General features: G+C 34.7%; 8 protein-coding genes, 3 long non-coding RNA genes and 1 other non-coding gene across 13 annotated transcripts; 7 read left to right on the top strand and 5 right to left on the bottom strand.

The window, feature by feature from the left end:
* Nucleotides 1-1,626: 1,626 nt before the first annotated feature.
* LOC120347110 (uncharacterized) lies at nucleotides 1,627-3,711 on the bottom strand. Its single transcript, XM_039416952.2, has 3 exons — nucleotides 2,950-3,711; nucleotides 2,671-2,748; nucleotides 1,627-2,585 (listed from the first exon to the last, which is right to left on the bottom strand). The coding sequence occupies exons 1-3, from the start codon at nucleotides 3,653-3,655 to the stop codon at nucleotides 2,566-2,568; spliced, it is 804 nt and encodes a 267-aa protein (XP_039272886.2). The 5' UTR covers nucleotides 3,656-3,711; the 3' UTR covers nucleotides 1,627-2,565.
* Nucleotides 3,712-12,414: 8,703 nt separating this feature from the next.
* Nucleotides 12,415-15,481, top strand: LOC120348111 (uncharacterized). Its single transcript, XR_005570169.2, has 2 exons — nucleotides 12,415-12,886; nucleotides 14,715-15,481. It is a non-coding gene; the product is annotated as an uncharacterized LOC120348111 (long non-coding RNA).
* A 2,454-nt stretch (nucleotides 15,482-17,935) lies between these two features.
* On the bottom strand, nucleotides 17,936-18,088 carry LOC120348210 (U12 minor spliceosomal RNA). The gene has a single exon (XR_005570188.2). It is a non-coding gene; the product is annotated as a U12 minor spliceosomal RNA (small nuclear RNA).
* Nucleotides 18,089-25,605: 7,517 nt separating this feature from the next.
* On the top strand, nucleotides 25,606-27,119 carry LOC120347827 (calcyphosin-like protein). The gene is made up of 3 exons (XM_039417931.2): nucleotides 25,606-25,810; nucleotides 26,056-26,366; nucleotides 26,789-27,119. Exons 1-3 carry the CDS (start codon nucleotides 25,648-25,650, stop codon nucleotides 26,942-26,944), a joined length of 630 nt encoding a protein of 209 aa, XP_039273865.2. The 5' UTR covers nucleotides 25,606-25,647; the 3' UTR covers nucleotides 26,945-27,119.
* A 4,046-nt stretch (nucleotides 27,120-31,165) lies between these two features.
* Nucleotides 31,166-39,541, bottom strand: LOC120347576 (glutamate dehydrogenase, mitochondrial-like). The gene is made up of 16 exons (XM_039417603.2): nucleotides 39,381-39,541; nucleotides 39,074-39,193; nucleotides 38,883-38,988; nucleotides 38,724-38,817; nucleotides 38,260-38,340; nucleotides 37,873-37,992; nucleotides 37,356-37,531; nucleotides 36,161-36,197; nucleotides 35,336-35,441; nucleotides 34,863-34,956; nucleotides 34,486-34,626; nucleotides 34,240-34,320; nucleotides 33,746-33,869; nucleotides 33,521-33,612; nucleotides 32,351-32,413; nucleotides 31,166-31,534 (listed from the first exon to the last, which is right to left on the bottom strand). The coding sequence occupies exons 1-16, from the start codon at nucleotides 39,455-39,457 to the stop codon at nucleotides 31,415-31,417; spliced, it is 1,632 nt and encodes a 543-aa protein (XP_039273537.1). The 5' UTR covers nucleotides 39,458-39,541; the 3' UTR covers nucleotides 31,166-31,414.
* A 2,809-nt stretch (nucleotides 39,542-42,350) lies between these two features.
* Nucleotides 42,351-44,637, top strand: LOC144429665 (uncharacterized). The gene is made up of 3 exons (XR_013478962.1): nucleotides 42,351-42,716; nucleotides 42,818-42,952; nucleotides 43,289-44,637. It is a non-coding gene; the product is annotated as an uncharacterized LOC144429665 (long non-coding RNA).
* A 6,107-nt stretch (nucleotides 44,638-50,744) lies between these two features.
* Nucleotides 50,745-60,774, top strand: LOC120346891 (nuclear receptor coactivator 5-like). The gene is made up of 7 exons (XM_039416676.2): nucleotides 50,745-50,926; nucleotides 52,116-52,180; nucleotides 52,405-52,477; nucleotides 52,763-52,859; nucleotides 53,209-53,317; nucleotides 53,484-53,864; nucleotides 59,422-60,774. Exons 1-7 carry the CDS (start codon nucleotides 50,874-50,876, stop codon nucleotides 59,817-59,819), a joined length of 1,176 nt encoding a protein of 391 aa, XP_039272610.1. The 5' UTR covers nucleotides 50,745-50,873; the 3' UTR covers nucleotides 59,820-60,774.
* A 3,942-nt stretch (nucleotides 60,775-64,716) lies between these two features.
* LOC120346889 (adhesion G protein-coupled receptor L2-like) lies at nucleotides 64,717-84,994 on the top strand. The gene is made up of 23 exons (XM_039416674.2): nucleotides 64,717-64,903; nucleotides 66,396-66,597; nucleotides 66,812-66,918; nucleotides 67,681-68,003; nucleotides 68,639-68,814; nucleotides 69,248-69,369; nucleotides 69,837-69,995; nucleotides 72,109-72,351; nucleotides 72,948-73,067; nucleotides 73,386-73,472; nucleotides 74,084-74,238; nucleotides 74,816-75,091; nucleotides 75,765-75,873; nucleotides 76,641-76,834; nucleotides 77,199-77,245; nucleotides 77,860-78,084; nucleotides 78,593-78,717; nucleotides 79,980-80,108; nucleotides 80,904-81,159; nucleotides 81,874-82,042; nucleotides 82,526-82,657; nucleotides 82,825-82,897; nucleotides 83,494-84,994. The coding sequence occupies exons 1-23, from the start codon at nucleotides 64,870-64,872 to the stop codon at nucleotides 84,315-84,317; spliced, it is 4,287 nt and encodes a 1,428-aa protein (XP_039272608.2). The 5' UTR covers nucleotides 64,717-64,869; the 3' UTR covers nucleotides 84,318-84,994.
* Nucleotides 84,995-86,380: 1,386 nt separating this feature from the next.
* Nucleotides 86,381-94,101, bottom strand: LOC120346890 (meiosis-specific nuclear structural protein 1-like). Its single transcript, XM_039416675.2, has 12 exons — nucleotides 93,946-94,101; nucleotides 93,471-93,596; nucleotides 93,201-93,299; nucleotides 92,815-92,942; nucleotides 92,243-92,456; nucleotides 91,442-91,560; nucleotides 90,174-90,390; nucleotides 89,569-89,676; nucleotides 89,215-89,333; nucleotides 87,730-87,868; nucleotides 87,120-87,245; nucleotides 86,381-86,753 (listed from the first exon to the last, which is right to left on the bottom strand). Exons 1-12 carry the CDS (start codon nucleotides 93,946-93,948, stop codon nucleotides 86,649-86,651), a joined length of 1,503 nt encoding a protein of 500 aa, XP_039272609.1. The 5' UTR covers nucleotides 93,949-94,101; the 3' UTR covers nucleotides 86,381-86,648.
* A 642-nt stretch (nucleotides 94,102-94,743) lies between these two features.
* LOC120347051 (proteasome subunit beta type-4-like) lies at nucleotides 94,744-98,951 on the top strand. The gene is made up of 7 exons (XM_039416865.2): nucleotides 94,744-95,067; nucleotides 95,657-95,863; nucleotides 96,667-96,813; nucleotides 97,578-97,659; nucleotides 97,837-97,956; nucleotides 98,243-98,331; nucleotides 98,638-98,951. Exons 1-7 carry the CDS (start codon nucleotides 94,952-94,954, stop codon nucleotides 98,648-98,650), a joined length of 774 nt encoding a protein of 257 aa, XP_039272799.2. The 5' UTR covers nucleotides 94,744-94,951; the 3' UTR covers nucleotides 98,651-98,951.
* A 162-nt stretch (nucleotides 98,952-99,113) lies between these two features.
* Nucleotides 99,114-130,366, bottom strand: LOC120347050 (uncharacterized). 2 transcript variants are annotated; one of them, XM_039416864.2, is made up of 9 exons: nucleotides 129,321-130,366; nucleotides 127,608-127,679; nucleotides 126,162-126,324; nucleotides 125,402-125,492; nucleotides 122,960-123,111; nucleotides 109,340-109,520; nucleotides 103,054-103,195; nucleotides 101,249-102,285; nucleotides 99,114-100,406 (listed from the first exon to the last, which is right to left on the bottom strand). In XM_039416864.2, the coding sequence occupies exons 2-9, from the start codon at nucleotides 127,618-127,620 to the stop codon at nucleotides 99,978-99,980; spliced, it is 2,208 nt and encodes a 735-aa protein (XP_039272798.2). In that variant the 5' UTR covers nucleotides 127,621-127,679; nucleotides 129,321-130,366; the 3' UTR covers nucleotides 99,114-99,977. The 2 variants fall into 2 exon arrangements, with proteins under 2 accessions (XP_039272798.2, XP_039272797.2); XM_039416863.2 differs by lacking the exon at nucleotides 129,321-130,366 and having other exon boundaries at nucleotides 127,608-129,277.
* Nucleotides 110,560-112,313, top strand: LOC144429924 (uncharacterized). The gene is made up of 2 exons (XR_013479176.1): nucleotides 110,560-111,713; nucleotides 111,955-112,313. It is a non-coding gene; the product is annotated as an uncharacterized LOC144429924 (long non-coding RNA).
* Nucleotides 130,367-134,971: the final 4,605 nt, after the last annotated feature.

Below are 134,971 nucleotides of genomic sequence, written 5' to 3'. Positions count from 1 at the left end.
AAGTAATATTTTAAACATCTTGTTACCAAATATAGTTTGTGAAAGTGACGCCTATTACGACCATAACTTGTAAATATGTCTATTTGAATCGAAGAGGTTGACTGCACAATGACATTCATATATAATAAACTGTGTCTTCAAAACGAGTAACGAAAGAAAGAAAATCCACTCAACATATCCTTAAAGAAACCTTGGTACTCATTGCTTACCGTGAATTGAAGAATATAGCAGGCCGATGGCGCCAGACGCTTCATAACAGCTATAAACAGAGCATCTTACTTCAAAAATAACTTAAAAGCTTACACGACTTTATTAATCTAGAATATAAGGCTTTAATAGTTGAAGCTAAACTAGTCACCAACGAAAAGCACGGAGAAATATGTCTGAGACTAAAACTAGATGTAGACTACCATACTGGTATGTCTGGGAATGAGCAAAGCAACAACTCAACAACGCGCAGTGTTGTGATTATTGTGCTCTCCTGTGCCCATCTCCACGAGTGATGTTAATTAATCAATTATATTTTTATCAGTCAATCGCTTTTATTTGACACATCGGTAATAATTGTTCTGGAGTCATATCAATCCACCACCTATTTAATGGGTCAAATTATATTCCGGCCGCCTTATTATTCAATAGATTCCATGCAATGCGACGATGGCGAAAGACACTTTGACGGGGTTAAGGATGTTTTCAGAAGCGCTTTTAAAATTTCCTGCTCAAATTGAGGTAGTTTGTACTCAAAAATGGTTTGAGGTGAGTGTTGTTTTTTTGTCATCTAGAAATTGGTGACGAGTCTGTTATGGATTGTTACTAAATGTTTGGATTTTTTAAATAAAGCCGAATCTCTAATCGGCTCGAGGCATAACTATAAAATAACTGAGATATTAAGGTTGAATTTCATGAAAAGGATTTCTAAATGGTCATTGCCATTTGTTTTCAACTGAAAGGTTAGATTTGACATTCATGGATGTATGAAGCTGTCAAATGTGTGAGGCCACACTGAAACAATCATGAAGCGATTCTGGCCTTACACGATAAATATTGCTTCTGGATTATTGTACATAATATCAAAACTCATTACAGAATTCGATTTTAACCTTAAATCCGTGCTTGCTCCATTACTTGAATGATCATTTAACCATAACCTTTGAAGTTGGTTTTTATGCCTTTGCCATTGTGAAGTCTGCAGGGTTCTTGAATTATTATGGCAAAGCTTCCCCTTTATTTCTTGCAGTTCATGGAATGGGGTGTCACCTGTTATAGAGATGAATAAAAGCCTGGGGATTCGCGGAAAGAAATTGGGTCTTCGATAGCCTACCTACCTGTGGGTGCAGATTTTTGGACACGAGGTGAACCTGTAGATGGTTTTGCTAAATTGTTGTCCATGTTGTGGTTTTTGTTATTGTTGAAGCATCAAATTGCATAAGGGTAATCTAAAAAGCTTCATTGGCGTTCTTCCTACTGTTTCATCAAAATCGTATCAACACATATTTACTTCAAATCAAACGAAGGACAACTGAAAAATGTACCTACAGAAACTAAGCTATGGTAGCCGTTTTCGAAACCCACTCTTGACACAAACGATCGGCAGAAATTGTAGTGACTCAAGAAATACCAGCAATATTAGTAAAAAGCTTTTGATCCAGTAGTTGAAAAAAAGAGAAATTTAAGAGATTTTTATACTGCTACGTTGATATGCAAAAAACATATCCATGACCACAAAATATAGAAAACTCACTTGACAAATTTACTGTTATATCTCAAAAATGATATATAATATTTATGAACATAGAAGGATCATTGACAAACAAATTCAATAGAATTAAATTTGATAGAATTTAGAACACACAGAGTAATTATATGATAATATACATATGTAAATGAAACAAAATCCTAAAAACTAGAAAAAAATCATCATGTTGAGAGGTGTCCCACATCTGATTCAATTTAATTTTAATTAAAAGAGATATGTACAAAAAATATTTAGCACAATAAACCCAATCAGAAAGTTGTCGCATTATGGTTGTATACTCGACTTATATTTTTTTCGCATATTATTGAAAAACACTGCTTTCATAAAAAAAAATCTGTAATACACGATAACACAGTATACTTTGTAAAAATCAGGATCATGGAGACGGAGAAAAGTTACAGTGGACTCCCACTCCCGGATCTATCAGAAACGTGTGACAGTTTAAAAATCCGACTCCGGCTCTAACTTTTATGGAAACAAGATAAACTATGACTTCACAGCTCTGAGTAAAAAAGCAAAAATACAACACCGTTGAATGCAAATTTATGCGGCCAGGTAACGCAAAGATGTTTCATACTTTTTTCATTGGTTTGAACTTATTTGGTTGCCTACGCTTCTTTAGATTCTTGAACTGTAAACAATCATCAGGTTGAATGAGCAGAAATTTTTGGATTGAGTTATCACCAAAATCCTACGATGTTCAGTATATTTCACTATCAGCTAATTTTGTTGGATAAAGGGAAATAGACAAATTTGTTGAGTTGAACTTTTTGGATATAGTAATTTTCACTTAATGCTTTTCTTCTTATTCAATGAATGTGATGCCCTCCTGAAATAATTAAAGAAGATAATTGTATTTTTTTTTAATTAAAGCAGGAATAATAGTTAATATTATAAAAAAATAGAAATAATACCTATGGTGACTCTGTTGTTGCTAAAGTTCAGACTCTGTATATTTCCAGCGTTGGCTACCAGAAAGTTAGCTTGGACAGCTGTTGAAAATGAATGAAAAAGCAGTGAATGAAAATGAATTGAAAACAAAAATCAGTGATGTTTTGTGCCATTTTTTTGATAACTATGCTCTTATCACATATATTTATAGCAATTCCCTTTTTCTTATATTTTTTGTGAATTAGATGTTTGCTACATAAATTTTGTTAGTGTTATTGAATACCGTTAAAAATTGATATTACCATTAATTTGAACTCCTTTCTTCACTTTGTATTCCCTAAATTTTTCAATGTCCAATTTTTTAAGAATATCAGTGAGGTCATCTTCTTCGATAATTTGTATGTCCTCCACATCATGTACTCCGATATCTTCACACACCGCCATTAATTTCTGGAGTGATTCCTCGGGGTAGTGACTTCCGAAAATAGTTAAAAACTCTTTTATGATTCTTGATTTTGGCGAATCCCTCAGGCCACTTGTTGGAGTGGAGGATTGCTTTGTCTTTTTATATTCGTTAAATTTTTTAACATCTAATTTCTTAAGAATGTCGGAAACGTCACTTTCGTCCATAAGTCGAATGTCTTCAATTGCGTATACACCAATGTTTTTGCATCTTTCCAGCAACTTTTTCATGGAATCTTCGGGAAAACTCTTCCCAAATATTTCCAAAAATTCGTTAGTTAAATCCGAATTTTCTCCCATGTACGGTTTAGCAGACAACTGAACTTCTTTGTATTCGTTGAATTTCATGATGTCAATTTTTGTCATGGCATCGGAAACATCGTCGTCCTCTAGCCGTAAAAGATCTCTGACTTCATATACTCCAAGTTCGTGACATTTATTTAACATGTTTGTCATTGACTCAGGTGAGTAGTTACTGCCTAATATTTTCTGAAGCTCATTCGACAATTTTGATACGTTGTATGAGGATGAACTTTTTTCACACATTCTTCGTTGTAAGGTTTACGAGTTAATTAAGCAACTGAAACCGAAAAATAGCATGCAATTATGGTGACTTCTACAACACTCACTAAACTATTCTGGTTTTGTTCATTTTCAAATTTGTGTTTCAATTACTGCAGGCAGTTAGTAGTCATGGCAATGGACAATAGTCATGCAACTTGATCGAGATAGGACGCAGTTCATTGTACTTCACCCATGCTTTATAATCCAAAACTGAACTAGTGCACCAATTATAAACGTACTTAATTTTTCAAGGCAGTTGGGAATTATTGTCATATATAACATTACGAGGCGTTCACCTGCTTAGTTTATTCACCAACTTATTAAGAATTATTTATCTGAAGGATTCGCCAGTGAACATCTATATTTCATAGGATTAGTCTAGGGCAGGAATCCTCAAACTTTTGGTGTTATGGAGCCAGTAAGTAGGTTGACTTTTATTTACGCAGATCCACAATAAATTTATAAAAATAAAAATTATCTATTGGAACTTATAAATTATGTCATATTTGAATTACAGCCTTGTTGCCACATTTCGACGCCACCGTTGTCAAATTTTATTAAAACCATTATTGCTTCTTTTCGTTAGTAACAAAATTAGTCGAGTCAGTATTTTAATAAGTAAACGAATAGCTCGCGAAGCCCCTAAGTTTCTCCCAGGGCTTCGTATGGAGCACTTTAGGAATCTATGGTCTAGGGCAGCGTAGATCTGTTTGATAATTTGCGTACAAGTTGTGAATCACTTCCAAAAAAACATTCAATAATGTTATGTTCAAGTGGTCTCTTTTTAAAACAACGATTTTCATCATGATTTTCGGCGCTCCCGTATTATGTGAACCAAGATGGCAGACACCGGAACGTAGTATGTGTATAGCATAAAGAGTTGTTAGATGAATGTGATATTACCATATATTGCTATTTCGTAGATTGTCTCTGACTTGCAAGTCACCCGTTCACCCTTCAGCTTCAACGCCCACGTGAATGAAGATGCGTTAAAAATCTCTATATGTTTTTATTCGTATATTTCCACAACACACAGAATATAAATCTTATAACATTTATTCAGACTAGCTTAGAATGGTTTACATCGTCTTCCTTCTATCGAAAGATATCGGAGTCGTATTTATACGTCGATCATAAATCTAATTAAATGCTGTAAACGTGAGCTCGTGATTTACGTTATAACCAGAAATTCCTATTATCTCAACAAGGGTAATTAGGTACATCGTACGGATGGGAACTTAGATATAATTATTTCAATCAGTGCCAAAGGTCTTGAGAATATAGATTTTAATTTGATAATGACTGGATGGAACCTGTTATGTTCTTAAACCTGGTGTAATTTGATTCCTACAAAAGTCTTTGTTCGAATTTTGGGGAAAATTAACTTTGTTTTCATATTTTTAACATGAAATGGGGTACATTTGGGGGTTAGTTGCTATATTATCTCCCCATCTTACTAACTGGAAGTTTAAAGATTTGGCACCCTCTAATAAATTGAAAATATATAGAAAAATACAATACACAATGCTAAAATTAATGATATATATAGGTCAAAAAAAATATTTACATGTATATGATCTACAATGAGACAAGACATTGAAATAAAGAAGAGGTTATAGAAAAGGTAACGGTTGTAAAGTAGAATTACAGAAGGATGGCGTATTTTTATTTTAAAAATTTTGGTTTGAACGGTTAAAACATATTTTCAATTCAATGTATTTCGCTACGCTAAAATACTCAATGCTCGCATTATCGCATTGTTACGATTTTGTAGACCTAGTTGGTCAATATATGCTTGTCCCATGTCGGGAAGAAAAAACGCATTTTTAAGTTTATGCCATCTCAGGGCTTTTTTGAAAAAATAACGCTTTTGATACAATTTTTGTTTAACGAGCTTATTATTTTACCGTTCTATATGACGGCTTTGTAAATAATTAAAAGTATGACTCGCTCGAATCTACTTTTAGAAAGCATTTTAATTCTAACGAAATCTATTTAATCGAAAAGGAATGCTGACCACAAATATTCAATAATATAAATCTCTTCAAAGGTATTTGAAATTAGAATATTCAAAGTTTTACCATTAATTAATTTATAAAAATTGAAAGCCGAATGAAACGCCATGTATATATAAGAAGAAAAAGAAGTACTTTACCTTAGTAATAGTGGAATAATGAAAAAATGTCTGTCTCAATGAGAAGAAAAACCTGCAAATCATGAAACAAATTGTAGGATGACATGCTCCTGATCTGTATATCCATTATGTATGCGAGAAAATATCTCTATTGTTTGGAATAGAGCGCGTAATTTACCGTAAAACAGTCCATAGAGTTCATTGTTTTCAACAGTTCGTTTTTGATTAGGTTTTTCACCTCGAACATATATCATGTTCTAAAAGAGTTCATTTCGATTGTTCGACAACACAGTCCATATTCATGATTTTAACGTTTCCATAGTCCGTTACCATAGTTCAATTGTTTTCAATTGAGATTATTGTCTTTTCATAATGTTTTTGATTATTGCGGCTTGATAGCAATTTGATCCTTCAATCGTTGTTCCAGGCAATTTGAATCTCCCCGACGTTCGTAAGTTGGTCGAATTTGATTTTCGCACGTTTTGTAGAGACGGTTTCTCGGCAATTGTTGAAAGCTTTCGCTTGGTCAGCTTTTTGGTTGATTCCGTCAAATTGTTGCTTGTCCTGGTTGTTGTCCGTTGATCTGGTCCGTTTCAGAAGGTTAATTCAAGTCGGTCTTGTCACCATTTATAGCATATGTAGTTGTTAATGGTTGTTAAATGAATGTGATATTACCATATATTGCTATTTCGTAGATTGTCTCTGACTTGCAAGTCACCCGTTCACCCTTCAGCTTCAACGCCCACGTGAATGAAGATGCGTTAAAAATCTCTATATGTTTTTATTCGTATATTTCCACAACACACAGAATATAAATCTTATAACATTTATTCAGACTAGCTTAGAATGGTTTACATCGTCTTCCTTCTATCGAAAGATATCGGAGTCGTATTTATACGTCGATCATAAATCTAATTAAATGCTGTAAACGTGAGCTCGTGATTTACGTTATAACCAGAAATTCCTATTATCTCAACAAGGGTAATTAGGTACATCGTACGGATGGGAACTTAGATATAATTATTTCAATCAGTGCCAAAGGTCTTGAGAATATAGATTTTAATTTGATAATGACTGGATGGAACCTGTTATGTTCTTAAACCTGGTGTAATTTGATTCCTACAAAAGTCTTTGTTCGAATTTTGGGGAAAATTAACCTTGTTTTCATATTTTTAACATGAAATGGGGTACATTTGGGGGTTAGTTGCTATATGTGTACCAGGTTAGGACATAATTTATTTTCATTTTTCCCTATTTTAGTTGTATTAAGAGTTCGGGGACTAGCCAAGTGATTCCCGTAGTATTTGTACCTGAAATTATGGCCTAACCCTGACCCTCGGTCGGAAACTTGATTCTTTCATCGACGAGCTACGTAAGAAGATCCACTGCCAAACTACCATTGGGACGTTTGATTGAACGACAACTTGAACAATTCTTCAATTGTCTACGAATACATTCACATGAATGGGATCTTGATTTGTTGCCCTCTGTAATCTATCCAGACCCGTGGTCCCCAGCCATTATTTTAAGCAACCCAAATTTTTCGATGAATAAAGCTTGCAAAAACTAGCGATCCAGAGATTTCTCAAATACTGAACGTCATCACATTGGTGGAATATTGAACTACCATATACAAAACAATCATTTTTATACATACTATTTATTTTACTAGAAATTGCTTTAAAAGTGAGTAAACGCTTGTTTTCACTCAACGAGTTTTTGAAATCGTGGCGTGACTTTAGATGTTGACAAGATTTTACGCCCTGATTCTTCCCACATAAAACCCATAGGTTGGAAAATATTCAATTCTAGACTACAATGTGGGTACTTTCAATTTGCTATTTTCTTTTCACCGTATGTATGCAGAGCCCATAGACCTCAAAAATCTATAAATAATACACTCAAACTAAGAACTGCTTTATTTCATTCCGATTATTTTAACATTTCATTATGAAATTGTGTAACGTCGTTTGTGAACCATTACATATCTTCGACAAACTATTGATCTTGTATATAACTCATGCTGTAAAATTGCGCCCATGGCGTCGTCACAAACACTGTAAAGTGAATTAATTAATCCTACATAAAGTCTATGTCATATACTATAATCTTGCTGAATAAAATAAATCGCAGTAATTCTCTGAAATACAACATTGATAATTTTGAAAAAAAGTTTATCCTATACTCTGAGAAGATATTGTTAATCTGCTTATTTTGCATTTACGTTGCAGTTTGAGTAAAACCTACTTCCTATTCTTCACTCGCCAGCAAATTAACTGTCTGTCAAGTCCTATAACTATATGCTCATACAGAAACACTGAAACAGAATCGTCTCACACCACGGCAATACCAGCTTGCTTACCGCGGGGCTGTCCCCAAAGTTGTACCGTTTATTACAATTCAGTTTCACGCGTTAAAAGCGTTTTGCGCATTACGTCATAGTCATACCTTTAGGCCTGTTGTTAGTTCCTTATCTTCCTGTAACTGGTACGCATCTATAAATTTTGTTAATGTGCTTCAAGTTAATAGTTGCGTAGGATTTATTTAAAGGTTACTTCGATAGGACACGCACTACTTTATGAATACACATAATTATATAAATGTATTTTTAGGATCTTTGGTTAATCATTAACTTGCGGTATTGTGCGGAATCTAGTTTGTAATCATGTATAAACAACGTCACAAAGAGAACCAAAATGTGGACACAACTCTGCGAATATATCATGTGCAGATAATTGTACAACATATTTTTTTAATGTTTTCATACACAGTACAGTTTACTTATTTTTACCCATCTCCGCCTCTCAAACGCTCTTCAGGTATTTGCCGTTAGTTCAAATCCTCAGTGTATATGATGACAGGTGTAAATGCAAAATATGTCATTGTTTCTCACAAGATAACATTTTACTTTAAAATCATCAAAACACAAATAATAATAATATTTATTTTTGTTTATAGTCGAACAGAGACTGTGGAACATCTCATATGTGTACATTAAAACTGTAAATTTAATTACTCCTAAAATTATATTAAAGTTTAATTAAATTTCAAATAAATTAGAACTATACAAATAATTATCACCTCATATCTGCTGAAAATTTGATACTGATATTGTTTAAAGTTGTTATATAATTGCCTCAGTCGTGATCGCGGCTGTGTTATATTGTTCTTCTTGTAAAATGAGTAGCTTGGACATCCGATGTAAAAGGTCTCAAAATTCAATGCTCAAACTGTCCAAGACGAAGTTTGCGTCGTATTTCGCACCATCAAGAGGTGTCAGGAATGCTTCCGTTACTTTGTGTTACTGTGTACTACTCCATTACTACATATTTGTGAATAATGTATCATTGTAGAATTAGAATGCCTCTCGATGCTTGAAATGTGCTAAGTAAGGGAACGTTTTGGTGAAATAAGGAACACAAAATGCTTCCCAATGGTTCCATTACATTTGAACCCACGTACATTTGAACCCATGACAATTGCACCTGCATACTATTGCACCTATGGAATTTTTTTTGTTTCACGGATAGTTAAACCTATACTAACCCTAACCCATGAGTTTTAGCACCCGCATATAGATTGAACCCGTGGATATACGCATGGGTTCAAATGTACATGGGTTCAAATGTACGGTCACCCTTCCCAATAGTCATTATTTGAAATGGTACAGCGTACAAAATGTTAGCGGACCCATTCTTAGTACACTGTATGTTATTTTTCTTATTTTATACCCAACGTTTTTAGAGGTTCATTACTTCCCATTTGAATGCTCAAAAACGTGTTTTGAAGAACGAGTGCTCAACCAACGATATCAAGTAGCATAAAACTAGGTAGCACATTCCGACAAAGTTCAGGGCATTCAGACAGTTGGTGGGAAAAGGTTGAACTTGTCGAGTAATATTCCGATTTAGAATGCAAAACTTTACATAGTGATGAATATTCAAATTGTGAGGTGATTATGCCTTGAAGATGATGCTTATTTTTAGCGATTCATTCTTCGGCGATTAGAAACAGATTAACTTAAAAACATTGTCAATGATAAACATATTATTTTAATTGAGTGCGAAATATACTCAAGTATATAATGAAGGTTACAGAAATCGAGTTCAAGCAATCAAAAATACCTCACTTACACCTAAAATTGCCTTCTGTTATGTAGACGTTCTACAAGATACGGGTTAACCAATGCGCCTCTCAATAAAATGGCATTAATTTTGTTGTGAACAATATTTGTTTTGTTTTAACAATATTTGCTTTCATACAATAAAAATGCATATACGTTAATTATAAATATCAATAACGTAACTTCTCTAAGGCACATGAAACAAAATTTTTCGTTTAACGACCTGTCGGTAGGGATGGCGGACTCGACTCCGGAATCGATTCTTCGTGGATTCGACTAGACTAGAATCGATTCCGATGTCCTGGAATCGAGCCTTAGAATTAAAACTTGGATTGCAAACAAGGTATAACTTTTTTGTGACAAGGCTATTACGTTTATTTTATGTATTTCAAAAATTTCTGTGGGCTCCAAGGGATACTTGTTTGTTGTCGATTTTGTCTACTGTGACAGATCGAATACCAATACTACTTAGTTTTGGTCTACGTGGTCGTATATTTGAACATCGCTCTCTTGTTCGAATTCATATGTTATTGTTTCAGTGAAAATTCAGGAATTGGATAAGAATCGAATAAGTAGTCATACTTAGCATCCTTACCTGTGGGTCAATTTATACTATTTTAATCATCAAACAACTTGGCCATTTCATCTGTAAAAATGGGTCTTTTGTATGTTTTATGTTTTTCAAACTTCCTAATATCTAATGTTTAAAGGTTTGGAACCTGTGACCTTGCTTTTCTGAAACAGGTATTGCCCATGTAAACAGGCTAAAAGAAATTGCATCTTTGCTGTATGAATATATTCACGTATTGTGATTTTGTTTCAAGTGTGTTTCGTGGAGATAGGTAATGTTTTGCTATTGTAAGCTTGAGGACACAACACTGAATAAGTAGCCGATGACGCACTAACTGAAATATATAAATGTAGAAATAAAAGCAGTTTGCCATTTGGGAACATAATAAATGTAGACAAACCGAGGCATCCTCTATCACAAGAAGGTCCAAGATTGGCTTCTCCGTGGGCCACAAAATTATTTTTAAATTGTTCGCGGGCCAAAATGTTGCCAAGAATAGGTAAACAGTGCAACACAAAACGAACACTTTCAACGTGCAAATACATTGATCAGTATTTGTCATTTATCAAGCTAATACATACAAAAACCATCAAAAAAACCGACATATCAAGCAAGCATTGTGGTATTTTACCTTCCATATCCAGTTAAAAATCTGTTTGAATTCGCCGGTTTTCTTTTCAAACTCATGTTTATAAAATAACTTACAAATAACCGCAGATTGATTGATTACCAAATGTGAGTCACAGGGGGGTAATTACTAATTTTTCGGACATATAGGCAGCATTTTTTGTAATATTGTTTAGGCTGGTGGCAAAAAACACCCGACACGAATTATATATCTAGGCCATAATATTAACATTTAGTTATCACGAATGCGACGCGGGCCACAGATGATGAAGCCGCGAGCCACATGTGTTGGTCTAAATTCGAGAATGCTAACTGACATATCAATTGTAAATCGGCTTACCAATCGATCATGTCATTTGAGCGGAAACACAATTAGGGTATCTGACTTCCCCAGCATACGTTGTGCTTTGTATCCGTCTGACAAACGGATACGGTTATAACGCATTATCTCAAGAACCATTATTCATGTCGCTGCAACACAAAAAGATTCGTGGGAAGTATCTCTTCGAAGTTAAATCCTGCCCCCTATACGACAAATACCAGACGCTTGCTCACTATTTTGCAATTTAAAAATATATTGGGCTACTGTCTCCATTCTATATGAATATTTTTAATTTTCATTGGAAATAAACAATGTGAATAAATCCAAATAATTCAACTGAATTTCTGTTTATCAGCTAATGCCTTCAGCACGAAAGCTGGCGACCCTGGCGTATTCCATGGTAAATTATTTTGTGTATATTAACAATTTTCATTATAATAAGGTTTTGAGTATAGTTAAGTATATAATCTTAAAATCAAATATGTAAATATTTCAATGACCTTCTGATTTACCCAAACTTTAATTACTTTGGAAAATTAGCTTTTGGCGCGTTGTTCAATTATGCAAATTAAATTCTAAACTTCTTTCGTAAAGCAATCGTATTCCGAACGCAAGTGATGAATTTTTTACATGCATCCAACGAGAAGCGTACATACTTGAGTATCGACTTTCGAATAATATGATATACCGTAAGTAACTATTCATACTATTCTTACTCAAAGGCAAAATGTAGGCCATCGGGATTGCGTAACCAAAAACTAAATTGTGTGATCTAACTTATTCATATTTAATACAAATTTCTGTGGTCGGTCAGGCTTGTCTCTTGTTATATGGCCCGATCGGCATATGAATGGCCGTCTCCGTAGGCGTATTCCGTACATCTAATCTGACTGTCCATTGTTGCAAAACAATGCTGTTGCAAAATAGTTCAATATTTTTGTGGTCGCATTCTAGGTGACTATCCTAATTAATTTTTTTTAATACGTAAAAGTCATGTAGGGATCAATTTACTTGGGCGAACGTTGGAATCAGCTGATAGGGCCGTTACTGAAATATGTGTTTGCTTTTTATGCGTTAACAAAACACTCTCGCTTTTATTTACTCTTCAATGGTACGCGTGAGTCGGGAAATCCGATGCGATATTATTCCAAAGTCGTTAGTTGCTCGGAGCGATGGCACTTCGAGGTCTAGAGGAAGAATTTGTACAAAGCGAATGCGTTTCCAAATTAATATCTGCAACAAAATTAAAAGTTCGAAAAATTATAAGGTGGTTAATCACTATACTAAGAAGAAGGAGAGCTCATAGGAGAAATTTGTTACCTGTTTTCTTGCAGGGTGTGCAAAGAAGGGACGTTGCACTTGAAGCCGACCAGACAATTATAAGAATTTTGTTGCAAAGTAACATACTTGCCTCATGAATAATTTTCTGAAGTTAGGTAAGTTAACTTATGCATATGTGTGTTTTATAGGCAAATTTGATGAGCATCTACTATTCTACGTTCTCCTTATGTTCTCTAGTTATTATTCTGTAATTTATAGAATTTTGGTTAATCCGGTATGAATTTGTATCTTCCGCAAATCATAAAAAGATAGTGCCATATTTGTAATTTCAGATGAACTTTTAAAAAAGTGTTTGCTCTCCTTCCCTTGGTGAGGGCGGCTGCTCGTACGTTAGGCTTGATAAACATACTCCGAATTATTTGTGGCCTATATTTAGTTGTACATATATCTATAGCGATGTTGAGACATTTATGTTATTATCGTTCACAGACAGTGTGTACCTTCGGTTTTAATAAACGTTACGTAATCCAGAGCCATGTTGGTCGTAAATTCCGTGTTAGGACTCGCCGCATTCGCTGTGCTGGCCAACAGGCCATATTTTGACGGCATCGATTGAAATTAGTGTCCATATTGAAACAGGAATACATTACACATTAACTATGCCATTAAACATAGTGAGGATTATCCGACTAAGGCCCGATTGTTATGGCGTATGCGTTTGATGAACATTTCAAAATTAGAGTTTATCTCCACATTATGTGAATATATTCCGTATTAATGACATCAATGAAACCAATCGCCCCATATTATAAGATTTTGTTGAACTTAGTCGGATGTTTGTTTGGTCGGAATTGGGAGATTACAATACCACAATCTGTGTTTACGTAATGACTAAGCTTAACCACACCATGTGATCTTATTTCAAATTATAAGAGGAAGAAATTGTTTAATTCAATGCTCGTAGTGTGGCAGATTGGTACTCCCAAAGTATGTGAACCAAGATGGCGGACACCGGAACGTAGTATATGTATCAGATAAGGGTTAGGCCATAATTCCAGGTAAAAATGCTACGGGAGTCACTTGGCTAGTCCCCGAACTCGTAATAGAACTGAAATAAGGAAAGTTGGAATAAAGTTATGGCCTAAACCTAACCTGATACACATACTACGTTTCGGTGTCCGCCATCTTGGTTCACATACTTCGGAGACCGCAAATTTATGGAATTATTTATCAGGCATGTTTAAGAAATTTTGGAAATTGATCAGCTTTCTATTCTCGCTCACGCACTTTCTATTTCTAATCGTCGAAGAAATTTATATTCTGTTAGATTTAATATTGTTTATGGTCATGAACGGTATCGCGGACAACATCAATGCACAATATGCTCCGGGCGCTGTAATTCAAATTGCGTTTGTCACAATTTTGAAACTGTTCATACGCACTGCTGACAACAAGCTTCTAAAACAAAATTTAGATATATTATCTTGAAGTATGGCGGTAAATAAAATGTTTTAATGCAAATGTATCATCAACATTCTAAGGTATTAATAATATAAAATAAAAAAATGAAATCTGAATTATTCTTCTCATGATATCCATACAGGTGTTCTTTTGATAACAAATATTCAAACTTTTCTGGACACGACTATTTTCTATAATGCAGAGATCCTTTGCTGTTATTGATGTATAACTTTACACCCCATGGGGCCCATTTTCGATTCAAGAATACCCTTTGACATAATACTAAATGTGTGATTATATTTCATAGAAGAATCCCAACTAGAGATTCCCACATGTAAAGAAGCTGTTTACTTCAGCAACTTGTGCCCTAATTCATTTGCAACATGGTGGATCTGAATTGGCGAATTTACCACGCACTTGAGCGAATATACTGTTTTGTCAGTGACACAGTACGACAATCAAAAATCCATCATTCTTGACAACTAGAATTAATAACTGATAGCTTTGTATTTTATTCTATAGATTTTTGACGTGGAGCTATGTCTATGTATTTGAAACAAGGGACCTGGTTGATGATAAACGTATTTGAAGATAGAGGTTGCTAGAGAAACGTACAAATACAAACACGGGAAAGCAAACTTTCAATATACGAGTGGAATACACGTGGAAAATATTTCGTGATGACGTCACATCTAAAATCAAACATTACGTCAATAGTTGCGAATCAAAAACACATGTAAGGATGGGTGTGTTACACCTAACTATATATATAATAAAGGAAATAAATAACATCAAGATTATGCTAATGTTTGAAAACCGTTGATATTGATCATGATATGTATGAAATGTAATAGTTTTCCCTAATTAAGCTTTGGCCACACGTGGTCGTCCTGTTCCACCAAGCAACATCCTTTGCTGGACCAAACAATCAAGAGCAATAAACGTTTCGTATTTCATTGTGTACATTAAAAATTGGAATTGGCCTAACAGTTAAATCAAATTCCCGTGCGACCAAATCAGATTATCTTTTGTTTGTGTCATATTTCATGTAATTCTAACACATTGACAATCTTTAGTCTGCTAATCAGCTTCACAAATGATTACTCAGGTATCTATCTCATTATACATCTTCAGGTCAAATTTTCTTCTATTTTAAATTCTGCACGTTTGTTTTAGTTTAATGAATAAAACTGCTGGAAATCTATATTTAAAGGTATATAAATATGTATATAAATTGAAAGTTCTATATTTATATTATGCTTGTAATATAAAAATAAACATAATATTTATTTATGGCATCAATTTGCAGAAACAGGCGAAGGCAAAGCGATTTAACATTAGTGCTATATACAAGTTGAAAAATAAAGCAACCGTATCATCATTGAATTATATATTACCAAATAGACCTCATATTTAGCATGTTGATCAAATTTCTGACTTTGCTCTGATAAAATCCAGGGGTTCAATAATTATTCAGTTTTTATGAAAATTGAGAAAACAAAATTTTTCCTCACCATATCAAAACATTCTGCGCTACTGCTCTACTTAAATAATGCAATGTATAAAAGACTACTTTGGGTAAATTCAAACCAAAAGTTACAAGTTTATTTTAGAAAACTTGGCATAATGAGTGACACCACCATATTATTTTTGTAATATAAACAGTATATTCGATATTTAGGATATTCCAATGTTTCATTATTTTTGGTTTCGGATGCCGTGAACCAGCCAAAGTTTCCAGTGTAGCGTCATTAAGAGGTCGTTAAAATTATTGTTGTGGTCTAGAATTAGTAATAATATTTTATATATTTATTTGGGTTGAATTTTCAATTTCAGAAGAAATTTGTGATGCGAAAGTTTTTGTAATAAAAATGATTTTTCTAAATCAAGCATCGGCGATAGAATGGTGTCGAAATTTTTATCAAACAAGAGTTGAGTTCAACGAAAGCTTTCAGCTGTATGCGCAGTACTTGCTAGAGTTGTAATTAGCCTGCGGATACAAATGGAGTTTCATTTAAATATAAATGATTCATGTCAAATCAGGTGTGGTTCTATTTTTGTCAAGTAAAGTCCGTGCCCAGTCTACTAATTAGGAGTATCAAATCTAAATGAAATTGAGTCAATGGAGGGAAAATAGGCGTTATAGCCCATATTACTTCTCAAGTATCTTAAATCTGTAGTACGGGGCGGATCATTGGCCTACACAGATTAAGTGATTCAACGGGAAATACCTTTTACTTGTAACGAATTATTCAATTGATGGTTAGTGGAGCAAAAAAGTTAGAATTGGGGTTTGTAAATTAGCAGTGTAAAATAAAACCATTTTACATGGTTGCCTTTTAGTTGAAGACCTTAACAGGGTCGCAGCCAAGCCTTCCGAATGGACGGATTCCACTTTTCGACAATTCCTATGCAACGAAATCTAAAACAATCGCCCGGTTACGTTCGGCTTTTATTGATTTTCCTCTAGCTGAAATCCAATAGAATCCATGGCCAGCAATATCGCCTGAAATCCTATACAATTCGATCACTCGAATTTATGACGCTTTTATCGGACACGAAGTGGACCTATGACCCCTAGGGGTTACCTGATCTGAAAAGACGTCACATCTAAATCCCCGACAAAATTTTAATGAGCCACGTTGACCAATTTTGCAACCAAAACACTTATATATTATGGTAAAAAATCAAGTTGCTGTCACTTTCTCGTTGAATAAAATTGAATAACATTGCTGACTTTATTCTGACTTAGTAGCTTATGACAGATTGAGCACAATAGTTTATTCTCCTGACTGGTAAATGCGTATTCTTCTTCCCATTCTGACTTGACAACTCTATTTTCATCTTCGTACTTTCGTTTTTTAATTGAGGACATATCGCACAGTAACTTAGATTAACTAACCGCAATCAAGCTGCATTACCGCCGACGCATCCATAAACATTGACCATTGTGACGAAAGATTTGCTGACTTGACTGACTTAAATTCAACGCTACAGCGATTTTCATACTGAAACATAATTTGTCCTTATCATTGACGAAAACTTCTTTAAGACTTTTAATAAATTAAAAGAGTTTACATTGAAGTTTTCTCTTAGTTAAAATTTGGATAATAATTTATGTTAGCGAGAAGAGCCGCACAAAAAGTCTGGCGAGCCGCATGCGGCTCGCGAGCCGCGGTGTGCCCACCCCTGGTCTATAATATGCATTCCGCTACTGATCATATATTCTATACAAGATTCAACGGCATTCCAACTCGGTATTTGACTCAAATACATCCACTTGAAACAAGAAAACTCTTCTAATGGTTTTATCCATTTATTTAAATACTCAAAATATCTGTCATACAGATTTAAAAAAATTTTCCCCTCCTTATTTCCTTAAAACAATTCACAGTTTTTTGATTTCGGCATCTTACGGTTTGGCACTGGATTTGAGCCATCAACTCTTTCAAAGGAAAATTTAGTATTTTAGTTGCGATTTTTGCTTTGTGTATTTTCCTACTTCTAGCCACATAATTTTAATACGAGCAATGCAAGCATTGCGTGCATTCTAGGCCATTCCGATTTGCTTAGGTCAAGCCAAAAGCCGCGTAACTGTCGTTCCATTTCCCTTTCACGGGCATTACGTTATACATTGATCAATGAAAAGGAGACATTGAAAGAAGATGGTGAAGAAACTGACTTTAATCGGGTAAATTTCATAGGCAGGTCTATTATTTATTTCATGGATCAAGTTTGGAAAGGGGACAGATCCCACACTTCAGGCAGCCAACAAAGTAGGTTGACCGCCCATGGAGGACCTTCTTCCCCTCAAAAACTGTTTTACAAGGAAACTAGCCTTGTAAAGCCAAGCGTTACCGAGGCTTATTATTTTCCTTACTCATAGTTTACGGCACAATTTGGTATTATAATTGAATGTATATTAAAAACTTCTTCATGCTACCTTTTATGGTGACTGTTGAAAATAAAGTAATATATTATCACGATTATCATCTGTACAGCAAGCATCTGAACATGAAAAAAAATGGGACGAGGAAGCTGCTGTTGCTAGAAGGACTGAAGTAACATTTGGTCAAGTAAAATGGCATTTAACGGATGCTGACGGTCAACGGACAATTGCAAAGTTTGAGTTGAGGAACTTATTGCAAAAGATTGTTGTTTTAGTCTGCTTTCAGCAATATTTGCATTTGCAATATATTTCATTTATTTTAGATGAATATCAGTCGATCGTGATCATCGGCAATTCTTCTTAATTAGTAATTGAAATTACTGTAATAATTATTAATCAGAACTGTAAAAAAAAGATCATTTCTCCAGCAAGAAGGTTCCAACTACGTGTGCAGTTTGACCGTTAATATCTATATACTCAGTCAACTTATTCTAATTATAAATGATATATTGTGGAATGTGGTTCTGCAGAGGAAACCTGAATTGTGGTTATGCACAATGTTTTTGCAAATATAGTGTTTCATCTGCTAGAGCTAGGCTCATGATGTAATGATGTTTTGTCATGTTCATAGTTTTACCAGCAATTCAAATGATCTGGTTTTGTTTCGAGAGGCTTTAATGTTGTCACTTCGAACAGAGATTTGAGAAAGCAGCTACTTGAGAGCAGAAAGTCACTAATGTTTGAGACAGGAATGCTTTGGTTTCTGTATATTGCACCAAATTTTATTACACCCTTGGTGAGCTGGTAAGTTACTTTAGTCTGAATAGATAGGTAGCCAATCAACTGGAAAGTTTGTAGTTCGCAGAGCGCATAGGTGGTAATAAGGTTATTTCGATCGGTAGAATTCATCTCTCATTTTGCTCAAACATTTCATGCATAAGAAGGTGAAAACATCCTTTTCGGATAATTAAAATCTACAGAGGACGGGGAATTTTATTATAAAGGGAAAAGTTTGCAAACGAAATCGCATTAATATCAATTTGACGCCTATTTATGGCCCCTTAACTGTTTTATTGTCCTCTTGTGGTGCCATGGCCCTCAGTTGGAAATCACTGTTATGGTTATCGTTCTGCCAACAAGTCCGTTGTGGTCTAAAGCAGTGGTTCCCAAACTTTTTGTACCATCGCCCCCCTAGAGTAGTTTATACAAGTTCATCGCCCCCCGGCACTGCGTAAAAAATGTAAAGTCTGAAACGAATATATTACAGACCGATTAACGAGACAAATCATAGTTTATAGTATTTTTTAGTGAGATGAAAGAGCTTGGTGTTCTTCAGCGAGATTTTTATAATATCTAAAATTACCCTGTTTACTGATGGAAAGGCGATTTCGTTGTTTTGATAGCAATAGTAGCACAGCTGAAAACCCCTCATCATATTAGCGGTCGGAAATAAAAGAATCTAGGGTTCTACCTCCTCAAAAACCGCCGTGTACTCTTGCCTTATAGCATTTAACCCCCTACATTCACCCCATTTTACATTTAGGGTTGCTAATCTTTTGCGGGTCGCATATATTTTTTGAAAGATAAAAACAGCGGGCAAAAACCGCGACAATTCGTGAACTCAACTCAGTCGTCTTATTAAAAAATTATTAAAATGACATTTAATGTGACACTGTCTTGTTGCTGCATCACGCTTGATAGCTTTACGACGCCAAGGTTGGAAGATTTTCTAAATGGGCATCACTAATCCTAGTTCTAGCTTGTTCTTTGTAATGTTCATTTTCGAAAATAATTGTTCGCACACATATATATATCGTCACGCTAATAACCGAATTGCGTAAGTCATTTTTGGCGATTTTGAGTTTTTTATAAAATAGGTATTTATGTAATGCTGCGCACCTGTCTGTTAACTCAGATTTTATTTTAAGAATTCCGAAACCCATAAAAATGTAAATTTAATATGACATGCACATTTGTGCAATTGTTTCGTCATAATGAATTATCATTGTTACCGCAGGACTATTGTGACATCACAAGGGCAAAATAACCTCAGCTAAGGATTTTCGAGTTTTCGCATCTCGGATTCTAGCTTAGCGCGTATAAATTTGAATTTATACTACAGTATGGGAAATCGTGCACTTGTGATAGTCACTGTCCGAGTCCAATTCACCTTGGTTGGCTTTTATATTGGGTGCATTGCTGTTTTATTCTTTATATTTAATCTTAGTCTTATTTCGGTGGGTGTGCAGAACGTGTTATATTGATGAAATATATATTTTCAAACATGAAAAATAATGTAATTGAAACTGATTAGCTGTTTTGGGGATTAAACATTGTAGATACTGAGAATTACATTCGTTTTTGGAATGTTTAGTTTTCAGGACTGGTGCATATAGTAGTTGCAAAATTGCGTATGTCCCCAAGTCATAGACACATTTCTGCCTAAGTCACAGTGCGCCATTATGACGTCACTTAACTGCGTCATACAAATTAACTTAAATCTGGATACGATCAAAAAATTGGACCATGGCAAATTATTGACTCTCAATGGCATAACAATATCATTAGGAAGTTTTTTACGTTTTTCTCAAAACTGCTAAAAATGACTTACGCAATTCGGTTATTAGCGTGACGATATATACTTCCAAACATCGAAATGAATGTTATCGCATGGTTTGTCAAATTTTGATAAAGATATTCTTTAAGAAGATACACTCTTACAAATATCCCTCGAATAGAATATGAATTTAATTCCTTATTGCATTGCAATATATTCTAATATTTACTGCGCTATTGAACCCCTGCACTCAGCATCAACTTTTATGCGTGTTTACTATATTGTCTAATTATAATTGAATTGTAGGCTCGTTAAACGAGAAGCTGTTTAATATAATTTTAAGGATATAATAAAATTTTGTCTGAACGTGCCTCACGATAAATTCTCTTACATAAAAAAATGTAATTTACTCCCCGAGCGTAGATTGTAAATAAAATTAATTCATCGCCAAAACCGCCGTTTGGATGTTTCCCAGGGCATAGACTTCCTTGTTTACTTCGTGACATTGGCCATTCAGCAAGATGCAAAAATAAACGTAACAATGCCCCCTTTTGCATCCGCTCAGACACATTTCTCACTCAGACAGATTTTCAGGCGTTTTTGAATTATATTCGTTAGTTTTTAGTTGTTTTCCGGAAATTTAAATATAAATAAAATAAGTCAATGATCACTTTATCTCCCCAGAAGTTTCAGTTTATTTACAGTAGGCAAAAATTTGGTGTAGAAATATCTTTGATAGACTAGGCTAAAATTCTTTACTGGTACTTTCAAAAAACAGATTGTTGAATGATATGAATTAGATTTTAGAATGATAGTTTGAAACAAATACCCCGTTTTACAGGCAACAACTCGCAAAACCACTCTTAAAATACGCACCGAAAATATAGGAAAAATTTTCTGATTATTTTACTTCGGCCGCCGTATTTTGACGACCACTGGGATACGGAAACGACCGTATCTTACTGCGAAGACGAGTCCAGCAATCCTTTCGCGTGTGATAATCGCCTACGTGATTCAAACATACGAAAGCACGCAGAGTATAGTAATCAAGTGCACGATGCGCCGAACAAAAACGCATGTCTGCACTGCTTTGTACAGTTATTCAGCTATTGGCTCTGACATCGTTTATGGCATAACAATTCAATTGATCTGTTCCCTTTTTCGCAACGCCTTGACTCTTTCGGGGGAGGATCTGCAGACCGTTTTCCTTCCAAACTCTTTAGAACCGTAAAATAATTTATCGCAAGGTTTTTAGTAATTCGTATGCGTGTTTTCGTACTCTAATTTCACAAAATCGAGTGCCAAGTCCCTAGATAGATGTGCTGCATAAGTAAAGCCCAAAACTACACCAACATCAACAGAAGCTTATAAGATTTGTTTCAGAAGGTTCTTATAGATGCAAACATTGATTAAATATCTGTGACCCACTCTCTTCGGTTCCGCGATAAAAATATAATTTTTGACCCATTCATTGAAAAAGGTTCGCCATCCCTGGTATAGAGTATAAATTTTTTTAAACCGAGTAATTTCTAGAAAACGCCGTCAAACTTTAATAATGAACTAAAATGAATGATAGTTTCAAATTGAATGTCGAAGCCCCTGTGGATTTCGAGACCCTAAGCTTCAGGCTTCAAATTTACTGTGAAGTGAAAACAGAACAGTTGATTGTCGACTTTTCTGCTAAAAATAGACGCTCAAAAATTATTGTAAACTTGATGGATATATGTCTTTTTATTATATATGCTAATTTGCCTGTGATTGAGTGTTTTTGGGTGATGATTTTATTAAGTACTGAGGTGGGATCTGATATTATGAATTTCGGTTTCTCGCCAATTCCTTGCCACCTGCGAGCAAATTTTTTTATTTACAACTTCGAATTGCAATTTGGTCCATCAAAACAAAATCCTGTGAACATGCGTAATGAGTTTCATACATGAAGATGGTTATAGCTGGCAGGAAAGATGAAAGAAGGTCAAATTGAGGAATTCATATCCCCGTTATTCAATATTTTTCAGGCATTTTTTGGGAGTTGGAAATTTGTGTTGCGGATTCACTCATATAAATATCTTAAGCATCTTGTCGTCGATGATTGCATATAAACCTTTCTATTTTTTTGACTGAACGTAATGTTCTAAAATAGAAAAAAAAATGGTTCCGATGACCCCACGACATAAGACTTGATAAGAAAGATATTTGTCAGACGAGGAGAACTGGCGATAAACTTTCCGACATTAAGACATCGACATCGACTTTCTGGCGTACAGTACATGAATGCAATAAACATTATTGAACGTGAAATTTGTTGTAGCAAATTAGCAAAGAAAGCATCAAAATGTAAACATAATTGGTATTTGTCAAGTTGAACGCATTAAAAGAGTGGAAAATTTGGGTAATGGTCGTGTTTGATAGAAGAATTTTTTAACTGAAACCGAAATAATTTAGTCTCGGCCCTCTTCACAACTTAACGGTATAGTATATAATACACAATTCACACAAACAGCCTTTATTTGGGCTTCACATTATGAAAAGCAGAATGATGGACATTTTGCAGTATATATTAAAAGTATACGAATTTCCTTTTATTTCTAAACGGTGATGCCCCCGAGCAATTATATCCGGAAACAGGCTTTCAGAGTCTAAGAAGGAATGGGATTTTCATTACTGTTTGATTCATTTTATTCGGCAGAATATGCGTTAAACGAAATGGGGCGACTTGAGGATAGGGATGGCGGAATCTATTCTTCTTGGAATCGAGTAGAATCGATTCCGGTGCATTGGAATCGATATCTAGTGTTGAAATTTAGATTGTAAACAAGGTATAATGTTTTGTGACGAGTTCTTTACATACCGGTATATATATATGTATAAATTGATATGTGGAGTTGCTACAACGCCGCAAACTTAACTATATTTGTACAATGACCTTCTCGCTCGTTTGCGCGGGTTGAGGGCACATGCCACATTTTTGACCATTTCTGTATGTTTTCTCTTGTTTATTGCGTTCATTACTTCTATTTACTTGGAGCAAGGAGTATCAAGAAAAGTGGAATTAAACTTGTTGGTTGCAGTTTGAAGTAGAAAATTACACACCTCAGAGATGGAACAGTCTGCAGTCAACAGACCGGAATAGCAAAAGAATTATTCCATAGAAATAATGGAGCATGTATTGAAAATCTGATCAGTGAGAGGGTATGGGTAGCTCTGAAATGACAGGCGGTGGGGGGTGGTGGAGGCTTCAGCTAAAATATCTGCGACCCACGAAGAAATGTTGCAATGGTGGAAACAAAACAAAAAAAACGTATCCAAACATCGCAGTTGCCATTCAAAAGTATCTCTTATCATTACCTACTGCACTAATTGCTAGGAAATTTTCAGTGATTGAAAATTGTAATTTTTCGCTAGAAGGCTATTACGTTTATTCATTTCAAGATTTTTGTGTGGATTCGTTTTTTTGTGTGAGCGATTTTGTCTACTCTGACAGATTGAATAACCATAATACTTAGTTTAGGCTCTCGTGTCAATATATTTGAACATTGCTCACTTGTTTCATTTGTTAGTATTGTTTAAGTGGGTATGTTTTCTCGGTAAACAATGTCGAGGAATCGGAATCGAAAATTTGGGAATCGGATAAGAATCGAATACTTGTAAGTACTCATCCTTACTTGAGGAATGTAAATTTGGCGTTATATGCGTTTTTATCCACGTTGTCACTGTTTGTCGTGTTGCTTTTAAAAATTTAATATTTTGATCTATGAAAGTTTAATAATAATACTATACTCTGGAATATATAAACGAACTAATTTAGCCATTCAGAGCACTATTCGCTGTATTCTGATCATATTCTGTCTAATGTCATAATACACGGCTCAAATTCATTTTATTCAGCAGGTATCATAATCTCGTATTTTCAATGGCCATTTGTGGGGTTTGTATGCTTTGGTGAAGAAATACTCTCTACCAGCAAGCACTGAAGCGGAATGAATGCTCGCTCACCTGCTGAAACACAAGCACTTAATTCGGGAGTGAAGACAAAAACAAGATTATGATGACTACCGTTGAATCGAAACAGAGCCTTGACAGCCCTTAACTACTGAATACAAGAAGAATCAGACGTTTTATGTAACAAACTGAAATTCTTTTGTCTGGTGAATCATTTGTATTGTGGTTTGAAATTGCTGAAATATCAAATTACAATAATAAATGATTCCCATCGAAGCCAACTGATATCTTCGACTACGTATTCAATATAGCGTTCCTCGACACGTGGCCACGCAGAAATGTTTAATTCAACTATGGAATATGTTTGGCCAAAATAATTGTTTACGGTAATGACGAAATTTACAACCGTTTGAAACCGTAGACTGAAAAGAAGGCTGAATCGCGCAGCTGAATTGGCAATAAAGCACTTGTTAATATCGAGTCAAATTTAAGAGGTTTTGTTGTAAATAGCAAACTAACTCGAGTGTCTATTATAGAATTAGTTGTAGTCATGGAAACACTATCTAAAGGTAATGAAGTTGGAAGCGATTGTCGTTTCAAATAGCTGGAGTCCGGGAGTACCAATAGCAAAATAAGAGAGCAACTGAGCAAGTGAATCAGGTTCACTTATAACTGCTGAATGGCAAGATGGAATCAACAGGTTGATTGTGAGTTTCAAAGCGTATTTTCAGTTTTAGTAAGTTATCATAACTATAATGCTGAAGTCAAATCTTTTTAAGCTGAATGTGATAAAAAGGAAATGCATCGTGGACTTCATCAACAAATGTCGTATATAGCGCTGTACAATGGAAAATGCTTTATAGAAACAAAAATATTTTGAGTTGGACGGGCTACAAAATCTCATTTGATTCTGAAATATTTTACCACATTGAACCTTTACGTAAGGACGTGTTAGTCGCTATTATAGTGAGAATATATTTCATACGCAACCGTACAACAAAAACAACGAAATTATCGTAATTTTCTTATTTTTCCTTCTAACATAATCATAAGCAAAAATAAGAATAAAAATGGCTGCTGGAACTGAATTGCAAGAAAAAGAGCTGATAGCAAAATCCAAGAGAATGCTTGCTACAACAAAAGATCCAATAGAGCGAATCCGTCTTCAATGCTTAACCAGAGGCGTTTCAGGGATTAAACGGATCGGGCAAATATTTAGGATTATGGATGATGGTGGGTGAATTTTTTGATATTGAAAAGTATAGTATAGTATAGATTTTCAACGAATTTAAATTGAACATCGTAAATTAATGTCAAAATTTACGCTGTAATGCTTCATGGGAAACAACAAAATTACTAAAATGAGGTATCTAACATATATATGTATAATCTGATTTTTCAATTAAATCAGTTTGACTAATGAAATATTGATAAATTTTCTCGAATAGTATGATTTTTTTTATATGTGCCTATTTCAGACAACAGTCGCAGAATCAGTTTTGGAGAATTTTGCAAAGGCAGCGATGATTTTGGTGTTGAGCTGACAGAAGAAGAAAGGCAGGAAGCATTCGATGGATTCGATGCAGATGATTCGGGTTTGATAAGTTTCGACGAGTTCCTGGTTCGGCTGAGACCTCCTATGTCTCATAATAGAATTTCTATTATCGAAAAGGCTTTTAATAAATTTGATAGGTCGAATGATGGAATAGTAACCGTGGCTGATGTGAGAGGAGCATACAATGCAAAACACCATCCAAAATTTAAGAACGGTGAATGGACCGAAGAACAGGTGAGTGAATGCGTATAATTGAACTGGATACTATGTTCATTATATATTTTTGTCTAACGCTGTCCGCGTATATTTGCGTTTTATTATGGAATCAGGATCCTCAAATACGAAATATATATATATATATGATTTTAAAGCCTACCTCTCGCACGCGCAAGAAATAAAATCACAAAATAATTGAAATATTAGATTGGCAACTATCCACATGTATTTCGGCTTTAGCTTATCGAAAAGAGCCACTGTGCCGTGTCTCTTTCTTTGTGCGTTTATAAGTAATATGATACTACTTTTGTATTACGGCGTCAGGTTTTCGTCATTACGCCGTTATGTTTTCGCAATTAACTGCACGCTGTTTTACCCACCCCAGATCATTCCTAATTGCGATATTATGTAAATTGCTTTCTCTTTCATTTACATTATAGGTCTTTGGAACCTTTTTGAAAAATTTTGACTCGCCCACGGATCCGGATTTGAAAGTAACGAAAGAGGAATTTATCAATTATTACGCAGGATTGAGCGCGAGTTTCGATACCGACATGCAATTTGATTACATGATGAGAAATGCATGGGATTTATGAGTCAGCGAGTGTTAAGCAATATTCTCTTTCTCAGAATGACCAAGAACAAAAACTTGATTTTTTTCGAGTCCGTTACATGAGGCTCTCATTTCTACACTTTAAAAAATTTACATACAAGTTAAAGTCACCAATATGTATTTTATCATATAAAATAAACGATAACAAATTTAACAAAGCTGCTTAATTCTACAAGTGATATTTACATGTGAAGAACAGAAAGTCGATCATACACAGAATAAGAGAGCAATGCTCAAATAGATGGACACGAAAGCCTAAACGAAGTAGTAGTACGGGTATCTAATCCTTCACCGCACCAGTGCTGTAGATTTCCTGATTTCTCGACTAGTCATCAGATCGCAACCAACGCGAAATCGCCACAAGGTGCGCTTTTTTCATATCCCATGGAGCCATCATAAATCTTTAAAATATTTATCAATAGCCTCCTCGTCACAACAACAATCTCTCACAACTGAAAATTTCAATTCAAGCAATTGGTCCAGTAGTTATAGAGAAAGCGATTTTTCACAACAACGCAGTGGCGTAGCATCCACTCCCGCAACCCCCGCGTTCGCGGGTGGGCCCACAGCGCAAAGGGGCCCAAGCGGTTAGAATTTAGAAAATGTTAGCCGCAAAACCAAAAGTTGCATTGCAAAACCAGTAATGCACATCTAACGTTGATGTTAGTACTGCTCGAATCGTTTTGTTACGTAACAATGCCAGGGAGTCGTCGATTTTCGACGTCTTGTGGTTTGATCGCACCTGCAAAATTACGAAGGATGTCAGAATGATGTCGAAAGCAAAACTTCTCAGTGGCGCACAGAAACGCAGAAAAAGGGCTGAAGAGGAAGCACGTATGAAAAAAATTAAAGTAACCAAGATAACCGGCAAATTTTATGTTACCATTGCCTTTTAATAGCGACATTTATGCTTTTTGACGAAATAAAAGAGCGTTGTTTTAGCTTATGTCCGAGAGTTTTTAGGGTCATTACTCATTTCCATGAAATATTTTTGCGGGGGGGCCCACGAGAGTCTTGCTACGCCACTGCAACAACGATAACAACTTATTGGAAGAATACCACCATCAACGCCAATAACGATCCAATGGCTTTCGTGTCCTATAAAAAAAAAACTATATAGTTCAGAGGTAACCGGGGGTAAGCTTACTTTGACTTTCATTCGAAGGAGATTTCGTGAGCAAGAACCTTTATCTGCATCAACGACTGGTTTCTATTTTACACGCGATTTACGACAAAGCGGATTGCAGCATTTTTGGTATCAAAACGTCAGATGTCTTAATAGATGTTATTGTGCTTAAATTCCCAAGAGATTATCAAAGACAGAGCCATTTTTACTGATAACGAGACAGTCTGCACAGTCGAGAGAGTGAATTTTACTTTCGAGATTGTCAAGAAGTAATCAAGAGAAAAACATATGGGCCGTTGCGGACTTCTTTGTCTTTTATGGGCTTAAGAGGGCCTCACAGTTTCTTCGTCATACCTTAATACTTTGGTTCTCAATGTATGGAGTACAAAAACTCCTCATTTGTGAGAAGTAAGAATTTTGTTAGAAAGTGAAGTATCTTGGAAAGCACAGATCAACAAAGGGTCTAATAAAATTATGCTTGTCATACGTCCTTATTTGGTGGTACATTCCCGGTTTTTCCAAGCTGTCCCACCGTCCCATCCGAAAGACTCGAATGTCCAGGTTATGCAATATGCATGGCAGACGGCATTCATAAGTACTTTTCTTGATTGATAATATTACAGATATTTTTTTTAAACAAAGTCAGCACATTTGTCAATGATTTGCGACGTGGTTTTGTAATGTCACAATTATTACCGCATATTATTTGGTTCCATTACATTTGAACCCGTAATTTGAACCCACGACAATTGCACCTGCATAGCCTACTATTGCACCTATATGGAAATTTTTTTTACGGATATTTGAACTCATTCTAACCCTAACCCACGAATTTTAGCACCCTCATATAGATTGAACCCACGGATATACGGGTGCAAATGTATGGGTTTAAATGTACGTGGGTTCAAATGTACAGTCACCATACTATTTATACGTGAGGGTGGCGGAATCGAGTCCGGATTCGATTACAGAATCGATTCTTCGCGGATTCGATTCCGATTCACTGGAATCGATTCTCGAGTTTAAAACTTGGATTGCAAACAATGTGTAACGTTTTGTGGCAATTCCTTCACACATATATATGTATAAACTGCTTCACTGCTATGTTGAGTTGCTACGACGCCGCAAACTTCACTATATATAATATATATTTCGCTAGAAGGCTTTAACGTTTATTTATTTAAAAAATCTCTGTGGGTTCTGAGGGATTCGTTTTTTGTTTGCAATTTTGTCTCTCGTGACAGATTGGATACTCATACTACTAAGTTTCGACCTTCTTGTCCGTCCAGATATTTGAACATCGCTCTCTTGCTTGATTTCATAATATGGTATTGCTTAGTCAAGTATGTTTTTTCGGTAAGATATGTCGAGGAATTGAGAATCGAATATTTAAGAATCGAATACTTGTAAGTAGGCTACTCATACTTGGCATTCTTATTTATACGTCGCCTAACTGTGAGCTGTAGGCTACGTCAAATCATGTTTGTAGGATAGGATTTACATACTTATCCCGGGGTATAGGAACGCCGATAAGACGGCTTAATCATAAGGCGAACCACGGCCTCTCGTACGGTTACCAGTCCATGTCGGGTATGGAATTATTTAGCCAGTTTTTTGTTTTTAGATGCATGGACTTGCTGGTGGAGGAGGCCGAGACCACCCTACGGTAAGGATGCCAAGTATGAGTACTTACAAGTATTCGATTCTTAACCGGTTCCTAAATTTTCGATTCCGATTCTCGATTCCTCGACATAGCTTACCGAGAAAACATACACACCTAAACAATACTAACAAATCAAACAAGTGATAGATGTTAACAATATATGGACACGAAAGCCCAAAGCATCCTAGCGGAAAATTACAAATTTTAATCACTGAAAATTTCCTAGCAATTGGTGCAGTAGTTAATGATAAATGATATTTTTTCATAACAAGTACATAAAAATGAATTCTAACAAAAATATAATAACAAGACGATTTGAATGTCCACTTTGTGTCAAACAATTACTGTCATAGTAAAAAGCTCGATCAGAATTTGGATACGGGAAGCTCCTCTGAGCTAAATGCTCTTTATGATGCAGCGGATATTGCTGGGATACAGAGGTACTTTTAGATGACAACCGCGATGTTTGGATACGTTGTTTTGTTGCCACCATTGCAACGTTTCGTCGTGGGTCGCAGACATGACACGAGTTCTGTCATTCGAATATTTTGATATCTCAGCTGAAGTCTCCACCTCCCTGGTCAATTCATCATTGTTAACGCCAGTCACTTCAGAGCTACCCATACCATCACTGATCAGATTTTCAATACATGCTCTATTATTTCTATGGAAGAGTTCTTTTGCTATTCCGTTTTGTTGGACTTCAGACTGTCCTGATGTGTGATTTTTTTTGTACTTCAAACTGCAACAAGGTTTTTTACTTTTCTTCTTGATGCCCTATGCTCGAAGTAAATAAGAGTAATTACGACCCAGAGACGTCGAAGTACGGCCGAGATCGCCATGGCGACCTACCGCAGTAGCCTGTCACCGGATCACTCATAATCACGAATCGGGTCCGACAGCCCAGGCAATTCACATAACGGCAGTGAGCACAGGCTTCGTCGAAAAGATGGCTGGACGGTCGGACATAACGCCACGACATTCATAGAATACCAATCGATCTCTTCACAGAATCAACACCCCCGACAACAAAAATTAGCAAAACGGTTGCAGCAATCCGGCTGCTGGCATCCCAAAGTATACAGACTTACCAGGCGGCTACCAAGCCGTTAAAACCAGTGGATTAGATAAGACATTCAGCATTTTCGCACCAAAAAGGCCCTCCTCATATGGCCACTCGAGAGTATTATTCCCAACAACGAGAACCGCAAGGATATAATCTGTAGAACACACAATCCTATTTCGGAACTGTACTTGTGCGTAAAACATATCCGTTTTAGTTTACCTGACTTAACCAGTCGTAGACAGAAGTATTTCTCCGTCGTCAGGGCGTCCGAGATCCCACTATATTTCCATACCACAAGATGAAGAACCTTTTCCTAACTACACTCCAATATACCATTCCTGCCACAATATATGTGCGATAATTATTTTTATTTACTCTACTACTTATTAATATATCTGATTACATAGGGGAAGATGAGATGATGCGAATGTTTGTGAAAAATTGAATCTCAAAGATTGGTCGATCAAAAGTGAGAACTTGGTTAATAAAGCAATAAGCTCAATATATCATATTACCACAATTGATTGGCCGATAGGTATTCAAATCTAGCTGAAACAAGTGGGAAAATAAAGTCACTAATGATATGTATCCTTCTACTTTAGGCAAAAGTAAGTCCGGCTTCGTTGTATACTTTGAAGACTTTCTCAATTGCATTAACATAGGCGGCAGTGCGAAGGTCCAAACCCAAGTTGTAATTCATGGCAGTCCTCATGATTTGCTAATAGAATATAAAAATGTTATCATAATCTATTCAGCTTAAAAAAAAAGTGTGATTTGTTTACTTAACACTGGTGTATCCAACAATATCAAGAAATAATATTCGGTACTTCCGAAGTATGTGAACCAAGATGGCGGACACCGGAACACAGTAAGTGTACCAGGTTTTGGGGTCGGGCCATCCTATAAGGTACAAATACTACGAGAGCCACTTGGCTAGTCCCCGAACTCGTAATAGAACTAAAATAAGGAAAATTAGAATAAAATTATGGTTTAACCCTAAACTGGTACACATACTACATTCCGGTGTCCGCCATCTTGGTTCACATACTTCGGGAGTACCTAATATTCTATACCAGGGCTACTCAACTGGTGGGCCGCGGTCCGAATCCTCATCTAATTCTTTATTTTGTATCATTAGCCCCACCCTTCAAGTTTCCTTTTATAAAATCACTTTCATAGTTTCGAATATACATAAAAAGAACTATAACACCATAATAAACAATCTTGATTTTCTAATAATCATTAGCCGGCTGAGGAAGTGCGTGTTAGAGGATGCTGAAATATAATTTCTGCGAAGACCGGACCCAAATATTAATTTTGAAGTTTTGTATGCGGATCTCCGGTAAAAATAGTTGAGTAGCCCTATTCTATCGACATCATAGATAAAAAAAAAATAGGCATGTGCATATCACCTCAGAAAATCACTGCATGAAGCGCAATTCAAAATTCTTTGTCTTGTTAAATATTTCAGTATATATTTTCCTTTATCATATACACATATCTATAAATATACATTATATGAAGGCATTCTTACCCTGGCTGATCTCTCCATTGTGTATGAAAGTCCGGAATGTACAATATCCTTTTCAGATGCACCCTGAATGCAATATGAAGATTTATTATAAGGTGGTCCAGAAATATGTACTAATATGGAGGTAACTAATTTTGTTCGCCAACTTTACACCAAGTTGTGTAAAGGGACTGAAGCCTACAGGCCTCTGATTCACTTGGGTAACACAGACAGTTTTCGAAATAGAAATGACATAAGGAAAATCAGAATAAAACTAGAGCTGCGTGCAGCTTTAACAGGCTTCCCGCGTAAAAAAACTGAAGACGCGTTTTGCTCACTGGAGCGTGAAAGCGTGGTCAGTCATGCATAAAATTTGCAATTTATGATGGGGGACTTATTATCTGCATGTGATGTAAATTTTCAAGTCTCTAAGTAGTGTCGTTCTCGAGAAGAAGATGAAAATGTAAAATCCTATATTGCTCACTGGAGGGTATCGCCGAGGTCACTCATGCGTATTCTTGACATGTCGTATCCGGAACATGTCCATTAATCATTGTTATGAATTTCAACCCAATACCATGTATCAATTTTGAGAAATCGCAAAAAAACCGAAGACGCGTTTTGCTCAATGGAGCGTGAAAGCGTGGTCACTCATGCATAAAATTTGCATTTTATTGCTAGCTGAGAACTTCTGCACATTTGAGGTGAATTTCAAGTTTGTAGGACCAATTTGAAAAAAAAATAATAAAAATAAATAAATAAATAATACTAATAATAAAACACAGGAATACAATAGGTTCCCTGCTGACAAGCAGCGGGAAGCCTAATTATGGCTTAACCCTAACCTGGTACACATACTACGGGAGTACCTATTATAATTAGATCTGATTTTTAAATAAGTATACACTGCAAAATACAGTCGATTTATTCATAGTTATTTGCATCATATAGATTAAATAAAATGTTTATTTACAGCAATATTGCCATCAACATGCATAAATGGACAATTCAGTAATAAGTTAAATAAATAACCATATGTGAATCATTCTATATAAGAAGCTACCAGTATAATAAGTTTTTTTGAATAACAACAGAGAGTCTCCTATGAATATTTCCAATTTCAGTTTTATTATGCTTCAACTTTTACAGAGACAACCAAATCATTTTTTTAAAGTGACATTGCATTGTACTTACAGCAATTTTCTTTTGAAACATTTCTGAAGGAGTGACTGGAATCTTTCCTCCATATTTTCCAAATTTTCTCTCTAAACTTTGCTGTACACTGTCTGTAAAACAAAGTACTTGCTAAATTAAAGCAGTGTAATATATTTAGGATAGGATTTTACATAATTATCCAAATTCATTCTTTTTCCATTGATGGTTAATACTTTACTATAACATCTGAAAATATCTACATACCTAGCAGATCGTAGTTTGCATCTCTCTCATATTTAAATGACAGACGTCCATAACTTACGTGGTTGAGGTTTTTCAACCACTCGAAATAGGAGACAGTGACACCACCAGCGTTCAAATACAAATCCTGTTGAAACACAATTTGATATTAAAAAAACAAAACGAGACAAGGGCACAGGAATAAATAAGGACAAACATGTTTTGTGAGATGTCTGAGAAAAAGGACAATTTCTCAAATACAAGGACAGTATGGTAGCATGCATCCAGGGCGTGGGGTAGAGAACTTCAACTTTACGCATGCTTCTAACACTTAACATAAACAAGTATGAGCTGAGACAATAAAACATTTAAGTTGAAAAAACCATGTTACCGAATGTATTTAATTTTGTTCTGAAGAATTTTAACTACTGAGAGACTAGGCAAATGTCTGAAAAGGGCAGTTTAAAAGATTTTTTGAAGAAAAAAAAGTTACTTGAACAAAACTATACACTACTCACAGGAATAATAAGCTTGTTCATCTCAAGCAATATCTTGTCAGCTGCAGGGGTGATTGGTCCATTTGCACCTTCTCCTATTATCTGCAATAATTAAGATTTACATTATTTTCACATATTTGACAAATAGAGAGTTACATAAATATATGTGACAGAGACCCAGACTAAACTATCTTTTATATACCCTCAGCATGTTCTGGTGTAATATATGTCAATAATGAAAAGAATAACAAATTGATTCAAACTTACTCTGGCTTTAATTCTTGTTGCATTCTCAGCAGTAATCGCCTTTTCCTTAGCACAAGGTAAGAGTATATCACATTCCTCTTCTAACAAGCTTTCCCCCTTGTATTCAGAAGCACCTGGGAATCCAACAACTGTACCTGTTTGCTGTGAACATTGAAAAAGATAACAATTAGCTGATGTCAGCTATTTGACAAGCGAATCATATTAAATAACATAATAATTGATCGTGTTCTAGCATGCGATTTATGTATAGGATTGAATGGATTTTGCAAAATTTCTCAACTTGTCATCGGATTTTCTCATGCTATATCTCAGTCATTGCGCAATTTATAAAGTGTTTTAAAGGAGCATGAATTGTTATCACTATGAATCACACAGACCAGTTTATATTCTTCCAATTCTCTTGGATCAATTCCTTGTTCATTGTAAATGCTTCCATCATATTCAATAATGCCAATACATCTAGCACCATGTCTGCAAAATAGAAATTTTTGAAAACTAAGTTAAAGAGACTAATTGGCAACCAAAAATACCTTATTTTAACTTATGGGAAACAAACCCTTTAGGTAAGCATGCATAAAACGAAACAATTTTCTAATAACATTTGCCATCCTAAAATAGGTTCACTAAAATGGATACTGTATACCTGCTGGCTTCCTGAAATGAGTCATTATCCTAGAAACCTCAATGACTAGGTCAAATATAATAAATTCTGCAATAAGAGAGATGATACTCGTTTCTCATTTAGTGTCCCTTCTAATTTATAGCATCACAGAACCTTAGAAATTCTTGTATATTTTGCTTTCGCAGTCAATTACAAGGGGTAGGTGAGGATAATATAAAAAATAGAAACCTGTGCAAATATCTCATGCTATGTAAACCAACATTACCACATCCTTGCACAATGAAGGTTTTGTCCTGGAATCCTGGGGTAGTGCCAATAGCACTCATAAAAGTTGCTGAAAAAAATAATAACAAAAATTAAATCCAATATTGATAAAATTTGTGGTATTTGCTATGTGATAGTTTGAATCAATGTTTAAATATCTCAGTTGTAAACTGGCAAGAATGTGAAGAAACGGCTTAATGGGCTTGAAATCAACAAACACACAAGAAGGTATAGGAAACCAATAACTACCAGTATATTTTGAGCAAAATTATGAAACATCAACGCTTTTTAGGAGTGAATAAATTATACCAATTCATCATTGTGGAATGAGACTAGGGTCGGCAATACCTCGCTTAGTCATTGTCAGTTGTCACTCTATTTAACTTCTTTCATTTTTTCCAAGTACGTAATGCAAATATATCTCATTATTGTTTTAAAGCAGACAGAATATGCAGAGGGTTCTGTTTACAATTTCAACAATAGAAATGCATATCTAATCGAATACTGTTCTAAAAAAATTCCTTAAAATGCAATAGGCTACCCAGTTTCTGAATTAAATATTGCATAGTTTCGAAATAGATTTTAATCATTATATACTGATGTGGAGTACAGATATTCAAAGACAAATAGAACTATTTTTATCATATTAGTTCAACTTAAGATATTGAATGTGTTTTCTAAATATGCCATATGAAATAATAGATTAACAACTTAAAATAAATAGGTGTCTAGATACAAATAAAATAAGATGTTGCCTAGAAGCATAATTTTAAGGTGATATTGAATTACCTTCATTTATGAAGTTTTCTATTCCATGAAAAAGACCCTGGAAAATAAAGCAGAATTTAAATGATCTTGATCTCAAGTTGTGAAAATATTTGTAGATTTTATACTTTGTTTTACAAATAACGTTTGTATTATATGATTGAATAGTTGAATTGGAATAACACAAAACATTTTGCAACAAGAACCATTCATTCTTTGAATTTCGATCGCAAAAATGTGAAGCAAACTACCATAACTAGAAGCAGTCTTATGGGGGCAACTACGTATTCTGCTGAGTATGCAATGAAATAATCTTATCATGCATTTGTAATGATGTTTAGCTGAGTAAACTAATAATGGCTAAACATAATAGTCATATACATCTTAATTTGAGTGAATCTCAAAAATGAAATCGTGATCATGAATAAATAAGAAAACTGTCTTCAACTCGGAAAGAAAAATGGGCCAGAATAGTTTAAAAACTTCGACTTCCTTGCAGAGAGAACATTTATGTCAATATTGATTCAGGACTCAACATGATTTAAATATAGAAAGCAAATATACTTATAACATGCTTGCCTAACATGTGGCTTGTGTAAAAGTTTTAATCGCAATGCAGATGGAATTTTATGACAAAAACTTTACATGGATAATTTGAAACTGCCAAAATAAACTATACTCTTAAATTTAATAAATGCCAATAATTGAAACTAGTCATATGCATATCGAATTTCTCTTACAATTGAATCAAGTTGATCCAAGGGACCAAAAGAAAATATTAAAATTAGGATAATTTAAAGTAAAAAGGAAGATATCGGATTGGAATCCAATAGATTCATAATGTATATTCCAGCATATATCTGTACGGAGTGCGAGTTGGTGAGCAAGGATTGACACCTAGAACTAAACTACGGTCTACAGGTGAGTAACACAGTAAAATCAATCATTGAAATTGATAAATTCAAGCAAAAAACATCTGAGTTTATGCAGTCAGCAATAAGTCAATATTTCTAATAATATTGCGAAACAAACAAACTGAAAGACCACCACTTTCAGTATTACTTCGTATGCAAGATTTCATGGAATGTATTCCAGAATGACAAATCAGTGAGTCACAGTCTATATTACAATTGCATAATCGTGGTTGCTTTTATAATATGTACCATAGAATATAGAAAATGCTCACAACTTTTTTATCAGAATAAAATTCGCAACTTACTCTACCGGTTGCAGATACGCGACCATGAATTCCACCCTGTGTAATTGGTTTCCCAGTTACGCAAGCATGAGCATTTAAATCCCCATAGCCATGGGTCATTGCATATGTGTCAGCCATCCAACACATTTCTCTGGGACCGGTGTTAACGTCTGGGGCTGGGACATCAATTCCAGGTCCTGAATAAAATGATCATCATCATGTAAAGGGTAATAGGAAAATAAATACAGCATCATTTATACATTGATAGCATTATTCATACATTATCATTTTTTAATAAATTCTGTTATGGCATAGAAAAGTTTACGCTTGATTTGTTTTAAATAGCAGCTGCTAAGTATATCTAATTCCCATTATGATAAAGCAAGGACTGTAGCGTGAAATTACCCCCGAATCAATAAGTTAATAGAAACATTGACATTTTGACAATGCATTTTATCCAAACCAGCTACATCAAGAAATTCTGGTAATGAAAAATTGAATAGCAGATTAAAATTGTGATAAGAACAAAAATAAGAACCTAAAAATCCCTTTTTGGCAAGCTCCATTGCAAAACGTCTTGTTATCTTTTCTAATTCTCTTTCAGAATAATTTCTTGGATCAATTTTAATTCCAGCTTTTGCTCCTCCAAAAGGAACATCTAAAAAAATAAACTGCTTGATAGTTTAAAATATATAATTGTAAAGACGGTTCTATAATTTAGTTATTTCAATACACAAAATTCTAGATTGAAATAATAGTGCAAAGTAAATACAATCATAAATATGGAATTATCACATGCATTCTATATTCGTATAAATAGGAAACTCAAAGATATATTTTGAATTATGAATGTGGCATCAGTGCAAAACTAAAGATAACAGTACTCATAGTACAAGGAGAAGTAGGAATAGATACGATATCTCACCAACAACAGCACATTTCCATGTCATTAAGGATGCCAGTGCTTTCACTTCATCCACATTTACATCAGGAGCATACCTCATACCTTTAAATAAAACCGAAAAACCTATTCATATCAAAGGAACAAAGCCAGTAATTTCAACATATCATAATATGCACTGTTAATTCTTATTGTAACAGCTTTATTAGAATAAGTAAACAGGATGGCAGTAAAAACAAATTTCTTTCATAAAAGCGTACTTTGATTCACATTGATTGGAAGAAAATAGAACCTGCCTATCTTAAAGTTTAAATATATTTTGGATGAACGAACTACAGGAAAATAATAAAAAAACTTCATAATTTCAACAAATTAGGATTTCAAAGCACAAGAGAGCAGATGTGTAAGTAGATATATATTAAAATAAAAAATAAACATTGCCAAGATTTGAATTCGAAATATGGTTGGACTGAATCTGAGTGAATTACCTCCTTTAGATGGAACTCTGTGTTGACTGTGTTGTGCTCTGTAGCCAGTAATAATCTCATATTCACCATTGTCTTTTCTCAGAGGAAAAGTTACCTTGAAAAAAATATTTATGAGATTAATGTACATTAAAAATTTAATTAAAGTAATCAAAATAGTACCTCTAAAATATGATTGCATGGCCTCATCATTTGAAAAATTCCCTGTACACGGCTATGCATTTGCTCAGCAGGCAGACGACGACTTTGTGGTCCTCTAGTATCTGTCCTGTATTGTAATCATATGAATCATCGTGAAACATCAAAAAAGTGAGATCTTTACTTGATCAATAAAAATTATAGCAGATACTTACTGATTATATAATGTATCCACTAATTTATCTTCAACAAGCCTTGCGCCATGCTCGAAATATTCTCCAACCATATCAAAGAAATTTGGATCATCATTACCTCCAGTTGTAGAATAATTTGATCTGAATCAAGAAGAATAAGCTCTGTTATAAAATTCCAATGATCAATTTAATGTATTAACCATGCACCTTCGCCACCCACTATCTTTGTATCTAACAAAATTTCTGAAATATTATTTTCAACAATAAATTTATCTGTTTACTATATTTCTTGAATATGCAAAAATCAAAATATATGTGTGGCGTATACCTGGATATTGTCGGCACAGCAGTTTTCAGATCAACAATTAGATGTTGCCGTGCAAGATTGCCTATATTACGAAGCATGATTAATGCTTGGCTCTCCTTATGATTCCAACAATGTTTGATTATTTTTTGTAATCCACAAATTTAAGTAAAATACCCTATAATAAACTGTGTATGAAAAATAAAAACATTTCAATAATGGTGCAGATAACAAGTACTTTGAAACGATTGCCATAAAACATGTAAACAACAAGCACCTATACTTTTATAGACTATCACAGTATAAATTTTGTCCCAGGAGAATTGATGAGATATATTGGTATTGTGGTATACCGCATGTTGTTGACGAGATACTTTAATCAACAGATCCACATCGGTCATATTTCAACTATGCAGAAATTATTTTTATAGTTATATAGTCTCTTTCTAAATTCCCCAATTTTAGATGACTGCGCTATGGAAAAATAATATGCGAACATGACTAATAATTGTATAATACTGTAATATCACGCTATTGCAGTATTGACATCGTCATCAATTGTTCATTTTATCATACAACTCCAGCATTAAAATCCACACATATACCGGTACTGTTATCATGATATAGCCTAGCTTTAACTCATAATTGCTTAAACTAAAGTCCGACATAACGTTATACCTTTTCTTTCAGTTGTGAAAGTAAGCGGCGCATCACGCACAAAGGAATATCAGTCCCTGTCATTGACGCATTGAGTAGACAAGACGGGAGAGCTATTTGTTCGCCGGTTCTGTCGTTTGTCATTGGTTGACCTGTGTCGGTGTGTCTTTTCGTTTATGACGAATAGGCGATACGAAATACAAATTACTATTACGTCATATTTGCGGTTACAAGATCGCAAAACATGTTTTTGAATCGTCTACGGCAGTGGTTCCCAACCTTTTTTGCTTCGCCACCTCTTTTTAATATATCCTAACATACCCCTTTAGCAATATTTCCTAAATTTATATTATGTATAGCATGGCCATATATACATTTATTCGCTATCAAATTATCCAATGTGTTAGTTGGGCTTGCGTTTGTACAGCCAGCGTTAAAATTTGGGGTTGTGTATTGGGCCAATCCAATTCCATGTCGTTATTATACTTTCATTATTTTCTTTCCTAGGTATTGGTATGTAAAAGTGTCGAAAATTCGCGGTTACACAGGTGTGTCGTAGGCTCGTAGCGAAGGAAAAATTATTTGAAAGTTTCGATATTTTTGGATATGATTATATATAAATAAAATATAACTCTGTGGAACGAAATCGATATTGGTGAAACAAGAGAGCGATGCCTTGAATATATGGATACTGAGGTCAAAACGGAATATTTTACCCACAATTTTCCCAAAATACCGCAACAGAGCTCACCAAAATTTATTGTCAACGAAAAAAATTCACTAAATCCAGATATTTTCTCCTATTGTCGTGGTTGGTATAATTTTTAATATAGTAGTCAGGTGGGGGTTAGAAATGACAAAGCCCAGGGTCTCGACCCAAATCCCTCGGCTTCCAGTCCCCAGTAAAAAAGGGTGTTGAATTTTATTTATTATGCTTCTATTAGTTAATTAGTTCATTACTTCAGACCACTGCGGTTCATATAAAAACAGCACAAACAAATAAACATAAGTAAAAACAAAAATAACACAATAAATACATAAAATACTTGATACGACAATCAGATTCACAGTAGATCTCAAAAAAGAGTTAATACAGTAGCCTAATTAAATAGGCCAAAAGTGAAGTATAGAATTCAAGATAGCCTGTCATAAACAGTATCTGGGAATCAAATTTTATGACTATCTAACATTTTAATAATTTGAAGTTTATGATAGATATGATTAAGTTGTGCATAATGGCCAGTGCCGGACACAGCACATATTTATTCTGCAGGATTTCTCCTATTTATTATTCAGTTCGCCGTAATAGAGTTTTATCAGCTGATCCCAATACAAAAATACCTAATACATATTGAATATGTGAACGGAATAGAGAGTTATAAACGATGCTCAAAGTTGTTACCGCAATAAAATGTCGAAATATGCACAGTATCCAACCGACTTATATTACTTAGCAGCAAAGTGCGTTATTTGAATATTCCATTTCAATGACCTGTCTATACATATGCCCCAGATAATTATAAAGTCACATTTTTCAATATAGTCTGTAATGATATACCTGAGGAAGTCTGACTTTGGTCAGAGGAAAAGTTACATAAATATTATTTATCTTCATTCCTTTTACAGCGAGCTTGCAAAATATACATGTGGATCCATCGGAACAAAAGCATAGAAGAAGGATAAGTAGTTAGAAGTTGGCTCTTCCTATCATGAAAGCGAATAAGTCTAGTTCACTCTTGTTACATTAAATGTAGTGAATTTGGATAAAATAGAATTTTAATATTTATCCCAGGGGACAGGATAGCCAAAAGAGGGCTTAATCATATTGCAAACTATGAACTCTTGTGTGTCCGGTTACCAGTCTATGTCGGGTATGGTAACAGTTACCAAGTTATTTTTTTTCAGATGATTGGACTTTATGGTGCAGGAAATCTTAACCGGCCAGCAGTTACAGTAGCCATGAAGACAAGGTGTCCAGCAATCTTTCCGCGCATAATTGCCCCCCACCGAATTCAAACCTTAGGACCCATATTAAATTTCTTGTATAGTTTACCAATACCTGATAACTACGTAGGTGTTGCATTATCTAATAAAATCAGACATACAGCTAGGACAATATCTTCTTTTGTGAGAGTTTATTTTTTCAATATTGTTTTGATTGTGGATAAAATTGATCTTGAAAAATATATATAGCCTATATGGTTTCGTTCATTGAAGTTATGGTAGTCCTACTACAATCTGTTAAAAGGTCGATCAATACAAAATCTCAATTGTGATACTTATCGTTTTATACAAGGTTTATTTATATATATGGTTATTGGTAACATAGGCGTGAACAAAATTTTATAACTCATATTTCTGAAATTGATAAAATAATTAAAACAACTCTCCAAATCCATGAAAGAAAAATAATATAATTATGATTTGAGACTGGCATTTTTAGTCTGATATTCTTACAGTATTTTCTTTGTATGTACAGATCACCCACCTCATTAAGTTTTTACAATTTGTAATAAGCTGACTGTATTTCAGGAAATATCCGATTTACGAGTCGAGCGTAACTAGAGTGAGGCAAAATCAACAAAATATGAAGCGGACGTTAGTACCTTGAAATCAAAATGTCACGAATCTGAAGTTCAAGTTAATATTCTACGACAACAATTAACCGATTCGAAACATAAGCTGGAAAAAGCGACCGGAGAGGTAGATACCATGTGTGGCTAAATGGATAAAAGTGCATGGTAAAGTATAAATCTGAGATAAACGTATATATATATAAAATGTTCTAACTTTGATAATTTTAGATCAACGGCCTTCGAAAATCACGTCGAGATATGACTTTACGATTGTCAGCAAAACAAGGAGAAAGAAATGAATCGGAGAGGAACAAAATTGTGAATTTGAAAAGGCAATTAGAAAATTTATCATCTCATACACAGGTGATTGCAAGTTTTTTGTTTTGATGGATTGATATTTGGCTGCATTATAGTTGCTAGGATCGGGGGTTCAATATTTTGTTTGCAATCTGAGTGGTTTGGACCAACGTTGTGAGCAGTAAGTCCTGAAATTGGTAATCCAGGTCAGAATTCTGATTCTTTTTGGTGAATACAATTATTTGTTATGTAGGCTACTTGTTTAGGGCTTTGAACGAGTGTGTGTAACAATAATTTACAATAATAATTTAGGTCTCCTCCCATCAATTTGTTCACATTCGTGAATGAATTATATTTGTTATGAATTAAAAAGTTTTTTCTAAAGGTGTTTTTTATTTTTAGGAATCTGATAAACGGTACAGGGACACAATTGCAATCTACAGAGGTCATCTTTTAGCCGCCGTTACAGGAAGATATGTTTTTGTATTATGTCGTATATAAACGTGTATTTTTATGATATCCTGATAAAACAAGTCACTTTTTCTGTCTTGTTCTGTACTTTTGGTCGTAAGGAATTAGGTTATTCATGGTCTGTAAAAATGAATGACATAAGCACACCGTTGTCAGAAATTTGTAGAAATGAATTGTACACTTTGATCTGTGTCAGCAATTAACTTCTAATTAATAGTTCAATTTAATTTTCTACAAGCCAGTTGTAACCTTAGGGTGATTTCAAAAAGTTAGTTGCTGGTCATTTAAAAGGTCTCCAACAGGGGTGCGATCTTTAATACAGGAGGGCCAGATACAAATACCTGGGTGAAACCGCGGACCGTACCTTTATGTAACAATGAATCTCTAGTGGTTGCAGGCACAAAAATTTTATGACATTCATTTACCTCGCACAGACTAGACGTTAGGGCATTGCAATGTCATGGGCATAGATAATAAACTGGACTCGGGTATAGACTTTGCAACGCAAAGGGGTTGGAATTACTCCTACATATCAGAATAAACAAAAAACTTGTTTCGCGGGCCGCACAACATTCAAAATTGGCACTTATCTGCGGGTCGCACAATTTTATCTTATAGGCTGCATTTGGCCCGCAGGTTGCACAACCCTGTTCTATAACATTACCATGATACTTTGGCAATCCAAGTTACTATTCAATTTCTTCCCTGGAATAAATATGAAAATCCTATCCTGGAATATTTCTTTTACCTTTATTACAGGGAGAACTGGATTCTGATGTAAAATCAGCATTACAAGAAATCATAAAATTACGAGTAAAAGATGGCGACAAGGCACAAACATCACATATTGTTGGAGTCATCTGTTCTTTTTAATATGCAGTTTTGTGCGTTTCATACCATATTATTTTTAATTTACCGCAATTTTTGTTTATCATTATTTACTTTTTTGATGTTTAAAGAATTTCGGAACCAAATGTCCATTTTTGGACCATTTGGACTTAAAAATTATTGATCTGGGTAATACCTTTTCATACTTAAATGTGGAATTGTAGTTACTTTAAGTGGCTTATTTTTTAATCTACATACCTCAATTAAACTAAGATGAATTTCAAGAAAATTGAATTAAAATTCAGTTTTATGGCATTATGGATTTTATTAGCATATTCTTTTGTCAGTTATATTTTACGACGTTCCGTCCCAGCAGTAAATAGAGGTAATTTTGTACTGCTCAAAGTGCAATATAGAAGTGATTTCATAAATGACCTTGCCTCGATGGAGAATCTGTGCTATTCAGCGGTTTCAGCTAACCTTAGTAGCTAATTATAATAAATCATTTTTTTGAAATAAAGTTTACTCTGTGGGATATTATCGCTATCGATATTAAATCGATCACAATTAAATCAGTGAAGCAACACATTCCGTTTCGAGGTGATGAACATGTATGTATGTCGTGAATAAAATTGTACTTTCCGGGATTTAATAGCAGATCTTGGGATTTTTATAACGGCGATATAGAGTTCGCGAGAGCGCAAAAATATGTATCAAAACTAAATACCTGACAGCGATCGGAGACCGCCGACTCGTCGATCTTCCCCGAAAAAAAAAAAAATTAATAACTCACTAATTATGCGACATAATTCATCTAAAATCTTTTGGTCCGAGATATGATGAATGCACATGTAAAATTTGACGCTACAAGAAAAAGTCATTGTAGCCTATTTTAACCAATACGCAAAAGCGGCGACCGCTCAGAAGCCGTTGCATGGTAATTTGAGATTCCGATGTTGATGCGATTTTACTGCCATTATTGGGAGGTTATATGCAAAAACCCATTTTTCAGGCTCCGAAACGTGCTTCGTCTTATTTACGAGGTAGACTTATTCGCCGGGAAATACGGTAGTTATTCTCGGAGGCGTAGTTCTTACCACTTCATGGCAGCTCCTGCCACGAACAAACCGCGGCAGCTCTTGCCATGGCTTTATAGCGCTATTCAGTAATCAGTATTAACGGTATATTCACAAATTATTGTACCAGATTTTAATTGATCATGCGGAATTATATCTACCTAAACCCTAACCTCAAATCCATCAAAACTGTATCCATAGGAAAAACGTTCTAACTTACCCAATATTTGTTACCCTGTCTTTACGGCCCACCTGCCGTGGTTACGGCAGCAAAATTTTACCTGTCATTGGTTTTCAATTTGCTGCCGCGGTAACGGCAACTCGTCATTCGTTTGTGGCAGCTGAAAAGTCAGTCGCATATCGATTATATAACTATTATTGACACTAGCAATTTTCTTAAGACAAAATTATATGAAACTTATCACATAAAATCGTGAATAATAGCGTTTATTATGAATAATACGGCAGCAACTCGAAGATCTTCTTTTATTACTTATCGATCTTAAGATCGGTAAGTATATTGATAGGTATTTGTATGTATGTCTGTCTGTGTGTGTGTGTGTGTCTGTTAGATGCACACGATATCTCACGAAAGCGGGATTGAATCTGCTCCAGATTTTGCATGTGCATTCATCTTATCTCGGACCAGAATCCTATTGATTTTGGGCGAATTATGTCGTTTAATTGGCGAGTTATCAATCAATTATTGATATAGTGATCTAGATTTTTGTAAAGCGAGAGAATTTTGAAACCCGCCGAGTGTGTGTGTGCGATGCGCAGTGCGCAAGTTACAAGAGAGGATGAATCGAAACTGCAGTTTCTGTTTTGGGGGATCCCCTAACTATCGATCGATAAGTCTTCGGTTTCCAACCGATATTCTCCTTTTTAACCTTGATCTGTATTTGTTTTTTACATGCATGAAAACGCAGAAAAGGTCTTTTCACATAAGTAGGTAGTTCCGAATGACAACAGAAAATTCATTGCAGCAGCTGATAACTCCGGATATTCTTTTGCAACTGAAATCCAAAATTCAGACGAATTTTTTTGCCATCAAATGCGATCTTTAACCCGCGATCACCCGACAAGTCATCCAATGCTTCAATCAAATCTAATGATAGATGTTGTATATTTGATACTGTGAAACGTGGTAATATCCAGTCGTGTTGCTGTGGTGTTGTGTTTTCGGGAAAATATTTATTAAACCACTGCGAAAGATCATGAAGATGACTGATTATAGACTGTTTCGCAAACTGGCAGTCCAGTGTTAAATTTTCTTTTTGAAAGCTTCGATCTTGTTATTCGCTTAGATATTTTGTCATTGTTTTCTTTTCGCTTAACAATTCTTTTTTTAATCGGCGGAAAAATGTATTGGTTTGTCAATAAATTTTGGATGCTTTGCTGTAAGATGGCCTTTCAATTTCACTGCTTTCGTTGGCAAAAACATCGGAACAATCAACACATTGAGGACGTAACTCATCATTTATAAGAACACACGTGAAACCAAGCTTTATAAATTCTTCGCCGTATTACCGCTTATTAAGATGGTTTGAGTGCTGTATTTCTATCCGATGAGGGTGAGAAGACGAGTCTTTTGTCGGGCGTTGATCTCCGCTGCTTGAAGACGCAAAGATGTTTGAAGGTGCGGTGTTCTGTTCTCACCTAATTTCACCTTTGTATCTTCTGTTCGCGGGTTTTTTGGAGTATTCTTCAGTAACCAGTTTGTCGACATTATTTGTGACTCAAACTACCTTTAAAATTCTTAACCCCGCTAAATTTTGAATTTAATCAAGAATGCCTTAGACAGCCCCCTAACTATTTAATTTAGAATGGAAAAATCTCATCATCTGTCTTTATCAAGCAATTCCACACGGCTACTGCTAACCTCGCATTGCTACGAAACAACACAATTGTCTACGACTCTATGTAATGAATGCTTCCCCGACTTTCGATCCCAGCAAAACTACTACGTGTTGAAGATTTACTAACACTAGAGATTTGCACATTGATGTTATTTCTTCTACTGGTCAACTCCCTAGTTGCTTTAATCGCGAATAATAATACCCGAAATAGCAGAAGTCACGACAGATTTTTTGTTCCGAATGTTAGAACATCAATAACACAAGAATCGATCACATTCTTTGGACCTAAAGTATAGAACCCATTGCCTAATAGTAAAAGCTCGAAAACGACGTCCGAATTTAGATCCAAGCTTAAGAGACATTTATTGGAATTCTATTAGATTTAGTGAGTTAAGGACATCCTACTTTTCAGACATTAATTTTCAGATACAAAGGGTACATAGCAGATGAGAAAAAAACTACAGAGATGAAAAATACCCCACATCGATTAACAATGTCATCATGCAACAAACCTCCATTGATCGGAAAACAAGTTTCGAGACCCCCACGGATCTATTGTCTCTATTTCCCGCATAGTCTTATTGTTTATTTACTTCCTTCGCTGGATCGTCAATTATGCAAACTAGATCATTCAATAAAAGTTTATAATTATCATGCTGGGACATGGCGACAATAAATTTCTTACAATAGCGCTTATGAAAGTGGCCGCATTTTATGCGCTCTCTATTGTTCCCATTAGAGATGTACCGATGTATCGGTATCGGCAATATCGGCCATTTTTTCGGTATCGGCCATGTATCGGTATCGGTTAGATTAAGGCCGATATTACCGATATATTTACCTTTTGAATATGGTCCAGAATGTTTTAAAAGATAAGTTGGAATACTACTTTTTAATTTATTTTTGTCTGGAGAGATCGTGAGCTATGAGCCATACATGTTCCCACCCCAGCGAGAGAATAGGATTCACGTGTTTTTAGCTATTTATCAGCTAAACTAGCTCAACTAATTTGGCTATTTTCGCTGTCAAATTTTTATATTAACATTTTTAATACTACATAGTTTTTATGAAGAAATATATCAACACAGCACATAACAAAAAGCAACTAGGCGCCCAGTTTTAAATCATACAGTGGAATTGGGGTTCTTCCTTATTAACGGCACATGGACTTTTGGTACGGGTATAAATTCTGACTGTTTGTCGTCAAGTACGAGTATCATTTAGTCCGTCGACATCGATAAACTAAATTCCGACACAATTATCCCACTACACAGGTATTAATTTTAATTCTGCTTAACTACACAATTTCTTTATAGATATATTGACTTGACCGCCTAGCCCTAGACTGTCTCAAAATATATGATAGCAATTGTAAAATATTATAAAATAGTGAAGTAAAAAAACATCTTCAACGGTTATCGGTGGGCCTTCTTTTTGTCGGTGCTGATTGATATTCTTTCATGTTGGCTTTGACTTATTGCGTCGACGATTACCATTACCCACTAAATTAAATATTTGTAAAATGCTTTTATTTTGAACGTAGGACGGCGGCGCTAGAATGTGTGGGTGATATTCGATATTCTTTTAAACACGAATAACGATATTCGAAGCTCGCGATATTAACATTAAATTCAAATTGGACATCCCGGCTTATGAGTTTTCTAATTGAACACCGAGATTACTAGCGTTACTGTACAATGTATCTTAATCAGTTACAGCATATGGATACCAAACATTAATTTCATATTATGTGATATATATATATCTTTTTTTCGATCTGAAATAATGTGTACTATGAACAACGCTTAAAGACCATTGTTTTAACCCGTCTGCCCTAAACAGCATACCAAATTAAGTAATAATTACATGGTATCGGTATCGGAATCGGAATATCGGTAATATCGGCCTTTTTGTAGTATCGGCGTATCGGTATCGGTGTTTTTAGCTGGTATCGGATCGGTATCGGCGACAAAAGTGGTATCGGTACATCTCTAGTTCCCATATCTTTGGTCCAGTGCAAACTATGATTAACAACTTATGTTTAAACAAAGGTTTTCTACATTTATCTTTTACAAATTTTTTCTCGTGTCGTGGCCCCATCCCCATTGGTTTCTGGCAAGTTTATATCCCAAACAAATCTTTACGTGTGCAGCGTACCGGCAGTCTATGTAATAATTATCCAAGTTCAGAATATCTTCCAATATGATCTGACGTCGAGTTTCTTTCCAATATCCACTTCAATTTATACTATTTTGTTCTATTTATTAATTACAATCTTAATACGATGCATTTCTTTGGTAATGCACACCAAATTCACGACACATACAGGCATGTCTGCATGTGAGTTACGGTACCGGTATTCGCTACAACCCGACAACCGCATCCAAACACAGAAACACCAGAATTCTGTTCAAAATTATAAAACACCCGGTTCAGGCTTGTACCGATACAGAAGTGGTACCGGTAAACACAGATTCATAAATGGTATCATCCTAACGAAGCACGATTATGTATTAATATTTATGTACGGTACAGATATTTCAAGTCCGTTCAAATTATGCCTGTACCGGTACGTATAGACGTACGGTTGACTCCGGGCAACCGAGAATATTCCCACTCCTGATCCGATCCTGTTTGTTGAAAACCCTGCCGGAGTCCTGAATCCTGTTTGTGCTCAACACTAACACAAATACGCTACACTGACGCGATGCTCATATTTATGGCACATTTAAATTGGTATGCGACCGAGAGCGGAGGGCTTCGCGACCCCGTAGTTGCGGACCCCTGCTCTAGTCTAGTGGCTGGCATCATCACGGTTGATCGTCGCTATACCTCAGCGCGGCATATGCGAAAATTGATACGACTCTATGTATAAGCTATTGACACTTCAAAATTTAGTAGCAATACATTAGTAGTAAATGTTATTATGCATGTTAATTTTGGTGAAAGAGCACGTGCATTACACATAACTTTATTCTTAAGTTTTGCTCGTTCTCCGGTATTGAAAAACATGAAAAAACTGGGACAAAGCCAATTTATTGAAGCAATGACTGAATGAACGAATGTGTGGATATGAAGTAGACTATATAAGATATACCGGTAAAAGTTATCTGTATTCCCGACGTGTTTGGTACCGGTACCGGTACCGTAGTATAATGCGTGTGCATGAATATTTATACTGATATATCGTAGTCTATCTATACGGTACCGTACAGCTGTACAGGTACCGGTATATCTGTACCGGTATATAGAGGTTAGGTAAAACAGACTTAGAAATATGGAAGGGTTAGTATTGGTCTGCAGTTCAGTGTAATCATTGACATACTAGAAAAAATAATGCTACCCATGGTGTAAAACCAAGAACATTGGCCTAATTCGATAATATGAAATTAATTTCAGAATTATGATATTATCATTAAGTTTCGTAATGTCTGAATGTCCTTTTAAAAAACATTTTGAATGTGCAAGACTTTGGACGCTAGTGGATAATAGTCTAAAAATGCCACTTCTTCCCAAATAGATGCTCAGTATTTTGTCAATGTTTCTGCCAAGTTGCAAGCCGCTACCGGTATGTACCGGTACCGTACTGTACATAATAACTTCGATAATATTTCATTTTTGTCCATCTTTTATTATAAAAAAATGCAGGACCAGAAAACTATATGTTTCTGTAGTTGCAGTTCTGCAATTGTGCAATATTAGGTTGAGAATTTCTAATTTATATGTCTGTATGTGTTTTTTGCGAAGTGCAAGATGAATCAACGTAGAGGACGAAAACCATATGGACCACAAAGGGATTTATACAGGTTAGTATAACTTTACATTATTTACTCTATTTAAGTCCTTCTACTCTGCTAAAATCCAATCAGATTATAAAGCCTGAAAACGTGTGAAAACTTAAAACTGTGGCATGGTAAAATGAGATGAGAAACATATGCTAGCGTTAACCCTTGTGTATGAATAATACCACTGCTGTTGAGTTGTTGTGGATTGCATGTCATCATGTATAGGATAGGATTTACAGATTTATCCCGGGGCAGAGGGAAGCTGATAAAACGGCTTAATCATATGGCGAACCACGGCCACTCGTCCGTTTACCATTCCATGTCGGGTATGGGATTGGTTATTTGTTTTCGAGAGCATGGACTTGATGGCAGAGTAATCAGAGGTGCTTTGGCGAGCATATTCCTAACGCTTAGCATGATGCTTACCTCTGTTTGAAATTTGACTGAAAAACTGTTTTTTCCACAATGAAATAATATAAAATATAGACCAGCCAGACATAATCCACTCATCATCTACTATTCAGCCTAATCATCACTTTGGGAAAACTTAATTGAGCTATATTTTGTACGCATAGCAACATGAATATCCATTTAAACCTATATTTGCATATTTAGTTACCCATAATTGGAGGCGCAGTTCTTACCACTTCATGGCAGCTCCTGCCACGAACGAACCGCGGCAGCTCTTGCCATGGTTTTATAGCGCTATTCTGTATTCAGTAATCAGTATTAACGGTATATTCACAAACTAATGTACCAAATTCTAATTGATCATGCGGAATTATATCTACTTAAACCCTAACCCTAACCCCAAATCCATCAAGACTGTATCCATAAAAAAAACGTTCCAACTTACCCAATATTTGTCACAATAAGGGACAGCCCTGTCCTTACGGCCCACCTGCCGCGGTTACGGCAGCAAAATTTTACCTGCCATTGGTTTTCAATTTGCTGCCGCGGTAACGGCAGCTCGACATTGGTTTGTGGCAGCTAAAAAGTCAGTCGCCATAGGTTTGGCCGTAGCGGCCATGGTATGGAAATACCGCCATGGTTTTGTGGCAGCTGCAGACGCCATGAAATACTTAAAACTGCACTTGCATAATTGTGTAGTACTCAACCACACTTTCTTTACATGCTCCGACGTGCTGTACTCTAATTGACATGTTCATATCATGCTCAGTATTCTGACCTTCTGTTTGATTGTTTCCAGGTCAGGTCCAATTTTAGACATGCTTCGTCGAGATTCACTTAGCATGAATTCTGATCCATATGATGGTAAGTTTTATTAATACTGGTAATTGAATAATTTCAGCTGTGTGATTTTAAGCAATGAAATGTGTTATATCATTTTTTTAAATCATTTCAAAATATTATGTTTTGCTGTGAAAAATATTATAACAGCAGAGTTCACAACATGATATCCAAGCAAGACATGATAAGGCAATATGCGAATTGCCTGCCATGCCCTATACATCTTTTTTTTGTTTCAATTTTCACAGATCCAATGCTATTACATGGTCTTGATCCACTGTCCGTACAAGCACAAGTCATTGTTATTGATCCTGAAAGAAGGTATGATGATATTTGGTTTTTGTAAGCTATTACGTCATCTGGTTAACAATTCTGTCTCTTCCCAGTTCCCACTCATAAATGTGTCAGTGTTTCTGTTTTTCACTTTCTCATTTTGAGTTATGTTGATGTCAAATTGTACTGCTTGTTCAGTATACACTACTTAATATACACTCACTACTCAGTATACACTACACTACTTTTTATTTGTTAGTTTCTGTGCTTCAAGATGTTCAACTTCTACATATCCAAATATTTTTTACTTCATCTATTTACTCTATATTTCAGGTGCCGTGACTATGCGGAAATGTTTCTAAGCAAGCTCAAAAGAACAGGATTAATCTGTGATATTGTAATATTGGACAAATTCACTTCACCAAGTCAGGTGAACTATGGATGAGGATGTCATTAGCGACAAATTTATTAGTTAGCTATTATAAATAATGTTTTATGTGTTGTCTATGCAGCTTCATAAATCTGAATGTCAAACAAGATAATAAGGTATTCTATAAATTTTTCAAAATAACAAAAACTCAACTAACTCAAAATAGCATGTAGGTTTGACAACTTTGCAGAGTTTGTATATAATAAGAAAATAACTTAGACACCAGTGTTCCCTAGAAGTGCACTTTTTTGCGAATACTGCAAGTTTTTTTAAGAAATGTCTTTTTTCCTTGAACTCTTGCATTTTATTGTTTTGATTGTGGAAAATCTAGCATAAATTCTTATTCTAGGTAATAGATGATGCTACAGCCACCGGACTACTATATACAGCAAGTGTCAATTTGCAGAATGAAATCCATCAATCTGTCACTATAAATATTCTGCAGGGCCAGCCACAAGGTATAGCTTATGTTTAAGACTGAATATTTTCATTAAAAGAGTCTATACTGTTTTAATATCTCAATATGTTAAGCCTCAATATGTATTTCAGTTTGAAGGTATTTTATTGTAGTTTTACTTTCTGACTAATCTCACACTCGTTTTCGCTTTTTTTCCGCTGCCGTAGAGCATCGCAACATGCCGTATGAGGATGCGCTTAAGCTTATATCTCGCAACTTCGACGCACACTTGCTAAAGCTCGCTGGATCCAAACCTGATCCGGCACTTTCTCAACCTCTAGGAGAAATGACGGACAAGCATGGAATCGAGGAGATCGATCCCACACTCAGTCTTCTGCTCATCAATTTAGCTGAGGGAAAGAATCTGCGGTTGGCTGACCTGGACAAAGTCATTGGCTTTCTTAATCAAAAGCGTGCTCGATTAACAGGCTCGAGCAGCCCCAAACGTCCCATCTCCACAACTTATCAAAATAAGCAATCCAAACCCTCTTCAACCCCAACCAATGCACCCAAGCCAGTGCAGCCACCCAGCAGTTCAGCACCAATAGGTAAGAGCCATAAGTATTATATAGTACTCAATACATTATTTCTTCCTATATGTTACTGCATTATTTCGAAGAGTTTGATCAAAATCTCTACTGAAACCATTTGTGTTCAATATATTAGTCCTTTGAGATGGACTTCACATATATAAATGGTATCATATTATTCATCACATTTTATAGACCATGAATGAGCAAACTATGCTCACAGGCCGCGTGTGCGGCCCTCCTGCTCGTTGCAAAAAGTTGTGAAATAACTACATACAAAATTTGGATCTCCAGAAGTATGGTGCACAACCTGAAGATAGTATGTGTCAGTGTTAACTCTAAGCAAATTATGAGTGCGAAAGTGCTTCGCAGTCGAAAAAAAAAGTGCGAAAGTGCTTTTGCCGATTTTAACAAGTTAGGTGCCCTAGCCTTTCATATAACCCATTTAAAACGGCATAGATACTCGAAAAAGCGCTCCTCCGGTTAATATTATGAATTAAAGAGAAGCCTTTTCCGAGTTCCCTTTAAGCGAATTCATGTTTAATTAAAACAAGCGAATTCATCGGCAACGAAATGACATCTGCTAACACCTGCCCCGACAAAACTTTCATGCAATGTACCACGATGTCAGTTGCTTACTCGCGTAAACAGCAAAGACTTCACATTTGTTACTCCTTTCATCTAACAGACACGAGGCAGGCTGGAAACCATATTAGTTACAGGGTGGATCGTTTGTACAAATCCCGTGCAAAATAATCCCCCCCCCCCAAATATGAATAGCAATCAACTAATTAGGGTTAGGTGATTTACCCATAAATCTAATCTGATAATTATTAATTTGTGATTTTGAACCACTTTGAAAGTCGCCACCCACTGTTTTAAAAGATAGGTTAACCTACGTTCCCTCCGAAATATTACCGCAAGATACTCCCGTTTTAGGAGATAGGTTGACCTACTTCCCTTTCAAACTTTTTTCTCCGAAATATTACACAAGATCACTTTGAAAATCCTCCCGTTTCGTGAGCTAGCGTGACCTAATTTCTCATTTACATTTATATTATACTATTTCAGAGCTTACCCAAAGACAAGTAATTTTTAAATGTCGACATGCCTTGGTTTGCGTGCGAGTTAGTTTAAATCGGGCAGAAAACATCATATATTGGCAAAATGTTTAGTAATGTCATGTACTTTCAGCATTCATAAATAGCACTCATAGTAATGCTGCTGACCTAGTATCAAATATTCGCATCACAACGCCACTTGCGAGGTTTCCATATATTTCAATTACACTAATAGGAACGATGACACCAAAGAGTTTTCTTTTGCGAAGGTACACTAAATATAACGAGGGTGATTCTTGAGAAAAACATGAATATAAAAAATAAACGAATGATATGATAGTGGATCCCAAATAATTTTGAGAGAGTCTCGAAATACCAATCCATTTGATAAATAATTTTTATTCGACCACATGACCGCTGATATCCTGAAAATTATTGTTGAAAGAGAATTACGCATTCTCAGATATCGGACATCCAGTCGCGATATACAATCGTTTATATGCACAAATCTCACATTAATAGTAATTACTACCCAAGAACCAACAAACAGAAAATAACTTATCCTAAAACACAATTAAAATTCAGTCGGCAATAAATTCGTCGCCAAGACGATGCCATACAAAACAAAGAGATTTGGTCCCGAGAGTTACGTGCGTTGTTTTTTTAAGCAGAATGTAAAAAAAATTATAATTAATAAACGGGAGTTACGACGCCCTTCACACATCGTGTGTATTAAACTTCCCTGGTAAGTACTATTATTATTGTACTTATACACCTGTTGGAGTATTTCGGACAATTTCGAATTTAAAATAAATGAAAACCCGACATATAATAAAGACGCAAAAGAAAAATGAACATTTATTGAAAAAGTTATTATTTAAGAAAGACAACATGATCGTACAATTCCGCCAAAACCTCGATGTTCGCAAGTGAGATGATAAATAAATACTTCCCTGTATTCGATCAATTAACTTTAGCGTATCGTTGTTCTGCCAACAAACAGCCGGGTGCAAAAATATTTCCGTTCTGTGATATGCTCACAAATATTATCGATATTAATATCATACCCTCGCGTATGTACTTTTGATTAGCTCTTTAGTGATCCCCTCCATCCTTGGTCAAGTCATGTTTCGAATATGTGAACATTTTATTCGACCATACATGGCCGGCGGGATGTTAAAATTGTAAACAAGAGAGAGGTAAAATCAATCGCGAGTTTCGTTATAACGGCTCGTTTACGAATTGTTGCGCCTGTTATAGTCGAAAATGATTACATTTGTTGTATTTTGAGGCATTTAGGCAGTAATAATTAGGGCATGACATCATCAAAATCATCAAGTGAGATCTTGAAATTGCAAATTCCGTAAATAAAATTGTGAACTATTCGGTAACGAATTCAGCTTTAATGACCGTCGGGGTATTGTTTTGTTGAAAATTATTATTAATGTGAGAGCGCCAAAAACATACAGTCCATACCGATGCGACTGCAATTTATATGTTCGCAATTGGTGTGGCGCGTTTATTAATAGTGTAAAATAAATTAAACGAATATCAATTATAACCAAGCCTGTCAGCGTGTTTATTTTCTGTGGGGAGGAATCGTAAAATACCATCTTGAGACAAATTCACTTCTATTATAAAATCTTAATTTTCAGTTATTATCGTTATACAAATATCGTGTGGCAACTTTTTTAATTTATCGTCGACCAAAAAACCGTCCACACTCGTACAAACGTGTGTCGAGCTTGAACGACCGGAACAGATTCATCGACGACCTTAATTAGGGAAAATATGTATTTTATTGGGAATGCAAAATAAATGTAACAAAACGCATTTTTTTGTGATATAACTTTGTATTTTCGGAAACGGGTAATTTGATCTAAATTAATCGCAAAAAGGTTTTATTTTAAATGTAACAAAACACATTTTTCGAGATACAACTGTATTTTCGGATACCGGGTGTCATGAAAAGTAAAATATGATCTGAATTAACCGTAAATAATGTTTCATTCCAAATGTATCATAACGCATTTTTTGCGATATAACTTTGTATTTTCGAAAACGGGGCGTCACGAAAATTATTAATCTAATGTTTTATCTATCGTCTAACTAACGTCTGGAACACATCATTTTCGGAGAGAACTCTAGCCTGCGAAACGTCATTTAATTTAAAATAGAGAATGTTTCACGCATTTCAAAACGGAAAATCACCAGTAAGTGGACAGGGATTCAACCCTCCGGATTCAGTATTCTATATCCCCCGTGTGTCAGAACTTCCTGAAGAATGGAACAAAGAACCCGTCAAACCGCCGCGGAAGAAGGGGAGTAGTTATTGCACTAATAATTAGGGCGTGACAATATCAAAATTGTCAAGAAACTGGTGAATTTGCAAATTCCATAAATTAAATTGTGAATTGCTCGGTAACATTTTAGCTATAATTATCGCCGGGGTATTGTTTTGTTGAAAACACGTTGAAACTTGAGGGAATTAGTTACAATTAGCGCCTGACCTCTATGAGGCACTCGAGCACTCGAAAAAAAAAGCACTCGAGCCCAATCTTTTTAGCCTTAAGTCGCATACGTAAAATATCCTGTAAAAGAAGTGCTGTTCATTAACGTCGTCTCGTCTTATGACCACGCAGAAATGCCTTTATTGCCGAATTATTCAATCACTATTTTAAATCAACATTCAGGATTGGCACAATTTCAGACTTGCGAAGTTTATCACCATAGAAATACATGAGAAAGTTAATTATCGTCTTAATAAATATCTGCATCACGGTATGGACAATAATATTACCATTCGCATAAAATTAGGACGGTAAATTTACAAATCTTGATAGGTAATATTAAAGCCAACGCAAATGTTAATTTGAATCCTCAATGTCTACAACAGCTGTTGCCGATGTGAACGAACGGGTAAACCCGAAATATAAAACTTCCATGTCCGCCGACCCACAAGAATTCATATTTGTAAAAAAGAGAGGGCGGGAATATAGATTACCCAAAACCTGGATATCGCCGCCAAAACGATCAGTGACAAGAACAATTAGCGATTACAACGGAATTAACCAGTAAAAAGGCTTTGTTGCCGATTTTTTAATGTTTCCACCACGTTTATTCGGTACTCCTTAAAAATATTCGATTCAAAAAAATATTGAATTTTGCCCACCCAACCTCGCATATCAATGAGAAATAGTTGTGTAAATATCGAAAAATTCCGGAAAATGCCACGTCCTTTCAACATTGTGATTACAATAAAATGGCACTTAATGGTATTTTGTGAATTTGGTGATTTTGCAAATCTGTGACATGCTGCTAAAAGTTTCGTCCGATTTGAAAATCGTGCAGTTTGGTCACAATTCATCCAAAGTGACTATAACAAGTAACACTTTTATAGTCATTTTGAATTCATCGATATCATTGATAGTCACATGACCACTCTTGTTCAAAGAAACGCACTGGGTATTATTCCAATTTCCAACATCTGGTTTCAATCACCGGGGAGCGTTTTTTGCGGGAGAAGCGTTTTTTGCGGTGTGCTTGTATAATAATCATATTATAAACAAGAATTTTGCCGTTAATGCAAAAGCTTTATTTCCTATGTCTGCATCTCATAGGTGAGAATTCCGGTAAATATCGTTATGATATGCAGAATTGAGTTACAAAAGTACTAGTATGTTACTTATTTGTCAACTTAATACTCGAAAATATTTGTTAACTTTGAATTTTTATTCCATTCTAATCAGAAAAAAGTGCTATTTCCCTTAAAAATCGGAAAAAAGTGCTATTTCGCAGTCCCTAAAAAAAGTTGCGAAAGTGCTTCGCAATTTTCGCAAAAAAGTGCGCTAATAGTGAACACTGGTATGTGTACCAGGTTAGGGTTCAGGTTGTGTGCCATCTTAGAGCACATACTTCAGGAGCGCCCAAAATTTGAATTTCCCTCTAAACTTTACTTAAAATGTCGAAAGTACGAATTGTTAAAATAATATTCATGTTTTTTTCATCATCTATGAATCAATAATGTTGCTACCTTTAATTCTATGCTATAAAAAAATTAAGCTTTTCAATCAATGTGGCTCTTTGTAGAAAAGGCTTCCTTAATGTGGCCCATGCAAAAAATCTCTGCCCAACCCTGTCTTAGACTGTGAGTCTGTTTAAGATCTTGATGTAATAAATCATAAAATGTGACGCATCATGAGTTGTATTAATTAAATAAAATGTGATCAAAATTGTGAATACATTTTCAAATATCATCTTTTCGTATATAATATTTATAATTGATTTTCAAGTTATGTTAATTTCCAGTCTAACTGAAATTATGATACCACTTTAAAAATCAATTTTAGCTCACCCAGACCCAAAACATGCACAGTCCGTTATTGTTTGTCATTTTTAAAATGTATATTGATATGTATATGTATAAATGTGCTATTGATTTTTTCATTTCTATTAGATTATCACAGAGTGTGACTGTTTTATGGTGTCTAACATCAATCTGTTTATCATTCTAGTATCAACACAACAAGCAGAAGAGCTCCAAGCTAAAATAACCCAATTGTTTGGGAACAGAAATAAGCAACAGTCAACTGTGAAACCAGTTGTTGCAGCAGTAAGTTCTCCTATTCAATCTAGTTCTGCGCCATCTTATGCTTCATCGTCAAGTTCATCAGATCGAAAGTCAAAATCTGTAGGAATAGACTTCAATAATCCAACAGTACAGAATGCATTACAAAACTTGATGAAAACTGGTCCTAATATCTTGAACAACATTCGAAGCACAGGTGAAAGCAGCACTTCAAGTAGCAACACTAAGACTGAATATGATTCTGACAGGGATGATTATAAGGATGATAGCCGACCTGCGAAACGCGCTAAGCCAGGAAGGCATGCTATTGCTGGGTTTTACTAATTAAATCTGTTGGGTCTCACAACCATATTTTCGATTTTCAAGTTCCTTATTTTTGTTGAACACTTGATGGCGAAGTTGATTCATGTATTGCCACAAAGCCACGTTTGAGAGCCAAAACTTCAAACATCAGTTTATTCCTTGTGCCAGGGATTATCAACCTTTATTCTCTTGTTTATCTTGCAGGGAAATTAACTCCTAAATTTGTATACTGTCTATTCCATTTATACTTTATTAGTTCTGCAAGGCTATGGATCTTATCCAACCATCCTATCCATAAATTACTCAACAGAGAAAGTTGTAATCTTGTTCATGTTTTAATCCTCTGCATGGTCAACGTCACATTTGGTCATGCATTTTGCTTGTGAAATTTGTCTCCAATACAGGTTTAATTGGCCCCCAAGAGGTTAATCTACCCCATTTAAGGTCACATTTGAATAAATTGTTTATGGATGTCATTTGCTGTTATATGAAATTTAAAAATTATTCCAGATGGTTAATTTCAACGTTGCAATTATAATAAAGTGAAATAAATTTTGTTCGCTGTTGATTTTTTTATGATGGGTCATTTTTCAGAGCATAAACATGCAAAAGAATGTATTTGGGTTGATTGTTATATCCAATTACGAGTTTTTTTTACTTCTAATACAAACTGCAGCACCTTAGTAGTAGTGTCGTTCCTATTTCTCAAATTCGATATTTTGCTTCCAAGTTTGACTAGCGAATAGTAATCTGCATTTCGTAGTCACAACTTTAATTTGTATGTCATATTTAGTAGCAATACAGCTGAGACTAATAGTATGATCAAATTGTATAAGCAATAATGAACTGAAGATTTCCATAAACCTTTTAGCTCTACATATCAGTGGGTGCTTGTGTATAGCCCTGTTTTGTGCGTATTTGCTTGTGTTGCTTTTTCATTTCCTTGTTTTTATTGAATAAAATTCTACTCGCATGATATTTGTTTATTCCTTATCAGGAGATTATCATTGGTGAGTTTCTTACAAAAGATATTTAAAGATAGTTATGTAAGAAGGAAGTGGCTATTCAACATGAAAATATCCAATTTTTAGAATTTCCATGTTAAAATAGTTATTACTCCTTAACCATTTCATGATTTTCTAGTTTTAAATCGAAACATTTCGTGACTTCTGAGGAAGTATTCAAAGTGAATCAAATGTTCATTATAGTATGTTATTGATGTGAGGAATAATAAATTAAATTTAAGGTAATATCTGTAAATTTGCATCTGATGTTCAGACCAAAAACACATTTATTAGTGACCTCCTTGTGAGTGGTCATCTCTACAACTAATATAACCCAATACTATCTAAATACAGATAATGTTTCAAAATGGTATTATTTCAATACATGAATGATTTCAAATTCACAAAATATGAGATGATTACTATCTAAAATTCCACTGAATAAATAATATGAAACAACACCTATAATGTCGTAAATGATGTTGTTAATAACTACTACCTATTTCAATTTTGTTTGTTTTTATTTTTCACACATAGGTGGTGAAAGTGCAAGTTAGAATTGTTTCATCAGCGTATTCTTGTTATGCATAAAGCTCAGTTGTAGTCTGTGTTTTAAGTTAAATTGCTGAAGTGTAATAAAGGTGTGGAGAAAATTGTGTTAGTTCCAATATATGTGTATGTGATTCTAAGAAGGTATTGAAATTGAATCCTGATTCTCCTACATCCACTTTAAAAACCATTTTCGATATTTGAAATGTGATATGTAGCGCTTTAATTTAGATTTATTATGGAACGAACATTTGATATTTAACTCATATCAATATTTTTTCGTTTCAACCAATTAGTGCAAAATATTGTTCTAGATCCATGTGTTTATGTCCCCATAATGTACCAAAACACCAGTATTTATTCAATACTTTCCTTTGAATCTGACACTATTGAAATCAAATCAATGTAAACTGTATATCCCATGTGGACATATTCAAAATAGATTATGCATTTTATGTATTTACATTTTTGTAATTCTCAGTATTTTATGTACTTTTTTTTTGAAACATTTCCATTTGAGAATCGATTTGCCAATGGGAAAATTGGAACTATTGATAAAATAAACCAATGGGACTATTGATAAAATTATATAGATGTATCAAAACGATGATTGTATGTTTATTTTATTTTTTTTTTCAATTTAAACCTCCCAGTATTTATAGGGTTTTACTCTCAAAACATAACAATAATTATATTGTATATGTATCTTATATTTAAGCCAAAGCGGTATTTTCAAATGTATCCATCTGTGACATAAAATTTTGAAATGCTCGTAAACAAGCTGATAGAAAATTATTTAGTTAAAGAGGCAAAGAGAGTGCTCAAAACTTTGAACCTCATACAACATTTTTTCATTATGTGAAAAAAACTGATTATATCATTGAGAAATAGGCATAATTACCACCAAACTAAATGCCTAGTAATTATCTGAATACTTAATTATGTGCTCTCTGTGGTTTACATCATCCTATAGCCAATTAAGCTCATAATTACAGGAAATTTGTGGCTCCAGACGACTCTCACACTTTTATGTCAAGAAGATTCCTAACAATAATCAAATTCAAGCAGTTTTGTTTTGTCAGGCATCAATGAGAGTCAATTTTGAAAGTTTGTAGTTTATAATTTTCAGGCGACTTTTGTTGGAAATGTTATCTAGACAGAATCAATGGCATTGATATACGGTAAGAAGCTCAGTTTCGGATAATAACTTGAGTTGCGAAAGTTGCCAACGAAATTAAGAAGCGCAGCAAAAGCAATTGTTTTGAGGAGATTTAGTGTAAACCATTTAGTTTTTGAAGCACTTGTTTTAGGATAAATTTTTCTTTACGATGACATCCGCAATATTGCCATACGATGTTGTCCATTGAGAGGTATGTAATTAACTTACCATACACATTGAGGATATATTATTCTAAAAACCTTTTTTTTAAAAACTTAACCTTACTTTGATGTTTTTTTGTTACAATTTGTGGCATTTTTCTCTTAAACTGAGATCCTAAATTTATCAATTATACTAAAGTATTTTTGTAATCATGAGTGATATAAACAGACTTTGCAACCAAAATATTGGATTTGACGTTTTTGTTATGATCGTAATAACGAAAAATGAAATAGTTATTCGTTCAAAAAATAGCTTCGAAATATTGTCCTGGTTTGAGAATATATTTTTTTTTATTCGATTATAATCTTACCTACACAATGAAAAGTTCTAACAGCTAACTGATTTGTAATATTAAATCATTACAATAATTATTAAATTAAAAGGAAATTAAATTCTACTATATATAGGAACTAAATAGCGCCAGTTTTCTCATATATGTAATTGCATTTAATAAGCGCTTGAATGGGTCCTCGGGCTCGATGGCGATTACATTCTAGTTGAAAATTAAGTTGTTCATTGATGTCAGCATGATAAAATTAGCAAACATGGCAATCAAAAAACAATTTGCTTGAAGTAGGACAGAACTTTAATCTACCGTCAATACTAAGCGATTGCGGTACATTGCAATCATATTGACTATCCGCACGCAGTCAAGAGACAAATGTGCTTCAGATTTATATTTCAAGTCGATTCTATTTTCAATACACTTTTTTTTGTTGCTGAAATGTAGCATCATCTTAATAATGTGTTTTGGAATAAAAAGTATAGGTTGTTTCCAAATTATCAATGTCTCAAATTATCAAAAGGAGTCAAAATTCATATGGAAGTTGGAAAAATGATATGTTGCAAGTCATTTAGTCCATTCTAACAACTCAATACTTTCACCACTTGCTAAAATTGTCATACTTGACTTGTTGGTATCTACCGGTTTATATTTTTCCCACGTCTTCATGGCGTCAAAAGTGAAGGCTTCCAAATGACTACTTGATCCTAATCTCTGGATCATTACGATGTTGCTTTGAAATTTTTGATCACAGTTTTATCCCTTTCACACACAAAGAAAAACACTTGCTTCGACCATGATCTATATTTAGTGACAACACGAGGAAAACTTTATTTTCTGTCAGTCATGCTTAAACAGCAGGCAATTCAAGTTGTGTAACATTCAACGAGTCACCAAAACATCAATTATTATTTAATCCATTTTGCATATGCCGCCAAGTACTTCCGAATATTCCTTTCAAAGGTTTGTCTGTATAAAACAAATATGTGATTTACAAAGATATCAAATTTTCATAAATGGCAAATAACTTCATTGCCAATTTTGTGCAGACAGATATTCATCTCAGTGTTTTAGGAAGTTATGTGTAACACCAAATCCCCTGATTCCCAAAGTTTCAAGTTCATTCTATTTGGGCAGTTAGTGTATTCAACATTAAAAATGAGACTTGTATTATAATATTATAAGTTTGGACTAACAATACTGGAAAATTAGTCAATAACTCTTTCAGGTGACCAGCCTTTTCAATACTGTGCAGCAGTATCCAATATGTATTATAATGTGTGAAGTGGTTCTTCAGTTTAGATACGTGTTCATAAGTTTCTATCAGGGGCTTCTGTATATCAGTATATATAACAGTGAGCCATGTTCAGAGAAATATTGCGGAATATTTCAGTGTTTCCCACCCCCGGGTGTGCCACAGAGCAGTTCTCCGGGTCCATGAACAATGGTCGTCACGAAACACCATTCATGATGACTGCGTTAATTCAAGTAAAATTTATTCTTTCACAAGTTTTCATTTTAAAACTTGATAAACAATATTCTGGATGCCTCAATAGCAAGACTAGGTATTTTTATAGAGGATCATCAGAAGACCACAAGTGTTGTAAGCTCTCAGAGGGGGTCATGAAAATTTGAAAATACTGAAATATCCCATATAATAATCATTGCATATTATATAAGAAAGATTTTTGTTGTATTCAGGTGGTTCCTTGAAATGCTTGTTAAAGTGAATGGTGAAAGTATTACAAGTACAATATACTGTGTTAAAAAATTGATGCGTTCTAATCTGAAGACATTAGCAATAATATATATCAATGTTTTTTTGCTCTGAAGTAGAAGAAAAATTACATTTGAATGATGCTGCTACAAATTGTATTGATATCTTGTGGTAAGTACTTCATGCGGTAATGACAAGGTAGTGCAACATCATCAACACGGTCTTGAAGTGATAATTTGGCTAAGGATTTATTTTCGGGATTTAGCCATAGTCCATGCCCAATATTCCCATGTTCCCATGCCTAACATAACCAGGCAAGAACCTGTGGTTTGGCATATGATTAAGCTGTCTTACCTGCTTTACCCTCTTTGAATCGGCATGAATACAAAAATCATATCCTATGTAGTTGTTGTGATATTTCACTTGAGATAGAGTTATCTTTTTGTTTTGTCATGAATTGGGTTAGAACTTAGAATATATTCGCATTATGTTGGGATAAAACAAAAACTGTTCATGAGGTTTGGGATCGAGTCATCAACTCTTGCTTTCAAGTTGCGTAAGTCACTCTGAAATCGCAGTTAACGCAGTCACTGAAGAGTTCAAATTTTGCATGAATTTGATTCTAGTCCAAATAGTTGAGTCCTTATGTCAGAGGCAAAGTGCTATATATGACCTAATCTCTCTGATTTATGTTCTTGTTCTGATAAGGTTTCATGATTGGGTTAGAGCAGGGGTGGGCAACTTCTCTGGTCGGCGGGCCAGATGTGGGAAAATGAAGTTCCTGGCGGGCCGGATTATAACATGAATAGTATTTAAAATCTTAATCACATATTTATTCGCTAATGCAAGAAAGAAAATTATAAATCGCGTTTAAAGTATAGTTTAAACTACAAAAAATAGAGACCAAAAAAAACATAATAAATTTATCACAATGTACTAAAAGTGTAATAATGTAATATCATAATGTACTGATGTACAGTCAGCGGGCCAGTCAAAATCTCGTCGCGGGCCGGACTCGGCCCGCGGGCCGTATGTTGCCCACCCCTGGGTTAGAGTGATTCCTCTAAATTTTAAGATTTGATTTAATTTACTCCTCTAATTGTGTGGTTGCCAACCTTCTTTACAATACATTCCTTCTTTTGTCTATTTTGAATCTTTTTGTTCCTTCCTCTTTGCCGTCTATGAAAACTGTTCCATTTATTTGTTCAATGCTTATGGATATTATAAACTACGCAATATCACTGAACTACACCCAATGCAAAGTAATATTTCTGTGTTTCCCTGAAAACAATGAAATTCCTCTTTGGGAGGGAGTTCTTCGCTGGCTGGGAAACACTGCCCTATGAAGCTCCAAAGCATATAATTTTTGAATAAATATACTATGACCGTATTACCAAGTATATTAGTCTCTTTTTTTCAAGATATAAAGCATTCTGCGTTCTTTGGCAATTAAATTCCAATGATACTCTTTATGATACTTATTATTGTTATAGTTGCTTTTAAATTAGTTATTGATTATGTGAGATTTTTTCGCTTCAAACAAGGCCATGTATAGGAATCCACAAATATGTAGGGAGCTACTATTTTTGGAATTTAATAGACCCCGCTGAGATGGTGGGCATAGGATAACGTTTTTGAAATTCACATTTTTTGTTCTTTTCAGTTGTGAAGTCGTCGTTATCTTTATCAACTAATATGTGTCCTGGGGATACTTTGACATTGAAATGTCCGGAAAATCATAAACTGGATATTATGAGTGTTGCTCTCATTTCCACTGAACTCGAATGTGAGCCAGAAGATGGTTCAAGTGAAAAATTTTATCATAATTGTTCGTCGAATAATATCTACAATTCTGTAGTCGAAAGGTGAACACAAAATCATGTTTGAAATTTTTAAAAGAAATCAATTACTTGAAAACAACTCTAGTCTTCAAATTTTTACACTAGAACTGACACATTAGCCTAGTCATCAATGTCGAACAACCTGATTTTTTAAAATATGGTTTGAATAGCATTTTGAAAGAATGAAGATATTTATTCTAATATTCTGTTATTCACATGTTTCAATATTTTTCTACAGATGTTACGATCTTTCAACCTGTGTTCTTACAAAATCAACAGTTTTGACACAATATTGTAATTGGCCATTTAATAAGATATTGAAGATTATCTATCAATGTCAGGAAGGTTGGTTTTTATTTTTTCAAGTTTTATGTTTATTGATCATCTATTCAACAATAGAGCAATGCTCAAACGTACACGTTTCTGAGCACTGAGTTTGATGAAAAGAACAGCGGACGAATATGTAGGAATAAAATGTTGCCATACATCATAAAAAGTGCTCTCTCAAATTCTCTAAGTAAAACATCAAAATCTTGGGCGGAATATTGCTCCTCATTAAGAATTTAGAAAAAATAAAAGTACTAGACTTTTAATAAATCCAACCATCTTTGAGTAATGGAATTTGGAAATTGATTGGTGCAGTAGTTCTGGTGAAAAGTTCTTTTTTTTTCAAAAGAACTATCAAATATTTGACAAATTGATCCATATCACCAGTTCCACTTTGTGTCAAAAAATTATCTTATGGTGGTATTGTGAGAAACTTTAGCGCTATAAATTGAGTACTTCTAGCATGCAATGAATATAATCTGCATTTTTGTACTGTACATTTTTGTATCATTACGGTATATTCTATCTTATATTTTATCTTTATATTATAAGAACGATCATCTTTAAAGCAGCCAATTTCAATGTGACATTCAAATATGGTATTAATTGTTTAAAAATGAATGTAATTAGTTTACTGACTTTGCTTATCTATATATTACCAGTAGATCTTTTTCTGTAACGAAATTGCCACAGAATACATAATTTTTGTGATAATGGTAACACCCTATATAGAGCATATATTTTCTAAAAACCTATTTTTTTGAATTTCGTTTTCACCAGCAAATACCTGCCCTCGTGAAGTTTTGGCAATCAGTACTCAACGATACTCAAGAAATTTGCATCGCAGACCTGCTGCATGGTGCCTTGATGCCAGCCAACAATCAGGCTCTATCTATCTTATGCCATGGGCTCAGCATGGGGAAACAAAAGCTGTTTATGGATTTAGTACTTTAAAATCATTTGTGATGGGACATCCATCAAGTATTTACCGACTTCCAGTTGCTGCCGCGGGTACGAGTCTTGTTGCGTACAAAGGTTATTTGTATTACATCAAAAATAGGACAAGAGACCTCACAAAATACAGTTTGGAAAATCGCAGAAAGGTAAGAAAATTTATTAGTTTTTGTAACATATTTGGTTCTTCGTTGGTATTTGGCGTCAATCAAGCATAAATACATGATTTTGAATACCAAATTCCTGGTACAATTTAATTTTAAAAGTAGCCTACTATTAGTGCTTTGAAGCAGAGCTGTGAAAATTTACAATTACCTCCAAACTCAAAGTTGAAAAAAATTTTGACTTTGACTGCTGACTATGGGTTGTGAGTAATTTTTGACTCCTACTCCAAACTTAAATTATTATACCAAAATCTTGGGCATATTTAGGAATTCTTTAATAGACTATTAAAAAAGCGCTTGGTAAGCTCTTTTTCTTTTGTATAAAATTTAAGACTTTTGGTGCGGCGGTGTGGCTCATCGTGCTAAGCGTTAGGAATATGCTCGAACCTCTGATTACTCTGCGTGGGTTGCAGGTTCGAATCCCGCTGGTTACGGCTTCCTCCACCATCAAATCCAAGTAACCGGACGAGAGGCCACGGTTCGCCATATGGTTAAGCCGTCTTATTAACTTTCCTCTCCTCTGCGATAAATATGTAAATCCCATCTCCATTGAAAGCTAATATTCATGAATCTCTCTTTTCTTTACTTCAATCTATAGTCTTTATTTACATTATCCTTAGATTGCAGAAAAGTCCATTGATGATGCATTGTATAACCATGAGATAGACTATTCAGGATTGATGGGGAGTAGTGATATAGATCTTGCCATCGATGAAAAGGGATTGTGGGCAATATATACTACGGATCATAGTGAAGGAAATCTTGTTATCTCATTTATTGATGCAGATGACTTGACGTAAGTTACTGTTTTTTTTTTTGAAGGAAATTTGGTTTAGTTTTGAATTGTTTTGGTGGGGTCATGACTTTCTCCTCTCAAAGTACTGTGGATGTTTTTATAGTCTTTCCGCTGTTTATTTTCATTTTATATGCTTTTTACTTGTCCTTGTTTTCAGTAATTATTGTTTGTTGAGTTTTTTTTATTTTTCATGTGGACTTTCTATGTTTCAAATGTCTGGCATAAATAAATAAAAAATAAATCCCTTGTAGGAAATACACACAGAGAAAGGACTTGCAATCCACGACCTAATACCCTGTTAACCCCTGAAAATATTATGGGTTGGAATTAATACTGGATTGGTACAAAAAACGTAATTTTCTTTGAGGCTTATGTCAATACAACATATAGGAGAAGCAATGTAATTTTTAATACAGCGATTATATTATTTTAGTATTCTTTCAACTTGGATTACTGATATCCCTAAAAAAGAAGTTTTGAATGCTTTCATGGTTTGTGGTAATCTTCATGTCATCAGTAACAAAACAAGACGTATGTATAAGAAGTATGATACAGGTATGCACTGATTAAAAATCACTTTGGGGGCTTGAGGGCAGAGATTCTCAACCTTCATTCTCTTGTTTCTCTTCAAATTTAAAGAGTCTTACTCTCAAAGTTTTTCAAGTTTTACTCTCAAATTTGTATACCTTCATTTAATGGTATACAAGTTTACAAGTTGGCATTGAGTTTATATATCTATAATTAAGGTATGCGATAGTTCTATTTTTTATTATTAATACCTAGCAAACAGGAAGTCTATCTGTTGTGGGAGCATAATAATATATATTTTGCAACTAAAGATGTTGTACTTGTAATCCCAACGATGTTACAATCTGCAATGTGGTCAATGGCTGTGTTGGGTCACACAGTGAAATCATAACAAAACAGAGGGAAAAATACAGATTTCTTGCTTGCAATATACAATTAAGCAAATACTTAATTTATTTTTGGTTTGTACTATTCCGATATTTTTTTTGCTTTAGGATCTGGTAAAACAGTGGAGATTCCAACTGATATTAACATTACATTACCATGGCACGAAACAACATCAGTTAATTACAATCCACAGGATAATACATTATATGTATGGAGTACTTCACAAGCTATCATATTTACTTTGGACTTAAAAACTAGCAACGAAGGTATGTAGGAAGGAAATCTATGCAAGATCAAGCCTCCTGTTGAAAATATCAGATTAATATATTAGCGAGAAGTCAATCAGGGATGGCCAAAAACGAATAGTTCACTATTTCGAATACATTCGAAATTATTTTTTTCGAATATGAAATTTCGAATACTTCGAAAATAAAAACCATTAATTGAAGCTTATCTAAATGTATGTAGGAATTTCCATACAATAAGCAATGGAATAACTGCTATCTACAAGTTACAGCCTAGCTATATTACCAGGCATTTCATATTTGCAGATTATTGCAGTATATATTTTATATACCATTACCATGAGTCATGTTAACAGAATTAAATTAATACGGCAATAGTGGTATCGATGATGATTTGAATATCTGCGCAACAAAAAATCATCCTGGTAAATGATCGATACTTTTAACTATCGTTATCAGAATTATTTGCCAGAAATTATTTTCTAATGAATCGACTTGTTTTCCCAACTTGTGACAATTTATTGGATATCGTAACAATGAATGCTATAAATACCGTATTTCCCGGCTAAGTCCACATGGCAAATAGGACGATGTCTATTTTTAGCACTCCAAAAAGGTTTTTTCCATATAGGCCTCCAATAAGACGGGTAGAAAAATTGTGTCCCTGTTGTTCAGTTATGCTGATATGCGCTAATAATTTAAATGTTTAGAACCAGATTATGTTAGTTTGGTTGAATCATACTCACAGAATTAACTATTTTTAACAATTGAGCGGTAAATTTAAGTTGTGAAGCGGCAATCATTTCGGACAACCTATTAACCAGAATGTTGAAATAATTTTGGAATGTGATAAGTAATACATTGTACGTCCACGGGTTATTTCACAGTTGTGTTTTCCTGTCGTGTTCTGCTGAATCGGCAAAATGAAAGGGTCACAAATCACTTTATCTCGGTGGCCTAGAAAAGCGACTTATTAGCCGGGGAAATACAGTAATTGTCAATTTTTCGACGTAATGGAAATGAATTTGTAAATTAGAAGCCCTGTAGACGAATGTCGGCAATGTCCACCCACGCAAACGTGCAAATGTGTCGCAACACTATGCGACGTACGGTCGCACATAATATAAACAATCAAAGTGCCGATTCTAATTCATCGTCATTACAATACGCGAGACAGCGAAAAAATCCGTTTGAAGATTCCTGTAAAACGAAACACCACGTTTACGGCGAAAAGTGGCTACTATTCGGAATTATTCGAAAATCAGCCGAAAAGGTATTCGAATACTTTGATATTCGAATACATTCGAATATTCGATTCGTTTTGGACAACCCTGAAGTCAATAAAATGACGATCAATACCATATACCCATCCTAACACATAAGAAATTCAGTTTTTAAGACATTTTGCACAAAAAATTTGGTGCTCCCAAAGTATGTGCACCAACAGCCTTGCGCCATCTTGGTGCACATACTTCTGGAGCGCCAAAAATTCATGGCTGGAATAGATCATCATTATTGCATCAATACATTTAAATACTTCACAATTTGTTACAGTTTGATGCAAATTTCAAATTAACAAATTAAAATTATAGATAATAGAGTATTCCTATAGCAAGCATACTATTCTGTGTCACAGAATTGAAGCATACAACAATGCTCATTTTTTCATTATTAACGATTAACAAAAATTTTTATCAACCAATCAGTCAGAGTCCCCTGTAATTGTTTATTATTTATATCGTCTTTGTTATTTAAATGCGATGGGTGTTTTGCTTCCATGGTCTCTGCTAAATTGGTACTGGTAGCCTGTTTAACCCCGTGGCTTGCCCAATTTACACCCAATAAACTTGCAGATGGAACTGCAGAGTGGCCTGAAAATAACAGACTCATAAATTTCATAATTACCTCTACAAAAATAAAGAAAGTTTATTCAAAACTTGAACTTGGAACTGTCAGTGCATGATTGTACCCAAAAGTTTCAGTAATCTGGGATGCTTCCCACAAAAAATAAGGTTTTTTCTAGTACCCACATGTTCCTAGTGATCTTGATTCTGTTTATTCAAGTCACCCTGTATGTGTAATTGCTTAAAAGTCGAAGATAATTGAAGTCACTTAACCTTGTGTAAATTCACAGTAATTGCGACAAATATTCAACAATCTTCTACAATACAACATGATTATGATCATGAACGATTTCCTACCACTACAATGATAAAGAATGATTCTACAAAGTCAACTAAAGCTCCAACTGAACCAGTGCATGAATTCATGAAACCATCACCCATGAATTGTCCAGAGAGAATTTATGACGATGTATTATGGTCTGAAACTGCACCAGGGAAAACAGAAAAGAATTTCTGTCCTAACGGAGCTAGAGGTATTTTCAATTATAAAACCAAAAATGGAACATAGGGATTGCAATTTTCTTGAATTTTTTTTGTTCATAAACAGTTTTTTTAACAAATCATGCATTCAATTTAGATCATGTACGTTTGCAGTACAGACCATTAGAAACAGAGAAGTGGTTCCCAACCTTTCGCAATCCTTTCGCAGCAATCCTTTTGTATCATATGTATTATTATTTTTTTATGTTATGTGCGAGCAAAATCACCATCATCTGCCTTTCACTCCAAACGAGGCTCCTTACAAGCGACTGATGATATTTAGGAATAAACTATAATTTGGGAGGGTCGGCTTCTAGTTTGACAGTTCTTGTCCAATTTATCACACATTGACTGAGGTCATGGGCATGGGATATGAATATGAAATTTTTGACTTGCTATGCCTGCATTGTTATGTTCAGAGCTTCATGCAGTAGGGCATTGCACCCACATTTAATATTTTCTCATATTTATTTGTATTACCAACATTGATGCTTATCATACGCCCATATTATAACCATAATATTTTGGGTAAAGATACAGAAAAGATGTAGAAAAATATACTGATAACTATAAATATTTGAAATTGAAGGATCGTCAAGCTGGACTTGTATGATTGATCATATGAATGGAAGCCACTGGGAAGAAAGGGGACCCAATTTTGATAATTGTGCCGCATGGACAATTGAAATTGATAAACAACTACAACAAGGTTTGAATTAATTGGTTTATATTTCAAAATAGCAAATATTGTCTTCTAATATTTTCTGAGCATTTTTTATTTGAGAAATATGGAATTATCCACAATTTGGTCTCAAGTTTTTAGTTCATTTCTTTCTTTCTGAAAACTACTTGACAGCATTAACCCTGCTTGCAAAAGTACTGTATTAATTTTTTTTTTGGTCTAATAGAGAACTCAATCAAAATTTTCCAAAAATATTATAGTTTATCCAAAATTCGTTCAATTATGTTTTCATGCTCAAAGTTGAAATTTATGGATACTGTTAGGTAAAACTGTTTTATTTTACAGAAAATTCTTCCATTGTTGTTCATAAAATTGCACAACAATTATCAGATGTTGTTGTAGCTTTGAAACAACGCGAAACACGGTTCAGAGGTGAATATATGTTGCTCTTTTAATTAATAACAATCATTAATAATATTAATAATTTGGTATATTAGATATGATGATAGGATTCTATGAATAATTGTTAATATTGTTTATAACGAGTTTTGTTTGTTATGGAATTAAATTTTACTTAATTTCTGTGATATACATAAATTTGTCTGTTGAAAGTGATATTATTTATAATGTATTGAGAACAGTAGGATATTTGGTTTTGGGCATCCCTCTCAGCCTCCATTGAGAGGTAAAAAAACTTTGCTGGTCTGATTGTTCACTTACCAAATGGTTTACTACATGCCATTGTAAAGTACATGGCTAAAGCTTTTTCAGGATGAAATTTAATTTCTGCAACAAAACTAAAACTCTTTGAAAGACTGAATGACGATTGAATTATTTGATCTGACATATAGCATGCAAAGCCTCAAAAATGAGCCAATATTTACAATCATGCTTGAAAATCTTCCTGATTAAAAATAGGCTGAGCGGCTTCACAAATTTCAATTGTAATATCATTATTAACTTATTACTGATTGGTCGTTGTTTCGAAAATAAATAAAAAGTCAATGCTCTGTGAAAATCTCAAATTGTCATTTTCTATCCAGCCGAAGATCTTCAACATAGTACAGAAATCATGAATGAAATTACAAATATTGCCAAAAGTTTTTCAAGTTTTGAAGATGATTTTAATATTACACAAGAAGGACCAGGTGAAATTATAGAAACGGGAGACAGAGAAAAATTTGCACAACTTAATCAGGTATCAACATCATCATGTAAACATTGTATATCCATATGGATCTTGTGATTGTCTATTTCCGTAATTTTTTACCCATTATCCATCTGAAAGGTATATTTATGATTTGAATAATTCAGTTTTACATCCTGATACTTGCTCAAAGCAAGGAAGGTTATGTTTACTCACTCAGAGTCAGCTGTAATAAAGCTTGATCTCTGTGTAAAGTTGCAGGCATTACATAGTGACTATAGTTTCAGGGCATATTTGCTTTCTTGGTGCATCTTCGCCCTCGTGTGGCTAACAACAACAATTTGTTTTTACAATTTTGTTTGTTCTATATTTTGCCAATTAGGGCAATTTGGATTATTTTATTCTTCTGAGCCGCTGCTGTCAGCAAATAACTTGTTATTCAATATTGTCTAGTTTCAGCCTGGGCTGTGGAGTTGAGATTTTCAATGATTTATTGCACATTAGATGACAGCAGAATTATATATGTATCACATATGTTGCAATAGATTCTATATTACTTATTGGCAACCTATTCTAAACTTCACTTTCTTTACAACTTCAATCAATCTAATATTACATTCAACTTCAGGCACTCCTACATTCTGGAAGTGACCTGGTTGATGAAAGCATGTCTGAAACATGGAATGAACTTGAGGAAAATGAAAAATTGAAGATTGGAAATGTTATTATAAAAAGTATCGAAGAAACTGCTTTCTTACTTGCAATACAAGATGAAAAAATGTTGGAAGTTGACGAAAATAACAATATCATTTCTCATTTTGCTGAAGAAAATAATATTTTACTTGAAATTCAAGTGCAGAAGATTGATGATATCAAAAATAAATCTAATAATGCGGTTACTAAGGTGAGTATAGGAGTTATATTGTGAATTGTGATTCAACAGAATAATCCATCACCAACTCCTCACTATCAAGCTTTATGATGAGTTACCCGTTACCCATTATTATATGTTTCCTAATGTGGAACTGTTAGAAGCTTTGAAGGTATCGATCATTGTCCCAAGGCTGCAGGTGTCCCGAGCCCACATTCACCCTGAGTATGACTTCTTTATCGATTTACTTGAGTATTATTCAGGGTTGGTGCTTTTTGTTGATTTTTCATTTTTTTTTGGACTATCCCTACATCGAGTCTCGAACTCATTTTGCTACAAGCTTTTTGATTACCAATCTTGCATGCTCGTGTTAGTCCGCCGCTCCATTGTTCCATTAAACAAACTATTTGTTAGTTCATATTGGAGTTAAATTAGAGGTATTTAGTGGGTTAGCAATCTTAGGAATGTGAATAATAGGTTTGTTACATATGTCCATCAATAATACCAAACTGACTGAAAGTTAAGTTCAATCGAAAAACAATGTGACCATTAACCTTGCTATTCATTCACAATACATACAAAAAAGGGATTCACCATTTTTTTGGTTGAATGCATTTCCAAATGAAGCATTTTTGTTTTCAAAAGTGATGTCAAAATTGCCTTTTTCCTTCATTTTTACCTAAAATTTTATCTCATTTCTACTCAGGATGTTGCTTTTCCGAATTTCAAGTTTCTCCATGAAACAAATGATTGGAAGAATATCACTGATTCAATTACAATATCTTCACAAGATATTGAGAATAACCAAGTCAACGGTAAGAAATAAATAATTTTGAAATACGAATTTTTTTAGGTTTTCACTCTATACGAGGCACTGCACAAGAACACACTTTTTCTCTTGTGAAAATAAGAATCAATCATTTTTCAGCAATTTACTGTTTTGAATATCAATTTATTGATTGTGAATAAAGTGTATTACGATATATATGTTGTTATTTTGCGTAGTAGATGTTCGAAGTACAAAACTTTCTTTGCGGTTTTCAGACAGAGTTTTGTCATATTTAAAGTTAACTTTTCAATCTTGTATCAATATTTGATCAACTTTCAATTTGACACGATTGATTCTTTTTATTTTCTAACTTGAATCAAAGAAATTGTACAGCACGGATTATTCATATTTAAGACTATTAAACGGGGAAAATGGCTCAATTATATTCGAGGGCTTCACACAATTTTGTAAAACTTTCTAAACACTTGTCGCTTTCTATTGAAATACTTTGGTGAATTGGTAAATGTTACCTTAAACTATAAATAGGCAACAGCTTTTTTACAACACATTTATACATCTTTCCCACTGAACAAGGTTCTGCACAAGAAGGATCTACTATAGTTGGAAAAAAATGGCTTAAAGTGTATGCTGCTTTTTTAATATTTTCAAATGAAGTTTTTTTTCAAAATTCTTCATTTACACTTCAGTCATGAAACCCTCGAATTCTGAAATTTTTTCCAAAATATAAAAAAAATTTCTGTATGATTACATGGATACGGACCAGATAAATAGACTCTTTCTGAAATTTGACAGGAACTACAAAAGTTGTGTTTGCGATGTACAACGGACTCGCAGAACTTATCAGCCAACGAACAATCATTGATGAAGAAAACAATTTTCAAGATTATTCAAAAGTTAATTCTAAAATAATATCAGCAACCATACAATCCACTGATCATTCAACTAAACTTAAACAACCTGCATTAATTACTTTGGAACATATTCAGGTAGAATTAAATCATTCGACATTGTCATTGACTGTTATGCATAGCAAAAGTGAATCTACTGAATTATTACATTTTGTGTAGGGTAAATATTAGGGTAAAATCTGGAGTCGCAATTCGAGTCATGAGTCAGCGAAGTCAAATTTGAATTCAGTCAATCACTGGGTTGAGTCTGACTGGGGACTAATTGATTATTGCAGTAATTTTATTTAAATGACTAGAGTCTATGAAAGATAGTTATTTGAGTCCAACGAGAATTGATTCACTGGTAGATACAAAGATTTCTTGCTACTTCATGTTTCTCCTCATTTTACAATTATGCATGATATTATGCTTCACCTCTCTTACTTTTATAATTTTTTTTCAGCCTTCAAACCAGAGTCATATATGTGTTTATTGGAATACTAAAGCAAAGTGAGTACAACACAGAGTTTTTATGTTAAGTTTTATTGTAAAACAGCACAAAATAATAGTACTTCTGGAAAAGCTATATCTGAAGGTGTTGGTACATTAAATAAAGGCCATTTTAGACAAACACTTGTCCCAATCTATTGTTCTCTCCTTTTACTGTATAGATCTGTAGTTTTGTACTTAGACTCAACTTATCATATTCAACACAACACTTCTCTAATGTATGATTAAAAAGAAAGTTGTATGAAATTGAAATATTGTTTTGAAGAAAATTGTTGGGATGTTACTAACTATAGAATGTGTTTGAATAGTTTTATAAGATGATTTTGCATCCAACAAGCCCTTATACGAGCAGTGACTGATATTTAATGATATGAAAAAAGTCCTATTTTTTGGGGGGGGAAGGGGGGAACGTTTTCAGTTTGGCATTGCCTACCCAATTTATCACTCCCTGGGTCCTAGTTATGTAATTTGTGATGCCAACACAAATTATTCAAACGCCTTGAGCGCTAGGCCACATTTTACACATACTTGAAAACCAACAATATAAAGAATATGATACATTTTTGTAGGACCCAATTTTTTATTTCTTTTCCTTATATAGAAATTGTTTTTAGGAATTTATCCGAAAATTGGTTGTCAGATGGCTGTACTTTGGTGAGCACCAACTCCACTCACACAGTATGTTCTTGCGATCACCTGACTAGTTTTGCCGTGCTTGTCAATCATCAAGGTTTTAAATTAGATCAGCATGTGGAAATATTAGATTTATTAACATGGATTGGACTCTCTATGTCACTGTTCTGCCTGGCATTGAGTATAGTGACATTCATGTATTTCAGGTATAATATTCTTCAACATTGTTTTAAATTGATAACTATCCGTCAGCTAAATAGATTAAAAGCAACTTGTGGAGATTGTTACCTTTGATATATATGGTGTAAATTAGTATTAATGGATTTTGCTCAACAATTTTTTTGACCACCCACTGATATGTAAGGAGCTACTATGTTTAGAAAGCCTAAATTTTTCATGGTTTCCATCACCCAATTTATTATTACCTAGATTGGAGTGGGCTTGGGTATATTCGAGAATCTTAAATTTCTGAATTGTTTTATGTGATATTATTCAAAACTCTAATTTATGACTTTGATCTGTTCTGTTCATCTGGTGATATGTGCACTTTGTGTCTAATTACATTATTTTTAGTTAAATTATACAGCAGAAATCACACTGATTGAATGAAGAGTATTAAATTGTTAACAGACAAAAGAATTCCTAATAAAACTCTTTCTAGCATATCTCCAATCAAGTTTTTATAAGAGCAACATGTTATCCATTACTTTTTAGATCCTTACATTGCACAAGAACAACAATCCACACTAATTTGTGCATTTGTCTGTTTTTGTCACAACTTATATTTGTTGCTGGGATTGACCTCGTCAAATTTCCAATATTATGCTCAGTTGTGGCAGGTAAATTATGTAATTAATGTTAAAAAATTGTTTTAATTTAAATGGATAGTTAAGGGAATTAATTTTAAACAATCTGAATTGAATGTTAGGAAAAAATGTTTATACGAGATCAGATAGTTGAAATTTATGTATTTTAGATACCAATATTGTATCATAAATTCGTCTAGTTTTTCCTGTACCATTTTATTAATTCATGCATAGTGCCCCATTGTAACTAGGGTTAGTTCGGATACCTATAATTTTTACTATCCGGATATCGGATATATCTGGGTATTCCGTATTTTAACTATCCGGTTGACCGGATAGTTACTGCTAATTTTAAAGATCCAATTTTTACGGCGAATTGACCAAAAACCACCACACAGTTCTATTGTTAATAGCTCAAATTCGCAAGATCGTAAAAATACGAATAAAAACTGATATTATTTGTGCAGCTTACTACGTATTTTCATATATGCAGAATGCGGTGGCATTTTATAGTAGAAGTGCTTTAATTTTAACGTATGTCGACGCAATCGAGAGATACGTTGAACAGAGTTATTATGGAAAGACATTTTAAAATGCTCGAATCAGCCACAAATTGGTTATTTTGCGCAATAGAAAAATTTAAAAAGTTGAAAACATGCACATTACATGCATTCGTATACCGAAAATTTAGAAATGCTACACAGATCACATAGATTACGAAGTATTGGGAATTAAGTCCTGGCCTGTTCCATCATGAAATGCGTTCCTTCAATACACGCAATAAACTAAAATCCAACACCTGACCAAAAAGCCACAAACTCACACCCACACATTCAATGCTTTTCAACCTAATTGGTGGCTAAATATGGGCAGAGTAGTGTGAATAGAAGGTGTTATTATATGCTCTGGAGTCTGGGAGATGTCAAGACGCCACTCAACAAAAAATATAAAAATTACTAATGCGCATATACATTATTTATATGCTCTATTATCCGGTTAACCGTCACAATATTATCCGGATATCAGATAGTAAAATACCTTTCGGTTAACCGGTTATCCGGATAATCCAACCCTAATTGTAACATAACAGTCCTAAACTGCTGCTATGTTTATGAAGGGTACATATCGCACAACAGTGTCTTAGACCAGTGTCTTTTATAGTGTTTATTTAATATGCAGATGCTGCTACATTTTGACGCATACAAACATACATAATAAATCATGGAACATTGGATATTCTATCTTTATTTGCTGTCATTCACTAAATACAATTATATTCTCTATATTTCCTACAGGAGCTTTGCATTATTGTTTTCTTGCTACATTTGTGTGGATGGCATTGGAAGGTTTTCAACTGTACGTTATGTTGATTGAAGTATTTGAGCGAAATACAAACATGGCTTGGTATTATTCAATCGGATATGGTAAGCTGTAACACATGTGAATATTATCTGTTTTGATTAAAGATTTTGGACAATGAACTAAATTTTGGTGCAAATACCTAGTCTGGCACAAACTGCTAATTTTTGTGGATACCTGTTTCAAATTTCATGAAAATAACATGCCTAGGAGGATTATAAACTAAAAATTTCATTGGGTGGACGTCTTACTACCACACTCAAAATATGTGTATATATTTTTAAAGTATATTTTGTAATTCAAATATGTGAACTAGTCGAGCAGTTTCTTTGTGTTATTTACTTTTTAATTTGGAATTTATGTGTTAAAAATTGTGCATTTATCACAATTTCATATTATGTTTATTTTCTATTATTCAAACCCCTCCAAATTGTTAAGCAAGTTCAAGACAACTAACTTTACTAACCATATCGCAAGACGTCCGTAGTTCTACTCAGCTTGCCGTTTTGGTGTAGTATGTGATCTAAATGTCTGTTTCTGGTGTAGCAAGTGACCCATTAATAAGACATAGGTAAACTGGCACATGTAAATCTACATGTTTCAAACTTTATTTAAAGGTTTTGCCAGTTTTCCTGAAACTTATACATATACATTTCCAAACTGATAGGTCATTTTTAATTCGTTCACATGACTTTTGGTTGGTTTGTTATTTAAGCCAAAGAAAACGAAAGATTTACTAACCCTAGTCTATTCTGGATATAAATTTCTGTAGATCACATACTGTTGTACATAGGCTATAGTTAGTTTATCACTACCTTGAGAATTACGGTAAATTACTAAATTCCATTCATTACTTCTAGGCATTCCTGCAATCTTCGTTGCATTATCTGCTGGATTGAATCCTGTAGGATATGGTACTGACACTGCATGTTGGCTCAACACTGACATAGATGATACAATTGGAACGATAGGTGGATTCACACCATTCATCTGGGCTTTTATTGTCCCTGCAACATTGGTTGCAGTAGGAAATGTCGCATTTCTTTTTCTGACAGGGATTACAATGTACAGGCATGGACGGAAATATATATTTTATTCAAAGTTACGCGCAATTCGGTAAGTAAGTATAGGGTTTCAAAAACACTAATCGCAAAGTGTTGCAAAATTATTTAATTTGAGTTGGAAAAAGGAGAATTTCATGTAAACAAATCTTTCTGCCGTCCAAGGATTTGAAACTGTTAATCAAAAATTTCATTTCAATTGATCTGAATATATGACTTAAATAGGCACTTTTTTTATTATACAAGGAAGAACATTAATTATCCATTATTATGTGTTCCTGGGCTAAAGTTCTGTGGGTTATGGTTTTACACGAGAGGGTATCCAGGCTTCCTTTTCCATCTCAAGCCCTTGCTTTTAAAAAAAATTATCGGTATATTGTTGGCTAATCTACTCACGTATGGACTGGTAAGCAGTTGTGAAACAGTAGTTTTTAACATATTGGGCCAAGATAGGATAAGATTTTCATATTTATTCCAGGAAGGGGAAAGAACATAAGATTGCTGGAGGATAAATGGCAGAGCAAGCTATAACCAAACAGCGATACTGAACCACTCTATGGTGGTGAGCAATCCGGCAATCCTCTTGCACATAATTATCTCCTATGCGATTCAAACCTGCAAACCAGCTCAGGGTAATCAGAGGCACGATAGCAAGCGTATTCCTGATGCTTAGCACGATGCACCAACCACTGAGCTGAGTTAAAAATAAAACATATATCATCCTGATCCATTTTGTATCGTTATCAAATTCCCGTTCATTTATCAACAGGAGTGCACTTCGTGGAACTTGTGCTTTACTTTGTTTACTCGGAACGACATGGGTGATCGGCATCTTATGGTGGTGGGAAAACATGATTACATTGCAATATTTATTTTGTATATTCAACGCCTTTCAAGGAGTTTATATATTTGTATTTCATTGCTTGATGCACAATAAGGTATAGTCAAGTTTCAGTTATTTTCCAAATAGAATAAGGTTTTTCAAGAGAGTACAGCTGTATTAATTTTCAAGAATGAGATGATTGTTTTGTGATCTCTGTGAAAATTTGTACATCATTTCTGATTACTGAAACTGAACTAAAATTCTCAAGAAAACAAAAATATTTATTATTGAGTTATTACACCTAAACTCCAGAATACAACTAAAAATGGCAAAATAGCTACCTAACTCACGGATATCAGATAATATTTACTATCCTTCCTGTAAATCAGGGGTCGGCAACTTTTGTCGTGCGCGGGCCAAAATTAAGGGTTGCAAGTCATTAGCGGGCTGCACATAATTTTAGAAAGTTGAAAACAGAATGAATGATACTTTTTATAATAAAAATCAAGCAGTGATACATCTCTCACATAGAATATAGATTTATTTCCTCATCGCATTGCATCTCAAAAAATTCTATTTGAATATTTGTTTTTATAAGGTTCGTTATGAATACAGAAAATTTTTTTCAAAATGCGTTGGTGAGAATTACACAGATTTATTAAATTCTACATCTTTAACAATGAAATATACTGGAATGAGACGGCGTTCTTCACAATTATATTTTGGACAGGTAGGAAAAAATTTGTTGCGAACTATTGGTTTGAAAATGGAGTTATTATGCTATTGTTATAACCGGCTTGTCAGCCAGATATTCTATATTCTTAGATATTCTATTTTATATTCTTATTTTATCTACTGATAGTAAAACACAAAATATCATTTTGCCTATATTTTTAGAAAAGGAAAAATTCATCCAGTTTTAAAGGAATTGTTCGTCCTAATTTTGATGATAAAGTACAATTGAGAAGAGGTTGGTTGAAGTTGCTCTTATTTTATTTAGTAGAAACTATATAAAAGTCAGGAACCAAGGACCGTTTTGCATAGCTTCTATAATGTTGTTTGTATCAACCGACTACGATAGCATGGAAGTTTCATATATAACTCTGGGAAAGGAAAGCCCATAAGTTGATTAATGCACATGGCAAGTCTTGGTCTCTTGTCAGATTACCAGTTCATGTCAGATATAGTGGGAATAGTTAACCAAAAATTCCATTCAGATGCATAAACATGGTGGTGGAGGAAGCTGTAACTGTCTAAGACCAACCCTGTACTTGCGAGAAGTACAGCAATTCTCTCATTCAGGATGACTCCACATGGGGGTTGGAAACTTGGGCTAATCAGAGTAGCAATGGCAAGCATTTCCTAATCTAATCTGCGTCTGCGTCTAAAACTAATCAGCGTCTTATGCATGCCAACACAATCCATCAGTGGTTAGATCAGATTTTTAGTATTCTCATTTCATTACTTCTTTTGGTATCCTTATATAGAAGAATTGACGTCAAATTTTCCGTCCAAGTACTCATTCATATTATATTTTTCTTTAAAACTTATATTTCTGTTTTATAGGATCATATGCGACAAAAACGAATTTCAATGAAGCTTCAAAATATTTCACACCACAAGATCGTGCATCAATGCAGATATTATTGACCAGGCGAGACAGTGTTGCCAGCCCACAAGCGATGAATTTTCCAACCAAGCCTGATGCTCCACCCACACCACACCCTCGTACATTCTCAACTCGTTCTTGTCCAGGAATTAAAATACAATGTGGATCGTACAACAATCAAATTTCAGAACCTTTGAAGAGGTGTCTTTCAGAAAGGCGATATTATCGAGGAAAATACAATGTACCAGTAAGTGAAGGTGTCAGTAGACTGTTAAAATCTGCTAGTTCAACACATAGCTTGGTTGTGCCAAGCAGGTATTTAACACTAGGGCAGACAGATGATGAATCCGGGACACCAACAAATTCAGAAATCAAACTAACAAGCTCAAGTTTACCAAAAGAAGTTTCAATCAATCATAGACCTCGAATGGTGTTACCATTGCTTCCACCATCTGGGCCAAATGCACCAATAAAAGAATTTAAACTTGTGGACAAAAGATTAGCAAAATTTCGTCGAATGAATTCATCATCATCACCAATGTTGGGCCGCTCGGCATCATTAAATGCTGCGGAGAAAAAGCGAAGAGATTTGAGAAAACTGCAGATGGTTCATCCTCAACTTGCACATGCATCAACAAGCGTACCGGACTTGATGTCTCAGTTGAGTGCTAAAATTGAAAGCAGAGATATATCTCAAGTTTTATTGATGTATTTGGATAAAGATGGGACTTTGAATAGACAGAAAATAAAGGAAGCACGTAATAAAGACAATAAAGACTAGGAATATATAATTCACATCACAGAGAGATGGAGGTAAATGCAGATGGAGCAAGATTGGATTGGTGTCTTCCATGTTATTCATTGAACATGAGGTATACCTACGAATTGCTCTGCAACTAATGCAGTAATCGATTTCACATTTTCAGTACTTGAAGTCACTAGAATCTAGTGATAACTAAGAGACTTGATGTTCCACAAAAAATTTTACTATTTTTACTCCAACACATACTGTAGTCAATCGGTCGATTTACTGACAAACCGGTTTTCAGCTAATGGATAAGGCCTTACTAACACAGATGGAAATCGCTATGGTGATGATACTGATGGAAATAATCATTTGACAGATTTCTGTTTCTGACATTGGCAATTGCTGTTAGTCATTTGACCTTTGTGTCCCATGTTCGTTCATTACACTTTAGTTTCTGGTATAAGGCAATATGATTTTTTCAAATTTCAACATAATACCTTTTCCAGAGATGAAAATATTTCGATTCCTTAGGGATTTTCGCCTATTCTAGTATTTATAGCTGATCTTATGTATCTTGTATTCTCCAATGCAAATGGTGTGTGCAGCCCCACTCGTAAAGGACAATTTTGTCAATAGCATTGTCTTTGTAGTTTTACTGTTCCATTTTTTTATCAATGTTTTTATTTGTAATAAAGGTGCCTAGAATGTGATTTTGTTTGCTTGTCAAATATATATTCTGAAGCTGTGGATAACATTTACCCTACATCAGTAAGATGAGGAGCACAGTGAGCAATGTTTGAATTCATTTGTTGGTTAGAAATAAAGAGTAGAATGAAGCTTGTCATAATTGTTTTAGTGCCAAAAGGGTGGCGTTGCTGTTTGATACATATGGTTCGCGGGCCGGATTGTGGCAACCTATTTGCGTGGCCAGTAAGAGGATTGGTATCCAATTATTTTAGAATGCTTTTTCTTATTTGTGACGGCTCCATCGACGTTGTGTTAAGTGGAAAATTCGTCTGACAAGGATTCAATAAGGACATAAAGGTGATATCTTTTTCTGGTGCTGTGCTGTGATTCAAAAAGTTAGAATGTCGGCAAGTAGAAAGGAATGTTGGTTTTTAACTGAAAGAGTTGTGCCTGGAATACCTCATTCTTCAATGCAATCAAGATGCGGTTAGTGTAATTTGCCAAAGCAAGCGACAGTATTGTATAAAACATTCCGTAGTCATCGAAAAGTGTCTCAGCAGTATTCTTATTTAACAGTGACCCGCCAAATGGACAATCTCTCGGTGAATATCAAAGTAGAACAAAATTATGGACAATTATTGATAACAAACGAGCCTATCATAGATTCGCATATTTGTACACAAGCTGATTGTATGTATGGACATCCCCGGAATCTGTAAAATGATAAATATAAAATGAAGTCTCTCTTTCGGCATCACAAATGCTACTGTGAGCAGTTCATATCAAAACAGACGCTGTGTAAGACAAAATTCAGGAATCAGCTTACAGTTGAACACCTGCTAGCTCGACTTTGAGTTGCTGAAAATTAATGGGTCGTTTGATGTTCTGGTCTCAGAGTCACCATAATATTTTGTTTTGGCCCATTGCGATAAATAGTTGCTTGGTCCTGCTGTCGAGAGTAAACGGACTTCTCGGACCATGGACATAATGTTGCATAAGACAGTTTGTGTAAAATTTGAGCCAGTTGTAAATACATGTAGATTTATACATTTAGGTATATTCAACACACAGGCAACATACACTCCTAACCTGCGGCACCGGTACATTGCGATTATTAGTCGAATATAGCCTTAACCTGAAACCACAAACCATCACCAGTCTGTGGTACGAGCGGTCTGTATACCTTTTAGAGAGCCTGATAAAATTGCTGGCTATGGCTTTTTCCGATTATTACCTTTATTCGTGTTCCTATTCTTCATGGTAAAATGATAAATAAAATCATATATGAAGCTATCACAGGCCAGAATCTTGATGAGCAAGTATAGTGAATGGGTGAGAGTAAACATAAATTATATCATTCTAATTAAAGATAATTTCTGTTCCCAGGATATTCACAAAGGACATCAACATTATCGAAGTGAGATTGTATTTACAACAGTGGATCATAAAATCAATGCGGCCACATTTTACGTTTGACTATAACATGAAATGGACAAAAACCTAACATATCAAATTGTAACACAAAAGCACAGTTGGATATAGTGAGCATGGGCCTTCAAGTCTCGGTCATTCCATGGCAGATACTTGAGTGACCAAAGTTAAATAATAAGGACAAAGTCATGTATAACAGACAATAAAAAACTAATAAATGTCTTTTCAACACAAAGTATTGGAATTTCATTCCCAGTTGTCATCAGAAAATGGATCAACTTGTCTCTTGGTATAAGCTTTCTTGAATGCATCATCAAACATGTCCAAATCTCCGCTGTTGACCAGTACACCCTGACAAACAAATTGGGAGTTAGAAGCATTATTTATAAAAAAAATGCTTCATTGTATACTTGAGGTAGAATGCCTCAAGCGAAAAACACTAAATTCAGAATGAACATATAATATCAATATTGTATCAATTAATCGGCCCAAATTGTCTTTGCAATTTTCACTACAAACAGAACCTGGAACCAGCAGCCATCGAAATGGAAGAAACAAAATTTTCAGATTGGCCTCGCCTACTCCAATAATGACTGTGCGAAATAGTGGGCATTATATTTGGACCATATATATCACCTAAAACCCTGACATGGTTAGGTCCAGTACACGAACGACTGGATGTTTAGGTGATTCCATCACAAATATGAGATGACATACCTTAGGTAGATATCCAAGTAACTTAGTAGCATGTTCTCTAAGTAATCTCTGTCTTTCTTCTTCAATAATCTGTCTTCTCATTGCTTCTAATCTTTCTTCTTCACGCCTTTCTGCCAACTCCCGTTCCTGTGAAATAAATTATGCATAATAAAATATGACCTAAAACTTGTCTTGAGTGTTTAAATCCAAAAACTCATTACGTAGTTTAGGTATTACATTGTTTCTTTTTTATGAGAAATAATTTAATTCCAGTAAATAATTGAGTTTTGATTCAATAATTTAATTAAAATATCCATATAGCTGTCACATGACAAGTGAATATTGGTAAATTTCTCTAAAGATAGAGAATTAAACTAAGGAACAAGCCAGAACGACACCTTGATGAAATTACAATAAAATATGCCTGATTTGGAAACTCCCAAAAAAATAAACTTTGTTAAATGGACAGATTTATAAAAAAAAGGGGCCAGACAGTCAAACAGCAGCAGTCAAACATACCGGTACCTCATTCAATATGTGTACTTTACCATAAATGATGAACCAAACATTTTTATTCAAAGGTAACAAGCACTGAAGAGTTAAAAAAAGTATTATAAGTCCAATAGCTCACCCTGTCAGCCTCAAATTGTTTCCTTCTGTCATCAATTAACTTCTCAACAGCCCTTTTGTGTTCAAGTTGTCTCATTCTACGTTTCTGAGCATTCATCTGCTCAATACGATCATCTTCAGCAAATTTAGCCAACATTTGTCTGAATACAAAAATAGTAAGAGTTCCCAGATGGATGTTAAAAAATTTGTATGTACTAATTTTCGGCAAAGTTTATTTGCTGCAAATATAGGTTTTAGCACATTGGTTTCACAACTTTTTATTTATGTCATAGCGTCACCCCCTTACGGCACTCTTTACATCATTATCGACTCCCTTCCCAACAATACAAAAAACTCAATGTTTACAAACTTAATTAAACAAGTAGACTAGGTATAGATTATGGTGTTATTTAATGAGATGGATGTACTATGCGATCTTTACAGAGTATTTAATATTTGGAGGCATTTTGGTCAGATACAATATTAAATCATCCCATTTGCTGCTTGAAAGACAATTTCTTCGATTTGATAGTGATAGCGTCACATCGAGAAAAATCTTTTAATCACTAAATACGATGTTGAAAATGAAATAATTCATGATTTGAATTCATTAAAAATTAGCGGGTATTTGCCAGATTGCCATATTTTGCAAAATTTTGGTTTTGCGATAACTCTGACTTTTTCGAGAATGCACCACCATCCACAGGACTACCCAACCCCTTTTGTATTTGTTCACCCTCTAAACCAGTGATTTCACCATTTTTTGAGTCGTGGAACACTTTCGATACAATGAGTGTTTGCGAACCACCAGACAAAAATTTCAGATTTTTCGGAAATAAACTATCCAATTAACTAATAAAAACTATGTAAATTCCTATTTCGGTCATTTTCTTCAGACAAAGGAAATACCAAAGAGACAAAGAGCTCATCGACTAAAGTTATAAAAAATCCAAACAAATTCAAATTAGGGTTGCAAAGAATTATCTTAAACAGGCTGCAAGTGACATAGATTGATGCAAAAGTTTTTTTTCAACAGTTTTTAGCTGTTAGTTTTTTTTTTTTTTTTTCAAATATAATATGCATCATGGCAAGAGTAATTGATTAACTCCGGATGCCGTATGAATAGTGTTGGCAAACTAACTACAACTGACAAATTAAAATGGCTGACTATATTTTTGCTATGATGTCATAAAACTTTTTGCGCGCTGTTGATTCTTATTGTCATACATACAGACAAAACATGTGATTTTCAGTTTTAGATTATTGCTTCGTTAAATTTGTTATTATTATGAAATTTTTAATCAGAAAAATATGAATGTGAAATTTGTTATTAAGAAATATAAGAAAAATGTGATTGTAAAACAGCAATTTGTGGTGAAACACCCGAAGGTCTTTAATAAAACACTAGTGCTCCACGGAACACTGGTAGAAAATCACTGTTCTAGGAGACATTGTTGTCCACTTTGAGAAGCACTGTTTCGGAATATATAACTACATAGGTATTTACCTTCTAAACTCTTCCTCTTCTTGTAATTCAGCTTGCATTCGCATTTGCTTGAATTGCATCTGCTCAGCGTGTGTTTGCTGAAGTTCAATCCTCTGGCGCAATTTACGTTCCAACTCAGCCTGTAAATAACAGTAGTGAAGTTATATTCTAGATAGAACATAACTTTCGCGTAAAGGATCCTAGATTACTAAAAGTTTTCAATACAATATTACACAAAAAAGTTCAAGTTTCTGAGTGAGGTCGTGTGCACAGGATTCGAATTCAAAATTTTAACTTATGGGCCAGCCTAGTTAAGTCTAGGGTCTTAACCACAGAGCTACATCACACAAGTTTTTAACAAATAAAATTATCAACCTTTTCTTTCTCTCTTTCAGCTTCTTCTTGTTCCTCCAAATAAAGTTCAAGCAGAATTCTCTCACGTTCTTCCTTTTCATCCTGTTCTCTAGCAATCTTTTGAGCAAGCTGACATAAAATATATAAATTGCATATATGTACGAGTACGAGATTATTAATGTAAAATACAAAGAGGTATATACCGGTACCTATATTTAGAGAAAATAAAAATCGAATTGGACATCACTTTTTTTACTTTTTAGTTATATATAAATTGAGCATAGTTAGTTGAAACTTTCACTAAAAATGCTTTTGTTTGTTTGTTCCAAAGTGCAAATTTGCGTTATGAAAAATATGTTTGAATATTCTATGCAGACAAATTGACACCTGAATTTAAATCTTACTGCTTAGTGCTGGAGAATGTAGTTGTTAGTAAACAAATCTATTTTGGGTAAAACACGTAAAATAGTATGATCCACAATTTCACTCAATCAAGTTTTATTCCTCCTAGTAGATTTTTACACAATCTCTTGAGGAAATTTTCATAAAAAGCATAGGAAAACGTGAAACAAATTTGTGATGCTAAATTTAGCAACTTTTTTTAAGTGATAATCACAAAATCTTACTCTCTGCTGAACTTCAGATTTGTTTTGTTCTCTCTCTTTTTGTTTGAGCATCCGATCTTGTTCTCGGACTTGTTGAACATTGGCAAACGCAAGTATCTTTCTGTTCTCTTCCTCCAATCTCTCTCTTTCCATTCTTCTCCACTCCTCTCTCTTTCTCTTAAACTCCTCAATATATCTTTGAGTTGCTCTTTGTTTCTCAAGGCGCATTTCTTGCTCTCTGTGAAATAAAAAAATTACTAGTAAGACGAAAAATTGCAAGTAATCAATATCTTATAAACTTGCTGAACGCAAGAAAGAATTGCATGTCATTTTTATTTAACATTGAGAGTGTTTTACAGTTCCACAGGGTGACGCAAATAGATCCCAACCGAGGTCATTTAGAACATATTCAAAAGAGAACATGACTTTTGTACAAAGCATCCTAGATTACTGAAACTTCTGGGTACAATCATATACAAATAGAAGTTCAGGTGTTAGGACAATTATCTTCATTTTCGTGAAAGTAATCAAAAAATTTATAGGTCTTGTTTTTCCTTTTTTTGGGTGTCACATTACACTGCATCTAAATATAAATATGAAATTATTTCCAGGGAATAAATAAATCCCTGTGTAAAGAGAAATTCCTTCACTACTGGAAAAATTTCACTAGACAAACATTGATTTGCTGATATATTATAAGGAATATCGCTGACCAGAAGAGGAATGTATATTCATACTAATATTAGGTTTGATACAGGCAATTTTTTATCCAGAAATTAATGGTTTTCTAGAATTTATAGTTGGAAATTTTTGGAAGCATGCTACAGGAATGTTTAGGTTGATGATATAGAGTAGATCAAGGCTATTCAACTATTTTTACCAAAGATCCGCATACACACCTCAAAAATATTTGGGTCTGGACTTTCCAGAAATTACATTTCGGCATCCTTAAACACAGACTTCTTCGACCGACTAATGAATATTAGCTAATTAAGTTTGTTTATTATGGCGTTATAGATCTTTTCATATATATTTAAATCTATAAAAGTGATTTTAGAAAAGGAAACTTCAAAAGTGGGGCGAATGATTCAAAATAAAGAATTAGGCGCCGTTCGAATCGAATACTCGAAAGGTCCGGATTCGGACCACGGTCCGGCAGTTGAGTAGCCATGGAGTGGATCATGAGCAAAACTATATTCTTCCATTTGTCTTCTTTTACATCAAAAATATTAGAAAAACAGAATGAAGAAGTGTCCTATGTGAACCCTAATCCATACTATAGTTGATACCTTTGATCTTCTTCATAAATCTTTCTAACAATTTCATCAATCATCAATTTTTCTTTCAGGAATTCTTCATAAGCTTCTTGCTTCTTTCTTTCTTTTTCTTCAAGTTGTCTTTCCAGTTCCTGACAAAATAATTTAAAGCAATTGATTTAAAACAAAAGTTTTGAAAAAAATTTAAAGCACAAACTAGACAAAAGTATCTAAAGAGTTGAAACTTAAAAATTGCACTCAAAGTAATATATCCAATATTCAGGGTGACTCAGACAACAGAACTCAGCTCATTGGAACATCTTCTGAAGAGAATATTAATATGAGCAAAGTGACCAAGATTATTGAAGTTTTCTTTAGTCAAACAGTCTATCATGATCACATTTATCATATCTGCTCAATTACCTTATTAATTTGTTATACCTCGTCGAAGACACAACAATCAGCTTCGCAATTTCATTGGGTAATTGCGCTCACCTGAGTATGACATTACGAGGGTAAACGAAGATATATTATCACCTTTTTCTCGATCTGACTATCTTGATCTATATTTTTCAAATTTATATACATTCAACATTGCATATTAAGGAACTAGTTTTGATTATTTTAGGTTTGTTTGATGTCATCCACTGCCAAACTCAGTAGGTAGTTATGATGTCACTGGCACAGTGACCGTCTGTGGCACCTCGTCAATTGTGTTCAAAATGTTGTAAACTTTTTTTTTTCTAATTTTTTCGTTTTGATTAATTGTACAATGTTTCATTTACCATGAAAATAAATATCTGAATCAGAAAATAATAAAACAATATTACTCACTTGTTGGTATCGAACACTTTCTTGCCACCTTTCCGTTTCTCTGGCTTGTTCGGCTTCACCAGCTCTCTCATGTTCTTTTTTCATAAGTTTAGCAATTTCAGCATCCCGTTTCATGCCTTCATATTTAATTGCTTCCTTCTCTGCAACTTGGGCAGCACGTTCACGATTCATGTATCCTGCCTTCAATTTTGCTTCCAATTCCCTTAACTCCAAGCTACAGACAAATAGATGTATTGTAAGAACTCAAAAGCACGGTAATATGCAGTGAATTAGAATGCGCATCCAAGTCATGCTAACACTGCCTTCTCATAGTCAAAGTTATCGCTTACGAGAATAGGAAAAAAATGTGAAACACACAGTCTTACTGGAAAAGGGGAGCAGCGAGGAACCAAAACAAGCAGCTGATTCAGTGTTATACCATCAAATTAAGATTTATAAATTTAGGAGGATTAACTTTCAGAGTAGCCTACTACTTTTATTGTTGAATATGGCTTTGTTTTGTTATTTGTGTTATATATGAACAAGATCCCAATGCAGCTACATCATATCATGTAAAGTGATAATAAGGATACCTGTTATCCCTAATCTGTTGTCTCATTTTTTCATCCCGTACTTTTTCTAATTTTAAAACTTCTAGTTCTCTAGCCATTCTTTCTTCTTGCATCATTTGTGCTTCACGTTGTCTACGATTTTGTTCTGCCTAAGAAGCATAAAAAAATTTAATATCTTAGTAAATATAAATGATTGAAACTCACATTAAAATATGAATTTACCAGGTAGTCTGACAATGTATGAAATTTTTCAAAAATTTATGTACTGCAACCATGAATGTCTTTCAGCTGCTGTACTACATTATTGATTAGATTCTTTCATAAATTATAAGAAAATAAATATAAAATTATAAATTTCAATAGAATTGAAAACTAAAAAACCAGAAGGAATTATGTTGCTGACATACCTTTAATATGCCTTCTTCCATTCTTCTTTCTTCTTCTTCTTTTTGAATTCTACGAATAAAACGTTTATCAGCGACCCTCTCCTCACTTCCCATATTTGCCTGAAGAAAATAAAACTAAAGTTTATATCAGCGATCAACTGTAAACACAGATTATTTTGTCTATTTCGATGAAAAAACATTTCGCTTCTATTCCGGTAAATATTGAAAACAATTTAGATAATAAGGATATTCATTTCTTATTATGATGCTTGACATCATAACATTGCTCACCTTTATTAATGCATCATCTCTTAAATTTTTCAAATGATCTTCTCGGAGATTTTCTTTTCTTCTGTTTTCTACTCTCATTTTTTCTTGCTGCGCATGAGTGAGCGCTGTCCTTCTGGTTGACGCCAACTGTTACAAAAATGATTGGATAAAAAACATCATTGCTGTGGTAGTAGCAATAATAGATTATTACAGGTGTAATAAATATATCAAGGTGTATGAATAAAAACGTGTTTATTTTTTTTTAAATTGCTGATGATTGCTATGCTTTAGTTTGCATTATATTTTACATTTCGTGATTGTGATGAATAAGGTATTAATATTTGTACCTGTATTAAGAAAACATCAGATAATTTAATCAATCAATCAATCAAATCGTTTTTTATAATTTATATACATAATATACAAAATATAAGATTTAATTCAGTCACAATCAACTATAACTAGGTTATAAACAGAATTTCAATTCGAATCTTACCATTGCTAGATTCTAGTCTAATGTGATGGCTCAATAATGAATTCTGTAAAGGCTTCAAGGCCACTACTTCCACAGTTAAACCCGTATTATAGTAGATAGAGCCACCAAGTGAGATTGACAAATCACTTAACAAATTTTAAAATAAACAAGTTAACTGGAAATATCATATCACAATTATTCGATGTATCTCCGGATGTCATCAATGTATGTCCGGATTTTGTTAGGTTTCTGTGTTTGACTTTTTTCCTTAGTATGATTTAATGTTAGACTCACGCCCTGTCGTACAGTCATAGGTGACGCCGCTCGATAATCATCACTGGAGTACCGGTATCGCGTCTACCTTTAATCAATCAATCATCTGGAATGTATTTTTTATATCTCTCCTAATTATGTTTGTACAATGTGTAGTTACTTTCGGCATGTGAAAAAATAAACTAATGACTACTGACTGACTGACTAGAAATCGGAAAATTGCAGTATATTGGTAAGTGGTATTGGTTCTAATGGTATACAAAACTCGCCATAGCAACCGTTAATTTGCGAAGGAAATTTCTTTTTCTCCGATAGAGGGGGCTGCACGCCATCAAGGCTCGATTAAAACGAATTTTACAGAAAGTATTCTGTCATGCCTATTATTTAATAATTTAATTTCATTTGCATTGAAATAAGCTTACTCAGCAATTGCGTTGCATATTTGTTAAAACAAAAAATTAATCGCATAAAACAATAATACTGAACTGGAAATATATCGACTCCAGATAATGCTTATTCATGATTTAATGAATCAGTTATACCGATCAGACGGGATTTATTTGGACAGTGAATTATATTTAACGATAGTTGCTTATCCACAAAGAGATACCGTACATACGCATACCAATACGGTCGGTACCGTCTTTCAAATAGGCATTTATTGTATATAATTTTGACATTTATACGCCTGACTTTGACTATTAATATAGAAGGAGCAGATCAAATATTTAACGCCAACGCTCAAAGTTTTGTGATGGATAATCTTATGGGACCATTTTGGAGAGGTGGACCATCACCAGGATCATTCTATAACTTTCCTGGAGGACAAGTTTCAAGCACAAGTAATAATGAAGCCACCAAACGAACAATGTGAGCTAAACAATATTTCTTACCTGTATACCATAAAACTCTTAGATAATGCTATAATATTATTTCAGTACTTTCAATGCAATTTTAAGCTTCAATTTTCATATCAACCGGTACCGTACCCGTACTGCTGCACTTCGGTAACTACAGAACTATGGTCTCTGACACATTTATGCCTTCGTATACATATACCTTCAGAAATTAACATTCCAGCATTCATTAGTCAAACATTTAATGCCTCAACCTTCTGACCATCAGACCTCTGCCGATATGCAGATATGACTGGTTATTTGCAATTTTTCAGGCTTTCTTCTTCACATAATATTTTTCAACCCATAAGTGTTTATTTGTGACCATGCTTAGTTAGATAAAATTCCTCTTTTTTACATGAATGTTTATTTTTACAGTATTAGCAATTGAGTGGCCAATATAAATTGTGTAAATTTTAGTATGAATAAAACCGATTACTAAATTTTTATTTGACCCCAAAACTAAATTGAAGTGCATTTACATTGCTTTTGTAGTTGCAATTCCAATTCCCTGTTAGTAACTATCCAAACCAGTTTAATTTTAACATAAAAAAAATTTTCAGGCAACCAATAGTGACTGGAACGTCTGTTCTTGGAATGAAATTTGAGGGTGGAGTAATGATTGCCGCTGATACTCTTGGGTCATACGGATCTCTCGCACGATTCCGTAATTTATCCAGAATCATGAAAGTCAATGACACCACTGTGCTTGCAGCATCAGGAGATTATGCTGATTACCAATATGTTAAATCTGTCCTTGATCAGATGGTGTAAGTTTTCCTTCCACATATTTATGAGATTTTTTAGTTAAAAATTATTTGTTTTTTTTTCGCAAGATCAGAGCAACTTTTCATTTCAGCGATTTTGTTGTCTGAACTTTGGTCCTTTTGTAGGCTATTGATGACGAGCAATTACAACCAAGGCACTAGCTACACAAGCTATTAGTGTTAGTTTTGTGTTATTCTGTCAATTCTGCCAGTATTACTGCAATAGAATTTTTATTACTTGACTTGTTTTTGATATATGTCTTTATGTACCGTAATGTAAATTTCCTTTTTTTGATTTGATGAATGGTGAAATGTTGCAAACACCCTTGGTTTACAAAGCTGTGATTTAATAATCAGTTTATGCGAAAATCATTTAAATAGTTGGTCTATATGCAATGTGAAACATTTGACATTGCAAAGGATAATTCTTCTGATATCATAATTCATAGTAAATAAAGTATGAAAACAGCAGTCTAAAATTTCACCAAATTTGTCTAATCACAATTTGAATAAATCTGCTATTTTGTATTGTTTTTTTTTTACTGAACACGACTGTAAACAAGCAAACATTGTATGAATGCTGAAGTATGATGCTACTATATTTTTAGAACAACTAGAATATTTCTATTACTGCATTGTAGAGGTAGTAGGCAAGTTTTAAACAGATCTTCAATCTGCAGTTCTTACATTTAAACAATTGAATTGTGGCACTGAATATATATGTAGTTTTATTAAAACCTTCAAATCTAGAGCCTCAACATTCCTTTGTTTACTGAAATAATTCTATCCAGGGTATTTGTTTTTAGGATTGATGAAGAGTCATTAGATGATGGGTTCTGCATGACAGCACCATGTGTTTTTTCCTGGATGACAAGAGTCTTATATAACAGAAGGAGTAAATTTAATCCATTATGGAACACAATGGTAGTTGCAGGATATCATGACACACAGAGGTTAGTTTGGAATGGTGGGAAAGTCTAAAATATTATTGTGTTTTGATTCTTGCTTTTTTTATTCATAAATTGAGTTTTATTAGTTTTTATGTGAATGAATTTTTTTTATAGAAAGTTTGCTCAAAGCAAGGTCACACAAACCGAGCTCAGAAATTAGAGATTGTTTCCTCAGCAAAGTTAGAGCGTATGGGATCACTAAAGGCCAAGAGCTACTGACACTATAAGGAGTATAGGTGTACAATTGCGCTTTAGTAAAACAAGATACAGCTCATGTCAATATGATCAGGAAAACTGCTATGAAATAGTTAATTCCACACAACTGAAGTTCTTTGAAAAAACTTCGGTTATAAACAAAGCTATTTCTACATTACTTACAACTGCAGTTTGCTGGGTCTTACTGTATTTGACAATCAAAATACAATGTTGATATGGTTTGCACTGTGTAGTGTGTACTATATATGATTGATAGCATTGGAATCTATTTATGAGTGGTGTAAGTGTAACAATGTAGAAGTTTCTACATTCAAGTAGTTGAATATTGTACAATCACACTTTTTTCATGATTCATGAAATTTTTAATTTTCAGCGACGAAATAGTTTATCAATTTTATGAAAAAAGGCAATTTTGTTACTTAAATGCATGTAGTAGGACCATTGTAGTCAAGTTATCAAGTTGGTACCGATTTATTAGGCGTTTCCATGAAATGTATCTCTATTCAAAATATTACTATGGTATTATTTGGTATTAATAACTGTATTTTTAGTTTCTTGGGATGTGTTGATAAAATAGGAACAGCATTTGAATCAGAATCAATTGCTACTGGGTTCGGATCATATCTTGCACAGGTAAATATTGAGTAAGTTCCTGATCTAATAATTATAAACGAGGAATTCTTTAGGAAATTGAATTCATGAAGCGACAAATTTATGTCTATTATTGAATTAGGTACTTGATGCTTTGTAATGGTACTATAATCCATCTCTGTTGTTTATAATTGTGTGATGGTTAATTGATATTCTTAGCCTCTCATGAGGAAAGCTCTCGAGGAAAATCGTGGACCTTTTACTGAAGAAAAAGCCAGAAAAGTTATTGAAGATTGTTTGAAAGTTCTTTATTACAGAGATGCCAGATCTTATAATCGGGTATGAAAATTTTGTATGAATACTTTGATTAAATTTGGGTGGATGTGTCTGTGTGGCAGGTTTTTTTAAATTATAAACGACTTTGATGCTCCTGATTAAATGTGATTTTGTATAAGATCTCCAATGAGATGGTGAATGTAATGACTCAATTTACAGTTTTTATTTACCCTGTAATGTTTTCCTATGCATATATATGTTTAAGAGATTTATGGCATTTAAACATCACCGAAGTCATGTTATGTATTTATGCTTTGTAAGGTATCATATTTTTCTGTTTGAATTACAGTATGAAATCTCTACTGTCAGAGCACAAGGAGTTACAATAGAAAATCCAAAAGCTGCTGACACTAATTGGGATGTTGCTCATTATGTCAGGTGAGTAATGTAAATTTGATGTCGAAACCTCGATATGGAATTATTCAGAAGTATCTGCCAACATATTTTGTCCATTTCGTCCCGGTTATGGTGTGTTATTATTGAGGATTGTCCAGTATGCAATTGTATCGCAGCAGTTTGTTGCTGTCATATTCTAACTACCGGTAACTATTTTTTTATGAAGCACTTTCCTGTTTAGTTGAAGCTTTGATATAAAATAAAGTAACTCATGCGGTACAAATCAGTAAACAAATAGATTGTTGCATTTTTGTTCCCTAATTTTAATCAGAAATTATAATTTTGCAGGGGATTCGAATGAATATGCATCGTCTTAATTGGGAAATATGTTTTCATCAAATCTAACACCGCTTGAACCATTTTTGAAACATTTTGTGGTTGTTGTTGCTGCCATGTGTATGCATGCTTTCAGATTTCAGTGAATTAAATTTTCGTATCATCTGTGAATAAATACAGTTCCTGAAGTTTTGAAATAAGATTTATTCCATGTATTATTTAAGGTTGATATGTACATTGACTTTAGTTTGCCACCAAATGACTCTTTCATTATTGGAAAATTTTGGTTAACTTTAATGGCAATAAATTTCCAAGGTTGTTATAAAGTAGACGCAGTTTCTTTTACTTGTCTATATTAAACATAGTACAGAGCAAAACGACTTTATCTTGATGAATTATTAACTGATTACGCTCTGCTGTTGTCCAATATGTACAAATTTTGAATCTTATCATTCTCACCCATAATATGTAACTTGAAAGCAAACAAACAGCGGGAAATATCTTTATTACATTAGTAAGTAAGAAATGGATAAATCAATGATTTGAAAATACTGCTATAAATAAAGTTTTATTAACATAAAAGTTTAAAAGAAATATTTAAAATGGCTGAAGAAATCACCAGGTAACATTTTCCATACTAGAAATAGAAGAAAAAAAAATTCACATCAAGGTTTTGATTTAGAGCAGGTATACGGACGACTCCAGTAATTAGGTCTACCATGAGTGTGCGGCATAATGATACAGATCCAAAGAATAAACACCAAAATTACAGGTCCGAGGATTTTGTAAATGTCCAATTGCTTTTTATATTACTCTTTTAGCAGTAACGGCACACAGTTATGGACGCATATTAGATCTACAGTGGAATAATGAAATAATCCTTGCCAGAATCTTGAAACAGTTTTGCGTTTTAAAATTAATATCTCTCAACAAAAATATTTTTATTTAGTAATAGTGCTTCATATAAATTTAACATTAAAGTGGCCCAACTTCCACTCTATGACCCAATTCGTAACATTTTCAAGCTGCAGGCAGCGTTGTTACGAAAGATTACTCATTTGGCGCAAAGGGTTCACGTCTGTTGTACTGAACAAAGTAAGAAAAAGAAGTTTACGCAACTTCGCGCATCCCCTCAGTGCTAAACCATCATGTTGTAATTACGGTAAATCGATAGTTTTGTCCCAGAATAATTAATAAATAATGACTCAGATACCAGAAAACTCGCATAAGTGTTCTTGTATATGACACATGTCGTTTTAGCAATGGCCTGTCTGGTTGGTGTGGTTTAGTGGATGCTAAATGAATAATCAACATCTGGCGCTAAATAGTGAGTCCACATGGCGGTTTCTTTGCTACGACGAAGTTTTTGGTGTCGATACTACAACCTCCTTTTTCGCCATTTCTATTAATTTATCAGCAGCTTCATTAGCGAAAGTCAGAATCGTTGGCTTCGCATACAAATCCGTTTTATTATTAGTTTTAATCTGTTCAGTTGCATCTGCATTTGTCATCTGAAAATTGGCGTAACCAGTGCGCCTCGTTGCTCGAGGTGAATCGGTGCTGTTTGTGGAAGAATTCCGACTAATATTCGGAGTTGGTTTAGGCGTCTCTGCTATCTTCCGCCTCAAAGATGATCGAGTCCGATCTTCCTGTTTATGTGAAGGCGTATTTTGAAGAAATAGATCCGCTGCCCCGTCTTCTTCGCTAAATATATGTTGAAATCTTACACCATTTCTAGAAGATTCTTTCTTTGGTCGAACAGTATTTTCGATGTTCATTGCCTAAAAATACATGTTTTGTTCATAACAGAATATATATATATATAACCTTGATTTAATTTAGTATATATATATTTAGTATCCGGTATTGTATCAATCAATCAACATCATAAATTGAACACAGGGCCCCAATATATATAGCATGCACACTCGACTTTAGCTCAAACTGAAAATTGGGACCTCTAGAAGTATGTGCACGAAGATGAGCACAACCTGAAGACAGTATGTGTACCAGGTTAGGGTTCAGGTTGTGCGCCATCTTAGTGCACATACTTCGGGAGCGCCCAATATTGCCATCAAAGCGTCAAGTTTTGGAATCAAGTCGATCCACCCTCCAATTTATTCACCGGGAGGTTTCAACATTGAGTGAAAATCATTTTAAAATCGACGTTATTTGATGAATGACTTCATATATATATATATGTAACACTTATAAATTAGTTAGCCTCATTTCTGATAATATTCTTCAATATGTATAGATTAGGGTTGCCATACCGTCAGGACATGTCCGGTATTTAGGGTAAATTTTGCGTCCGGGAAGAATTTAAAAAATGCTTAAATGTCCGGAATCCGGAATTTTACTGCATCTGCAATCGCATTGTGCACACTGCATTGTTATTTCGCACCGTGCGCATATTTTGTTACTACGAGGTCATGAAAATAGACAATTATGTCCGGAATTTTGCTTTTTCAAATATGGTGACCCTACACCCTAATATAGATATATGCTAATTTCAAAAATGGAATAATGAATTGGCGAAATCTGACAATAAAGCATAATCGTTATATGACAAACTTCGGCGTCATTTAGTAATTATTAACTTGATTAGTTTTAATGAACCTACTTCATTTATTTCCTGCGCTGCATGTAGTGTTCTTGTAAAACTCGCTGGTTCTTCGGCGATGACGTCATCAAATACGTCATAACTTTCTGATGACGATGAAGAATCATCGATCCTGCTTCTACGCCAGAACAAATCATCACTGCTGTGCCTGCTCCGTAATTTTGGTTTTTGATAAACATTTTCTGAACGTCGCAATCTTGCTCTACGTTTTCGTGCATCAGGAGACACTTCCCACTCTTTGGTCTTGTCGCTAAGATGTTTCGTTTCTTCTTTCACGTACCGACTACTACTGGTGGTCATGCGCATCTTGGCGCGTAGTAGTGACGATATATTACCCCATCGCTTTCCCGCATCTCGGGGACCGCTACTCTCATCATTGTCAAAAATGATTCCTGTACTTCCAAAAAAGTACTCTTCTAAACTCGGCATTGGTTTATTTAGGTACCTATGTATAGTGACCCTCCGTATTTTAAAATTACGAGACGAAGGGACACTGAGTTCGTTTGATGCGCCACCTACGCCGTTCATATTCGTACCAACGTAGACGCTTGCGTGAGTACGACGTTTTGCAGTTGGTACTCGTGATTCGCTGGACCCATGACCACGCCTACTCATAGTAGAAAATACTCGACTCGAGACGATGCTTAATCCAGAGCCAATATTGCGTATAATCTGAGCAGTCATTTTACGAATTCCAATGCGTGGTTCCGGAACGGTATTTATAGTTTGATTTTCCATTGGTGTAACTACGTCGTTTTTCTCTTCTAAATCTAGCAGTTCATCATCTTCGTGTATTACGTTTCCATTCGAGTTGGGCATGGTAAACGTCTTGCCGTTTTCTTGTGGTTGATCAGGCATACTCTCTCGCCTGCTTCGACCTTTTTTTTCTACAATTGAATGCTTCTTAATGCGCGGAGTCAATACAAAAGGTCTCGGTTCAGAGTGACTTTTTTCGAGTTTATGCTGTTTTCTATATGTACCAGAAGCCACATTCACTATAAACGGACTGCCGTATATCTGACCGCCTCTGTTGATGCCTGCAAAATTTCACATATGGAAAATTGAATTTTGTAAATATTAAATATTATGATAAATAAATATATATATACATATATATTAAATAGTGCTTAAAAATTGAATTGTGTTTTTATTAATATAAGATATTCAACAAATAGGCTCAATTGACAATGATCCAGATTCTCGCGCAAATATTGGAAATGTGCGTGAATGAAAACTATCCGAATGCTACGCTCTGGTGAACATGCCCATGTACGTGACTTCTTGGCATCGGTAATGGTCCTAATCAATTTTTCATTGATATACGCTTTCAACTACTCAAGCGACTTACAAAGGTTTGAATGGTAAGATGAAAATTGAAGTAAAAAGTGAGAACTCGTTTGGTCAAATACGCTTTGGTGGAGCATTGGCGGGTAAAGTTGAGTAAAATATTTCGGGACGTTAGAATCATGTATTCCGGCTATCCAACGAAAATAAAATTACATAAAAGCAACTTAGTCGATGATTTATTTAATTCTAGAAAGTTGATACAATTGTTTAATGACATCTACACTTTTGTCACTGCGAATAAACGATTCACTACTGGTATATATACAAACTTTCCATATTACTTCATGACGTCTACTAGATTGTTTTCATTTACTTTTGAAACACAAAAAAACTGTAAGAAGATTCATGGTAGTAATTTACCACTTGTTAAAATCACCCTAAATATTCGTGAAAAAAGATCTCTTCAATCCTAATCCGAAAATCTCCTCTGAGATAAATATGTAAAACGCACAACTCACCGGGTCTAATCGACACTTTGCATATTCCTTTTGTGTGGACGATATAAAACACTCTATACAGAAATCTAGATACTTTGATTATTTCAACAGGGGTTTGGTTGTCTAGCAAACCAGGATATACAGCCGTTTGGTATTCATCATCCTACAATTTAAAAATTTAAGGAGGTCATTAAAATATTTTAGTGTAGTTTCTAGAAACTGATCTAAAGCAGTTGGAAAGAGAATTTTAATTATCTGAATAAAGACATCTAAAATCTAACCACGGATATTAGTTCATTAAACAAATATGTAAACGAAATTATTCGTAAAAAGTAATGCCGACAAAGGACATATACTTCAGAATCGTTATATGTGTTATCTAACTGAACGTGACCTACTAGCTGATATCGTAGAGTGCAACGACTTCAATCAGGTTTATATAGATCGTTTGGACTGAAGAATATTCCAATTCAAGTATAATTGTAATTCTTGGATTGTCACATCATAATCTCTCGAAAAAATTCTAAGAGATAAATTCATTGTTCTTCAGCTAAAAATTGGTAATCTTGAACTTTTGGGTACAATCATGCACAAACAGAAATTCAAGTGTCGAAAAGTTCGGTCATTCTTGCAGAATTAAATAAGAAATTTATGGGTTCTGTTTTTAAAGGGACAAACTGTACCTACCTATACATCGTGAAGGCTCAGGAAACTGCATTTATACAAAACTGAAACGCTTTAATAAATATTAATCTAAATAGCATTCAAACAATCCATTTGCATTCCGCACTACATTTAAGCCTTCAAACTCGAAGATTTCGGTATAGAAAGTATGCCGTCTGATAACGATATCATTTTACTGTATTGCTAACTGTATGCGCAGACGACTCTAATGGCACTATCCAATAAATTGAATAATGGTAATGCGGTACGACCAAAATGTTCAATTTTATTATACAGTGTCATGCCAAGCATAAGAATCACGCGAGAAAAAGTGTACTTCTTAAAACGTAATTTATGAACCAAAACTTGAAAACTGATTTCCTTAAAAACCAGCAATAGGTAGGATGACCGTTATTTCCAAGATCGCCAACTCAGTGTGTATTGTATAAAGGGAGTCTAACGCGAAGTATATTGCATAACCACGGAATATGTTTACATGTACATATCAAAACATTGTACCTCCCAGTGTGAAAAACCGTGGCTAGTTTTGGAATCGCAAGCATGTCAAAAAGCTTGATAAGAATTTCTATATTTGAATGAGTTTTCATTTCAACATATGTATATATATATATCTACATCATACACATTTTATGAAATAAAACGAACTTTTCAACTCAGGGCATGTCTAACACTAACAACAATTCATCATGAATAACTGAAATATTCTAACTGGATATTAATGTAAATTGACTTGCCACTTATTATCAAAGTTACAAAATTCATACAGATAATACCAAAATAGTACCGAATTCTACTTCTAAACTTACTAAGTAAATATCTTTTACTCCCAATGTTTCCAATTAAACGCTTACAATTACATGGTCTAGTCTTAATTTCATCTAAATAAAAACAAACTAAAACAGTGCGCAGTAGGTGTCGATGAAAAATTCATGCGTTCCGCTTGATATATATCTTCGGGTCTCGCTATTATATCGCAATGAAACATTTATTTTAAGTCTAATAGAGGTGATATCCGACAGATATCTGATGACGAAAATGTTGGCTATGTTAGGTTATTGTAACCAGTAGTGTATAACAATTATAACCTATTTTGCAGAGATTTACAAACGATATGGCCAAATGTTGCGGTTAACCACTTGGCACATTGCAACATTTTGGGTTCGCTACTTTCTCTGTTCTGCAATAAATGTTATACGCTTGAAATGTGGCAAAGTGTCATAGAATAGCATTAAAAACGCCTGCACTGGGGGCTTGACTCTGTTCCCACTGACATTAACTACGTCTGAGGATATATCTGTGATGACACGTAGAATTTTCTTGCGATACGCGCTGCTGTAAGAATTAACTTAATCCCATTATTTTTTTATAGTTTTGACAGAATGTCCTCATACATTTATTCTGTTTAGTGTTTTTTGGATGCTTTCACCTGCTCGTCGTTATACTAACTTAATCAATATATCACTGAGTTGGAAGTTGTTAAACTCAAATTTGCAGTGTAAATCGACAACTAAATGGGAGACCAGATGTTCATGTCATATTGCAGTAATTGAATTATCAACTGAATTCAATTATCAAACAAAAACTGTTACGTGACAAGATCGTGGTAAAATCTAATCGATTTTGGAATCGAATGAAAGCAAGGGCAGCAGCACACTTTTAGCAAATGAAAAAAATAATAACAACTCTCAATTCGCTTAGTTCCATAGTTAAGAAAGTATCAAGCTTAGAATATACGGGAAGCGTGCCTCCACGCCAAATAATCCCGCAAAATAGATATATTTTGAAAACCCTGTATTTTTATTAATTTATATTTACAATTTTCCCAGATGCCAGATAATCCAAAGACATAAGTGGCATATGTCCACTGTTTATTCGACCATTGTAATTACCGCCTCGATGGTCGCGGTGTTGCCAGATCACCCTAAAATACATAATTCCATTAGAGCCTTTCCTTTCGTGTGTAAACAAGAAACCCGATGCGAGAGGGCCAACGCTTCTCCCACTGCAGTACACGCTATCCAAATACACTCAATGCTGGATATCGACAAAAACTCTTTACTCATCGGCTATATCTGCTTTACGCAAAATTATGAACTTCATAAATTCGATACAAACGTGTTAGGAAATGAAGATCATTGTTTTTAACAAGACTCGTCATTTTAAAATATACTTTCTAGTCAGCACGCCAACAACCAGGTTTCCTCGCCCATTATATCGCGTTGAAATCAAATACACTTTTATGATGAAATTTTCCTGATTGTGATCTCACTTTTTGCCAGAAATTTCATAGGAATATTTATTCCAGCTTCTGTTTGTCTTATAACTTAATAGTTGGTTATTGCCCAAGGCAACGCGCATATGCTTCAATGTTTTGAAGCACGAAAATAAGAAGTAAAATATATATATAATTAGGCACTCAATCACAATATTTGATACAGACGACTCGATTACAAAATTAGATTTACTTCAGCAAATTATGGTCGCTTTAAAAACTTGAAAGTCATACCAAAAAACACAAATAATATCCTTCTATTTTCTGGTCTAAATGTATGATCGATATTGTTAAACGCGATTTGAAAGCACTGCATTCAAATTTGTGTATTCCAAAATCTACTTCCATCTAGATATATTTAAAAATAGCCATCGAGTTGGTCGCGTATAACACATTACACAGAGAATTCTAGTTAAGCCTAAGTATTGATTACTTGATTGATTGGTAATTGTCAAATCTTTCCGTAATTTGCATTGTTTTATTTTAATTGGGAAAGGTTTCTAATAAGAGTATGACAGTATATGAACTACTAATTACCATGGAGTTTGGGTCATATATCAATCAACACATCAATGTCCTATACTTGGCGGTGAATAACAGAAATTGAACATGACTGATAAGATTTGTTACAGAATTTGCTTTATTCATCCAACGCACATGCATTCAACGTTAAAAAAACACTTGGACTATTAACAAATTTTCAGTTCATCAGTTTTGTAGGCGTATTGCAAAAGACTACTTTTCGTATTATATTAATAATGCAGGATAGACGAGGCGTGTACCTGAGAAGTTTGGACTAGGAACAAACATGTTACCTTTTTTTTGTATTTTGTTTTATTAATTGTATGAGTTTTATTATTGACGTATTTATTTAATATCATATCCATACCTACAATTGGTACTTGTAACTGTAAAAGCTACAATATTTTATGCTCCATTGAATTAAACAAATTAGACTGCTTAGATTTGCTCCTCGTACATTTAAACCCACGTACATTTGAACCCACGACAATTGCACCTGCGTACTATTGCACCTATGGAATTTTTTTTGTTTTGCGGATATTTGAACCCATACTAATCCTAACCCATGGGTTTTAGCAGCCGCATATAGATTGAACCCGCGGATATGCACATGGGTTCAAATGTACGTGAGTTCAAATGTACAGTGACCCTTCGATTTACCACTTGAGCTACACTTTCCGGCCTATGGACCTCCTTTTCACGCCAATCGAGGGCCCAGATTGAGAAACTTCGACCAAGGAAAATATTGCTTATTAAAATCAGGATTAAACATGGATAAATGGTAAAATTTACAATTTTAATGTCCTTCTCCGTATATGGCTACTGACACTCTGAATACCTACTACCTATTCTGCAAATTCGAAAAATGAGATCCATCGCCGTAAAAAGACTAGGTTGGAATTATCTACTGCGTACGAAATAAACATTTGTTTTGTCCTTCACTTCTATTAATCTAACTTTTCAGAATTTGTTTTTATAATCAAAATATTCGCTAATACAATTAGGAATCATGTATCAGTAACTAACTATTCAATCGTGACGCTTCCTCATGTATAAAATAACATAAATACCGGTAATTCATTACTAACGCTATGCAATTGTTCATCATCTGACTTTTCCTGTTTAATATATATATGTAGTAAATAGCGTTACGTTGCAAGCTTTAAATACTGACGCTACTTGTAAACTACAATAGTTCGAGCTGCTATCACGCTTTGCATTCTTAGCAAAAAAATGAAAATGAACCCATAACTTCGATGAATATGCCACCATCGACAACATCAACAGTTCGGCGCAAATTATTGCATATCATACGTCATATTCGCTTCCGACTGATTTCCAAATTGTCGCGTTATCATGCCGTCTAGACGCGGCGAGTAAAAACGTCTGGTGCACGCTACAGCTATTTACATTGCACTTTAATAAATATGATATAAAATTGAACTTTACAGTATGTTGAAACGTATGCGGCAAACGAAGGCTGTCTATGTTAGCCAAGTGACCCCTGCCTATAGGCTTCAGTCCCTTTACACAACTTCATGTAAAGTAGGCCAACAAAATTAGTTACCTCCATATTGGTACACATAATTCGCCGAAAATTGTCCCTATACTTCACTATTGAAAATAATTTTATGCTCATTTTGGAGTGTTCGCGATTATAAACCTGTTTACATGTTTGAAACCATCATTTTCACCAAAATTATCCAACCACGTGCATGCCGCTTACAGTCTACTGATAGCTAATTTTAGCCTATAGTTAATCCCATCGTTCGCGAGACTCAATTTTGATTACTGCAACCAAACTAAAGCTTCTCGGCGGGCATAACGACAATTAAGTCATACAACTATTTTTTGGAAACAGAACTAAAAACTGACAAATGACACGCAAAACTATGAAAACGAGGCCTGATTGAACATCTGTCTGGGCGACTTCAATTGTTACGTCATTGTTTATTTATCTTTTATTTCTGATTATGCTTAAGGTAATAAACAAGGAAATATATGCTCGGGAAAATCAAAATGTTGGGTAGCTGAGCAATATGCCATTGATACACACTAAGTATTGTATTTTTATGATTTTAATAATAGACACTAGAATGGACATCAAAAGGCCTTGAAAAAGTTCAAAAGTCAAACGAAAATTCTGACGCCAAACGTGTTTCAAAAAAGCCAAAATTGGGAAAATTGGCGTTAAAAAAGCCAATATGGCATTTCTGGTACCGGTATGTATAACTAAGATACCGGTATAATCGAAATAGTACTAATATACGCGTGCTTAAACAATGATAATGACGAGACAATTTGTGGTATCTAGAACGCAAAAGGGTAAAAACATAAAGTGGTAAACTATTTCGCTTTAATTCGGCGGGCCATATTAAATCGGGCCGCGGTTTGGGAACCACTGAAATAGATTAAGCATGAGGAATTACTAGGACAGCACCACAGACGGGTCTCACACGAGGAAATATAATGTAAGAGTAATATATAGAAACGAAATATAGCAAAAAAAACTCGCCCGAATGGCAATTTGGGCTCCCTTCCTTAATTAGCCTTCAGCGCATAAATCCATTAATCAATTTAGCTCATTAATGTAAGTCGTTTGGGATTTCTTCAAACTATTACAACGTACATATGCCAATCGAATACTTTATATTGGAGAAGATTCCAAAAAAATGAAAACATGTTAACGTTCACATATGCCGCTGATGTCTACAAAATAAAATTTAATGGTAAGTCTGTGAAGTCATCCAAAAATTCGTTCTACTAGTAAATTAGTTTATTCATTCCATTCCATTCATACACCATTCAAAAGAAAGAAAATCAACCTACGTGACTTGAACTCAGTTTAGCATTGTTGCTCGTCTCTCGCCATATTTCACCATTATCATCTTCGACATCGACGGTGAATGGCGGGCAATCATATAGTGTTCTGATTGAAAACTCATTTTTTACGTTGATTTTTGTGTGTGATATGCCCGGGCCACTCACGATGAATCGTGGTTGTAGAATTCTGAATTATAATAATGGATTGGGTGAACAAAACTTTGATAGGTTCACAGCAACTCGGTGTGAAAGATTATGCTCTATATGAGAACGAACAAGGTATTACATTCTTTCTTATTATTCCTCTATTAAATTACCTTATTCGGAGTAAGTTGGATAATTCCTGAGTAAGAAAGATTCTACTGTGAATGTGATGAATGTAAGAAATGGAATATGAATTGATACTTCTGAAGTATTAAAAAAGGTGTTGGACGGATATCCTGAAAGGAAAAATTGAATCTTCCAAACGATATATATATATATATATATATATATATTTAAACATATGTTTGAAAGACATCCATAAACCGAACCATATTGTCACCTAGCCGTTGTTGAAGCGACATGTGAAACTTTTAGTTCATCCATACCAGAGTGAATGCACAACAGTAATTATATTATGATATGTGTCATCAAATAATAGTTCTGTATTTACATCGTTTTGCTTAAATGGCAATTCTACACGGCAAAGTTATCTCAAATTAAAACGAGAGGCAAATGATCAGATATGTGGACACGAAATCGCTGGCTGAGTTGCCCTAATCTTCAAAACACAGTTGCCACTAACCACTTCATACTACACTACAGGCAATTAATAAATACATTTGAATCATTTCTTTGCCTAAATCTAATAATCACTATCTGATTGATAGAGTTTCTCGTCGCCAACTTCCCTTTGTTATCCAGATTATACGCTACTTATTTCAAAACAAAAGCAGCCATTGTTGTGATAAAAATTCATGCGCGGATAATAAATTATGAGCAAGTTCATTTTTCATGCTTTGTTCGAGGACCACCAACTTTAAGGATTTGTTTGTGGGGCGCATTTGGAATTAGAAACTAGTCTATCTGTTAGTATTTCACGACAAATTTTCTATTATTGTAAGTAAACTGAAACTCTTCACAAGACATAATGGGAATTAAATGATTTCATTTACAAATAATTTATGTAAACATGACTGAAAGCTGACAAACAGCACGCAAAACCACGAAGATGAGGCAATATTTGCAACCAAGCGCGTTCCCAGGGAGAAGGGTTGCGGGTTGGATTTCCTTTTGAAATGTAAAACAAGAGAGCTATGCTCAAATATATGGACACGTAGCGCCACCTAGTGCTGAATTCGGATGAAGTCGTAGCACACACAAAAAAACGAATCCCATTCAGCTCACCGGAATATTTGAAATAAATAAAAGTAATACCCTTCTAGCGAAAAATTTAATCTTCAGGCACTGAAAATTTTCAAAGAGATTGGTCCAGTAATCAAAGAGAAAAGCGACTTTTTAAAATCGTGTCAAAGAACAAGAAGAGCGCCAGCATAAAATGCAAAACGATCGTTATGTCCACTGGCGTGTCCAATGAAAAAAACGCTAGCTGTTACGGGCAATTAGAAATTTCAGCACTAACTTCAATTTCAACTACTTTGAAATAATTTTAAAACGGTACTTAGAAATTCAGTAACGAATAATAATACCTTGTTCCCAATTCCAAAAGTTGCACGTTTTACGAAAATGGCGCTTTTACTACAAGAAATATGTGCTACCCTCTGTCCTATATTCTCGCTTTTTCGGCAACATTGGCCAATGAACGGAAACTTCTGCATAGCGTAACAATTAATGTTTGATCAGCTGTTGGCGGGTGGATGAATCTCAGTTATTACTGCTCGATCTCGCGTTGAGTTGGGTAGCTTTTCCATCGTGTTTTTTTTAGTTAATATTAGTCAAGTTATGCTAAGACGATGTTAAAAAGTATAAGTAACTATTAAACACTTGTAGATCCTTACCATGGATAGCAATTTCAGTTGAGCACTAGCTCATAAAACGTTGTTAAATAGGTACGGCGCGGTAACTTCAAGAAAGACTAGACCCAGAACAGTAGAAAAATATGCTCCAAACAACGATGCGGTATTTTCATGCTTGTATGAAAGGTTTATGATTAATTTATTGATGATTCTTGACTATTCAGCAGACTTATACTACTATAACTATATAGACTGCAACATATTTGATTTAGAAAATAATGACCGTTTGTGTAATGCACGTTTGTGAGAAAGAGGGGAAAGTAACCAAGTCAGTTTGTCTAATTTAAATTCATAAAGTAGTCAAGAACCTGGGCAGCAATGATAAGTCATACAGGAGTTGAAAGAAATGAAGTGACTGAAAGGTGAGAAATTATGCATCAAGTTGTAGGCCGACATTTGATGTTTTGAAATATACATGGCATTTCAGACTGTGTGATTTATCGAAATCAGTATAGATATAGTCTAGTGTGCAAACACTGCAGTACTGTAATACATCGGATAAAATGCATTATGTATAAAAAGTATTAGTCAGTATTTAATGGTATTTTTATCCGTCGATTAACACTCATGTTGTTTCAAATATGATTTTCTTCCTTATTTTAGATACTGTACTACAAAAGAGAACGGCAATATTCTACCAATCCAACTTAACGTAGGCTATCGTCGCTTCTGCTATCAGCGCTATACTTGTAAAAATAAAATGGATCGAAGAAGAAGTCTCGAAGAAAAGCGTGAAGATATGTGAATCATAACAGTTGCAAACTGCTTAGATGGGCTAATCATATTGTAATACTTGGCATTCTTCTGCACTTGAAACTGCCCATCAAACTGATGTTGGAGGACTTGAAATTCATCGAGTTTTTTCTCAACTATGGAGATCTTTTGAGGTTAACGAGGCAATAATAAATAGTGCTGAGAAATTTATTCTATCACTATATGAAGAGGATATGCAGAATGTAAATGATACCAGGGCACGTCTTTCAAAACTGGCAAACATGTGAATTATACTCATCCATCCAACAATGATTCACCAAAGAAACATGTTCTGAGGGCAAATTACCAGGCAGGAATTCATCACTGTTGCCTAGAACCAAAGCCAATTATTCGCCCACCTATTGGCCATGAATGGGTTTTTCGATGATGGTGTTTGGCGGGTTAAATTGATGGATGCACTTCCAGAACCCAAATCAGTTCTTGGATTGACAAACTGCAAGTGTAAGAAAAAAAGGTGTCGCAATAGTTTATGTATGTGTGCCAAAAACAACCTGAATTGCACAGAATTTTGTTTTTTGTGTCGACTGCAAAAACCACAATACACTTATAAAGGAAAAGTCGACTTTCGAGAATGAGTATTTCGAAAGCAATTCATGGGAAAATGAATTAGATATCAAAGTTAATTCAATAAATATTATCTATAAGTTTTCATTTTCAGACATCTGTTAGGGTCGAAAGTCCTGTTTTTATAAATATTATTGCCTTTGTTTCAAATACACAACCACATAAACTGAAATTGGACTACCTAATTGTAATATTTTTGTTCACTGTGTTATAAAGATACTGTATTCGTTAAATTTTCTTGACTTTTACAGTAAATTTTTAAGTGAGAAATAACTGATTTATTTGTGTTTTTATGCTCACGATGTTAATTTGTGACCTCATTGCTTAAAAAAGAATACGTTTGATAGCTTTCATAAAATAAATGCAACTTTTTATGCTGTCTGATTTTAATCAGACATAACGTTACAGAAATACATTTGTGTTAGTGTGCAGCAGGCAGGGGCGTTGACCCCCTCCCAGCCCCCCCCCCCCCCCCCCCCTTTGGAATGTTTCAAAACGACGACTAATAGGCGCGACTTGCCACGCGACCAACTTTATGGCTCCGGATGCCGTCAAGTAGAAGCGACGTGATTGTGACTGAATAAGGCGATTTATGGACCTTTCCCCGACCTTTGACCCCCGTAAATTTCTTCCTATACTTTACCATCGCAAAATTTTCGGTGCTTATTTAAAGAGTGGTTTTGCGAGTTGGCGCCTGTAAAATGGGGTATTTTGCTTCAAACCATTATTCTGATTCATAGCATTCAACAATCTGTTTTGTAAAAGTACCGGTGAAGAATTTTAGCCTAGTCTATTGCAGCTATTTCTACACTAATTTTTTATTACTGCAGTTAAACTGAAACTTCTAAGAAGACAAAGTGCTCATTGAATTATTTGATTTACATTTAAATATCCGAAACAGAACTAAAAATTAACGAATAGATTTCAAAAACGGGAAAACGAGGTAATGTTTACGACGACGCCTGAAAATCAGTCTGAGCGAGAAAGTGTCTGAGCGGATGCGAAACCACGTCACTCTTTGCATCTTGCTGATTGGCCAATGTCCCGAAGTAAACAGGGCACGCGAAGAATATATTATAACAAGTGTATAATTCACAATTACTCCTTTTATGAGCCTATAATTTAATTATAATTAGACACAGTGGCGGCGCGTGGTCATTTTGACAACCGGGGCAAGCTACTGCGGGACCAAGTCACCCCCATCTACGGGGACAGGATGAGCGCTGTAAGTTCTCCCATCATTTTATGAGTATAAAAACCATTCCATCGGTAACAACCAATCGGCAAAAGCGACAATTTTTAACGATAAGAAAGTGTCTTTAAAACCGGTCCAAGTCAAGGGATTAATAAATATAGACATAGTTTATTTTGAAACCTCTTTCAAAAGGAAAGGCAATATTTACCCAGATAAATACAATGACATATTAACAGAAACTTCGGAAAAGCAGACAAAACCTAAAATAAGGTTTAAAACGTTACTATGAAGAAAGGAAAGGTAATGCAAAGATAAGGACATGCGTCGCTCACTCATAGATATATATGCTGCTAGACTTCTACTGCTTGAACATATATGCAACACGCCGCGGTTTCTTGGAAGCAAAATGCTCAATAACGCGCTGATTAAAGTCATGCATCCCAGAAATAACGTCTCTGTGAATGGATAAAACAGCCAAGGAATTTAATCTATCTTGCTTCATTGTGTTTCTGAGATACGTTCTAATACGCTTCAGCGTGCTGAATGTTCGCTCTGCGTCGGCGGAAGAAATAGGCGTCGTCAAATTGATGTCCAGAAATTTTGCAGACGCCGCAAAGGTAGTTACTAGAGTGTTATCTATGAGGAACCCAAAGAGCGCGCAAGTTGATGTGATGTTCAAAAAAGTTTGATTGGTGTATATACATCGCAATTCATTTTCCAATTTACCCACGTTTAACATGGGGTAAAATTTGGAGACAGTAGCCAACAAATGGATGGGAAATTGACGTGCAAATTTTGAAAATTTTTTGGGGTTCATCAAAGAGAACGCGGCAAGGTGTTCAGTGCGCAGACGATCGCCTATTTGATTCACCAGAATGTCACAGCATTCCTTTGCAGACAAAATCAAACGCTGCGTTGTTTGCCCGCGGCGTAAAGAAGCACTCCATGTGTCGTCGTATTTTATTGTTTCCCGGATACGAGATACAGCATCGTAGAAGTCTGAAATACACGACTGCACAGACGCTCCATCCATTAGCCTTGACTGCAATGCGCCGTATAATACATCCACGTGATAGAATATTGTGGAGAAAAAAGCGAGAAAAAATGAAAACTCACCATCTTCTACCAGACGCTTTAGACCTGCCGCCTCCCTCACAGAGCGTTCGTCCCAAACCGGAGAGCTCTGAATGCCATTGAAACACTCAATGAGCTCAGACCTAATTTCGGACACGTCCTGCACCACGCGTGATTGGAAGTTCCAACGTGTTAGTGTACAAGCTGGGAGACGGCGGCTACATATCTGGCGAAGGAGGTCAGAGCGCTTCGGCGAAACGGAAAAAAATGAAGAAAACCCCGAAACATTTGCAAAAAATATACGGACGAGAGGGGTATCAAGACACATATTTTTAATAACGAGGTTAAACTGGTGTGCATAACAATGTAAAAAATGCGCATGAGGAAAATCTTCTTTTTTTATAACCTTGAACACCATGTTTCGACCCACTCATGACTGCCGCGCCGTCATAAGTTTGAGCTATCAATTTTGACTTCGCGTTGTAAGGCTGTAACACTTCTTTCAGTACAGCCGATATCCCGCAAGCCGTGCGATCAACGATTGGTACAAAGCTGTGAAATCTCTCGGCAGGTTTACCATCTTTCACAAACCGAAAAATCACAGCCAGTTGGGAAACGCACGTGATGTCAGTTGTCTCGTCAGACTGAATCGAAAGGAACTGGCAATTCTCAATTTCCAGAGCCAAATGTTGTAAATAAATTTTATACATTGAGTCGATCAAATCATTTTGGATATCCTTAGATGTCCCTTTCGAAACAGTTGCGGCATCAAGATGATCTCTCAATACTGTATCTAGGGATGCGGTGTATTCCACCATATCCAAAAATACCCCTCTATTAGAAGAGCCAGCCCGTTCATCGTGCTCACGGAGGGACAGCTCGTGACAACCAATGAACTTCAAAACATCTATCAATCGACCGAGAACATGGCGGTTTTTCTCGACGTTTTGGTTGTGCCGACGAATAGAAACCGCGCGTCCTTCATCCAACTGTGCTGCAATATTAACATTTCCGAATGTTCGGTATTTTACTGCATTGTCCAGATGCTCCATAGAAGATTGATGATCCCTGGCACGCTCGGAAAGATGTTTAAGATCTCTAAAACCAAATTTACACCAACGTGAGTCACGGGCGGTAGCAAAAAGTAGGCAATAAAAACAAAAAAGTGCATTTTTGTCCTCGCTGTAACACAACCATTCGTGTTTTTTATACCAAGTTTCTGCGCAGAATGTACGCCGACGCTTTCCTCCGTCATGGGATTGTTCCAGTAAACAATTTTTTGGTTGATGAGGCCCAAGACGTTGCACCTCTAATTTTTGTTCCAGCGGCAGCTGCGAAAACGGAGTGCGAAGTAGTGCATCAACCTTATTTATTATGAGGTCTAAGGCTAAGAAATGCGAAGCCGGAAAGAAGTGAGGAGCTCAAAAGGAATGTGGAAAATCGAAAGCAAATGGACTAAAGGTCTCTAACTGATTCAAATAGCGAAACAAGCGACAAAAACGAAGGCGAGGAAACTATCAACTCTTCAAGCAACCAATGAACGAGAAGGAATGCGTGAATATGTCAACACGTTGTTGTAAGAAACGTCGGCATTGTGTCGTCATACTTTCGGGGCTAGCCCCGATGATTTAGTAAAAGAAACAGAAAACAAACGAGACAAACGCGGCGAGTGGAAGATAAAAGAGAGAATACGATATACAATGAGCAACCGGGGCAAAATCGGCGTCGCCCCGTCGACGTTCGGCGAAGGCTTTGCGAGCGAAAAATGAACCATGTCGGGAGAATATGGCTAGTGTAGACAGTCTGTGCAACCGATATTGAGGTATTTTTCGAATATTTTTTATTATACCGAAAAAACAACCGGGGCATTGCCCCGGTTGGCCCTATTGACGCGCCGCCACTGATTAGACAACTGTCAACAAAACGCAGAAAAGTTGATGCTAAGTGCAAAGGGTTAAATGGTGCCAAAAATATGCGAATGAGATTTTTTGAGATGCATTGCAATGAGGAAATAAGTCTATATTTTATTCGAGAGATATATCTTTCTGGTTTCAACTTTTTAAAAACATGTGCGGCCCGCCAATGACTTGCAACCCTTAATTTTGACCCGCGATCGACAAAAGGTTGCCGACCCCTGGACTACAGCAATCAATAATCTGGCAACTGCAAATTTCAAAAATCTGACATCCTTGTCAAAGACCGAGTAGGCTTGTCGGTCTGCCGGGACGCACGGCTTGCTCTTGGTGGTCTTGTGAGCTACGTTATCTCCAGAACAAATTTCTTGGAGCATTATTCAAATAGAGTTGTCTGACGAGTCAGGCCCCGTTAATTAATAACGCAAATTAATTCGTGGTCCTATGCAGAGTTTGAACAATATGCTTAGGTTGACACCGGCATGAATTCGGAGTACCGTATCCGTAATTTTGCTGCATCTCCGTTAATTCTGCATCACCGGGAAAACTTCAATGTACAGCGTTCACCTTGGAGCGAAGATACGGGTATCACTGAGTTGTCAAATACTTACAGGATGATTGGAAGCATCTTCTGGATATAACAAATTTAGAAATATTTGGGTGACTTCAAGAGTAGGCATTAGTCTGTTGGTATACAAATTTGAAATAATAACGATCTGTCCGTTGACATTTCAGATGAGTATATCGATCCTTGATTACATTTATAACGTTTTCCGAAATACCTTGAAACACTTTATTTTAAATATTTACGACAGAGTTTTTTTTTCCATGATTACAGATACGAATTCTTAGGGTAGGGTCGTGGTGGCCAAATTTTAAATATAATGAATGTGTAGAAATCACAGCAGAAATTAGCAATTGCCAATTACATAATTTGAAACTAGACGTTGAACTTCAGCATGGCTTCAGGAGAAGGAATGCCGTCGCTACAATGTCGTTCTGCAAATTTCAAATCTTACGACGACCCGGTGGAAAGAGCTGTATTATATTTGGAAAAATGCCAGCTTATCGAAGCATTTGAAGAAGTTACTTGGAAGATATTTTACCATAAGCCAGAAGATCCACTCCTATACATTTCAGAATATTTTCAAGTTTTAATGCAGAAAATGAAAGAGGAGTCAGATAAGGGAAACCAGTCATAACAGAATTAAAACAAGGCATCAAATCGAAATAAATATGTATCCAGCCATTGAGTGTTTCATCTGAACTAATGATAGCCCTCTGATATGATAACAAAACTGTCCTGTTAATCTGAACCACTATTTGGATTCAATCATTTTATTCATACAATACAGGTTAATGCTTTGTATGTTGTCAACTGTTTATAAAAATGTACTTTAGTGTGTATGTACTCCACATAGGTTCTGCGGTGTCTTTTTCCGAATTTCCTTGGCTTGATTCTCAAATGTATAGAATTCTACAGTCACATGTTTGATCGAAAGCAGCACATTGATTAGTATGATTGTTTTTGTTCACTACAATTTTTTGTTACTTTCATCCAACTGGTTGAGGCTTGTAATTTGTCGCCGTAAGGGTTTTCTTGCCCAATTTTTTTTTCAAAAGTTGCGACCATGGCGGTATGCAGGAGAGAAGCAGCCCGAGTGTACATTGCTTTCGGATTAGCTATGGTCTGCGTACAATTTGTCCAGCCATTTCAACATGTTTTGATGAACTCAGCCCATGTTTTATTAAGCACTTTTCACATTCATGCCATTTGGTTGCAAATGGCTAAGATCTATCTCCTTCAACACATGCAAGCTATTGACGAAATCGTGGGCGACGATAGACTGACATATGTGACTCAATTCCGCTAACCACATTTAATTCATAGATTTCAGTACAGTAAGTCAAATCAATTCGCATAAACAAATAGAGGCGTAGACTCATGGGATTTGAATGACCATTAGTTTTCCGAATGCGTTTCCTCGTCATATTTTTGAATCGCTGGTGATGTGGTGGTTGAAGCGACATTGACGTTATGAAATCGGATACTAAATCTTGAAACCAAGAATGGCATCTACAGCATTATCTAATATAGGAAACTTCATTAATTTCAGTCACTTATCAAATGAAAATGTCTATTCTTGAACATTTAGATTGCTATAAAATATATATATCGGAATATTTCTATTGCACGATGATGTAGGTTCGTCACAAAATATCGGAGGTGGTCATACTTCATCTCTTTAAAGTGTTATATTTTGAATAACTAATGATTTATATTGACCAACGTAATTCATATATAATTATAACTGAAGTTAGTTTTACTCTGCCATGGTTCAAGAATGCCATGATATTAATGCACTCGGTCATCATCGGAGACTAGAAACCAATCAAAATTGTTAGGGCGACTTGAACTCGGCTCTGTCAATTTTCAATTCAATTAATAATGAATGAAATCAAAAAGTATCAGACCGGTGTGTAACAAAAATAAACCATCTTGGTCTACTTATTGAGGTCAATTGCTCTGTATTTGCGATCGTTACCGCATTACTCCGGCTGAAGTTGTGAGTTGGCTCACGTACGGCACTGTGAGGTCGCATTGTCGATAGGTACGGTAAAGATTATTTGAATGTACATAGACAATTACTACTTCCCTTTAACTTCATATAAAGATATTTTCCGCCGCACAACATCGATAGAAGTTCAAAAAATATTGTCTTTTCAGTTATGGGTGGTAGGGGAAAGTCTTTGAGAAGAATTATATATGTTGCACAATATTATATCTTTGACCCAAGCCCAAGAACCGAACATACTAATATTCATCTGAATTAGACAAATGTTATGCAGAACTTTGTGCAACAAAGAAACCGTGCAAAAGTAATATATATATTTCGGCAATCCGAATCCTTTGGGGTTAAAATGTATTATATACATATATATCCGAATTTGGCACGAATCTTCTCATAGAATGTGAAAATGAATCAAATAAAGCTCATTAAATTATTTATGATTCCTACCCAATTAATTATGATATGAAATCATTCGCAATTTGCCAGCGACGTTTTACCCGTGAGAGTATATATCTTGCTGTATAGTCAGATTCCTTCAATTCTGTTGCCACTGTATGATAAATCCGTGCTAACCAATTTACTCTTTTCTTGTTTATAGACAACGAAAAAGCCTTTTATATTTGTTTTCTTATCATACATTAAACAAAGGACCGGTCAAGGAGAAATGCATTCATTTCGAAGTGCTTATAACACATAACAATGAAAATATATATATATATATTCCCGCCAGGGGCGGACACCCGGGGGGGCGAGGGGGGGCGGTCGCCCCCCCCAATAATTTTGCAAAAAAAATTTTAATACATGTTGTTCCCGACTTACAAAATTATCATTTCCGAAAAGTGCGATAGTCCAGCGCAATTAAACGGTTAATAGTCACCGATATTATAACTGTTTTCTTACAATAATGTGGACCAGAGCGCCTTCGGAGCACCTCACATTTTCATGAAACATGCGCGCCCGCACGGGTAATACTCCGTCTTCAAACGCACCGCTGATCACGCGCCACGGTTTTGCACAACTAATTCATTTTTGTACAATTTAATATGATTTTCTCATTGTCAAAATCTTTCAATAGTGTTATTGTTGGCACTTGCGAGAGAAGTGAAAGAGGCAAACTGTGTTTCATTACAACAATTAATTATTATCGCTAAAAAATTAACTGGATCTAAAGTTGTTATAAACAATTTTCACCGCTGGACGTATCTTTTCACGTTATGGATTTCGTGCAAGGCCCAGCATAATTTGCGGGCAAAGATCAAAGCATTTACTATGACGAAAAGTTGAAAAGCGGCAATATAAAATACTAAAATTAAAACTGTAAACAATATAGGTTTTGTTGAGGCCTGCGACTGTCTAAAAACGCTTTTCCAGGCATCGAAAATCGCGAAATTTCACAAATTTGTGTTTGCTTGACCTTTAAAAACATTTCGTCACTAAAATCGAAACACGGTCAATTGTGAGCGGGATTTGCCTTTTTATCCATTACTTTTGAATTGACGTCGAAAATTTTTGTTTTAACATTAAACAAATCTGACAACGCGACTTTTCCCCGGTTTGTGATGATATATAAGATAATTAAAGTATATTCGATCACTTTTTGTATTTATTTATGCATTTTTATTGTACCGAAATAACTTTTACTACGTGAGAATTGACAGAAAATTTATGAATTTTTCGAAAGGTTTTATCTTTAAAAATAATCGGAGTGACAACATTGCGATTGTGCGGAGCCAGTGTGACAAGTACATCTCAAATTTATCGAATTCGCAAAATAGCAAAAATACGGATCAAAACAATATATAAACGGGCAGTTTACCACACATTTTTATGTCCGCGGTTTGCCGTCGTGTTTTAGAGTGGCTCTTGTTTTGTCGACTCAACTGCAGTTTAAATTAAAGACAATTAAATTAATAAATCAAGACATTTTGAATATGCCCGTATCGGTCTTTGATTGATTACTTTGCACAAGTGAAAAATCATTTTTCGTTGATAAAGTCGGCTCTTTTAACATGTGGCGTAATCGCGGCGACTGTTCCGCGTGGATTTCGAGGCGGTGAATTTGTATTTTTGATTTACTAGTATACTTTATAATTATTTTCATTGTATGAATTAAAATTGTACTATATGGGATTTTATATCAGATATCGAGATTTTTGTAACGGCGATAACGAGTTCGGAAGATTGCAAAAATTCGTATTAAAATTAAATACATCAGACAGCTTATCTCATATTTTTATTTCCCCATATCGCCGTGGTACTTTAGTTTAGTAATATTTTTATTTTGACGTAAGAAGTCGCAACCGCGAGTTACGCTGCACACAATTAAATCAATTTATAAGGACATTTTAGAATCTCGTGGCTGTCATGGATCGACAGAAAAATCATTATACGCTTGAATAGGCGGCTCTTTTAACAAGCGCGTAATCGCGGTGCTTGTTGCAGACGGCAATGGGAAGTTCCGACCTCAAATTTGTTATTTTCTGTTTGTTAGCAAGAGCCGTGGGCTAATTCTCGCGGAATTCAAGAAATTGGTCAGTGACACGCAAGTTCCGTGTCCGAGCAAAGCAGCCTAGGTAATCGAAATATGAGTAGCAAAATGACATGCTAATACTTAGAGAATGACACCGACAGGTTATTGTTACGTGACGATACACGGCGCGGTGTTTTTCGGTAGGCGATCCAAGTTCGCCCCCCCAAAATTATGGAAAGTGTCCGCCCCTGATTTCCGCTTTTTTTTGTCCCCCCATTTTAGTCTGTTGGAGGGCTGTCAAGGGTTGCTCACACAAAAATAAATGTCTAACACGATTTTAATCACCACAATGTATGAAATATACATTATGATTTTGTGGCCGTAATATTAATAAATAGATAGAGATCGTTCATGCGCTTACATGAAACTGTAGCTAAGAAAAGTAATCGGATTTCAGTATATATATATATATAGTCAGTCAATGCGCGTTGAATCATAAGCTCTCACAAGCGGGTTCAATCTACAGATCTACCCTAACCTGTATCGTGCTTTTTCGATGTGTTGGGTATTATTTAGCATTATTTGTTCTTGTGAACTTTTAATAACCCATCCTTCCATTTTCAAAATTTGAGTCAATGTGCAACTCCCGCGCTTCTCTTTCATATATATATATAAATATATATATGAAGTAGAATCATAAATCAACGTATTTTCCGAACAGGGATATTGCACTCCAAATCAAGCCGGAGTATTAATAAAATTCCTGTTATTTCCTGGTTCTCACCGTCGAGTGTTATGTCTATATTTAACCTTACTCGGTTACAGTGCGGGAAGAAGGTCATTTATAAGTGAAATGCAACTTTATTCTATATTTGTGAATTGTGACTGAGGTGCTTACAAATATAATTGATTTTAAATTTAAACTGGAAAATCGAGGCTGAATTGCCAAGATGACTTTTGCGCAGCTTGACCAATTGTCGATGACTAATAAAGGTTGTGAAGAGCAATGTGCCAAAAAGATTTAAACAAATGGTAATGTAAAAACCTTTTAAGCGCGTCAGATATCCACAGCAGCCATTTCAATGTCATCACTTTCCACATTCTTCTCCGCGCGTGCATGATACGGGTCAGTATGTAGACAAGGTGATGAATACGGACTGGATCGGAAGCGATCAAGCATCGAAAAATTAATTCATTCTAAAAAAATTAATAAATTCCGGTAAACGTCTTCAAGAAACAAATAAATTATTCGCCGCATGCCATATGTCTAACACGTCGCTTTTTGCAATATGCGGTTCAATACGCTTTTTAATTTCCACAAATTTTCAACCATACGACTCGGAAGGTGACTACACCCGAATGTGGCACAGACATTAAACTCTCTTCAAGCTCAGACCGTCCATTAAAGCGCTCTTTACTTAAGCATAGGCATCTATGGCAACAAAGATGTAACAGTTGGTAAATTTATAATTTTATCAGTGCCATTTCAATAGCCTATTTGTTTTCATAAAACAAACATTTATATAAAATAATCGTCAATTTTGCAAAATTAAACGTATTTTTTGAAGGTCAGGTATATGATATCGATTCATTTTTGCGCTGCTCGAAACAAATCGACGTGAGGATACATTAGTTCTATTTAATTGTATTTGATACCTTATTATTAATTTTACATTAGGTTGAAAATTGTACAACATTCTAACATGTGTTCAATATCCATAAAAAATTAAATTAGGTTACAAAAAAGTATATAATTGTTTCATCCGCACCGTCGGTGAAGAATTCACCGTAAAACTTTTCTGGTATTTAATATGGCAAAAAAAATAACGAATAAATTTCGAAGATATTTGCAATATGCAACGAATATAAATATATCAGTGAATAGCAAAAGTAACCGTTAAAATAAAATTTATTGGCTCGACGTGTATTCAACATTACAAATAGACCACCTGTGCCCTTTTATTTTCGCCCCATTGGAGATTTTTCAAATTGAGGTCACGGAAAGACTAATAAAATGGGGGGAATTAAATTATTTCATCGCTTGGAATCAAAACTCATAGAAATAGAGATCGTGAAATTTTAGTCATATAATTCATCTCTCGGTATAAGAGGCGTTATTATTAATATATGAATATTGCTATTCTGAAAATTTAGGAATTCAGCGAATCAAATTCTTGAAATCGACAGTAATCCTATCTTCAATTTTACTTCAAATCACCTCAAAAATAGTAAATCTTATTAGTCATAGTGGAAAAATAATCCTGATTGATGGATATTAAAAATTCGATGCCAAATAGGCGTCAGAAGAGAAATTAATGACATCTATATCAACTTCTATGGATATTATCCATCTTAATGATAAATAGGTTTATTTTACTTGAGTTTATATAATTTTGATTCAACTGACCAAGATGACCACATAAAAGTAATTTAGTGCTATCGCTTTGCTCGATTTGGATATAAAGATGGATTCTTTCGGTAAATCACGTGGTCCAAGTTCTATTCAATTTATCGGTATATAAAAAAAGTTTGTCGTCATGTCAGCAACGAGAACGTGACCGAAAGCACAATCTGCATAACAAACTAACAAGACAAAAGAGAAATTAGCAAATCCTAAAAATTTCAATCTTCTTTTCTTTAGCGTAACGAGGTTGACTCGTGTCTACAAATTGTTCAAGAACTGTATTTATACTTATGGATAGGAAGACTATTTTGTGCACCCAACAAGTCGGCGTAAATCATTTGTGTTATACAATTAAAGTATGGCTTTACTCAATATAATGACTGTCTAAATTGAGAGTGACTCTACGCGACATGGTCAAATCTTGTGTCTGAGTTATGTCTGGCTAACACCTAATCCGCGTTGATGGGCTATTTAAAGTGACTTTTCTAAATATTATATACAAACAATATTTATTTTGATGCTGACGGAAACACGGAAATACGTTTCAAGAAATTGATCCAGAAATAAACTTCATAGAAACGAGAAGACTGACAAACCTTAGTTAAATATGCTGAGAATTGTTCTGAGAAACAGTGATTTTTCTACAAGTTTCTTTAAAGCAAGATTTCGGGCTATTAACCAAACTGGACAGAGTTCAAAATGAATTGTAAACAACCACTGACGGCTAAAATAAATGACATGAAGATTGATTTGTCAAGCAGAGACTGCTTTGTTACAGATATCAATGCATAAAAGATGGTTCTAACAAAAATATCCTGATTTCAATTGTTCATTAATGAAATTCTAACTTAGGCTTGGAAATAGATTACCTCGTGGGTCGTGACGCAATATTTCACGATATTGTATCATTATTTTCGGACCTTATATGAATGCCTGAATTCTTTATATGAGTACGAAAGTTATAAAAATAGAGATTTAAAAACTTTATGTTCAATATAATTATTTTATGGCCTGTATGAATAAAAACGATTGAACAAAATCTAAAGTTAAAGTTTGTATGCTCAGGACAGGATCAAACTTTACCTCAATCAATCCAGGAAACTGGCGTTTGATAACAGCACCCAGAAGTGACCAGTTTTCGATTCGTTTTTCTGCTTGAAGTTCTTTAAAATCTCTGTGTGGAAAAAGTAAATTTAGGACTTATGGAAATAAATCATTTACTGAAAATAAAAAGTGGACTCATACTTTATTGTCAATATTATTATTACTTTTCCAACGTCATAATTATTGTCACGATACCCACCAATTTATTGTTTTCACATGGCTGTGAATATCACTGAATACTTAAATATCTTTTCAATACCTATAAGCGTTTTACTTTATTGGCACATGTTAATATTCCGGAACGTGTTTATCGTGATTCGACGCTACTTTACAACTGGACAGACAGTGGTTTAGCGTGGGAGAAGCTCAGTCATTGTGTAGTTAATCCCAACTTTAATAACACTCTCAGTTTATTAAAATAGGATATTATTACACGCAAAGTTGACTCAAAATTCTTCATTCTAAACAAACTATATAAAATAGATTATGATTTATGATAACGGGGCTAGGATGCGTTGTGCTGCTATTAGTGTATTATTCTGAAATTCGTCTATTTTGAAACACTGGAAGCGCCGGCAGAAAGCAATATTACGAACAACTAAATAAAAAAAAATTTTCACAAATTTCACAGTCTGTATACCGTTTGAGCTTCCGAAAATTTTTATAGCGTCAATGTAAAGTACCAGTCAATTTTATTTTTGAATACTATTCTATATCGTAAACGTTTACTCATACTCACTCGTCTTTTCGACGGGAAACCCGCTTGAGGACTTCCCACATCAATGTGCCATCATTCCACACCGCCACATCACTAAATGATACTTGCATACCTTTTGTTCGTAACCATGACGTCACCAACTTTGCATCGCGAGTAGTTTGTATTAGTTGGAAGCTCGTCAATCCTTGAAAATACAATGTACAATATTTCAATGGAAATGACAGTTAGTAAATCGCGAGAGTTTACTGACCTTAACCTTATTTTCAAAATATCCGCCTACTATCAATCCATATCAATCTATATACGATGTAAAACGATTTTAACGCGGAACATTTTGTGTCAAGAATCGAAAGTTTACTAAAAGATCGTTTTTGGGGGGGGGGGGGGGGAATCATAGTTGAGCAGAATAATCGTCGTAGTAAACTATTGGTTGTGAATGTAGGGGGGTTCAGTGCCGCTTTTCGTGCTTGAGTTTAACTTAGAGCAAGAAATGATGTGTTAAAGCGTAATTGTAAGCCACACATCCAATTACTTTTGTCTGTGTCGAGAATTTCAACTTGATGATGATAATTTGTTAATCATTTGAAGTTTAACTATAGTAACTTTCAACTATTTAAAAATCCCTCTTTCTATTAAAAGGCATGGTGAACTGAATGTGTTTTGAATAAATTGTCACGTCACATTCACATTAGTAAAGCTAAGTCTCCAACCACTTAAAATTTCAACCAATTCGATACCCTTGGCCGATCCTCAGTCATGGATAAATTTTCAATGTGCGGTCTTCCTAAACGAGTTATTGTTATGAGTGATAATAATAAGGTTTATGACAAGTTGTGAGTAATGTTTTTTTTGTTGCCATTATTAAAAGTCAGAGTTTACACGGCTTTCAAATTCGTTGGATTTTGTATGAATTTAATATTGCGAGCTCTATCTGTCAAATCATGCCTAATATTGGCCGCGTGTTGCTAGGGAAATATACTAACAAGCATACTTGATTAGGTCATATTATTCTGGAACAAATTTTCATTTAAGTGGAGTAAAGTTTGCAGTGTGTGGGTTTGTGGTAGTGTGGGCAAATACTGCATATATTCATTTTCGCTTAGGCCTACTGTTGAGGATTTGAAATATACGTAAGCTTTAATAATATAAATTTGCATATCAATAATGTCCTAAAATATCACTCACAACTTGTCTATTAGAATTCAATACTTCGGAAATGACGTTGCATTATACTTGCCGCGGTGACACCGGTATCACTAGCAAAACAAAATTTAGCAGACAAGATTTTGCCAAAAGTATCCACAATAATTAACAAAAAAAATGCGGTACTAATAACATTGTCAAGTGATTGACACAGTTATAGATGTATTTAAGCGCACATAGGTCTGTTAGAAAACTGGTAAATTAAGTGGTGGTAAACAGGTGATCATTATTATTGAACACGTTGTTCTTGATAAAGCAACTGACCTTTATTACACATGCAGTGCTGAGTTGTAAGTAATTTTTCCTCGGCCGTTGATGCAGATAAATGTTGCCAAACTTTATGAAAAATAGATGGTTCATAAATTATATTCGAGCAACAACATTTCAAGTCTTTCTCCACAGTGCCCAATAAACCTTGTATTGTATATTGTAAAGAACAGATATATGAAGAACATAGGATCCATACACTTGTCAAAATTCTTCCAACCCTTTTATAGTTTTCGGTGATTTCCAAAACTAGTCCCCCGAAAACACGACAAAATATTTTCCGAAGTCGTTCGAATAAAAATTCGTTTTCAATTTTTCTGCGAGGTTTTAGTGACGTCATATTTCCACAATAACTCATTGCATGCAGAGACAATCTAATATTATACCCAACACCTATAGTAACCTTTAAAAATGAAGATGCAAGGAGATGTGAGGCGGGAAAAGTTAAATAAGCAGACAGATGTCACAAATTAAAGGTGCAAAGTAGAACCTGAATATATATATAAGTCTATAACTTAGTCTAATGCAACATGCCAGCAGGGTAGGCAAAGAAGGGCAAAATCTGGGTTAATGTTCTATAAATGAAATCAATTCAGTAAGATTATTTTATATCTTACGAGTTAGAAAAATAACAAATTTGAATCTGATTGGAATTCGTAAATGTCTAATGATAAGAGAAATCATCAACGGCGTCACCCCATAGGTTAATCTATTAGTCAATGGTATCTAATATACATCAGCAAGTCGAATACGGCGTGTTTACCGATTTGAATAGCTTAAGGTCTGATCAACGCGAATCTGATGTTCCCCTCGAGGCCTAACAGAGAAAATGACTGGTTAATAGCCTCGTATATGATACTGAATCTTTCAGCAATTGGAATCTATAACTAACCTTTATTTATGGAAGTTACAGTGCTATAGAGTTGAAATTTTACTGAATGTGCTTATTTCTTTAACATGAAAAATCAATAATTGTCTCGTAAAATATTATATATTTACGAATTTATATATTCTTGCTACCGAATTATGCTGAATAATTTATCATAAATAATACATTTGATAGATAGTGGAAGGCAAGTTATGTTAACGGTGCCCTATTTACTAATTCGCGTTCAATAATACTGGAAATTTACACGCATAGGATATCTTTTATCAAGCCAACACATTAGCCAATTTAACTTGTAATACTCAATTTAATCCACAGTTTAAACTGACGGCAGTTTATGCAAATTAAGCTAAGAAATGCTTGGTTATACGTGTAAGGAATTCGTGAGATAAATCAAGATAAATTTCGAAAGCAAAACTAATCGAAATAAAACATATCAAAAGCAAGACTCAATCGGATATCGAAAATGCTGAGTTAGACTGAATAAATGTAACAGATGCTCCTAACGCCTTTGCATTGTTCCTACTGCGCTGGAATCCGTGCATTCAAGTTGGGCGATCGTGATACCGAAGATTAACAAGAGGCTATAAGTGAGCATGCACTCGATTCATTCCACTTGGGAATCCAAGTATTCGACGGAATTAAAAACGAAGAGATCCAATTTAGTGGCTACCCATTTACACCTTCACACATTCTTTTTAAATATTATAAAAACAACAATTCTTATAGTCATATTGCGAAACTTTATCGATCAAATCAAATTCTGATGTGTAAAAGAGAAAAGTAAAGAAATATTAACGTGAAAGGAATAATAAAAACATTACCTTCTCGTCGAAACTCTGTTTTAGAGGTATATAATAAAACTTCTCGAAATACCCCATTCTAATATCTGCCTTTATCAGAATATTTTAGCGAAATACATATCGCCAAAAACTTCGACATCTGCACTTGTTTTGTCGTACCAGAATCTTCCCACAAAGTATCTTCATTTTTGTTTACATTTTTATTAAGCTCACGTTAAAGCTACTGCTCTGTACTACATTAGATATCATCGCAATAAACACAGAATATAAATTTCAATGAAAACAACAGCGAACACGAATTGTCAGTCACACATATGACGTCATCGGTTTCCAATTTCAATCTCTGTCTGACACGGCCCTCAGCCTATTGAAAATCTCTCATACCTAACTTGTCGTTGCTTCGTCTTATAAGGTCTGTGGCAGCATTCATTCATCAGGGCAAGTCGAAAATTATATATTTTTTTAAAACAGGGTGGCATTTATACAAAATCTTGGGAAAGGAACTAAATCAAGTCGGGACAATGAACAATAATCTACCACAGGCCTGTAGCTCATTCGTCCAAACACCGCGTATGTTTAGCTCACGTCGTAATTATATAGTTCAGTTTACCCCTGACCCGTTCTTATCGGTAGTTGACCAAGATTTGTCTACCGACCTTTGTCATAACTTTTGTGCTATTGCCACCGGGCCTTGGAGTTAATGCCGTGATTCGAAAAGCACAAACGGCAAATGAGCTTTAATACGAAATGAAGTACTTACTATACGTAATAAACAATATGTAGGCTATTAAACTCAAACTTGCACCACTGAGTGACGGTCGGTCTCTCTCACTCTACTGCTTCATGATTGACTCGGTCACTAGATGCAAGCTTCCTCTCCTTAATCATTGGATGTGTCATACTAAAACATGACGCAGGTCGGAAAGGTTAGATATCGTTCGAAAATATGCGATTACGCGGCGTCATAATATGTACGAATGTCTAACTCTAAACCTATCTAAGGTTCAAAACTAACGTATCCTTCCTTTTTTGCGTATGCAGAAAGTTCACGTTTCTTTTATGAAAATTTGGGTACGTATTGTTGGGTCATTCACACAACCAACGAATTCTTGGTACAATAAAATGCTACAAATAAATCTCTTTAAATAGTCATATCTGTTCTGTTTTACTTCAAAAAGAAGTAAACGAGAGATAGTAGATTTGGTAGAATTTCCACAATCTATTGACCACGTGAATAATAATCAATGTCACTTGATAAATTAAGTGGCGAATATGAGATCTATTAATAAAACGCCTCAATGCTGACGTTCTTATGATATTACGCAAAACATCAACAACAAAGAATATCTCAAAAACCTTTCTGAGCCCTACAACATGACCAAGTTTGTATGACAATCGCTGAGTCGACTTCTCGGCAATATTCCACCTTCAGCATTTTTACAAAAAACAATAGTAAAATTTTGTTACAATGCGCTTTCAGTGACAGAATGTTGCCAATTGCCTCCAATTCAAAACTAAGACAACTACTTATATATGGATGATTATGTTTACTTCAACACAAATATCGATCCAAAATTGGCGTCCGGGTAAGATGATAGACGTGTCCTGTCGCCATTGACACCTAAGTAAAGGGAAACCCATCGTCAGATCACATCGGACTGCCGTAATCTCAACCGTGCCGTAAAACAGAAAATTCACTAAATTTGCAACGTCATTCTAATAGAATTATTTATCCCATTGAAATGATATATTTTAAATCATTCATATTCAAAAATCGAATCTGCTGCACATGCTGATTCCGGTCCGTGAAGCGTCTGTAGGCGGGTTCTTTCTTGGTGGTCACAAGTCGTAACGATTTTGAACTGCTTCTGAACATCGTAATAATGTTTTGCGCATTCGGCTGTTGATAATCTGCATGAAGTTGTGCACTTGTTAATATAATATAAATCTGGCAGTCTGCAAATTTAGCTATATAGGTATTTTGACTGGAGTTTAATATGATATGTCCGAGATTCACCTCGAGGTAGCATAATTCGTGACATAATTACAATTCAGACTATTGCTGACAGGCCTTAATTTCAAACCACCAAATACAACAAACAAATCCGTTTGTTGTTTTAAGTTGGAGGCACTGAAAAACTCATTTTTATATTCGAACATAGCAAAATAAAGCCGCGAATACAACAAGTCCTGTCATTACAAGCTCAAACTGACAGCTATGTATATAATAATCTCGGCTACGTTTTGAAGGAACAGTATATATATATGAATGAAAATCAATAGTGTAAATATAAACAGAAATTGGACGAAAAGGTCGTGCATACTAATACAACTGATAATATAAGTAGCCTACTGCCAATAAAAGTGTCATCGGGAATGAATATGAGACGTGTCACATAATTGATCGACGTCTAAAACCCGATATTTTACCAAAACTTCCTACTAAATTGCTATGTTGAAAACGAGTCAATACGAACTCAGCCCAGTATGTTACATTTGGTAGAATTTTTTTCCATTCTACATGTTATACGTCTATCAACATGCAACTATTTGACTATACAAAATAGTACTAAACCGAGACTTTCAAGTAGGCCCACAAATTAATTCAATGCGTTACTTGCACGTTACGCATTTTACTATTTCTTCTAAAAAAACTTGAAACGATTTAAAGACCTCAGAACCAGCATGAAAATGGCGTGACTAAATAACTCTGATCTGAAAACAAGGTTTGAAAAACAAATCGTAGTCGCACCAACGGGATAGTACAAAAATATCGAACCTATTTAGGTACTAAATCTTACAATTTACGCGCTCTCGGAAATCCTCAATCATGTGATGATAGATCTCCTATCCCATATCATCTATGATGTTGTCTTAAATCTAAAAATATAGTTTTGTAACTTGTTGCTCTGTGAAATTAAACTTATTAAACAAATAAAAAGTGTAATGTAGTCTGAGGGGATCGATGTAGCAGCACCACTGTAATTGGGTACTAGGCTGAATTAATGGCGACACCTAGCGCCTGCTTCTTTTGCCTACAAGCATCGAAAAAGAATAATTTAGGATTTTTGAACCTGTGCAGAGAAATCAGAGGTACGATGAGAACGTATTCCTAACCCTTGAAACACAATGTGCCAACTGCCGAGTGAAAGACAACAGACCTAATAGTTGATCTATGAATATCAAACCTACCTCATTCAGTATGATGTTTAAAATCATCTTCCAATGTGTACGCGATGAAGTATCACTAAATCTGTGCTGTTTTATTTTGGGCTCAATATGCTGCAACTTTAGTGTCCTTTGACTTTTTGACATTAGTTATTTAGTCCTGTAGATTAAATTTACAAAATTGATTTGTTGGTCGGAGTTCGTTATCATCAACAAAAACTTATAGTTTCTATAAATTGTCAAGTCTAAAGATATGGTTAATAATATCAGCTAATTCTGTATCTAATTATAACTAAGCGCGTTTTATGACATATGCCAATATTAATTGTACAGTTGCATTTAAATTTCAACATGTTGGAAGGGTGTGGACTGGCCATTTCTGTAACTATACGATAATAGTCGGGTCCCTTAAGGGTACAAGATTATGCTCAGTGATAATTAAGGGTAACCAAATGCCTATCTAAACCGCTAAACCACCGGCCGAACAAAGGGGGCAGAGGCGCGTTCGCTTTTTGCCTGGGGCGTTTTGCTAAGTACCGGTGATGTCATAGCGGATTTTGTCTATTCGAATTTATCGATGCTCAATCATTGTAATCTTTTGTTTGTTCAAAGTAAGCCTAAAGTCACCTTCTAAATTGTTAACTACCTGTAGTTATCAACGTCCGCCTTCTTCGCTAAGCCTTCGTAGTAAGAATAATTTGTTGCTGTTAAAATAATAGTTACGTATTCTCCAGCAAACAGTACACCTACGCGCAGCGTGCAGTCAGGTTATTCGGTGCCTCAGCCTGGTAGCGCCCAGCGTGCTATGATAAACATTATTATTTATTAACCTTTAGTCAGTTGCATGTAGAATCTTTATCAGAATGCTCTATTTTAGATTCGCAAACAAGGAACAACAGAAATTTAAATATAGTTTAACTTGGCAGAGTTTATTAGGTACCTTTCGTAATTCTCCAAATTTGAAAGCTAATATTTGATGTGAATTTTACATTCAAGGTTCATTACAGAAATTGAATGAAGCTGTAAATATTCAAAACAAAACGGGAGAGATTAGGTTTATAAGAATAAATAATAAAAATACTTGGTTCAATTAGCTTTCAATTTATCTATTCTCGCCTGAGGCAGGGTGCATCAAAATAATTTTGAATTATCGTACTGTTATTACCCCACTACAATTTTAGGTTAGATTAAGTTAGAATGGGTTGCCCTATAATCCACTCGTCCTGATATAAACTAAAGAACTTCAAAAAACAGATAACAACATTAGTTGTGGGGCAATTGAGGATAGTGCCAATTTTAAAATATCGAAAATGAAACATTTATAACTTTGCTAAGTATAGTTATTGTACAGAAGCAATTTAATTTTTAAACTCTCAACCATACTGGTTACTTTATTCTGGAAAATTGATGATAATAAAAAGATGTTACAAAAATCGTTAGGCCTGATTTCTATTTCGATCTGACTTTTGGAAAACTGAAAACAGTTTTCTGAAGCAGTTGTTTGGTAAAGGTGTAAGAGTGAGTCAACATGTCAGTTTTAGTTACAAGAAGATGCAAGAAGCTTTTATGCAATTTTTAGTTTGCTTTGTTTTCGTCGTTCTCATCGTAACTTTGATTCACGAAAGAAAAATGATAGCCAAGCAGTATTGATTGTTTTTAACACAATGTTCAACATTTGTCACGTATATTCAAATGCAGTTATAGTTTGTTTTTGACTTTCGTTAGGGACGAAAAAAAAGCTGACATAAACATGGATTGGCAAAAAATATTAAAATAACAACAAATTGCATTTAATTATGAAATTTCGCACGCTCGTAACTGAACAAAATCTCGCTAATAATTTTGCACCCGACTGTTCAGTTTCGTAACGATTTTGGATATCCCATCGCAAGCAAAGTAAATTTGTAAAGGCTCCACAATTTCTAAAACATCTGATCAGGATTTCTCTACTGGAGTATGAAATCCGATTCCAAGAAAATCGACTATATGGATAAAAGCACCATCAGTCGCGTATAATTTACAAATCGGTTTTAAATCACATTATTCGCTTCAGAAGAACTGGGCCAAGCGACGCGTGCAGTTGGCTAACAAGAATAATTAGCTATGCAAATCTGTCTAGAGACACATTGTTTAATGGTTAAGCCTTTCTCCGCACAATTAATGCAATTCAAAAGCCTTGGGCTCAATGTGCATGGATTTGAATTAATAGTACAAAGCGGGTTATTGAAGATTTTTGCGCATAATTATGTATTTTCGTGGCATTGATGGAGATTCAATATTACCTGTTCGAGTCATCATTGGTAAAATTCATAAGCCCGCTATCAACCTTGACTTGCCGTGTCTTCAATGTTAAATTTGGGGCGATTTTGCGTTAAGGTTTTCGAATTAATGTCTAAATGCTGTCGGAAAACAAGTACAATTTGTCGGTATTCGTTATTACGTGTTTCCCAGAGAAATCATGCAATAAAATAGTGTAAAAATTCCATAACTGTACTTACTTTATA

This window comes from Styela clava, chromosome 11 (assembly GCF_964204865.1).
Source record: "Styela clava chromosome 11, kaStyClav1.hap1.2, whole genome shotgun sequence".
NCBI classification, from domain to species: domain Eukaryota; kingdom Metazoa; phylum Chordata; class Ascidiacea; order Stolidobranchia; family Styelidae; genus Styela; species Styela clava.
Note: the sequence above shows the minus strand (reverse complement) of the source record. Positions and strands in the feature narration are given on the sequence as shown.

Bases quoted from the DNA above. Each gene is read 5' to 3' on its own strand.
- LOC120347576 (XM_039417603.2), bottom strand. From the start codon at position 39,457: ATGCTTCGTAATATAGGCAATCTTGCACGGCAACATCTAATTGTTGAT. The intron at 38,989-39,073 runs GTAAGTATCTGC...ATTACAATACAG, and splicing joins GTGGATACATTATATAATCA to GACAGATACTAGAGGACCAC. The intron at 32,414-33,520 runs GTAAGTACAATG...TATTGCATTCAG, and splicing joins TGTTTCAAAAGAAAATTGCT to GGTGCATCTGAAAAGGATAT.
- LOC120347050 (XM_039416863.2), bottom strand. From the start codon at position 127,968: ATGAGTTATTGTGGAAATATGACGTCACTAAAACCTCGCAGAAAAATT. The intron at 126,325-127,607 runs GTCAGTTGCTTT...TGTATTTTCAAG, and splicing joins GCACTGCATGTGTAATAAAG to GATTGACGAGCTTCCAACTA. The intron at 100,407-101,248 runs GTAGGTTCATTA...ATGTATTTTTAG, and splicing joins CAGCGCAGGAAATAAATGAA to GCAATGAACATCGAAAATAC.
- LOC120347110 (XM_039416952.2), bottom strand. From the start codon at position 3,655: ATGTGTGAAAAAAGTTCATCCTCATACAACGTATCAAAATTGTCGAAT. The intron at 2,749-2,949 runs GTAATATCAATT...CATTTTCAACAG, and splicing joins GAAAGGAGTTCAAATTAATG to CTGTCCAAGCTAACTTTCTG. The intron at 2,586-2,670 runs GTATTATTTCTA...TAATTATTTCAG, and splicing joins CAACAACAGAGTCACCATAG to GAGGGCATCACATTCATTGA.
- LOC120346891 (XM_039416676.2), top strand. From the start codon at position 50,874: ATGAATCAACGTAGAGGACGAAAACCATATGGACCACAAAGGGATTTA. The intron at 52,181-52,404 runs GTAAGTTTTATT...CAATTTTCACAG, and splicing joins GAATTCTGATCCATATGATG to ATCCAATGCTATTACATGGT. The intron at 52,860-53,208 runs GTGAACTATGGA...TTCTTATTCTAG, and splicing joins AATTCACTTCACCAAGTCAG to GTAATAGATGATGCTACAGC.
- LOC120346890 (XM_039416675.2), bottom strand. The intron at 93,300-93,470 runs GTGAGCAATGTT...TATTTTCTTCAG, and splicing joins GAGATGATGCATTAATAAAG to GCAAATATGGGAAGTGAGGA. The intron at 89,677-90,173 runs GTAAGATTTTGT...ATTTTATGTCAG, and splicing joins AATCTGAAGTTCAGCAGAGA to CTTGCTCAAAAGATTGCTAG.
- LOC120347051 (XM_039416865.2), top strand. From the start codon at position 94,952: ATGGATAATCTTATGGGACCATTTTGGAGAGGTGGACCATCACCAGGA. The intron at 95,068-95,656 runs GTGAGCTAAACA...AAAAATTTTCAG, and splicing joins GAAGCCACCAAACGAACAAT to GCAACCAATAGTGACTGGAA. The intron at 97,957-98,242 runs GTATGAAAATTT...TTTGAATTACAG, and splicing joins ATGCCAGATCTTATAATCGG to TATGAAATCTCTACTGTCAG.
- LOC120347827 (XM_039417931.2), top strand. From the start codon at position 25,648: ATGGCTGCTGGAACTGAATTGCAAGAAAAAGAGCTGATAGCAAAATCC. The intron at 25,811-26,055 runs GTGGGTGAATTT...TGCCTATTTCAG, and splicing joins ATTTAGGATTATGGATGATG to ACAACAGTCGCAGAATCAGT. The intron at 26,367-26,788 runs GTGAGTGAATGC...TTTACATTATAG, and splicing joins GTGAATGGACCGAAGAACAG to GTCTTTGGAACCTTTTTGAA.
- LOC120346889 (XM_039416674.2), top strand. From the start codon at position 64,870: ATGATGCTGCTACAAATTGTATTGATATCTTGTG. The intron at 75,874-76,640 runs GTAAGAAATAAA...GAAATTTGACAG, and splicing joins TGAGAATAACCAAGTCAACG to GAACTACAAAAGTTGTGTTT. The intron at 82,898-83,493 runs GTTGGTTGAAGT...TCTGTTTTATAG, and splicing joins TAAAGTACAATTGAGAAGAG to GATCATATGCGACAAAAACG.